We start from the raw sequence: 128,748 nt of genomic DNA on the forward strand, positions 1-128,748 counted from the left end.
AAAATCCAACCATATGTTTTTTTCGTGAGAAAAAATACAGACACAGAGTCGTCACGTTAACGCATTCTAGATATTTTGAGTCTTAAGGGACATGAGATTTAAAGCTTCAAGAATGATGACCTGAATATATCCCGCCACGAAAGGTAAGCGGATCGCGCACAATGCCTTAGATTAAAGTCCGGGAAAGCGCTTTACGCCTAGCTTAGAGGATCTATCTGGGACGCAATCGCCACGTCTATTCAATACAATTTTTAAAATGAGAAAATGATTTAGCTTATAAAAGGCGGATGGAAACCGCTACTCATGGACACGTATGATTTATTCATTGCTGCACCAACAAGGCACATAAGAAAAGAAACAATATACACAAAAAACAATTTGTGGCTTCGATAATAGGTGCGGACGGCGTGTATAAAAATATTGCTTAAATATCTTATTTATCTTTATAAAAAATTACAAACAAATTGCAAAAAAGAGCTTAAATTACAAAATATAGTAACGGAACCTAAGAAAGTGATGCCCTTCCTGAATATATCAAGATTGTTCGAGCCCTGCAGCTGATTGCACATTCTAGCCATTCTGTTTAGTGGAGGGTAGAACCCTAAATTAGAGCGCTTAGTGGTGATGATAAAATTTACCCCCTATTTTGCAACGTCTCAAACAATTGAACAGAAATGTTCAATTTAAACAGTATGAGGTGAGTCCAGCACTATAAGCAACAGTTTATAAAGAAACATAGAAGCAGATCCCTACGACAAAGAAGTTGCTTTGAGTTGAAGTGCTGTATAGCGATACGATGGAATGTCAGATGATGATGCTGTTTAAATCGCAAAGTTACTTGCTTAGAGAAACACGAGATTGACTAGTCTGAAATTTAACATCTTTATTTAATCTTTTTATAATTATTCCATATAAAAACATTCAAGGCCGTTTGTAATCGTTATTTTAAAATCAGCTCAAAGGTTCATTTTTCTCTTTCTGGCAGACTGCGTTTACGATCTGGTGAAATGAGACAAGTGCTTTTGCTAAAACGATTTAATAACAGTGATTTAGACTATCCTTATTTCCATTATCAAACAGATGCCCGAATTAAGTTACTTACATGTGTTATATTTAACTCAAAAACTACCTAACAGATCTTTGGGTGTTTTCACCAATTTGAATTTTAGCGCTACAACTTTCTTAGGTCAGGGCCTCAGATTTCTGTATCTGTTTCATGATCATTTGTTAATCTAATCGGCAAGTAGGTGATCAGCCTCCTGTGCCTGACGCACGCCGTCGACTTTTTGGGTCTAAGGCAAGCCTCACGATGTTTTCCTTCACCGTTCGAGCGAATGTTAAATGCGCACATACAAAGAAAGTCCTTTAGTGCACAGCCGCGGAACCTACGACCTCAGGAATAAGAGTCGCACACTGAAGCCACTAGGCCAACACTGCTCATTATTTACGATAATTTAGAGAAATAAAACGATTTTTGTGAAAGTCGAAAAATACACGAAATCCGCACAGGAAAGCTGTTGGCGTCTTTATATAAATTTATTACGTTCATTTTACATAAAAGATTGGGTACGTACTAGTTATATACGTAGCTAGAATATTCTATTTAAACACATCTAAGGGTATGTTAATTTCAAGAGTATTCAGCAATAAAATATAAGGTAACAGACAAGCAAAAGCCTTGGCAATATGCCAAAAGAAGTTTGTATTACCCGCACTCGAGTGGTATACGTTATTTTAATGTTTACCTTTATAAATGTATTAAACTCTATTCGAGAAACATTTTTAATTTCCATTTAACTTCTTTTTATACGCGTATACAGAAAGGTTTTTTGTCTCTTTTTTTTTAACAGGCTGTTGGCCAGTGTTGGCTTAGAGGTTAAACGTACAATTCTCAACTCGTGATTGTCAACTTGTCGTGGGTTCGAATCCCAGCTGATCACTTCACAATTATATACGAGCACGACACCTATCATACGAGTTCTTTCGTCGAAAAAAATATTTATTAGTGAAGTAATTAGGATTTAAGAAACGTCCCCATTGCTCTACCTGTTGTTAAAAGTTATAATTATAATAGTAATTTAAATAATTAATGTATAGATAATTATTTCATTATCAATTAATAAGACTGTACCAAAAAATCTGCAGATTTTATACCCTGGCTATGACAATTTCTGGCCACTGTCTTTAACAAACTTCGTCCTTGGCTCGTCAGACAGTCCCTTGTGCTGAGACTGTTTCAGCGCAGAGAAATCAGTCTGAGAAGCAGTGAGGTCGCTCCGTAAAGCCTGCGAAGTGCTCAGGCAACCTCTGAGCGTGTGGAAGGAGCTAGGCTGGTATATATTTTAGTTAGGTTATTGAAACTGCGGGTTGGATGAAACTGCTTTTAGCAGTAGTAGGATTTACATTTTTTATATCTTCCTGTATTGTGTTTATTGTTATAACATAAGTATCGTAGTTTCATCATCGGACGTCGAGGCAGAATACGAAATTCCACCCGTATCACCTTGACGTCCGTCGTTTCACAACTGAGCGATTAAGGCAATTTCTGCCGCGCAACACCACTATGTGGAACCTGCTGCCCACTGAAGTATTTCCGAACTAATTCGACTTACGGTTCTTCAAGAAAAGAGCGTACCAATTCTTAAAAGGCCGGCAACGCACTCGCGAGCCCTTTGGCATTGAGAGTCTATGTATCACTTAACATCAGGTGAGCCTTCTGCCCGTTTGCCCACTGTTCTCTAAAAAAAGAAGTTTAATGGAACGATCAGAACCCTGTTGTTTAAATTCTAAGGTGCTGTAGCTATCAGGAATTTCGCCTGTAAATAGTTCGCGCTTACGACGTCAAAGTATTTTAAGCCGCGCGTGATAGGTAATTTCATTTAAAGTTAATTACGAAATTAATGTTTGTAATGAAGTTGGTTAGGCTTAATTGGCTTATCAATGATTTAGCGTGTATGTTGTATGACCACGAAATGTAATTAGGTAATAAGTGGGTTTCATTTTGTACTGCTTTAAGTATTATTTTTTTAGTATTGTTGGCCTAGTGGCTTCAGCGTGCGACTCCTGAGGTCGTAGATTAATCTCCAGCTATGCACCAATGGACTTTCTTTCCATGCACATTTAACATCCACTCGAACGGTGAAGAAAAACATCGTGAGGAAACCGGCTTGCCATAGACCCAAAAAAAAAGTCGACTTAGACAGGCACTGGAGGCTGATCACCTACTTGCCTATTAGTTTGACATAAAAAACATATTAAAAAATCTGATTTATTTGTTTTTTTTAGTATTTTTAAATTTAATTTTAATAATAGGACTATATATGTGGCGTTCACAGTCTTAGCCTCATATTTTTATGTTTTAATTTTCCTTTATAGGAAGGTAGGGTAGGTAATTATTAATTATTGGATATTTTACGTGCTGTTTTTCTCTCGCTCTTTACTTTCACCGAATGAGGTAGGATTATTTGTACACATACTTATTCATGTATTTTTTCTTTTAGAACCTTTTAGGTCCTTAGATTTCTGTATCTGTTTTTTAATTATTTATTTTTAATAACAGAAAAGTAGGAGATCAGCTTTCTGAGCCTGACCCACGCTGGCGACTTATGGGCCTATGGTATGAGGGTTTCCTCGCGATGTTATCGAATGCACTGTCGTTATTCGAACGGAATTCAGAGCTAATAGAAAATTATATACGATTAACCAGTCTTTGGACACAAATAAAATTAATGGGTGCGTGTACTTATGTACGCGCGTAAGAAGTTATACTTCTTTGGCATTATTAAAAATAGATTTGATTGCATCATTGATATACAAAAAACCCAAGATGCACAGTCTCATATAAAAGTAACGCTCGAAAGTGTCCCGAAACACTATTTCTGTCCATAACAGTATATGTTACAAGCATATATTATTGCAAAATCAACCTTACGCGAATGGCATAAAGTTGTGTTTGTGATTTATTTAAACAAAAACTATTTTACATGTTAGGTTCTTTAAAACATTTAAACTAAGTTGGATAACGTAATGGTACAAATTAACGAGGTAAGAGTGCGTGTGCTCAGTAGCGTGCGGTGGTGGCTAGTGACGCGTCCGGCGCGTACGCTGCCGCTCGGTCCCTCCCCTCGCGCCCGCCCGCTCCCCGCAGGGCTTCTCAGGGATGGGACGCTGTCCACAGACAATCGCCCTCATGCTAGGGATGTTCACGCGTAGCTGTGCGCGTGAACATCTTCGGCGGCCTTGAAAGATCAACTTTCAAGATCCTTGTTCTCCTCTTCTGTGATGATGTCATTCTCAAGTGGTAGTAGGCAGACCTTGTTTACGGCTCGTCGTTCAATTCCTCGGAACGTCATGAAGTCGGCCACCCTGCAGACGTTGTCAGAGCCCATGTAAAGACGCACGGCTCGTCCGATTCTCCATTTGAGAGGAGGGAGACCATCTTCCTTGAAGACGACGAGGTCTCCTTCTTGAAGATTTTGCTCATGATGGCGTCCTTTGTACCGCTGTTGGAGTTCTAGTAGGTATTCGTTTCTCCACCGTGCCCAGAAGTGTTGGCGCAGTCCCTCGATCATTCGGTAACGACAGCGGATGCGTGTCTTCAAGTCGGATGCCGGAGGTGATGGCAGTGACGTCAGCGGCCGTCCGATGATGAAGTGCCCTGGGGTGAGAGGAGAAAGGTCGTTTGGGTCAGATGTTAAAGGAGTAAGGGGTCGGGAGTTGAGGATCGCTTCGATTTGCGTAAAAAGCGTGCTCAACTCCTCGAAAGTTAATGCTGTATTCCCCGCTATGCGCTTTAAGTGATGCTTTGCGCTTTTTATGCCGGCCTCCCATAGACCTCCGAATGAAGGTGAATAAGGTGGGTTGAAGGTGAATTTAATGCCCTCATTTGCGGAATAATCTTTAAGATCACGAAGGCTTGACCGCATTACCCTACCTAATTCATTGTTGGCCCCCACGAAGTTTTTACCGTTATCACAGCAAATGTTATCAGGCTTGCCTCTTCTAGCGATAAATCGTTTTAGGCTTGAAATAAACGCTTGAGTGCTGAGATCGCTGACCGTTTCCAAATGGACTGCTTTAACAGAAAAACAAATGAATAAACATAGGTAACATTTTGAGATTTTATTACCACGTCCGATTTTATTGGAAATCATGAACGGTCCCGCGAAATCAACACCACAAGTTTGAAAGGGATAAAATTGTGAAACCCTATTTGAAGGAAGGTTTCCCATGAATGGCTCCATTGGCTTGGCCTTGTATCTTGTACAAACGATACATTTTCGAACTGTACTGCGTGCTAAATTTCTACCGCCTATAGGCCAGTATTGTTTTCTAAATGAACTAAGGAGCAGCTGAGGGCCGGCGTGAAAGAGACGAGCATGTTCGTGTCTCATGAGTATTTTCGTAAAGTGATGTTTACTATCTAGCAGAGCCGGATGTTTTTGTTCAAAAGAAAGTGTCGCATTATCAAGACGACCACCTACTCGCAATATTCCACTCTGGTCAATGAACGGAGCTAACTGCAAAATTGAACATTTAGGTTTGAGTTTATTTCCTTTATTCAAGGTATTTATTATTAATGAGTATGATTCATACTGAGAATTTTTAACCAGTAGCTCGAGTGAATCGTTGAGTTCCTTACTGCACAAGGGACTAACATTTTTATTTTTATTTTTACAATTACTTATAAATCTTAATACGTAGGCATATATTCTTATTAACCGATTGGGGTTTGAATACCTAGTAAAGTCAACAAAGGTAGATGTGTTTAATGCATTATGAACTTGAATATTGTTTTTCAATTCTGATAAATTTATTTTAGATTTAGGAGCTTGTGGCCACTCCGTTTCCTGACTTAGAAGGAAGGAGGGTCCGCGCCACCACAAATCAGACTTTGATAAATTACTAGGTTCTAGACCTCGCGACGCCATGTCGGCGGGGTTGATAGCTGTGGGTACGTATCTCCACGATGATAGAGATTGAGCTGAGAGCTCACGAATTTCGTTTACTCGATTGCACACGAATGCCTTCAAAAGCTGAGGTTGTGAATTTATCCACGCTAATGTTATGGTGGAATCAGACCAATAATAGGTACAATCAATATCGCACCGAAGAGCACTCGTCACCTTAGCTGTGAGGCGAGCTCCGAGTAAGGCCGCGCATAGCTCAAGACGCGGTATTGTTAATGGCTTTATCGGGGAAACACGTGTCTTTGCACAGAGTAATGCAGTGGATATTATGCCTTTGGGGTCCACTGAACGTAGGTAGAGACAGGCAGCGTAGGCATTCTGGGATGCGTCTACAAAGCAGTGAAGCTCTGTGGAAATGGGTGAAGCGCATAGCGCGAATCTGGGAAAATTAACTGTAAGTAAAGAGTTAAGGCTACCTATCATCTGTTGCCACACATTATTTATTTCAGTGGGGACTGGATCGTCCCAATCAAGCTTGAGGAGCCACAACCTTTGTAGCAAAATTTTTAAAGCAATAGTGCAGGGACTGATTAACCCCAGCGGGTCAAAGATTTTACACGTATTTGATAAAATTACTCTTTTGGTGACCTTTTGTTGAGTACAATCAACATTTAGGGTGAAGCGTAATGTGTCAGTGTCCGGGGCCCACAGGACACCCAATACACTAGACTCTTTACAAAGATCAAGGCCTTGAGTTTCAGTGTTGTGTTGAAATATCTGAGGACAGTTAGTTCGGAATTTATGGATAGGCAAACATGCCGAGTTAAGAACTTCTATGACTTTTCTATAGATATGATGCAATTCATGCTCGGAAGATGACCCGGTCAACATGTCATCAATATAAAAATCCTTTTGAATAACTTCTGAGACAATAGGATCATTGCATTCTAAAGCAAGCTGTTTGAGACATCTAGTACTTAGGAATGGGGCAGAATTTGTGCCATAGGTTACAGTTTGTAATTCCGCAATTTCAAGGGGCTGAACCTTGTTGTCTCGCCAGATGATCAGCTGTAAATGCCTTTGAGAGGGATCTATAGAAAACTGTCGATAAAAATTCATTATGTCACCTGTAAGGACGAACCTATGTTGACGAAATCTAATCAAGATATTAAACAGTTCATCCTGTACTACAGGGCCTGTATATTGAATGTCATTAAGTGATTTCTTTGAAGAAGTTTTAGCGGATCCATCAAAAACTACACGAAGTTTTGTTGTTTCGCTGGTTTCTCTAATTACACAATGATGTGGTAGGAAGTACCCAAATGATGGTCTGTCTACTTTAGATAAATGACCAAGCCTTTCGTATTCCTTTATGAATTGAGTGTATTTGTCTTTATGATCAAAGTTTTTATCAAGTTTTTTCTCAAGATTTAAGAAGCGCTTTTCGGCCATCATGTATGAATTACCAAGCGCTTGCTCTGGTGATTCCCGAAAAGGCATTTTTACACAAAACCGCCCGTTAACTAGACGTTTCGTTGTTTCCTGAAAATGATGTTCGCAAAATTCATCCTCAGGTGACATAGTGAGTTCTGAAAGTGGAAGCTCCTCAAGATTCCAGAACTTCGTTAAGTTGTCGCTAATTTCCTTGGTGAAATTGCAATGAATGACATTACTTTGTTTATGAGAGTAACTATGAAGAGGACCTGCCACTAGCCAACCGAATTTTGACTCTTGAAGAATGGGCTTATGTTGTCCTAATTTGATCTGCTTTGGAGAGATCGCGTCGAAGAAGACTCCAGCCCCCAACAGTATGTCAACGTCAGAAGGAACATAGAATTTAGGATCTGCCAACTGAATATTAACTGGTAAGTTAAGTTCGCGAACATTGACGGGAGCATTTGGTAAGTAGCCAGTTATTTGAGGTACTACATACATTTTAAGACTGACATTAAAGTGCTGGTGAAGTGAGCTTATGGCTAGCTCGCAGCTGTCAGTTATATGAACTTTGACGTTATTAATGCCAGATATACATAAAGAATCTGTATTATTACTGATTATACCCATTTTATGTTTTAGGGTTTCAGATATGAAGCATGACTGACTTCCTGCATCAAGCAGAGCTCGAGCAAGGTGAGTATTTTTACTCTGTGGATCAGTGACCCTGACCAATGCAGTGCATAGAAGAACCTGCTGATTAGAAGACTGTGCGGACAGTGACACAGAATTTGTTGAAGTTAATGTGGATTCAACGGCTGCCGGTTTGACGGCTGGTTCACTGACTGAGTGCAAGAGCGTGTTATGTCGTTTTCCGCACTCCCTACAAGTACTTTGAAGGCGACAGTCTTCCACAACGTGACCCCTCCTGAGACAGTTCGAGCAAAGGTTTAATTTAACGACTTCGTCTAACCGAACTTTAAGAGGTAAATCTTTAAAGACGTTGCAATGTACTATACTATGCTGATGCTTACACATTGGACAATTATGAATGTTTTTGCGTTTAGAGCTTGATGACGACACGAAACTTTTCGAACTTCGTGGTAGGAATGCGCTCTTATTATCACTACTCCTTACTACTTTAGGTTCAGGTTTAGATCGTTCAGTGCTATTGGCAGACATCGTCTCAAGAATGTCAGCACGGTTTCGAAGAAATAGAATCATGTCTGCTAATGACGGTAAGTTGGGCAAGGTATTTTTATGCTCTTCCCACTTCCTGCAGGTGACTGAATCTAATTTTGAGCAAATAATGAAACAAATGAGAACGTCCCATTTGTCAGTTGGTTGATCTAAGTTCTCGAGAGCTCTTAAGTTCTTTAAGAAAGTGTCTATTAAATATCTAATAGCCTTGTGAGATTCACGGAATAAAGGATCCATGCTAAATAACGCTTTTATGTGGTTATTGATTAAAATGTTTTTGTTATCGTAACGTTCACACAAGAGATTCCATGCCAAGCTATAATTTTTGGAAGTGAACTCAATTGACTTTATGACTACAGTTGCACCTCCCTCTAAAGATGATCTCAAATAATGAAATTTATTTATTTCTGAAATTGAATCGTTTTGATTGATCATGGACTCGAATGTGTCTCTAAATTCAAGCCACTTAAGGTAGTTCCCGTCAAAGGTAGGCAGCTTGATAGTAGGTAGTTTGATTGCATGGTGGTCACAACTGCCACCAGACCGGTGTGAAAGAGCACTACTCGGTCTCTGTTTGGAATCAGACTTGGAACATGACTCTATTAACTCCTGAGCAAGAGATATCAACGAAAAAAACCTATCCTCGATATCATCACGTTCATCAGAATCATCATTCAAAGCTTCTAACCTATTTTCTACCTCATCGAACTCAGAGAACATAGACTGTACCTTGTTTAGGCGATTGATTAGTTCCTTGACCTGTATACTACTTAGATCACCTGGTTTCACAGATGTTAAAGGTGTTATGTGATTTTCGAATTTAGTTAAGCGTCCCTTCATTGACCGGCGCAGATTAATTAGCCTTTGAAACTCGATTGAATCGCTAGAAGAGCCTTCGCCTTCAAACTTATCAGCAGCATCCGCTTTAGACATGATTCGAATTTAAATTAAGTACCTAGGTACGAACTTAGGTATGTAAGAGAATGGGGTACGTTTGTGATAAGCACGATTCAAAAAAAGGGCAAACAATAAATTAGAGAAAGTAATCTGTGCACCAAACCAGTTGACACGGTGGTCAAGTCTTCGCGATATTGCACGTGGCAGCTCAGCACGTCGAGCTCGGTACGACCCGGGAAGGCACGATGCGCCCAGGGCAGCCACGTGATAGGCAGGCTGTAATGTCCACTGGGCAGGAAGATGATCAATCCTGGAATTCACCGGGGGTTTCACGTGAATAACGTACGAAGAAACACTTGTTGGAATAATGGCGATCTATGACACACTAGAGATTTTAGCATAAGAATTGAGGCATGAAAAAATAAAATATTACGAGAGAATGGTTTATTAGACATTAATTTTAAGTTTTTTGGCAATTTTAAGGCCTTATGTTTAACGATTGCATGTATTTTAATGGATTAAGTAAATACATGTGAGAAAATGATGACTAGCCACACCCACCTTAATTAAGAATCCTTATTTTTGCAATGCTAATGATGATTTTAGGAAGCTCGCGCTTTGAGCATTAGGAAAATTATTTCACACAAAACGTGCTATTGCGCAATGTACCAAATCAAATACCAAAGATGGCGTAGCCAAAGAAAAGATTTTATGCCATACAAATTATTGCAAGCTAGCAGTGATGGAAACACTACGATAATTTGCTGGAAAATAATAAAGTGTCACGCATGTGGCAATCATGCACGAGTAGGGATAAAGGACCAAACTCGGTAGGCAAGAGCCCATGCGCACACTGAAATGCTATTGTAAGCGAATCACGCAGATATTGAGCTCGCTTCGATACAAATCGAAGGAGGAAAGTATTTTGGAAAAAGAATGGATAGGATGGCACTACTTAACTGGCGATCTTGTATGTCTGGTGATGGCCGCGTCCGTCCTCCTGGATCCACCTTGTCCTGTCACGGTCGCCAATTTTGTTTGTGATTTATTTAAACAAAAACTATTTTACATGTTAGGTTCTTTAAAACATTTAAACTAAGTTGGATAACGTAATGGTACAAATTAACGAGGTAAGAGTGCGTGTGCTCAGTAGCGTGCGGTGGTGGCTAGTGACGCGTCCGGCGCGTACGCTGCCGCTCGGTCCCTCCCCTCGCGCCCGCCCGCTCCCCGCAGGGCTTCTCAGGGATGGGACGCTGTCCACAGACAATCGCCCTCATGCTAGGGATGTTCACGCGTAGCTGTGCGCGTGAACAGTTGTTATTACAACGCAGTGTATACGTACTTAAAGCAAAAAAATTTTACGACCGACCGTGGTCGGTAGGACAAGGTATTGAGTGGAGTCGAACATGACTTTTTTATTTACAACTATTTAACATAATTTTAAATTTATCCGACTTTTCGGGTGCTTTACAGCGTGAGTGGTCACGGTGACTGAAGACAAAAGGTGTTGGATGTTAAATAGTTGTAAATTTATAATAATACATAACTTTAATCCGGTTAAAAAGTTTTTTCTTTAAATTAAAAAAAAAATTTAAATTGGCTACCTCCTGACCCGCACTTTATATAGCGTAAATATATTTGTCAAAAACTACACACAAAAAAGTTCAAGAGTACATAAATTTATTTATAAAAAAAAAACACAAATAAATAACATCGACTCCACTTGAAGACGCGAGACTATTTGAAATGAGCGCACAATTTAGAATGTTGCGCTCATTTTTTGAGGACGTTTTTTTGACGTTGAGTGTGCATCTTGGGTTTTTTGTATATCAATGGATTGCATGCAAATAATTAATTACAATTAAATAATCAAAGACTGGAAAAGGAGTCATTATAGCCAATAAAGTTCAGTTTACATTTGAAAAATTGAATAAATAAATATTTATTATTATTCTCTTACATTAAGTGTAACATAAATTCTATTATTATTCAAATGTTGTTTTTAAATTATGTCCAATGCCGTAGCATCTTCCGTGGGCAACTTCATACTGATAATTTTGTGTCACGGTGCGCGCGCATCGTAAAATTTCACCTCATAAATCTTTAATAACGCGCCTAAAGAAGTATAACTTCAAAAATGCTTAATATGCTATAGTATTAAATATATAATAATGATGCTGCACTCAAATACATTTTAGAAGAGAGTCGCACTCTGAAGCCATTAGGCCAATACTGCTTAGGGGCTATTAGTTGAATAAATACAAAATCTTTCCCATCCAAGCAAAACAGGAAATAACCTAACCAAGGAAACATAAACATCCCGAATATTCCCACAAATACCCACATGAGTCGTTAAAGTGACAATGGTAGAAGTTTGGCGAAAACATAACGATCTTGTGCAAACAATTTCAATTTGGTCGTGTTAATGCCGAGGCATATTCCACTAATTGGTATGGATTAATCCTCGCTCGTGACATTTCATATGAATCGATGTTGATTCTCAGTATTTCATAATTGATAAGCGAAAATAATACTAAAAATTTTCATTGTTCCAAACTCATAGCTAGTACACAGAGCTGATCATTGCCCAGTATACAGTGTGTCCTACCTTCCTAAAATGGGTATTTAGGAAGGTAGATTAGGAGGAATTAGGGGTTTTGCTCAGTCTGTCTTTGTTTTTTTTTAATTTATGTTATTATTATCAATTACTTAATATGTCATGTGGGACATGGTGTAATAGTTGCAGATCCTTACAAACGTTGTGTAAAAAAAATGGCGATTAAAAAGAGTGGCGGAGAGTTTATTGCCAGTTCTTCTCTTCCGTTCTACGCCCTTGATTTGAGAACTGGCAGTAAATGTAAAATTAGAAGCATTAATATGTATTTCTTTACTGACAAGTCATAAGTGTACATTATGTTACTTATATGATTTAATGATTTTTTTACTTTACTTTTTCAACCTCGCCTGGGATTTGAATTCGATACTTGTGACTATCGTCGTCCATAGTCTTACCCAATTATTTATAAAAATTAGGTTCATTGCACCATTTTAAATAAAGTTTTCATGTCTTTCTTCATCACACTGTTAACACAATTTGACAGAGAGAGACGAAAGAGTACTTTGGTACGTTTTTACTTTTTATGAACTTAGGTTTTAGTATAATAGTTATATAAAAACGATTAAATATATTTTGTCAGGTGAATTCAAAAGTTAAATCACCTCGGAGCAATTCGTAAATTTATAATTGTGGGTTTGGTTTCGTGGTTTACAGAATATAGGAAAACTTTGTGGCTTAAAAAATTAAAAAGAAATATAATATGTTTTATGTATTATATTGACAACAAAATTAAATATATTATATACATTTTTAAAACAATATTTTGTGGACAGAACTGTTTATTAAATAATAAATTTGTCGATGGTTCAGAATCTGATTAGATAAAATATGCTTTTTTGGTTACCAATATAAGTAGAAAAGATTTTTTTCCATAGTATGGGGGGGCAAACGAGTCTTCGGGACGCCAAAAGGGCAGCCCATTGACATTGGAAACCCATTCGCACCTACTAATAGGTGCGTTGTCGGCTTTTGAGGGAGGACTCGAAAAAAAAATATTTTTCGTATCTACTAGGGAAAAAACCCCCACTGGGAGTCAATTGTACAGTTCGCTAGTTCGCAAAAGAAAGTCTTGTGAAGTGGACCGTGGAAGACGACTTCCAGGCATCAAGGTGATGCTGGTGAAATGTTGAATTATGCTGAAACGACGCAGGAGTGATCAACCCAAAAATCTCTTTAGAACACTCTCAATAGTAGACTTTGTAGCGAGCATACATGTAATATATAAGCACAGATGTAATATCTCTGCATAGAAAGAGAATTAAAAGGAAGACTTAATTAGTCACCATATTTTATAGCTTATTGGACTTTTATATAACCTGGTATAAATAAAATTGCATCGAAGCCTTTATTCAACATTAACGCTTGTCAAACGTACTAATTCCTGGGAATTGGAATATATAAGATTGTTTTCTCTGTCAAAACACATCCCCATAACACCTGGAATACTCACAATTGCCTTTAACTTCTGCAGAATTTTACTCAAAACATAAATTGTATCTTCACTTGACAGGTAAATCTGTCTGGTGTTGTCTGTTGCTATACCTAAAAATCTTGGATATTTTTTTACAAGTATAGCATCGCTCTCATTATATTTGACGGAAAATAGACCAGAGCTATTTATAAAATATATATTGTCTTGAGCATCAAAAACAAATTGGTTCACCGTATGTTTTATTTCCTGCATCGCTCTTACTGTCCTGTTAAAGTAGGAGTAGGCTTTCAGGCTTGGAAACCTCACGAAGTACAGCCTTTTTTTCACCACCAGCCACCAGATGTCTAGGTTACTCACATCTAATCGTTTAAGAGTTTTGAACGTCGGATTGTATTTATAAACTCCGTGGCTTCCTCCAAAATATATCTCATTGGCTATTTCATCACTTGCTATAGCGAACGCGTCCTTAACTCCCTTCAAAACCGTGAGCCTCTTAGTGTCAATTTGGAGTGCACCGGGCAAATATTCTCCCTGACCTGCGTCGAAGCTGAAATACAGTGTGTTAGTGAGTTTGTCTACGGCTAATTGGTTTGGGCTGTGAGCGAGCGAAGCGAGCGTCTGCTTTACAAAACATTGTTTATTTGTCTCCTCGGATGGGAAGTCACAGATTTTGGCAACGCTTTCGAACGTCAAAGCAAATAGGATGAATATTGGTTTGAAAATTCGATTTCTTTCTAACATTACTTTAAATGTTGTTCACACGAACCGTAGTGTGTGACTGAACAAACTAAGATGGTGCCTCACACTTTGTTGATAGAATGCATATGAAGTATTCGTAAATATTATTGTTTACGTTGAGACGTGTTTTGTTTGTCTTGGGTATGGTAGGATACACCAAGTTAGAGGTAAGGAGGGAGCTTACTACCGCACTTTACATTTTTTAGATCCTTAGAGGTGGCAGTCATTCGGAAATGTTGGAGAGACTGAGGCTGCGAGTGCCAAATAATCACACTTGGCGAGGTAAGCAGACACAATGGCTCGCAGTGCTGCGAGCGCGTACAAATTTACTCAGAAAAGCGCCATTTACGCGTGTTTTGCGAACCCTGAATGCTATTGCATGTGAGATGGATATGTTAACGTAAAATTGTAAACACCGTTAGATTGTAATCTATCTCGCGAGATTATAAACTGTCGAAAGATTGTGAACCTCAACGAACTGCTTACAATTTAACGTATTATTATTCGGTAGATTGTACTACACTAACTTAGTTATCATTCAAACTTCTTTGGTCAATTACAGATTAATTTTACTTCCCAACAATTTCATATAACTACCGAATAATACTACGTTAAATTGTACGCAGTTCGTTGAGGTTCACAATCTTTCGACAGTTTACAATCTCGCGAGATAGATTACAATCTAACGGTGTTTACAATTTTACGGTGACAGATATATTTAGTGGCACACTGGCTAAATTCTCAAGGATTGACTTACTTATAATTTTTTATAAAAAGGTTTAGGTAAAATGCTTTCGTGTTTTGTTTATATTCTTTATATTTTTTTCATTAATAAGTTTTCTATTGTATTAGTATTAAGTTACTGTAAGATTAGAAGATAATTAAATGTGATACAATCGTGGAAGTTGTTTACAACAGTGTAGAATTTAAGGGCTCAAAGACGTTAATGGATACAGAAAGACACTAAACTAATTTAAAAAAGCGACATTGTTTTATGTTACATTTTTTTATCAACGCTAACATTATGAAATGCGAAGTTTTGAAGGAAGAAACAACTCTGACGTGCGTTCGAATCCCGGGCACTAATGTATTTTTAATTTATTTTATTATTTTACGGTGGAGTAAAAAGAGGAAACCGGCATGTCCACCCAAAATCGTCGGTGTAAGGCACAGCAGGCTTCAGCTACTTGCCTATTAAAATGGTCACGAAATAGAATCACAAATTTCAGGCCAAGACCCAAGATGCTGTGGCTATGTATACAGAGTCGTTTTAGTATTTCATGCATCACATTTGTGTCATAAATGGGTATTCATCACATGTTACCCATTTGATAAATTAGATGCTTTTGAACAGGAATAGCAAACCACAAAAATCGGTTAAAATCTGCTATATATTTGAAATCTAACCCGCAAGTCTAAAGGATCTATTCCAATTTAATTTCGCCTTAATAGCTTTGCTATTTCAATATAGGGATTATCAGTTCCATTCACATTTTAATGCTATTGTTAGGGAACGTCGCGGTTATACACCGGCTTCAGTACTATCAAGATTCACTTTGTTCCATTTAGAATAACTAGAACTTGTAGATACACACACCCATATATTTTAATCTTATTTAAATTTTTCCTTAAAGGTAGTTATGTAACCTACCATTAGTTAAGTTACACACATATATATTAGTTAATAGTAAAAGTAAATCATCTTTATATATCTTACTAGCTGACCCGGCTAACTTGGTTCCGCCTTAATAATAATATCGTTGTTACTTTAGTTAAACTTATTTTAGGATTTCATTAAGGTGATAACTTTTTTTGCAAATAGAGAAATGTTTTATTGCTTGCCATTGCAAAAGAAGAATGGCAGTTTTACACATTAGGCCTCTTCTCTCTATCGCCAATATTGCGATAATGCATGTTAAAGCACTTTCTGCTTTACAACATTTTTTGATGAGGTAACACATGTTTTCGATCAAGATAAAAGCCTGGTTATGCATCTCCTCATTTACTTCAAGTTCGGAATTTCTTGAAGTGACACGAATTCGACGTAAAATGATGCGTAGTTTTGTCAACAAATGTCACCACATGCCGTGTGCATTCGCAAAATTAATTAATTTATTTATTGTTATTCGATAACTTATCCGATATTTTATTACTTATTCTGCTATTCGGAGTGGAGAAAAATCCATCAAAAAAGACATAACTAACATCGGTCCAGCCGATCTCGAGTTATAAGTGTTGTAACAAACACGACTTTCTTTTATATATATAGATATATCATCGGATAAATTGTATAAGGAAAGTTTTGGTAGTAATAAATGAGCACGTTAGTTTTTCATACATTCATAAATTATAATAAAAAAACTTTAGAGGTGTCAAGGGACACCCGGATGGAACGAAATTCCTTTCGATTAATTTATATGTTAATTGGTATCATAACAGTATGATAGATTTTCTCGACGAAAAAAAAAAGCCAACATCACGAGGTGTTCCCAGGCGGTCACCCATCCAAGTACTGACCTCGCCCGACGTTGCTTAACTTCGGTGATCGGACGAGAACCGGTGTATTCAACGTGGTATGGACGTTGGCGATAGCTAAATCGAAATGTTAAATATAGCAACTATAGCAAAAAAGTGTCGTGACAACTTTTCGTAAGAATTTTTTCCGTCTAGCCCCCTTTCACAACGCGCGATAAGGAACTTCGTTCCAAAACTTGTTTTCGAGAATGTACAATAGTCGACATCACTTAGTAACAGATGTGTCACTTAGTTTTAAGAACCCATAAATCAGTTTTTTTTTAGTACAGCGTTGCAACCCTACTACCGCTAATTTTATGTTATAAGCCCTTAAACGAATAAAGACAGTCAAAATCAGATAAAGGTAAAAAACCGCCTTCACCGGGGAAGGCGTGGACTTTGTACTTCACTCACTCCAGTGCTTTCGTCCTACCCTTCAGGCAATTGATCACCCCGCGACGGCCCTAGCCGAGGTCCAAGTCTCGCATGAAACGCCCGATCCTGGCTGAGCTATGCTCGCCAAAACAGCCCGAGCTGAGCTGTAAAGGCCCTTAAGGCCAACAGCGAGATTTCATTTAAAAAAAGATTAAATACTGTTGACCCTTAGATTCAAACAAAGAGTATAATTTATTTGAACATCCCTCAAACAACCGCCACCGAACTTAGCTAGGTATATCAAGTTTTTTTGGTGTATTTATTAAGTAATCAGTTCTTATATTTTTGTTTTTTGTACTTCGGATGTTAGAATGGATGGGAGGTCTAAGCCACAAGTAAGGAATAGTCAACGAGGACCATTGTATGTTGATATCGCAGTAATAGCATAAAGTTAACGAACGAATTTTTGTCAATATGGCGTAGCACTTTGCCTTTAAATAAGAACTGTACCCTTTAGATTTTGTATGACTTTGGAATACATTCTTGAAACCTTATTCTAAATCAAAACACGACAGCAGCTTGCAAATGGTAAGAAAGCAAACTTGGGATGCTCCAGGCGTATTATAGGTTGCATACAACTAAGGTATTATCTTTTGCATATATAGTAAAAATAAATAAGTGATAAAAATTACTTTTTATCGTGCATTTTCACCTTTATCTCATTAACATATTTGAATTCTAATCATATCCCTATTGGAAAGAAAGAAAAAACTTTATTCTACAAAATAAACACTGTTTAGTTAAATAAAGAAAGTGCACTAGACACTAGGATTCCTAGACGGAGATAGTCTCTTTCATTTGACATATCAATTTCTATATAACACTTGCAATTTTATACTTAAACTCATCATCATCAGCCTCTTTATTTGGTCCATTTCTGGACGTAGGCCTACTCCATTTTCCTTCAGTACGTCCTGTACCGGCCTCTCTATACCCACTGGGAGCCAACCTCCTTCATGATGTCGTCAGTCCACTTAGTCGGTGGGTGGTTGCGCGGTCTTTTGTTGTACTTTTAAGTCTCCATTGAAGGAGCCCGCGGGTACATCAGTTCTGGTCCATACGCGATATGTGGCCTGCCCACCGCCACTTAGATGTTGCGACAGCCCATCTACGTCTCTTACGTCTTTTCACGAATGGCCTCATTTGTACGTATACGCGATCGCGAAGGGAGATACCAAGTATTCATACTCAGGCTTTCCGCCGTGTGTGAGCTTTATGGTTTTGGCTCCATAAGTAATGATAGGCACTGATTGAAGACTTTTCTCTTTCTTCCTTTTCTTAAACTACTATTTGCACAATAGGAATACTTTCCGTTTCGTTAGTGGACGTTTTATTAATTATTATTAGTTATTTCTATATAGTCAAACTTCGGAAGGTTATAAGTTTGGAAGGACATATAATACGACCTATTAATATTTTTCTGTATTTTTAGTTGAAAAAGCTACTAACTAAATAATTATCATTATAAATTTTCACCTCGGACTTGATACTCGGTGAAAATTACCTTTCCACCAGACAAATTATGTGGGACCCTACTCCTGAAATACCCCGAAGCAACGACCCTGGTTACGTCCAAAACTAAGAAACTAATTAACTAACTTTTTAACTCTCATGAGTTTGACCATCTTACTGACAGCCAGAGGGTTCAATATTCGTATATACTAATAGATCCTAAGAGCAATGTTGATATAGAGGCATATGCGTCTGGAGGTAATACGTTCGAATCACGGCAGTGCAACAAAATTTTCTATGTGCGCATTTAACATTCGCTAAAAGCAGTGAACTTTGTGGGGAAACCACCATGACTTAAAAATTGTTCTGTTCATCTAGTTGCCTGAAAAAACAAATACTACATAAAGATAATGCCCAGATGTAAAAGGTTGTAGCGCCACTGTTTTCTTCATTAAATACTATTAATCTTGAAGGTGTTTCCAAGTAACGAATAATATATTAATATAATAAACAGAACTCGGAATAGTTTAGACTAGTTGGATTTGAATTCTGAAGTTAGAGTGAATTTGTTCGTTAAGTTCTTGAAGAATTTATAAACTTAGTGTTCGGGCTCTATAACCGTTAATAGTTAGTATAAGATTAGTATTTTTAAACGAAGGGTAAATCATTATTTGGGGTTTCGTACATTTATGGAAGTTTTTCTACGACTGATATATATAGACTTCGACTTCTTTTACTTTAATTCGTCGATTATGCTCTCAAGCCACGCTTCATTTATAACAAATGAAGATCAAATCATGAAGATGTTTTGGTGGTAGTCGGATATGCAAAACAAGTTGCCGAAAAACCGGTAAAACGAAATCTTTGACGGAGAGAAAACGGAGTTAGGAAATGTTTAAGAGCTTGATAATGCCGACAATCTATCTGTGTGTGATAAAATCAAAAATGTTTTACCAATATATTTATTCATCACCAAAATATGACTATTAGCGAATACTCCAATGCGGATAGTTACATATACATCACCTACAAAACAGTCATACACATAGAAAAAAACAACACAGCATTAAACAGAAATAGATTAAAATATTTACAAAAAGACTATTTCTTACAGTATAGGAACTGACATGAAGCAAACCTTTTATCAGTTCACAACTAAAGACCTCTCTCAATTTATTCAGTTCGTTAATATGTCATGTGCCCTTTTGGAGATTAGTTTTCGTGCGTACAAATATTAACGACGGTCGATGTTGTCTCCTAACGTAAACATGAGGTATCCTGAGGACTAGGCACTGGAGCATTGCTTTCCGTTCCACGTAACAACTTTATCAGAGTTCGTTGTAGCCATCAGATCCTATTATAAATAACGTCGGATACCTGAGTGGGTAAAATGTGTATACACCGCACATTCTAAAATACATGTAGATGATGAATTTGTTTTGTACCCTCTTTAGCATCAACCTATACTTTCTTCCAGATACGTAAGAAAGATAGCTATATTATTTTTCTAAGCCGGGATGGACTTTTAAAGTATGTATTTAATCAATTCAATTCAATTTCAAAAATTCTTTATTTGTTTCACAAAAATTTATAAAATTTATTTATTAAAAAAAAAAAAAAAAATGTTTCGAAAGGTTTTAACAATAACAAACTATTTTTAACAATGAGGTAAACTACCTGGTAATTATGCAATCTTTAGATTTTGCATTTTGATATGCCTAAATTGAATATGTATTTAATAATAAAAATGCTGCGATGAATTATCTTTAAAATCTTTTTAAATGTTCCCTAAACACTAAAATACTGCGGCAAAACTCTCATTAGAATAAACGGTGAATAAATTCAAATAAAACCAGGAATTACAAAGGCCCTAACCGGCCATTAGTACAACAATATGAATAATTCTTTGGAAACAGACGCATAATATACCATGAATACTTTTCCACCGAGTCTTGATTGATGCTAGCATAATATTTAATTTTCCTTTGTTTTATAATACCGGCCTCCGTGGTTTGTTTGTAAATCTTTAGGGTCTAAATTTGACCGCGGTGAATTAACATTGGTTACGAGTGGCCTATATAGAAATACTAGCTGACCCGGCAAACGTTTGTTTTGCCATGTATATTATTTCTAGGAATCATTTTTGTAGTTAAATAAAAATACCTATCAACAATAAAAAATAGGGGTTGATTGTAGAGGGGTGAAAGTTAAGGATTGTATATGTTTTTGTATGATGGATCATAAAAAAATAAAAACAAAAAATTTTATCTCTCAGAAACTAAAAGTTATATCGGGATGAAATCAGATATGTTTCAACTTTGTTACAATAAAAGCTGTAACAGTAAAATATAAGCTCTTGGTGATATCATTGTCAGTATTATAAAAAAAATTAAATGGAAGTAGACGGATAGTACGATCAATGGGAATAGAAGTGGTCTTACCTAATAATGCCTGATGTGAGCATATAAATTTAGACGTTAATGTTAGAAGTTATATTTTTTACAAATTCAAAAATCATTTATTCACATAGGTAAGAAAATGTACACTTATGAACGTCAAAAAATAAATATATATGAAATGCTTCTAATTTTACATTTACTGCCAGTTCTCAAATCAAAGGCGTAGAACGGAAGAGAAGAACTGGCAATAAACTCTCCGCCATTCTTATACTATTAACATTAGCGCTTTTATTATCTGGTTGTTTTCTGTTTATTGCTGAACTTATTAACATGAAATTATAAAATAAATCTCTGCTGCTATGCTCTGACTCTGACAACCATTTTTATGGCAAAAATCATCAACGCAGGGCAGTCACAAAAGACCGACTTATCAAGAAAATATATCAATGATTAATGCTCAAATATGTGTTTATTAAATCCGCGTAAAAATGAAAGGGACAATTATCTCCTTAATAAACACCTTTTTGACCTAGGCGCGACAGACAGCCTCATGTGCAGAGGCTGTTTCAGCGCAAAGGAATCAGTCACCCACGTAGTCCTGGAATGGCTGTGGCTAACCAGCGAAGCAGTCCTCGGAGCAGTGACGTCGCTATGTGAAGCCTGCAAAGTGCCCAGGAGACGTCTGTGCTTCTGGAAGGAGCTAGGCTGGCTTAATTCACCAGGATTTTAGGCAGAACGGACCTAGTGAAACCAACATTTAACCTTAAATCCGTAAAAATATTTTATCAATTAACGTTTCAAAAGTACTTGGTAAAAGTTTAATTTGATTAAAATCTGCGACTTATATGTTATGCTAATTGTAATTCTCAAGAGATGTCTAAGTTTTTAATTTAAGACGCTAACAAAATTACGATTCTCGTACATACGAAGTTACTCGCTGAAGCAAAGTTAGAACACAATTTTCTCCGCTACTCAACTCGCTAACTGCAACTTCTAGTTTTTACTCCACATGTTTCAGTCGTATAACTGTTTCTGAATTGTTTTGGACTTTTTGCTTAGAAAAAACTATTGCGTGGGAGTGTCAAACACAGCTGTACCGGTGATTCTGGGTTTGATTTTTGATTATATTTTGAAAAACAATAATAAAAATAAATAAATCAGTGGCGCCACAAGCTCTTTTGGTCTGGGCCTCAGATCTCTGAATTTGTTTCATGATCATTTTAAATCTAATAGGCAAGTAGGTGATCAGCCTCCAGTGCCTGACACGCCGACTTTTTGGGCCTACACGTCTTAGGTTTCCTCACGATGTTTTCCTTCACCGTTCGAGCTAATGTTAAATGCACACACAGACAGAAAGTCCATTGGTGCACAGCCGGGGATCGAACCTACGACCTCAGGGATGAGAGTCACACGCTGAATAGGTACACTAGCTCAACACTGCTCTGAAAAACAATAATAATTGTGATAATTTTATAATTTTTATAGGGAACAGGGGAAATGTAAATAAACATGATCTTTTATTATTATATGAAAAACTTTGTTGTTTAGACTCTAAGATTATTATGTTTAAATTTCCCTATAGCCAAAGCTTTCCTAAGGAAGAAAATGACACAAGGTATATTCTTATATTCTTTTGTCAACTAAAATTACAATTTATTCTAAACTAGCTGTGGCTGTTGAGAAAAGAGAAACAAAAGAAATAATACATTTCATATAAGTTTATCTTTGCAATACTTGTGGAAAAATAGATAAAACAATCCATGATGCGGTTTATGTTTCATGCTAGCTAGCTCGATCGGTGCAGAACTTTTTGAGTTTTTAAAGCGTACACAAACCAACATAACATTTTTATATATGTATAGATTCTAGATTAGATTGTAATTTCGAACACATTTATGTACTGGCCTATATTGACAGATGGCTATATTGCCGATGGGAGCTTTACCGGCGTGTGTCCATTGGACCAATAGGATTACATGCTTCGTCACTCTGACAACTAGGCCGGCTTACTACGATGTAATATAATAATGTGAAGTGGAATATCATAGGAAGAATTGTTACAGCGATACTTAACCGTGAGATATTGCCCATTTAACCTTGGTGATGCACAGAAATCTAAACACTTGCCCTAAAATTATCAATGAAAGAGATATTTTTATATAAAGAGGTATATTTTAGAAGCATTTCATTTATTATAATTAATATTGGTGTTCAGTAGTGTATTGTGAACATCAATGAATAAAGAATATGTAGATTTTGATTAAATGTTGGTCACAAAAAGCTTTTAACTCGATTATTATTCTTTACAAAAATTTCTTTGTAAGGTAAATCGAAAACGTTTAAATAAATCATCTCTTAATATGAAAAAGCCCTTAAAACAAAAACATATACATAGATAAATTATTTTTTCTTTTATTAATATTTAATTTTTATTTTAGATTAAGTTTGGTTATTGTATAATTTTTCATGTTACTTGTAATTTTATTTATGTTGATTTGGTTTTGCACTTTTTGCACTTTACCCTCAGTATTATTGTTTTTAGTTTTTTCCTTACTAGGGTTGCCTGGAAGAGATTACTTATTAGCGCCGCCGTTGCATCCCTAACAATTTATGTTACTAATGTAAAGAAGTTTATATAAATAAATATCAGTCACAATTTCTATTGAATGGACTTAATATCAATTAAAAAATGAATGTGAAACTGTAAATTGAGTCATAAAGCGTTGCTTTCAAATTCCACTTGTTATTCTTTATGGATGTCAACAGATCTCAAAGAGGTTCTCTGAATAATACTTTAATGGAAAATAAACCCAATGCAGTACGGAAAACGGGCCAATTTTCCGTGTAGTGAAAACGTAATTTGATGCAATCATATTTTTCAGTTGGGTTCCATTGAGCTTGACACTACGACAGGATTTTCAATAAAAATGTCCATAACTTTCATGATTTTTGGTAAATCTTTAAGTATCTGGTCTTAGGTGTAACTTTTTAGTTTTAAATTTTATATAAATAAGACTAAATATTTGGCACGCCTTTTTTTATAAAAAATATTGTTTACACATCTTCGGGGCAAACTATATTGCCTCGAATGACACGTGAATTCTGTTCAATTAAAATTTAACAAAGCAAACAGCAAAATCTGTGTAAAATTTTAGTTAAAATATGTGAAACCGACGGTTGAATTCAAATTTATAAATAATAAATTTCAAATAGTTTTAAAATGTATGTACAAAAATAATTTATTTTTCAATAATAATAAACTTATAATCATCATACTACATGTGGAGTTAACTGTATTAAATTTAGTTGCATTTTTTTCAATGAGGTGAAAATCCGCTTATACAGGTCCCCGCCATGGATGTCGAGCTTGACGCGGGGACTATGGGGGTATACTCAAAGCCCTCTGCTATTCAGACGGGTAGCGAGTCCCTACTAAAAAATACCTCAGCCCTTCACACACCCTTAAGATGGGCCCCGGGATTCGCCAAGACACCCAGGCTTATATCCAACAGAGAGCTCAATAAAGACCTGCGGTTCCGGGCTGCTCGACAGTGAGAACCCACCAGCTCTGAAACACCTACCAGTCTACGGTCAACCTCAATCGCTCAGCAGCCTTCTGCCGCATTAAATTTCATTACCTGGTATCACCGCGTCTATTATTAAATGTTATAAATGAGAACTTATCACGTTTGTTTTTTTTTTTTATATAATAGGGGGCAAACGAGCTTGCGGGACGACCAAAAAGGGCAGTCTACGCAGCCCATAGACACCCATTTTTAGTGGGTGCGTTGCCGGCCTTGTTAAGTTCATCACAGATTTAATTATTAATACCAAACACATATCGTATCGATAACGAAGCAATCCGATCTCAAATTGGTTCGTTACTCGTTAGTAGGGATTGTACAAGGAAATTTCACAAAGCCTGTTCGAACATTTTCTGATTATTCCGTCATTTTTACTTTCCTACGTAACATTTTAATTGTAGATTGTACAGCTGTGGCTGTAATTGATACAGAATATATATTTTTAACAAAAACGTTTGTGAACTTTAAGTGTAACAGCTATACTTAGAGTTACTAATTAAGCTTTAACAGTTACTTAAGTTTTAATAAAGATAAGTTCATTCAAAGGGGGTCATGAAAGACTTTCTCATACATTTCCTTTATTTACAAATCGTGAAGTTAACTTGGTAACTGAATTGTACCGTACTTTACGTACTTGCGTATTTAATGTAAGATAACATAAAGAGCTATGAAAAATTAGAGCTTTGACATGTTCTTTAAGGGTTTAAAAAAATCCGACGTTTGGCGTGCTTTACAGCGTGCGTGGTGCGTGGTGATGTGTGGTCACGGTGACTGAAGACAAAACATGTTGAATGTCAAAAAGTATCATAGCTGTAGAAAAAGTTATATTATCTGTATTTATTTACCCGGAGTTGATATTGACTAAAAGATGATGGGTTTAGAAGGATGGGTAAAAAAAATATGTAAAATAATTAGTATAAGTTTAAAATAATACATAGCTTCAATCCGTTAAAAAAGGGTTTTTTCTTTAAATGTGTAAAAGTTATGTTAAAAGACAATACTATAAAAATATACAATAATATTATTTCTGTCGAATTAAGTTCGGCGGTTGCTGGAGGGATGTTCAAATAAATGAAACATTTAGTTCGAAGCTAATTTTCAACTTAACGTTAGGGGTTGCGAACTGACAAAAACTGATACGTGAAATATGTATCGGTGCTTAAAACTAATTGACACATAAGTAATATAATTGATGTTAATGTATTTTATGTTCCTAGGTACGAAAGTGTTATCTTATTACTTACAAGACAGACGTTGTCTCGCATACGTTGAACGATCTTATAGTAAATCTAAACCATTCTCGAATCCACATGAAAACACAAAATAATCATCAAATTCAGTCCTGCCGTTTGGGAGCAGGGCTACAAACACACGCACAAAAGATTAAGATATATTTCGGAGAAATATCGTCACTCCATCGATATTAACATCGACTTTGGGTTTAGTGGGCATCGTGTTGGTAAAGTGCGAGCACAAAAGACACAAATAATTATCGTACAATATTTAATTTAGATTGATTCCTTTTTACACTACAAATAATATTTAGCTTAAATTATAACTAGCAGCGGGTTCAAAGCACCAATCTCTCTTTTAATCACAATCTACCCGACCCAATTCGGTCCAACCTCTCATCACCACAATGCCCCACTGAATACTTAATCAGTAATATCCTGCGTTTCCTGAACGCACAGTCCAAAGTCAAGATGGCGACTCGAGGCATTTTCTCTGCTCTGATTGGTCGAAACAATATTCGTTTTCGTAATGATTCCAAATAATTAAATAATAACAAATCAAATCGACTCAAAATAAATTGCGATTCTTTAAAGTAATAGAAGGAATCTCAATTATTAACCAAAATTAACAATCAACGGTCAATTGACTAGATCATAACATTTCCTGATAATCCGAGCATATAAAAAGATGATATAGATATATATGATAAATGCATGAGCAGTGTTGGCCTAGTAGGCTTCAGCGTGCGACTCTTATCCCTGAGGTCGTAGGTTCGATCCCTGGTTGTGCACCAATGGACTTTCTTTCTATGTGCGCATTTAACATTCGCTCGAACGGTGAAGGAAAACATCGTGAGGAAACCGGCTTGCCTTTGATCCAAAAAGTCGAAGGCGCGCGTCAGGCACAGGAGGCTGATCACCTACTTGCCTATTAGATTAACAAATGATCATGAAACAGATACAGAGGAGGTCTGAGGCCCAGACCTAAAATGGTTGTAGCGCCACTGTTTTTTTTTGTATATACGATAAATAATGTATTTACTACAACCAAAATGAGGTTGTAGGATTATTTGGATAAAAGTGAAAACCGTTAAAATCTGGTATGAATCTCTAATTTTTCTAAAATATACATGTAAAATAACGTAACTCGAGCCAATGCGGAATTAAATCCCATTCTTATTCTCCCAGAGCAATATAAATTTATTGCTCTCTCTATTCAAAAGCATAAAATGTCGATATCAAGAATCTAAAAATTTTACACTTGGCTTAGTACGTGGGGAATTACCATAGACTACATGCTCGTTTTATCACGTATATATAGGTTAGCTTGATATAGAGATATATCCAGATTTGACCTTATATTAAATGTATGCTCTGGAAATGTGGTGCTGGAGGCGGATGCTTAGGATTCCCTGGACATCTGGTCTGAGCGTCTTCTGTCCGTCTGTGCAACAGATGTGTCTGTTTCATTATCATTTGTCAATCTAATAGGCAAGTAGGTGATCAGCCTCCTGTGCCTAATAAATGCTGACGACTTTTTGTGTAGGGCAAGCCGGTTTCGTCACTATGTTTTCCTTCACCGTTCGAGCGAAAGAAAGTCCATTAGTGCTTCGAAATTACGCCCTTAGGTATGAGAGTCGCACGCTGAAGCCACAAGACTTAGTGCTTGCTATAGCCTATTAATTACCATATGCATTATTTATAAAAAACATATTTATCAGTCTATTTGCAATAATTGCTTCACATTTGTCATACACTTGATTTGATTGTTCTTTGGTAAATCTAATTGAGCATAAAAACAGTATTTAATATATTTTCTAATTTCTAGAAACAAATAATACCATTTTTTCTACAGCACATGAAGCGTAATAAATGCCTTTGATATTGAACGCCTTTTCTAAAACTTCACGCTTCCTGATTGCGAGGGCCACACGTACTGAATAAATGAGCCTATGAGCAGTAATTGAGCAATACGTACGGACGTGCCAATCACGTATTTCGTATTATACCCCGGTTTTATCTAATCAACAACTGAGACAGAAGCTAGCTAGTCTAGAAGGTTAAAAGGTTAAGAAAGTATTACCAATCTACGTACAAACAAAAACAGCAAGTAGAGTAAGAAATCTAAAAAGCAAAGACAATCATTATCAATAAATCGTTTATTAAAACCTAAACATAACAATCAAATATATATTTACAATTTTCTTAACCTACATAGTAATATCGGCTCAAATATAAGAGTCTTTCCTCCAACTTCGGTTTTGTTCTCTCTGGAGTAGACTTTTGGGCCGTGGGGTTCAAGTGCACAGGCGCTTATTTAAGATTTAAGTTGGCGCCTGGTAGATATAACCGGTGACCCCAGGGCTGGTGCTTTCCTCGCTCAACGAATAAGTATCGCAATACAGCGAGGAAATGCTGCCAGCGTTAAAGGTACACTGCCATAGGGACCAAACTTTTTAAAATTCGTTTTGATTTTCTTTTTATTAATTTTTATTTTTTTTACTTTTACAATCATAATTAAAATAGAAAAATTATTCAATCAGTTAAATTGACTTATTAATATAGATATTAATTTATAAACTTTATAAATATTATAAACTTTTTCACCTAACATGCACTGTTAACCCAAATATTTTAAGATTTTATATGTAATAGACACAAACTCTTAAACTACTAAACTGATTTTGAAAATACTTTTACGTATGGGAAGCTACTCAATCCACGTGATGTGGGACTGCAACCATTACTTCTTGGTCATTTAGCTTAAAAGCATTTTGTACGACTGTGGTTCATGCTTTCTACGTCCTTGATAAAGAGAGCATTATATTTAGGTTTTAATTCCTATGTCAAACTCCAAAAGATTTGAGACCTGCTGGAGTCAGTCTTGGCGCTTAGTTTCGTTTCTAAATTTTAGACACAATCATTATTCATAAGTGCAAGTGACTTAACAAATTTTAAATGATGTCACGGAGATCTCTAGCCGATGTCACGTTCTAATTCTTCTTCTTTTATTGCCTCTACATTACTGGAGGTTGGCCATCAGTCTTTTGAAGCGTGTCTTGTCCTGTGCTAGATGCAGCAACTCTTGCGCAGTCGCAATACCCGTCCACTAAATTTGTTAAGCCTTGAAGAATTAATTGAAGGATATGTGGTTATGGCGCAACACGTGTATTAATTTGGTGATCTAGAATAAATAATTAATAGTTACTTGATCGAATGATATTTGGTTTAGATTTTGTGTGTAATATATACTACCACTACACATCATACACCTTGAAAAGCCCGGAGGCGGGTAACAATTCAAAGTGAAATTAAAAAAAATACAATTCTTTGTCTATGTAAACCTACTCTATGCTGGATGCACTCAGCACTATATTGCGTAAAGGGACGTTAAGTCCGGTCTACATACAAATAAAACTGTGTAAATACTATCAAACGCTATTTATTTAGGAATCAATACTTGTGCCAGAGATGGATTCGATAGCCACCTGGCAAAACAGCTTTCAGAATAGTTCTCTTGAATTTAGTATCATTAAATTGATATATTGAAGTGAGAATTGTGTGGTATTTGTGCGACGACGGAGGTCATATTTGTGTGCGATACCAATAGCCAGAAACATTCATGCACAGATCCCCTGTAAAGAAGTTGCTTACTGATTGCTGTCTGTCACTATCGACATATTTATATGTTCGCAGTGTGAGTTCATAGTTGCGATATTGTGTATATTATGTATTTAATATTATATTAGGTCCTTACATATGAAATTGGCGTTTTGTATGGGAGGAACAAAAAGTCGAATATTTTTAAATATAATATATTTAATTAATCAAAGTATGAACCATTGTTTTCTATGCACTTTTGCCATCTCATAGGTAGTTCATTGATCCCTTTACTAAAAAAACCAGTCGGACGGGAATCAATAAAATCTGTGAAGGCGATTTCGACTGCCCCATCAGAGTTAAATTTTTTCCCTTGCAAGAAGTTGTCCAAATTTCGAAAAAAATGGTAATCTGTTGGAGCAAGGTCCGGGGAGTACGGAGGATATCTTAGACATTCCAATTGAAGCTCTTCTAATTTGGTAGCCGTCTGTTGTGCAGTGTGTGGTCTAGCGTTGTCGTGAAGTAGCAGTGGCGTGGAGCGATTGACCAGCCTAGGTTGTTTAGCCGCTAGCTTTTCCATCATGGTATGCAATTGCTGACAATAGACATCAGCCGTAATAGTCTGGCCAGATTTGAGAAAACTGCAATGAACAATACCGGCACTAGTCCACCAAACGCTTACAAGTAACTTTTTTGGGGTTAATTTTCGCTTGGGGCAGGATTTGGCTGGCTGGCCAGGATCCAACCATTGCGCTGAGCGCTTCCGATTATCGTAAAGAATCCATTTTTCATCACAGGTAATGATTCGGTTTAAAATACCTTCATTATTGTGCCGGTTCAGTAATGTAACGCAGCAGTCGACGCGCGTTTGCCGGTTTGCTTCAGTCAATTCGTGAGGTACCCATCTTTCAAGCTTTTTGATCTTCCCAATTTGCTTCAAGTGAATTAAAACAGTTTTATCACTAACACCGCAGCCTGCAGCTAACTCGGACGTGGTTTACGATGGATCCGCTTCCACAATAGCCTTCAATACTTCATTATCAACTTGGGTCTCAGGCCGTCCACGGGGCTTGTTCTGCAGGTCGAAATTTCCAGAACGAAAACGTTGGAACCAAAAACGAACTGTGTTTTCTATTGCAACATGACCGCCATACACATCATTCACCCTTCGAGTCGTTTCCGCAGCACTAGTGCCACGGTGGAACTCGTAGTCGTAAATAATGCGATACTTTAAGTTTTCCATTTTGTAAAATGAGTGACGCAAACAGAAAAAAACAGAAGAAAAAAACAAATGAATGACGGTCATCGAAGCACAAATACATGATTAAATAGCTGTACAAATTTTAATTTGGAATTCTTAACCAAAGAGGAGATATTTGAGGTCAAAGTGGCCAAAACGTAAAACGCCAATTTCATATGTAAGGACCTAATATATGTCAGGGAATGCTCCGATTATCAGGAATTTGTTCTAATCGAGTCAATTGACCGTTGATTGTCATTGTTGCTTTGGTTATTAATTGTTCCTTCTATTTCTTTAATTTTGTTTTGTTCTTCTATTATTTAATTGTTTAATAATTTTGAATCGAATAAAAGTACGTATATTGTTAAGACCAATCAGAGTCGAGCCTCTAGTGGGGTCGAGGCTGACTTTGAACAGTGCATTCAGGGAACGCAGGGTAGTTCTTATTGAGCATTCAGTGGAACATTGTGGTGATGAGACGTTGGACCGAGTTGGGTCTATGTGATTCGTGGTTGAGTATTGATGACTCGTTAACGTTAAAAGGAATCAATCTAAATTAAATACTGTACGATAATTATTCGTGTCTTGACATGACGCCGACTAAACCCGCTAATGATGATGCCCAAATCGATGGAGTGACGATATATCTCTCCGACATATATTATATTATATTTTTTTCGACATTATCGTATTGACTTAGTACTGTAAGGATACTTTGTATTTTTGTGAATAAATAAATACATATTTTGAGTAATATTATGCTTGTCATTGTCATGGTTCCGATATCATAGAAGAGAATCAATTCTTATAAGTGATTTCATTTACACTCCAAAATACATACAAAAAATACATTTTCTTATGAGGCGGCCAAATTGTAAAATGACTGCTTTACGACTGATTTGAGCGCGACCGCCGCTGTGAAAACCGCTGTGAGAGTTCGAAAAGTGAGTTACAGAATCGCAAGGCTGAGAATAAAAAAACGCGTCGAATTGTACCTTCAACATTAAATAATTGTATTATATTTATTATTATTTATTGTGATTTTAAGAATAATTGCAATAATACTTGTAAGTTTGGAGTTTGTTTGGTATGATTCAACAACCTCAGAACACTTAGGATAACATCAGTGTCGAGACTTAGCGAGAACTATAAATCTCGTATGTCAAAAACGTTATATATTCTCCCTCATGTTGACATATATACAAACATACATCACAGTTCCCGCTTAGTCCTAATAAATCTTACCCATTAAGTTTTCGATTGTGTCTGTTCCTGCTATGTGTCAGACATTTATCCCATCGAGCAGTAACTAATGAAATAGAGGCTTGTGCTTAGAAACGCTGTTGTGAATATACCGCAACAACTTTTTAGGTCTGGGCCTCAGATTTCTGTATCTGTCTCATGATCATCTGTCAGTCTAATAGGCAATTAGGCGATCAGCCCTCTGTGCCTGACTTTTTGGGTCTAAGGCAAGCCGGTTTCCTCACGATGTTTTCACCAAACGATGATAAATGCGCACATAGAAAGGAAGTTTATTGGCGCACAGCCGAGGATCGAACCTACGACCTCAGGGTCGATAGTCGCACGTTCAACGGCAACTCTGTTTGTTGAAGTGAAATAGGATAATTAATACAGATAATGAATTAGTTCTATTCCATAGTAGTACATAGTATAATGTGTTTAATTTACCCGAAAGTTAATAAGGATAACTTATCTTGACTTCAGCCCTGCGATTCTGTAATTCTAAATCATTTTATGATTTGGCATTCTGATAAACAATAAACTACAAACTCCCACCTTTTCAGAATGCCAAATCATAAAAAGATTGCTTCACGACTGATTTGAGAGCGACCGCCGATGCGAAAACCGCTGTGTGAGTTCGAAAAGTGAGTTACAGAATCGCAGGGCAGTACTTAAGTATACAACCATTTCTATAATGAGATTAAATGTGATGAATGAAGATATCTCCAGAAAGGAACGTTTGAATGAATGAGCACCGATATGAATTGCAAGTTTGATGGGTACGAGTTGAACACATAATCATATTTAGATTGTGTTCGCTTGATATTAATTAACTCAAAAATTGTGTGGACGTGTAATATTCTATAATTTTTTGTAAAATTTATGTTCACCGTACTTGTATTATGAATATTGTAATTTAAACTGTAGAATATGATTCTAATACAATGTTTTGAATTGCTTTGTTTTAATAAACGGGTAGATTATTTATCACGTCCAGGTTTTTGCTTTACGCTTGAAATACTGATTTATATGATAATTTGTAGCTAACACGAAACAAATTGTATCTGAAATCCGGTCTGGAATATCGACGTACATCCGTAGAGACATTGGAAATGCACACGTATCGTAAACAAAGCAATCTAACTTCTTCTGACTGTATCTACCACCTAGTTCTGTTACACCGTATTTGATATGGTGCGAAAAAATATTGGGATTTATTTATTCAAGTTTATTCCACATCATATATAATGATATATCTACAGTATATGTTACAAGCTATCGTTTCTTAAATACAAGACAATTATTGTAAATATAGATTATTACACTTACAATTTTATATTTTATTAGTAATTTTTTGCTTATTTTATTAGGTATCAGATAGCACATATCTCATGGCACGAAACACAGGGCACGTGGTTTCCAACTGAGAGAAATATTTTTTATCATTTTATGTACATAATAATTAAAATGCTGTAGAACTCTCTACAGCGTTTTAAACAGCGATTGTGTTGCTGTATTTCTGCGGTGATTTTTTTTTTGATTTGATTTGATTGATTTAGCAGTGCTTATATAAAAAAGTGAATCCTGATAAAGAAGAAATGTAAAAGCCTATTCTTAAAGGAGTTTGGCGTGCTGTTACCTGACGTCATTTTTAATGGGACGGGGATACTACCTAGAAACCAGGTGGTTTCTTATCCATTTGGATGCTTGGACGCGACGGACCTGTGATAGATCATCTTCTATAATTTGTTTTGTTAATAAAATACACTTCTGATCGTCAAGATAGTAAGAAAATTACGCGTCGTTGTAAGATGGGGCCAGGCGAATGTTATTCGATCACGAACTGGGTTTCCTGTTACTTGCACGTAACACTGACTTCTTCGCTATTTCAGACGCGATACATTATTGACAATTTCATTTTGCTACATTTTATAGATGGTGACAGAATTTCAAGGCAATTTATGGCCCATTCGGGCGGAAATTTTGCATTTTTGCTGCGCACATGTTTTGATTTATATTTCTTTTCTGGTTGTAATTGAATAAACGCTTTTAGACATAAATTCCAATAATATTGAAAATATTGTAGTCGGGCCAGATTTTTCAAAATGTTCATTGAATTGGTAGAGAGCTTTTTATTATGATAAAAACGCAAATATTTTTTTGTGACAGTTTCCGTATTGTTATAAATTTCGTTTGTCTAATTTCATATACGAGTGAAACCATATTATATATTACAAGTGATATGTTTATTTTTTGTGAAAGGAAACTCTACATTTGGATATTAACATCATTGATTAAGAATTGTGAATTAAGAGGGTGGTAGTTGCTGAGCCACACGGTGACCACTGTGAAAAATAAATGGAGTATGTCCACGAGAAACCTGGGAAGATGGAATCAAAGGGATAGCGGGGAAGAATTTTCAGGAGGCTTAGAGCACGAGCTCCGTTAGAGGTCGTATACTGATGTTAAACATGACATGGACTTAACGTAATCCTGTAATTATGTAAAGTTAAAGGGTATTTAAATTTTTTTTAACATCCCTGATTGTGCTCTTTCAATTGTGTAATTTTCAAGGAAAATAGAGACTTTTAATTTGTTACCTCGCCTAGAAGGTAAAACGCTACAGACGAATGTTGAAATAATAAATGTTAAAAAAGTTTTATACGGGCTAAACATGAAATATAAATAGTCCAACTCCGCGAGAGACAATCAAAATGTCATCAATCATTTGGCAAAGTAATGTTTTTTGTTTCGGCTCGCTGGCGTTTACAAAAAAATACCACAAAACTTGCGTTCCGTTAACAGTTGTGAAGATAAATTATATCAATTAAACAGAAATTAGAGCAGCTAAATCATGGGGTATTTAAAAATACTTGAATAATGATGGCAACATATTATGGCTTATCATACTTTTGTGTATGTTACACATATTTAATTCATTCAATTTTTAATTCAAACAAAATTAGTAACTAGGTATATAAAAAGTAGTTTTTGACAGAACGGCCTACAAACGGGCCGGAGACATCGAATGTTTATTTATTGATTTCATAATAATAAATAAATTATTGTTTACATGTTTATTAATGTAGCCAAAGATGGAATACATAATATATACAAAAGGTTCAAACAAAGGTTTACAAAAGGAATAATCTAATAAAAAATATTAAATACATTTAATTAAGTAATAACTAATTCGGCTGTGTTGTGTGATGGTGTGAAAGTGAGTACATACATACCGTACGTGATTACATACATACGGTATGTAGGGTGTGCTCATAATGCAGGTGATTTAGCAATGTTCTTAATACTTCTTTTAATACTACCGTATTTATATTCTGTATTGCCCCCGTGCCTTAATGAGATAATTTTTTTATTATTTTGTCTTAATACAATACAGACAAATTATTAGGTAAAACACGATGTTTAAATAACCTGTAGAAAATTAGTGAAAATAATATGCTTGGTTGATCTTGCCCATGTTTGAACTAGCGTTAATTTTCGCAGATTTCAACAAATTATTCTATGCAAATGAACTTCTGCTGGGAGTAAGGGATGTAGTACTGTCGATAGAATTTTATTTAATTAAATTATTTTTAATAGAATTTTTGGGTAATTTTGATATATCACTAAAGAGCTATTGGCTTACCATGTGACTTTAAAACCTGAGGTCATACTATAAAGCCGGACTGAGCAACAAATGAAGTCTTTACGATTATATGTGCACAATTCGCGTTTGCCCTAATAGAGACAATTATTATCGTTAGGGAACCGGCATGTCTCAAAACCAAGAAAAAAGTCATGTGTTCAGAATTGATATACAGTGTCTAACTTCTTCCTCTTCTTTTTTTCGGTGCCTCTCCCTTACTGGAGGTTGGCCGGCACTCTCGTGAAGATTGTCTTGTCCTGTGCCAGACGCAGGGTGATTTTTGAGAGTGTGGTTTTCACCTTGTATCTGAATAGCAGAGATTCTGGATGGAGTCATACATACCCCGGCCACTTTCGGAGGCAGATGAAAAACTCATTTATACCTCAGATATAAATTAGTAGTAGTATTTCTAGAAAACAGCGTACCAATTATTTAAATCTATCAATGCTTTTACGAGCCAGTTGGTAAGTGTTCTTAGTGAGGCAAAATGACGTGATACTTCCTTTGCCCTTTTTTCTATGAACCGAACACCAATTTACTATTTAATATTCATAAATCTTATAGTCTCGCTTTTTATTAACGATGTTTTTATCGATAAAAACCCTTCCCTAATACGAACAGTTCGTAAGGTCCGAGTGATTATATGATATTGACTTTAGTTCTTTATTAGTTCAAGTATAACGCTATATTTTATTTGATCTATAAATGTACCTCTTTGTATATTTTATGAACTATAAAATTTCAATAGAAGATCGTGATTTTTCAATAAGTTGTATTTAAAAATTAACGATCATGTCTTCGTTTCTGGGATAATAAAATAGTTGTTTGGGTTATGATATGAGGTTACCGAGTTAGCATGTGCAAATACAATTAAGACATAAAATTAAGTTTATATCAAAAATATTCAAATTGTTAAAATACTTTAGTGTTGCGGTGGTTAAGGGGGAAAGCCATAAAATTTTATCGCATAACTTAGGAAGTTGCGAAGAGCTTCGAAAGCTTTATCATCGATACCAGCTGATGTTATTATATCGTGTGTATTTTCTTTACTACCTTAAAATACACTTTTATTTGTTCGAAACGAGTATATTATAAATACTTTGGCGCTACAACCTACAGGGTTTAGTACAATTATTTCTGGAAGAAACTGCTTTTAGTTATAAGACCGGCCGTTGATTTATTAAATCTTATTTTTTAGTTAAACAGTCACTTAAAAATATAATTGAGGGCGTAGCTAAAATATAAAACTGGCAATTTCATTACATATAAAATTCAAGTGCGTTTAGCATAATCAAATCAAATCAAATCAAATCAAAATACGTTTATTCAATTTAGATGCTTCTTAGAGCATGCTTATGAATGTCAACAACGTTTACAAAATTCACGAAAGAGCAGGACTACGCCATCCGTTCGCAAAACTACCAGGAGGCCTTGTTCTGAGAAGAACGGGCAAGAAACTCAGCAAGTTTTGCCCTCCCTTTACATTACAATTATTCAAAGGAAAATGTCATAAACGAAACAAGCGAAACAAAAAAGAAAGTGAATCAAATGTGACGATCGGCCGAGTCAAAATTAATAAAATATAATAAATTAACGCATTAATTGTAATTTTTTCTATAGCACTACCTAAAACTAATTTCTATAATACATATTGCTATACACGTATAAAATATAAGGATGCTGTGTTCGATTCTACGCAATAATTTCTTAAAAGGTACCTATGAAAATGTGTAGGTATGTATATTAATATTGCGGTCTCAGTTTTAAAAAGGGTTTTAGTTTATCTCTTTACAAACACATAGCGGAAGCTCATACATCATTAACTATTCGTTGCGTAGCTGATTTTCAAAGCGGCCTCTAATTATGTGAAACCATTCAGTCGATTCACATTAGCTGTGTACTTAGAGCAAAAGCTTCCTATTAATAGTATAAACCTTCTCGTAGCTATTATTATGGGTCTGGGCCTCAGATATTTTTTTAACCTAATAGTATGTGATCAGCCTCCAGTGCCTGACACACTCAGTCGACTTTTTGGGTCTAGGGAATGTCGGTTTCCTCACGATGTTTTCCTTCACCGTTCGAGCGAATGTTAAATGCGCATATAGAAAGAAAATCCATTTGTGCACAGCCAATGATCGAACCTACTCACTATCTATCTCTTACGTTAACTAATCATACAGTATTGCTCATGTAATGTCTCTAATATAGAAACTGGTTGAAGTGCCCAAAAATTCGCGTGATGTGTACACAGCTCTTGCACTATACCAATAATTAGTTAGTTAATTCATAGTAATCTAAACGCAGATCTGAGCTTAATTGCTATTTAATTTAACATCCACTGAGCTTTGCAAACTCTAGGGAGTCTCGAGGCTATTGTAAGTTGTAAATCGATTATAGTATAAATTTTATACTAAAAATAGTCTCATAGAATATTCATTGCGCAGTAGAATAATATTGTTTCACGATATTCTAAGTGTGGCACTTCCTTCCTTGTCTTTCGACGTTCTCAAACTTTTTAAATTAACTAATGGATTCTAAACATGAAAATGATATGGTGAAGTAAAATGTCGTGAGGAAATGACCTTGTAACACAAAAATAAGAAGGAAGTGCGTTGCCGTCCTTTTAAGAATCGGTACGCTCTTTTAAGGCCCCATAGTCTTATTGGTTCGGAAACACCTCGAGCTTCCACATAGTGGTGGTGGGCGGCAAAAACTGCCTTAAAAAACGCTCAGTTGTGGAACGACAGACGTTGAGGTAATACGGGTGGTAATTCGTATTCTGCCAACGTGATGATGAAACTCTGCAGGTTTTAATCGATGGGGTCTTTATGATATACCTACATATACATATAAGGGTAAATGATGAAGGAAACAAATATCTGAAGTCTAGACTCTTATAGCACCATTGTGTATTTTGAAGTCGGTTATTCAAAAAGGAATTCTTCGTATCGTCACCTGATATTGTGTTCAAGTGTAATGAAATGTTACTTCATTTTAGACCTAACCAAATCATTAACACGCAATGCAATAGGTATTTACGATAAAGTTCATGGAAAGATATTATCATTAAATATAAGCCAAAGCTTAGCGCTAAGCTATATAAGTGACCTACTTATAATGTTACAGGTAGTACTATAAAAACGAATAGTTATAAAATACCCGCAAGTTATTGTTACGGACAGCGAACAATAAAGTTTAGAAAGCTGGTAAACGAAGCTGGCAGCCAGATGTTCGTCCAGGAAACGGTCGGTGGGTGAGCGGGTAGCGGACGGGTCGGCCAGTCCCTTTTACCAGCGTGTAGTTTAGGCCATAGTTTAAGATATTATTTGTATTCTTAGGTTGACAGATTTACGCAGCCGTGCCGGATTGACGTTAGTCATAAGCTAGCTTCGTCTTTTCGCTAGTTTCATTTCGCGAGTACAGCAGTGGTTCAGATCGAGCCATCGTACACTTATAGATATAGAACAAAAGGTATTTATTAGGGCATTGGAAATTGCATTCTAATCTGTTCTGGTTAATGGGCCGAAACCTAACTTATTTATTTATTAACACTTTACAGTAAACTTACGTATAAAAACAGGTTACATAAGTTATTAGGCCACGGGCGGAATTATCGCTAACAAGCTATTTGTATGGGAGACACAAAAAGTAGTTTTTTTTTTTAAATAAACAATCATATTTAATTAATCAAAGTATGTACCATTGATATCTATGCACTTTTGCCATCTTATAGTTCAGTGTCCCGTTATTAAAAAACAACCGGGCGGTAAACAATGAAATGTTTGAAGGTGGTTTCGACTGCCCCATCAGAGTTGAATTATACATACACATCATTAATTCTTCGAGCCGTTTCTGCAGTACTGGTGCTACGGTGTTGTACTAATATTTAATGCGATATTTCATGTTTTTCATTTTATAAATAGAGTGACGTAAAGAAAAAAAGATAAAACGGGAAAATTAAATTATCATTAACAACGTTTCAACGCACGACTCTCATCCCTGCAGTCGTACGTTCGATCCCCGGCCATTCAACATTCGCTCGATAGATGAAGGAAAACATCGTGAAGAAACCGGGCATGCCTTAGACCCAAAAAGTCGATAGCGTGTGTCAGGCACAGGAGGCTGATTACCTACTTGCCTATTAGAAATGATCAGGGAACAGATACAGAAATCTGAAGCCCAGATTTAAAAGGTTATAGCGCCATTAGTCAAATAAATACCATAATTAACATGAAAGAAGGTTTTATATTAAAACATGAGGGATGGCGAAAGACTATTTCGGTATAAACAATCATGCTATTCACAATATTAACTTAAAAGGCCGGCAACGCACTCGCGAGCCTTCTGGCATTCTAAGGGCGGTATTACTTAACATCAGATGAGCCTCCTGTCCATTTGCCCCGTTCTATAAATAAAACGAGAAACTAAATAATTAATTAATTGTTCATTTTCCATTTATTCATTTCTAATTATTAGATTATTACTATGTAGGTTAATAATTGTAAGACTGGACAATATTTTTTCAAGATCACTTTTACAGTCTCAGTGTCCAAGATTTGGTCACTGACTATCAAAGTTTGACAATTAAATATAAATATATAACTTATTATTATGACAGATGTTCTTATTATATGACTTTATGAAAATTAATGTGACATTTGCATGCCTATTTTTGTGTGGCTGATATTTATAATTGATCGATATAAATGTACCACTTTCTAAAATAAATGATTTATTATTATTATTATAACAATTGACTATCAAATACACCATTATAATTATTTACAATTATTATCTGTAACGTGAACATTGATGAATCGAACATTGTCCCCGGGGCAATTAGCTGTGACTCGACCGGAATGCCGAGTGGAGTGATAGATTCGTTACATTATTGAACCAATAATTGAACTTCGCTAGATTTGCGTTAACTTGAATATTTACTGAGCTATTCACCAAAATGAATTGCTCAGTAAATATCGCTGGTAGGTTAAATGAGGATGTAGTGACAATTCATTATCTATCGTATATCGTCATGATCGTAGAACAATGTCCGATTTGACCAAAATCCACTTTTTATCATATTTGGATACGAAATATTACGGCTACATTAAAAAAACCCTCATGTTTTAAATATTAATCAGTCGGTAAAGTGACGTCTTTGATAGAGGCGCATATGCCTCTATGAGCGACTTTTCTCTAACTCTTTTCTAGAAAATTTTGTACTTTAATGTTTTTATTTTCATTTTGTTTCAAAATAAACCCTTTTGTTTGCTTGTATGCCAGTTTTCAGAATTACAGATTATGAATTAAAAGAGTTAAGTTAACAAACATGATTATGTTATTTTGAAATGGATGCCCTGTAAAGTTTACTATTTGTTAGATCCGTCTCTTTTCTACGACTATGACGATATCTCCACTCCATTCAGCATAGGTTGGTCATGTAGAACGGAAGAATGAAAAGCGGTTTACAAAGTAGGATATAATTAACTGCAGGTTCCAACACGCTCGCGGCTCGGGCCACTTTCTGTGCTTGTGTAAGTTAATGTACACGCATACATCTAAAAACATTGGCAGTCATTAGGACATAGGCTTTATTTGGGTCACCTCCCTTATAAGGCTACCGTGGATGGTGAAGTGTGGTTGGGTAGGCCTTGTCGTATATACTTGGATAGAAACCAAACCAACTAAAGAAGAGACAAATTAAAAGTATCCATATTCGAAGAGCAGGCGTGGTGAATGTGATGAAAGTGGATGACGTAGCAAGTGAAGGTCCGTGGTCTGTCAAGAAAAAGAGTCAAGTCAAGTCAAAATCATTTATTCATATAGGTAACACATTGTACACATATGACTTGTCAGTAAAGAAATACATATATATAATGCTTCTAATTTTACATTTACTGCCAGTTCTCAAATCGAGGGCGTAGAACGGAAGGGAAGAACTGGCAATAAACTCTCCGCCACTTTTTTTAATCGCCAAGTTTTTTCTTTTCACAACGTTTGTAAGTAGCTGCAACCATTACACCATGTTCCACATGACATCTTTAGTAATTAATAATAATAACATAAATTAAAAACAAAGACTTGTCCTCTATCAGCAGGAGGCATGATGAAATAGGAGCACGCACTTAAATTCTTCTGGGAACAACACGCAAATACATCGTCGATACATGTGAAAAAAACATGGTTAGCCTAGTAATCTATCAACCGTAAACAATTATTGCTTCGCCGGGATTCGATCCGTAATCGCCAAGCTATTTACTGTGATCATTAAATCGTAAGTCACACGCTATCCACTTGCCGTTCTAAGTACTTTGACTATCAAACTGTAGTCCTGATTTTGATAAATACATTACTAAAACAGAAAAAATCAGCAAACATTACTAATGTTAATCTAATACTTCATATATTTTTCTATGCTTGAAAAAACTATATAAACTTTTCATTACATTTCATACATTTGATACTAACCACCTGAATTTCTGGTTTTGAAATAATCCTCATTCAGACTCGTAAAAACTGTTATATTCACTCTTCACTTAATTCTAATTAAACCATTCATTGCTCGCTCCAGTAAACATTAACAAAGAACTGTTGTTCAATTTATTACACGTTAATGTTTGCAGTGTTTACTACAATTTACCTACTTCGTTGTATAGTTTTCGTTCTTCTTTTCGTGTCTCTCCATTTCTGGAGTTTGGCCGGTCTCGTGAAGCGTGTTTTATCCTGTGCCAGATGCAGTAACTCTTCGTCCACTCCCTAATGATGCGAAGCCATGATTCTTTCCTTCTACCAACACGCCGTTTACCCATTAAATTTTATTGAAGGAGGTGGTAGCGGTCATGGCGCAACGTGTGGACCAGGTGCGCAACTTTCCGTTGTTTTATGTTCTGCATAAGTTTCTTAGACATTCCAATTAAGAACTTTCTCCTTAGATACCTTCTGGATCCATTTTATACGGAGTAGGTGACGTTAGCACCACATTTCGAATGCTTCTAAGAGGTTTCGTTTATTGTCCAAGCTTCACAGCCATACAGAACAATAGTTATCGTTATACCAACTCTAATACTAGAGTATGTCCATTCGTAGAAATATGTTTCGCTACCGTACATGTAGAAGTAGTACCCAGGAACCACCAAACTCTATTTTTTTTCATTAATTTAAAAATGAGGGATTTAACAACTGCAGTAATTTATTGCAATTTTCTTGATTAATATGAAAATAAAATAAACATTTCGTTCCCTTAGGAGCGTCGTGGGTCGTGGGGTTCAATAGAAAGTTGGTGCCTGGTAGATAGTACCCGTGCCCTCAGAGCTGGTGCTTTCCTCGCGCAAGGAATAAGTATCGCAATACGGCGAGGAAATGCTGTCAGTATTAACAGTCCACCGCCAAATTTTTAATAATTATTATTATTACTATGTTCATTAAATCAAAAATATCTGAGACTCTAGGAGTGAATAGCTACGCTTTCGTAAGTTTTCGAATATATGAATTGCAAACCAAAAACTTTCCTACGTTTCATAGGTTTATAAAAGGTGAAAGATATAAGAGAAATTGTTGAATTGCTTCAGAAATAATTTCAGGTAGCAATTGGTCCGTGAGTTTTTAATTTGAGTTAGATTCGAAGAGGCGTTCGTCGTTCTAATTAACGCCGAGATTAGATAATCTGCTTTTAATGGTGACTCGGATAATCACTCGTTTGTACAGCTCTTAAAGTTTTTTAAACCTTATCCCTAATGAGTACCAAGATAAGTAATTTCTTAAATAAGAAATGTAATATAAAATTTGAAAATTTAAGTATTCCCTGACCTTCGAGCTCCATTCTCAGAGTGGCTTAGTGGTAACAGCAAAAATATGCTCGTATTCTATTGCGCAATGAATTAAACACGTCAACCGACTCAAACTCAAAATATCTTTATTCATATAGGTAAACAAGTACACTTATGAACGTCAAAAAAAAGTTAAATTAATTTTAATGACAATTAAATTCATTAAATTCCTAACTTATCTTCATTTTACCCTCCCTCTCAGTCTCGGAAATCTAAAGTTTTAGATTTGTATAAATATGAAGAAGACTTGAAAAACTAGTTTGCCAAAGAAGTTTCACTTCTGACATGTGTACTTTGTACGCACGCACTTTTTTAATTAATTTATTATTATTATCAGGGATATTAAGCTAGATAAATTATATGGGTCAGTACTTACAGCGCTCGTTTTATTGCAAATTCCTGCGATTGACCTCCACTCACAGGTCTTTATTACACGGCGTACCTTCACTGGCCTAAATATGTGCCTTGAATGGTTACATTGCTTTGTTTATATTAAAATATATTTAACTAGTAGACTTGGCCAAGCGTTGCTGTGGCTAAGATTTTTGTTATATTACATAGTAGTAAACTATTCAAGAGAAACGGCAGGAGAACACCAATCCACCATGCTTTTTTGGTGGTTATGCCATTAAATTGTAGCTTATGTGAAACGTTGGTATTTATTTTGATAAGGATCAATACCTAGGTACGAATAAAGAGCCTTTTCTAGCGATGGTATTTTAATTAAAAAAAAATAATAAAAGGACGCTTATTGTGATGTAACTATAAAAGATAGAGACATGCTGTCTCGACATTTTTTATAGATAGTGATGTGTTCTGAAAAATTGTGATAAGTACATCATTTTGTTCTATCATTAATAGTTTTCGCAGCGCACGCATTGAAGGAAGTTTTTTGTTTATTTTTTTACACCTTGGGTTAGATTATTCAAGTTTTAGTAAGCATCCCAAATTTTTTTGAAAATTAAATATAGCCTATGTCACTCGGGAATAGTGTAGCTTGCCAACGGTGAAAGAATTTTTGAAATCGTTCCAGTAGTTTCGGAGCCTATTCATTTCAAACAAACAAAAAATCAAATCTTTCCTCTTTATAATATTAGTATAGAAAAACTGAAACTATACATACCTTTCGTCGAAACGTCCACTTATGTATATACTCGTAGAAATATCAAAACTTAATATTTTTTCTCATGCATTATTCTTAATCAAGGAGAAAAATTAAACTCGAAACTCAATATTAAAGTTAAAAAACGTAGAGGTTTTGCTAGTTTTTAGTCATGAGTTTGTTTCAGTTTACATGAATTCCCAAGTGTTTACTTCGGGAAATTTAAAAAGTTTGTTATAGTATTCTTGCATTTTGACTTAACTTTAATATTACTGTATCTGCGTATATGCAATGGTTTCAATGTTAAAATGTCAAATACGGTATGCCTCCCACGTGGCTCCGAAAGCCTGATCTCACCTCATTGGCGCGCCTGTACTTCCCTTCAACCTCCTTTCTTTAGCCTGCCGTTCGTGCGCAATTGGGTCCCTTATTTTATATAAAGAAAGGTTTGTTTGTAATAAGGAGACAATAAATTGCCAGTAAGGTACTTCTATGTACTTTGATTTAGTTACTTATAAATGAAACCTTGAGATACCACTTGAAAAATGTATGATAGCATTTCTTTAAGTTATAAATTCTGGCTACGTGTTTATCTATGACATATTATTAATAGACTCTTATTGAGCCACTCACAACAAGTAGTGATAACCTGAGACTATTATATCTATTATATATATTATCTTGCTATAATATATATTATCTTGCTATAATTTGTGAAACCAAGCTAACTAGCTTGGTTTTGTTTTTGCCTAATTATGAGTTGATACGAAATTGATCAGCTGCCCGAGGCGCATGATTTTTTGTAATTGTGAAGGAAAAAGGTCAATAAAATACGTCATGATCGTAGAACAATGTCGAATTTGAAAAAAAACCAAAATCCACTTTTTATCATATTTGGATACTACATTTACTAAATATTACAGCTACATTAAAAAAAATCCATTTGTTTTAAATTAATCAGTCGGAAATTTTCATAATAAATAATGTATGAATTAGAATAGTTATTACAAAAAATAACATGATTATATTATTTTGAAATGGCTGCCCTGTAAAGTTTACTATTTGTCAGATCCGTCACTATTCTACGACTATGACGATTAAATTTAGTTTTAACTTTCTTATTGGAAACTGGATTCGGAATCGACTATCATTTATTGATACTGATTTTGAACTATTGCGTTTCAAAATGACTTCAAGGGCACTGTGTAGTAGTAGTTTTATATATTTTAGCTTGGTCGTTATATAAATCACTGATTAGGCCTATAATTTCACAACATAATATATAAGCTAGCGGCCTGGCTTGACTCGGCTAAACATGTTTTTTTTATTAAAAAGATAATAATAATTCAGGCATTCAAACGGTGAAAGTATTTTTAAAATAGGTCCAGCGGTTTTGTGAATTGTTTACAAAAATACATCTCTTTAAAATATTAGAAAAGAAAGACTGAATTAATTCGGTTATTACATTGAAATCTGTCGAGCCATTATTGTGTAATTAAATCGCATCATCCCATTTGTCCCTCTTTTCAGAAGAACGCGTTTTGACTAAAACTTACCGATATCCAGATTAAGTAGCCTGATAAACCAGCTACCCATAGTTGCTTCCCTCAGTCTTTGAAATCAATTTTACTTCCTTTTTTTGTTATTCCCTATAAGTGCTTGTCACATTAAATCGTGAATTTTATTTGTCTTGTACCAATGTATTAGTGTTGTTAGTGCGTTGGTTTTGTTAAATAAACAACAAATAACGATAATTTTAAGCATACGCAACATTATTTATTTATGCTTTATTACCTTATTCACAAACATACACATAACAAAAATAAAAAAATAAAAAAACATTGTTGATATATAGGAAATAAAAAAACCATTAATTTCACATATTTATTGAACAATATTCAAATAATCTTACATACTGTTCAAAAATGTATAATTAATATTATATTGTATATAGAATGCTATACAATCAAAGCCCTGTTTATTCATTTCAAGCCTTAATCTAATTTTGTGCCATGATACATGTTTAAATCTTTAAATACGTAATGTGGTTTATACAGTGTATCTTACAATGAGGGCGAATTACAATATGAATTTGTATTAACAAATTGTGCTGCAACGACCGTAGTTAGTAGTTAATAGGCTTTCTCATAAATTAATTCGAATTTAATCAAGTAAAATCAAATACCCTTTCGGAAACTTCGATTAGTTACATGCAGTAGATGTGTCTATGGAGTGCAAATGCACCAACTAGACCAGTGTTTCCCAAGATCAGGGTGGAAATTTGATAGTTAAGTGGCTTTTCGTTCTTTTTTTAATTATAAATTTTGAAAATTTACTTACTGTTTCGTTAACAATTTTCTAAAACCTGTCATTTAAGTTTCTCAAGTGAACAATTCAATTTAAATATTAAAAATTATGTATAGGGCATAAGAATTTTAGAAAGACTAATGTTGGGCATGGCACAAAAACTTGGGAAACACTGTGCTAAACAGAAGCAAGCATCTCAAATCTGGCACCTTTCTCGCACAGCACAGCATGACAATACAGCTAGTAAATGCTTCCAGCATAAGGGCACACTCACAGACATTTTTTCGTACGGAAATATATGCTCTTATATTAATGCTTGGTAAAAATTAAAGTGCAAAGTAAGTGTGTGAAAGTGTCTCAGCGTTTTGTGAAATTTTGTTGTCTTAGTAATAATTATTACTGATTAAGAAAATGAAAATATATCCATGCTAATTGTTAAATTTTAATTATAGGAAATCAAAATGCCTTTTGAATTACGTATATTTGTGTTTATACTATTATTTTTTGTAAAATCAATTACAAATAGTCGGACCTTTTAGTTCGTTAAAATAAAAAAAAACCTTACGTAAGGATAAAATCGATTTGACTTCGTTTAAAGATACTCATGAACTCTAAGGACCCCAATATTGTCTGATAAGAGAAAATGAGACACGTTGATGACAGTTTAAATGGCGAATGTTAACAAGTTATATTTAATCTTATATAAATGTTCATATTAATAGATATAAAATTAACTTTTTTAAAACATTAGTATAACATAGTCTTGACAAGGCCTCTAAGATATTTTAACCGTTCAATAACCCGAAATAGAACCCCCTATTGCAAAGTTAATTGTATGTTGTAACTTTTATGTAATCTCGTATGATGAATGATCCCTTAGCGCTGACATCGTTTGCTCCATATTGATTTCTGGATACGTATAGATATTTCAAGTTACAGAGTACCGGTGCTGATAAAAGGTCTACCACGAATCTTGCTAGAATTCTCAATTTCTAGTGTATATCAAATTACTAGTAATTAATCGTCTATTTGTTCGTTTAGATTTACGTAACTTTGCAATGAGCATTTATATATTTTGTTCAGTTCAATCTTAATTTACGAACTTAGTTAAAGATGTTGTAATAATTATGCAGAAGTTGCTAGTTACGTAGTTTAGAACAATGTCTTGTTCAAGGCTTTCAAAAAAAGAAAGAAAACTAAATTCTTAAATATAATGAAAATGTATAAATACGTATGCATAACTGGTCCGCGTTATATATTCAAAATCGTGGTGATATTTGTACAATTTAAGCATTTTTATATCATTCGTGGCCCTTACTTTAGTAACGGTACTGATGATGACACGTTACTCGAATCTATTGCGCACGCTTCGAGTTGCGCACACGCTCACATCTCTGCCCCATTCCCTCTATTCGCCTCGCTATAGGGGACAATATGTCCAGTTCCTCAATAATCATAGCGAATAATCAAACGTAATCTTAAATCAAATTAAGCATGAATAAACAGTTGTTTCGTGATATAGTCGTAAAGTCGATACGATAATATTTTTGATTCAGTAGGGCCACAAATGGTTTACGATTGTATTAAACAAACATGATTAGATTAAAAAGATCTCACTATATTTTTGTTATATTTCATGAATTACATCTAGGTCTGTACATACTTTTATATAAATTAAATTAATGTGCTATCTACTATAATTATTGCATTTTATGCGTAACATTGAATTATTAGGGTACTTATAAAGTCACTGTAAGCAGAGTAAGATTATGTGATTAATAAACCTGTGAAGTTGAGAAGGCCATATTATAAGCCGTACACACTCGCCGGACTCGGCAAACGCGAGTGGTATTCCCGTCTAGCAAGTTCTCAGACACTATTGGATTACGGCCGAACCTATATCGAACCGGGTGTGTTGGTTAACAATACCCTTACTCTGATTATAGTGGAAATATTTATCCAATATTTAGGTAAGATACATTAACAGATTCATGGACAGGTTGAGAACTATTAGAAAATATTTTATTAAAACTATCTACATTGGTTAAATATAATGCTGTTCTTGAAACGTATACGTTGTAACGCTAAAAACAGTATTTTATTCATGTAGAGATGGCGAACTCATCGGAATTTTTGCGACAACTCACTAACTCGTTGGTGGTGCTGATTCGCAATTTGACAGATGTCAATTATTGACAGTTGACAATAAAGATTCGCGTTTGTTTCACTTTTTTATGTTGAGGTGAGAAAATAAAAATACTAAAATACTTTTAGCATTCGCACTTGGCTGCTAACGGTTTTATTTATAATCCGATGGAAGTTATGTTACATTATCAGTAAATACCATTATGTATTTCAAGCTAAAAAAGAGATACGACCAGAGAATATTCAATTTAAAGTTAATTGTCAAACTGACAAATGATAGCTGACATGCACAAAACGTTGAAATGTCATACCAGCGGAGTAGTGAGTTAGAGCAACTGACAGAGTGTTCCCCATTTCTATTCACGTTAATCTACAATTAAATTTACATATATAAAAATACACCAAGAGTAAGATGTGCACGTGATATGTTTCTAGTTTTGTAACACGAATATAAAAATTGTAATATTTACAGAACACATGAAGAACGTTTTCTAAAGGTCTAAATGTGATGAACAGCTTAAAATAGATGAGAATCCTGACTTAAAACGGTAAAAATTGTTTCCTAATAAAAGATAATCGATTTGCACTTTTTTAAACTAAGGCACTCTTACAGAGAGGTTTCTATCTCTTTTCGTCCCAGCGTAAACACAATTTGACAGGAGTACTTTAGTAAAAGAGTGCAACTATACTGATGTATTTTTCCTGAATAAAGTTTAATATATAGATAACTTAAACATGTTTTTGAACATAGATAAATAAAATAATAAATGTTTTAAATAACGACAACGCGATATTATAATGTGCCTACCTAAAGATTACATTATGGACTGTTATAAGATATGAATAATGGTCATATTAACTACGATTGTATACTATGAAGCGCGTTTATAGGAAGTCTATAGCTAGAAATATGAGAATAGGTATACATTGTAACTAGTAGACATAGAATCCATCGAACGCTATCTATATCTAGAAAAAATATTGGTTAGAAAGATTTTTTCTGAATCCAGTAGTAATAAAAAAATTGCAAAACAAAATGTTTTTTTAAGTTGAACGCTCGACGGATATACAAGAGAGGTATATACTACATGTCAACCTTTCGCTGTCAGACCAATCATGAATTACTTTTAGTCGTCTTAAAACCGCCTAAAACAAATGTGAGATTGCTAAATGTTTTTGGGATAAGTGATCAATTGATTATTAATTGTAGTCGAAAATAACATTGAATCTTATTATATATAACTTATATTTGTTTAAATAGCAAGCGTAGTAAATAATTAAGTGATACTAATAGAAAAGTTGTAAACTTTTTGTAATATAAGTTAAAATCAAATTACAAATTCATCCGATTAATTAATTAAAGAGTTCTCTTTTAAAACTTATCAATAAAACAATGGAACCATTAAATACAAAATTACATAGGAAAATGTCATTATCATTTAGGATTTGGTCGTGTTTAAAACGTAAGCTGCTTAATAACAATTAGGCGCAATTTATTGCATTAACACCATTAAATTAAAAGCCTTGTGCCGAGATCCGCAAAGCCCGAAACTTTCAACTAGTTTTGAACTTGTATAGTGGAGTTTGCACATAGCTTTAGAATTATTAGTATTTGCTACACGTCCGCAAGCTGTTGCACGTGGTAGCGAGAACGTGATACTTTTTGATCCATTCTCGCACAATTTTGCAAACCATTACGGATTACATAATTGTGTTACGTCGAAGCGGACGATTTCCGTTTCTCCACCTTAGTGTCCCTTAATTTCGTTTCGTCCATCGATTCAATTTTATGATCTCGCAGTAATGGGGTTTTAACGTCAGTTTTATCATCGTTTTTATATCTAGTATCTTCAATAGAATTTTGAGGTTCTTTAACATCCAATTTCTCGCTGTTATACGCCATGTTGTCGAAACACTGTACTGGAACCAGGTTGACTGACTTCATGAGTGGTATGGCAATGGCTAAGGCTGGGCTGAGGTCTCGTGGGCCTGGTGATAGGCGTGACGCTACGGTTAAGTCCATTCCAGGCATTAGACTGGCGACTGTGGAAGAAGATCAGATCAGTATTGTGTGGAAGATGTATTCAATCGAAGTAGACACAAAATACATTGATTAAAATACAGATCCTAAAGCAAGACAACACCGATAGATATGAAAGTTTTAATGCCTTTGCTAGTGGTATCGCTACGAAGTTATCTTTAATATTTCACAACAGTTGTCGTAAGTTTAACGAAATTCTCAACATGGAATAAATGAAACAAAAGCTTAAAATCTCATTTATAATTTACAACGAATTAACTTCAAAATAATCTGATAGCACAAACAAAGGACTATGTTAAGTTTGTTAAGATAGTGTAATGAAAAATACTTTGTAGATTTGTGATATTATGTTTTATTGTAAGACTAATATTTAAATGATAAGATATTAAAATGGCTCTTTTTATATCAGAATTAGTTCAATATATCCAAATGCAAGATGGTGACAGCTAAGCTAAAAGACTACAGGATTAAAGAAAATAAGTCTGAAGTCATAGACTTTTAGTTCTCCGATAATTTTCATACATGCAAGATTTTCTCAAAATAATTTGTACATCTACAAATCAAAAACTAGTTTTGAAAGTAGAGAAGGTAAAAAGTTGGAACTAAATCGAGTAGTACCTCGCATTAATGATCCATCAAGCCGATTAGGCTATAGACAAAAAGACAATAAAATTAGCTTCAAGAGAAATTACAGGGGTTAAACACGATAGGTAAGTTGCAACCACAGCAAGCTTACCTGATGTTGAATGAAAATTGGCTCCTAAATCACCTACTGACACTAGACCCTCAGGTGAATTTGGACTTACATATGTACAAAATAATTAAATTAATAATGCAACTTATAACTTCTGTATCGCTGTGTTCAAAGTGGGGAGAGTGGCTTGGTGTGTAGATTTGCATATAGATGTTTGGTTACCTGAAATGTCAAAGTAAATAAACGTCTAGCAAAAAGGTGTACGTGGGTATGTATCGTGCAAACATTACATAAGGAAAACATGCTATATAATATGCATACGATATTATTAAGCCCTATTAATTAAACGCAATTATTGCATCAATACTATAACTTGAACCACTGGATGGCACTGAGGTCGGCGCATTTTATGGTGGCTGTACACACTCGGCGAGAGCCTCTCGCCGAGAGTCTCGACCGAGAGGACCGAGAGAAGAGCGCAGCCTGTACACACTCGTTACGTTATTTGTATTTAAAACACCGTTAATAATGGACGTGGAAACCGCTGCTGCTGTTTGTCTTTGTGCAATAAGTTATTATAATTGTCTTCACGTTTACCATTAAAAAAAAATTACGAAGCCATGGCAAAGAAGAAGATGGTGGATGGTTACTATGCACCGCAACAGAAATTGGTAATTAGGTTCATAAAGTTTTAATATTATCCAAAATTGTAAATTGCTACTTGTATGTATGTTTTACCTTTTGTATGTCATTCATTTATTTTGTACTTTATTTCAGCAGCACCATGGAAAATCAATTGGCAGAGCTAGTGGCAGAACCCTCTGGCCAATTTGATAATTTTACAAGAATGTCTTTAGTCGACTTTCAATTTTTACTGCAAAAAGTTGCTCCGTTGATAACTAAGAAGAATACTCTTATGAGAGAAGCAATACCAGCCAAAATTCGCGTTCGTTAGACCACATTGTGCGATACGTCCTGTCACAACCACAGTCATCGAGCAAGTGATTGAACGAGTGTGTACAGGTCGCTCTCGTTTTACTCGCGAGACCCTTTGACTCGTGCGCAAAAAACCGACAGGCGACCGAGAGAGGCGAGACCGACTGCGAGGAAGCGAGGCGAGACGAGAGCTCTACTGTACACTCTCGCCCTCGGCCTGTCTCGGGGTGTCTCGCCGAGTGTGTACAGCTACCATTAAACTGAGTCGTCGGGTAATAAATGTCACTGACATTAGGAATGTGACTCTGAATTCTGATTGGTCGTTACGAGTAAGGGTCGTTTTCCAATAACTATAAGATTTTTTGTTATATATTACATTACTTACGCATCGTTACGCAATACGCACAATGGAGAATTTATTTTCGAACTTGGTTTTGAAACAAACATTTTATCTTACAAATTATAAACTTTTATTTTCAGATAGCGAAAAATTATTCCTATTAATACTTAATATAATTTAGCATATCGATAGTACCTATCCCGTTATCGCTATGCACCTCGTCAATTCTTACGCCCACTACATATCTCTCCAGAAGACCTGTAAGTGCAAGCGAGACAGACAGATAAATATGATTTACGACCCGAAGCCTCAGTTCATAATGCGTTGACTATAGTCGATGTTAATAATAGTCACATATAGCTTCTAGACTAGTCTTCTATTCGCGTCGGTATGGCGGGCTGTAAGTCACACCGGAAAAGTATGGAATGACACTGCCGCCTCTTATTTTTTATGGACTATCGGAAAATACAATCGGCTGGTACTAGCGCTATGACCATCATTTTTCTTTTTTTCATTGCGTAATAAGACCCCTGAAATCCGCCGTACAGCCCTGCGATTCTGTAACTCACTTTTCGAACTCACACAGCGGTTTACGCATCGGCGGTCGCTCTCAAATCAGTCGTGAAGCAGTCATTTTATGATTTGGCATTCTGATAAACAATAAACTATAAGCTCCCACCTTTTCAGATTGACAAATCATAAAATGACTACTCACGACTGATTTGAGAGCGACCGCCGATGCGAAAACCGCTGTGTGAGTTCAAAAAGTGAGTTACAGAATCGCAGGGCTGGTACAAATGACCTATTATTTTGTGTCCCTATCTCCCGGCCTATTCTCAGTCGAGTAGTCTATGACCATGCATGCTACTGTACATTTTTACTTGTATGTTACTTTTGAATGCAATAATAACGTTCAATTATTTATACAGAAATGAATGACAAAGCTCTCAAACACTTGAATTCAATTCCGACTTCAAATTTTTTTTTTCCAATCGTAATTTATATTCTGTAATAAAGAAATTACGATTTCAATATTCAATTGTATTACGTATAGTTAGTTGCATTGAGTGCTAATTTTACCTTTAGCCTTTCAAGTTAATAGCTTTGAAATCGGTTTAAATTCAATAACGTGTATCTAAACAGAGCCGGATCAAACCTTGGTGTTTCATCGAAGAATCTATGGGACCTATGGCTGCTGGTTACTTCAAGTGCAATGTGATTATGTTAGTGACTCCGTATAGGCGTAATATTAAGCCCATTTCCGGAGCTTAAAGCATGTTAAGATTTTTTCTTTTGCAGTTGTTTGGTGTTGTTTGAATCATAGCCTCTAGTTCGCTACGATCACCATCTGTGGAGGGTTACATCGCATAAGCTGTTAGTGGAATGTTAATTTTATCTGTCGTACTAGAGACAATATCTTATATACAATGCAAAGCTTTTAAGTGGGTACTATGTAATAAATTATTAATTTGGTGCTGTATTTACATATTGCTTCTATATAAATTGAATTTGCCAATTAAAGTTCTAATGTCTCCGAACAACAGATACATTTTAGTAATAGTGTGTTTTAAAATTAAATATTTCAGGTTATATTTACAATTACTTATAAGTAATTTTAATAGAATAGTTAGTTCTTTAAATTAATATGTATTATGATGAAACCAAACAATTTATTTAACAAAATTGTACAATTTATTAACTTTAATGGGATATGTTAGATTTATAATACAGTATTTAAAAAAAAGTATTTTAACATTTTGTTATGTTATATACAAATTGCCAATCTGTTTATAATAATAATATTTCTAAAACCAATAACACGTTCCTTCTTCCTTAACACTTATCGGTTTAATTATTAACTAACAACGATCAGTTAGTTAAAGTTTGAAATATACTAGCTTATTAAATGAATATTAAATTTATATCCTTTTTATCAAAATACCTTTATTGTATAACAAATGTACAAATGCATAGTGTGGAGTAATACATACCCATATTCGGTCCCATCATATCTTTAGGATGATTAGTTTTGATTGCATTCATTCTTCTGTTCACGGCCTGAGGGCCCATGCCTGGAGCCATTGGACCCGCTGGGGCACCCGGAGCTCCTGGTGCACCTAATTATTATAAACAAGAGTTAGATATAAGAAATGATGGGTGTATTTTAAAGTAATCTTCATTACATCATTGGACGTCGAGGCAGAATACGAAATTCCATCCATATCACATAGACGTCCGACCGAATGTTTTTAAGGCAGTTTGGCCGCGCGCTACCTATATTTTAATACCAATATATTTCCGAACCAATTCGACTTAGGTTCCTTTAAAAAAAGAGCGTACCCATTCATAAAAGACCGGCAACGCATTTGCGAGCCCTTTGGCAGTGTGAGTGTCTATGGGCGGTATCACTTAACATCATGTCAGCCTCCTGTCGGTTTGCCGCATGTTACATAAAAAAACAAATTAAAGGAGAAAACTGTTTGGAAACCCGAATTTTTTAAAGTATGAACTTACGAGTGATTCCTGAATTCTGAAGTAATTGTCTATTGGTAATTTTTTAATAAGTTTTATAGTATTTTTCCTTAGTCTTCGCGTTGTGGTTTATAGTGCAATTATTTCGTTCGTTCAAACTCCGTCTGTACTGCAATTATTTTAATTGCGCAATTAATATTAACTTGTACGGTATCATAGAGAAACCGTCTTGACTAAAAGATATAGGTACCGAACAACTTACGTGTCAAGAAAACAAAAGCCCTGTGGGACCAATCATAAAAGGCAGTACCGCTGGGTGTTACCTAAATATTAAAGCTTCTAAAACATCCTGCGTTTTCAGATAAAACAACGTTGTACTTGTTAATAATAAAATCCAACTTAAAAAACTTCACCTCAACTTTTGTTTAAATCTTAAAAGATAAAATAAATTTTCGAAGAAGTTTAAGTGCCCTTAAAATATTTCACTTCAATAGGTGGAGATCTTCAGATTAAAACGAAAGTTTCGAAGCTTTATGAAGTGCTTAAAAGTGGAATATTTCTGTTTCAAGAGGCTTATCAATAACTTATATAAATGTACAAGTAATTTGATAATTTAAACTTAATGTTATGGGGCAGACATATTTTAGTACCTAAGTAGGTTATCGGTCTTCGATTTTGTGTCTGTATTACAAATTTCCTCAGAATATTTAACTTTCAAGGCATGAGACCATACTGTTATGCAAATATCAATACAAAAAGAAGTTTGAATAAATTTAAAAGATTTTTTAAAATATGCACTTGTAAATAATAATAATAACATTATTTGCCTCAGAGTGATTGAAAGTCCGCATCATAAAATTTGCTTGAACATTTAAACCGATTTTGATCAAAATTGATCCATCTTTCTGTCTTGTATTTTAAGATTGTGTACTATATTTAATAACATAAAAAATACGTCAATCTGCCAATCTTCACCGTGCGACTCTCATCCCTGAGGTCGTAGGTTCAATCCCCGGCTGTGCACCAATGGACTTTCTGTCTATGTGCGCTTTTAACATTTGCTCGTACGGTGAAGTTAACCTGAGGAAATCTTGTCTTAGACCCAAAAAGTTGATCACCTTTTGCCTATTAGATTAACAAACCATCATGAAACAGATACAGAAATCTGAGAACCAGACCTAAAAAATTTATAGCGCCATCATATAAACTCAAAAAAACGCCTCTATAAGAACAATCTCTGTGAAGGAGATTAATGCTGTACGCGTGTTGAATTTGATGGTACTAAGGGATAGGGCACCCTCTGAATTAATTATTACGTTTCAAGGAATTTCCTTTTCACAATGTTTCTAATAACGTCATAATTATACGCTCGTAAAACGTGATCGTCCTGACAATGTTGCTTTGTTAGCTTACGAACGGGTCGAGGGTAATTTAGACTATACCTTCTTGTTCTTCCGCAGTAAATCCCATTAACATACATACATAACAAAACATTTATTACTAACAAAAACACACACACATAAACAAACAAAATAACTATAATCAAAGAAAAAAATAAAATAAAAAATACAATGAGAGATATAAAAAAAATTGTTCCTTTTCCCATTCGGTTCGTTTCAAGTGTGTAATACGTGTGTGCTGTGGTTGGCCCTGGCTCAGCATTATGCTGAGGAGAAGAATGTTCCACAGCGCTGATCATTCTGCCAGAGACCACAGCAGCTAGTTTGCGCCTCAGTCGCAAAAAAAGAAAGAAATGGAATGTAATAATACTTAGTAGAAAAAAATTTTTAGTAAAAGTTTGCAGTGTAAGTAATGAAGTCTTGTGTAAAGGTGTATAGTAAATAAAATAAAATTAAAAGTAAAAAAAAAAGAATAATTGTTAAGAAGTAGATAATTTTTTTTTTGACGGATTAAAATTCATTTTTTTTAAGACAAGGTTTTTTCGCGTTTATAGCGAGGTGGAGAGAGAGAAAGTACTTATTTCGACTGTAAGTTTGATAACAATTATAAATAACTTATATTATGACAATATGTTAATGTTCTTATTATGGACATTATGAAAATTCAAATTAATATATATTACATACATGACATCTGCATGCCTACTTTTGTATGGCTGATTGTGCGGATTTTTATTATTAATCGATCTAAATGTAACATTGTATTTTATTATTATTTTTATAAAACGCTTATTTAACTATTAAAGCTCACCATGAATTATTTTAATACCATGATTATTATCAGACGTCAAGCCAGAATACAAAATACCATCTGTATCACCTCGACGTCCGTCATTCCACAACTGAGCGTTTTAAGGCAGTTTTTGCAGCGCACCACCACTATATGGAACCAGCTGCCCACTGAAGTATTTACAAACTAACTTAGGGTTCTTCAAGAAAAGAGCGTACCAATTCTTGTACGGCTGGCAACGCGTTTGCGAGCCTTCTGGCAATGTACTCACGTCCATGGGCGGCGTCACTAAACATCAGGTTAGCCCGTTTGTCTCATATTACATAAAAAAATGAATGAAATATTGTAAAAAAATACTTACGCATAGGTGGTCTGGTAGGTTCCACATTGATGACTCTTCGCCTCTTCTTCGGCAGTTTCGCCCTTGCTTGTGTGTGCGAATAGTACATTGCGAAATTGGATACTATTACGGGTACTGGTAGAGCAATTGTTAATACCTGAACACACAATTATTATTATTATATTGATCATTTTGTTTAATAAAACCGTGTATATTTTACTATTTACATTTAAATAAAAAATTATTTATTTTTGAGTTAAAATTGTATTGCAATTGAGTTGGTTTTTGGAACTGGATGTTCATATCAAATATGAAAAATATCGCTTTATAATAAAATCTAGAAAGTCAGTTTAAAACCAATTGACAATTAGTAAAAATCTTCTCGGTAAAGGCGAGGCTCTCCGCGAAAATGTCTCTTAAATGGTAAGGTAAATATTAAAAGTTGTAATTTTTTTATTTAAAATAAAACTAATTACACAGATTTATATAGTAATTACTGAAAAAATAAGATATACATATATATTTATTAGTTACCGCAAAACGAAAATATAGGATATTTAAATTCTATCCACTCAATTTAAACAAATAGATTGAAATACCACTCAGTAGTTTTTAAGCAAGAAAAACAAAAAAAACTTACGTTCGGTATGATATAGATACAAAATGAATGTAATGACTTGGAATTGTACTGTAAACAAATATATACTCACACCAGCCAAGGCGCATAAAGCACCAACAAACATTCCAACATAAGTCTTCGGAGCCATATCTCCATACCCGACCGTTGTCATGGTAACCAGCGCCCACCACAAACCGAGGGGTATACTATTGAAGTCATTATGGGGATTCGTTTGAATTCTCTCAGCGTAATACACCAAACTTGCGAATATCACTATACCAAGCACTAAGAAAAACACTAGAAGAGTCAGCTCTTTCGCTGATGCTCTGAATGTCTGTATAAGAATCTTTAGACCAGACGAATGCCTGGTCAATTTAAATAGTCTCATGATACGAATGATGGAAAAGAACTCCAGGATGTCAGCGTTCTCCACGTGAGACGCGTACTTCTGAAGGATGAGGTCGATGTAGAAACTCATTGTAGCGATGTAGTCGATGATGTTGACGGAGGATTTGATGAATTCACACTTGTTTGGACTGGATATGAAGCGGACTAGGATCTCGAGGGTGAACCACGCGTTGCACACACACTCAATGTAGAAGAACGCGACGTGGGCATTCGTCTGCACTTTATCCAACGCCCAGCTTGGCGATTGGTTAGCGGTCGTAACAGAATAGTTCCTTATCACCGGAACTCTCATATCCGGGTGAGTCTTGAGACAGAACGATATGATGGACACGCAGATGAAGAACACCGATATCACACCGATTATCTAAAAAGAAAAATAAGTCAACGTTCGTTCCTGGGTCAACGAATAAGTATCGCAGTACAGCGAGGATATGCTGCCAGCGTTAAAGGTATGCCACAGGGACCAAACTTTTTAAATTTGTTTTGATTTTCTTTTTAATATTTTTTATTATTACTTTGTAGGTTAAGAAAATTGTAAATACTGTATACTTGACTATCAATATTAGGTTAGAATTTAACATCATAATCAGGTAAGTTTTCGTAAATTTAACTGAAAATAAATGAACTTGTAAATTATTTACATTTCTCATAAATAGCGTAGGAGTTCTGAAGTATTTTATTACTGAGTTGAATATTGAGCAGATATTATTAGAAATGTATATTTTATACCAGAGCCATAAAATTTATTGCAAAACGAAGCATATATATTATTACTATAATAGCTGGTAATTTGTTTGAATATATAATAACAACCTTATTTGTGAATACCAAGACACTATATGTATTTATATATACTCGTATTTAACTTGGAGGCTAGCTTTGAAAATCATCGGTTGGTAGATACAAATAATATCTATGAAATAGAGCAGGGTGTGCCGGTGCCCCGTTAGACGATCTTCAAACAAACAACATACACTATAATGATATGACAAGAACAAACGAAACTAGAAAAGAACAGAAAATATGTGAAGCAAAAATATATTCAACGGAGGCAAACTAATCTTTAATTCAAAACCCGCTTGTAGGTCAGGGGGGCGAATTTAATTGCCTTAAAAAAGGTTTAAGCCATCGTTAAACAAGAGTAAGCCTTCCTCTGGGTGTAAAATAATTTAATTAACATTAATTTGAATTATAAAGGTCCGTCAAATTTGACTATCAAAGGATTATGACCGTTATTTTTTGGAGTATATTTAACAATATTTCGTAATGAGGCTTTATTGCAAGCTAAGTCCTGACAGGATAGTATTAAAAATTTTACGTTTATTTTTTGTGGAGATAAATGGCCAGAAATTCATGAATATTTTCTAAAAATCTTAGATTCTGATTCCAAAGATATAACGGGGACTATTCCAAGTTCATTGTTCACCATCAGATTCTCACCTTAGCAGCATTAGAACTATACGGTTCATCAAACAAAGACCACATTTGGGGCTTTAGCTGCTGCCACCATGAAACTGTCCCATTGTAGTAGGCTTCTTCGAAGCCAAACTTGCGGGCCACCTCCTCATCAGACGGTTTCTCCGTATCCAGGTCCAGGCGATCCAGCACTGCCAGGGTTTCTTGAGTATCTCGGTGCTAGAACAATAACAGTAACATTACAAATTGATACAAGAAATCGTAACATTTTTAAGGCTGGAGGTTTCTAAGGCAAGGTATATGATTTAAAGGATCTGCTTTTTGAGGTTTGTCGTAGGTTCGATCCCCGGCTGTGCACCAATGGACTTTCTTTCTTGTGCGCATCTAACATTCACTCGAACGGTGAAGTAAAAAATCGAAAGAAAACCGGCTTGCATTAGATCCAAAAAGTTGACGGCGTGTTTGAGGCACAGGAGGCTGATCACCTATTAGATTGATAAAAGATAATGAAAGAGATACAGAAATCTGAGACCGAGACCAAAAAAAAGGTTGTAGCACCACTGATTTATTTTTGTACTGAAGGTGTCTCGGATAGACACTGAACTTTTAAAATAGAAGACAATAAACTTATTAACGGATTTTTTACCTACTCAATACTGCCTCTTGAATACGAATATTTTATATCAAGGAGAATTTATTTCAATGAATTTTATTACATTCAATAATATTTCATGTTTCATATTATAATAATTGGGATCTCATGAAGACTCAATATGAGGTAATAAAACATTTTATTCCTTTCATATATTTTTATGAATCCACATCGGTCTTAATGGTCTTATAATAATATACATATATACTGGGTGGCGCAAAAGTACTGACACTAAAGAAAATTTGTATATTTTTTTTATATGACATTTCCTGTCATTCTGTTGTTGAAAATTGTGTAGTGAACAAATGTAAAATAGGTACGATTTCCCCACCGTCCGGCACCGATTGGTAACTCGGTAGGAGGAAAGAAAATAGAAATCGGGTGAAGGAAAATATCCTGAGGAAATCCGGTGTAAATGTGGTGTGTCCAGAAGGCTGATCCCCCACCTGCCTATTATAAAAACAACTAATGATAACACGAAACAGATACATAATTATGAATCAGGAGGTTTATTCTGCAAATTACTTAACTCAATCATTAACATTTACAGAATACAAAGTCAGTTTTTCGTTTATATCGTGATATTAAAAGTTGTACTGTGCTAAGAATAACAATGATAGGTAATATCAGAATGAATGGTAATATAGTAATTATAATTAGATGCTTTACGGTCCAAAGCGTTTGTAATTACGATTATCTTCTTCATTCGCACTCTTTATATTATACTTAATATACTTTAAAGATTATAAAAATTTTTTAAGGTTAATAAAACGAAATACTTTGATTAAAATAAGCTCGAATATAACAAAAGTTTATTTCATTCGTTTCAGACATTATCAAGTTTCCTTACAATATTCTATTCTCAAATTTATTTGAAATTCGTTCACAATTTAATTTTGTGCCAATGTTGGCAGACATTGTTAGATCTATATAATAACTAGCTTCCCCCGCGAACTTCATTTCTCCTTAATGTGATTTTACTTAGCCTCCTATGTAGTACATACCAACATGGCACATCTTGCTATGCTGCCCCGGAGACTGTTAGATTTTCCGGAATGAAAAGTTTTTAAGATTTTCTGTGAATTTTTCTCTATATGAACCTCTGAGCTCAAGTCATAAGTTTTAAATTAACAAATAAAAATAGAGGTTGATCGTAGAGGGGTGAAAATTAAGGGTTGTATGTATTTTTATATGTTGTATCATAAAAAAATTTATGCAAAAAATTAAAAAAAATTGGGGTGGACACCCCATATCACTTAGGGGTTTGAAAGATAGATAGTAGCCGATTCTCATACTTACTGAATATGCATAAAAAATTCATAAGAATCGGTCGAGCCGTTTCGGAGGAGTATTTTAGAACATTGTGACACGAGAATTTTATATATTAGATACACAATACGCCATTTGTCAAATCAGGCACTATTTGAATTATAAATCAAATCAACTTTCAAAATTCGTATAAAGTAATTGTATCGTTATATTCATCGTTAATTAAAACGCTGAATAAATAAAAATGTAATAATTTTCGATAAAAGCTTTAATATTTAACAAAGTAATCGAAGCGTACGTTAAGCGGCGTTGCATAATTGCTCACTGTATGAAACTCCAGGCTCGAAGTTAGGGCTGCTACTTAGCAGTTTATAATAACAAATTGAATACATATTAGGTTTCACTTACATATGACTGGACACATTCACTGGTTAAAATTAACAATATAAAAGACGAAATCTCAGGCAATGAAAAAAGGTTGTAGTACAAAGTTGTTTGTAGGCTTCGTACTTTTTGCAAATTCCTTAAGAAGAACTCTTGATATTTTTTGAGAGTGAAGATGAGATTCGATTTTTGTGTTGGAAAAGGCTGCAATACTTATTTATTACAGATCAATGTACGGTAAGTAGGTGACTTTTAAATGGGGTAAATTTAAAAGTCAAAAGGGGGGTAAATTTTTTAAGGTATCCAATATTAAACGGAGGACAGGAGCATTATCTTTAAGTTTTTGTACTTGTTATTTATTGATTAAGAAAAAGTCAAAGTAGACTTTATTATAAATCATTTACACTTGTGAATGAGTCAAAGTACTATGCCACCAGCTCAGGTAAGTTAAAACTGAGAAAAGAAAAATAGTGAAAATGTTAACAATAAAAAGGAAAAGTAATAATAGAATTTTCAACTGTAAAGTTTTCAATATCAACAATAGTATCAGAAGATTTTCTATAAAGCTTTATATGTGGAATGAAAAGTCTTCTGCAGTAAATTGAAGTTAAAAGAATTATTATGTTGCGATTTCAATCATGCCATGAAATAATATACAATAACAGGTACACTGCAGAATCATATATATATATTTTATGTGAGTTACAGTTACATTTTTTGCCAATAATTTATATTATAAGTAATAATGGGCGGAACACTATAGCTATAGCACGGATAGCTAGGCAAATAGGTGATCCGCGGAGGTCCTGGTAGAATGCAAAAGTCACAGCAAGGGAATCTACCAAAGGAGATCTCACCTCGAGTTCCTCATACGGCTCTTTCGTTAGCAGACTGTCTGGAGTAAATCCAATATGACGTACGTCTGTATCTACACGTACAGAGGATATCTTGGCTAATAAAATGGCAAGAGAGTGGCTCATGATATATTTTCCATTTAAGATTAGAAGATCTTCACTACTTTTGGATATTTGAAAAGCGACTTAATACTCATAAATTAAAATGGCCAGCCCTAACAAGAGTCACGAAATCAATACTTACGAGGTATTTTATGAGGACCAAACGAGTTCCTTTATTAATCGAACTAGCAGGTCAACATCGCATGCATAGTTCACCATCTCGATCGGGATAATATCCCGCTTATTGATACGAAGGTATTGAAGGTGGGTAGGGTGGAGCAAAATAGGGTGGTAATATTTAATTCACTTTGTTTTCCTTTAAATTGCTTTGCTCGTGTAAATGTAACTTAGAAGTAACTAGTCCTATATCACCATGCCTCCTGCTGATAGAGGACAAATCTTTGTTTTTAATTTATTTTAATATTATTTATTACTTAAGATGTCATGTGGAACATGATGTAATGGTTGCAGCTAATTAAATTTAATTAAGTAAACAAACGTTGTGTAAAAGAAAAAACTTGGCGATTAAAAAGAGTGGCGGAGAGTTTATTGCCAGTTCTTCTCTTCCGTTCTACGCCCTTGATTCGAGAACTGGCAGTAAATGTAAAATTAGAAACATTTAAAGTATATTTCTTTTTTGACGTTCAGAAGTGTAAATTGTGTTACCTATATGAATAAATGATTTTTGACTTTAACTAACTTGAAATAAGATAAACTGAAGTTGTGATATTGGGTAAAGAGTATGGATTTTTCGTTTTAATTGTTATTAAATTAAAGAAACCATACGCTACCAAGCATTAGCTTTTTAGCGCAGTAAATATTTTTATGTCATTGCTTGAAGTTTCATGATAATTCAAAGGTACAGCTGAATATGAAGCAGTTTTATCTGGAATCGAACTCAGGTCCAGCGTTCACGACTAAGCTTCAGAGGTTGTATAATACATAATTTTATATTAACAACTAAAGCCAATGCATTTTAAACTGAGTCGTCGGGCAATAAATGTCATTGACAGTAGGAATGTGCACGCAATGCAATCCGTTATCGATACTTAGCTAGCTGCGCACGCACTCTGACTCCAGATTGGTCGTTACGAGTAAGGGTTGATGTTTTTCTATAACGGCCATTTTAAAAACGACCATTTTCAGGGCCACATTACGATCTATACAGTTTCTGTATGATTACGTCGAAACAAACATTTTATCTTACAAATATAATTTAGCATAACGATCGTGCCTATCCCGCTATCGATATGCACCTCTACAAATCACTACACCTCTCCAAGTGCGAGCGAGACAGACAGATAAATATGATTTACACCCCGAAGCCTCAGTTCATAATGCGTCGACTATAATAAAAAGTATTCAACAAAGTAAACGGCGTACGTACGTGTCGTAGGCAACAATGATCTACGGCGTAGACGCTCCATTGAGTATGTGCTACGGCATGGAATTGGTTGCAAGTAATTGCGTAATTTCTGGGCAACGCAAAAGCATTAACAATTTTATTCGCTAGAGAGGGTTTATAAGTCGACGAAATTTATTAATTTCTTTTGTCCTTATTGTAAAAATTTACGTTACATTAAATATGGTTAAAAATCAGAAAATTTGAAAAGTAGGTACGAAACGAAGCTATGTAATTTGTGTAAAAAAATAAAGATTTTTTTATAGTGCCCCATAAAACCACTTTAAATTAAATTATCCATATATATCCCATCTTATAACTCTTCCTTTCTTGACGAATCCTTTAAAGTCTCTGCAGTGAGGCTACGGAATTCACTTCCCGTCCCAACTCGCTTTCCTCCTTCTCTATCTTCCTTTAAATCTCTTCTGTACAAACATTACCTGTCCACATCGTATTCTTTCAATTGTACTTCCGTACTAACCAAAATTATCGTGATTTATGTGCACTTTTTTCTATTTCATGTGCACTTTTTTCTTTTTCATGCGTCCTTTTTTTAATATTGTCCATTGCTTGCTTAATTGATTTGTGTTGTTCCATTCGTTATGCCTATATAACTACTATATGTCTTATTTCACTTCTTGCTTACCTTATTTAATTAAAGTTAATCTCACAGTGTTTGCATGGAAGAGATCGCTCTAAAGCGAGAAGGCCGTCAATTGCCATCCTTTTCATTTAATTATATCAATTGTATTATATTTATGTATGTAACGAAGTGTTAATAAATAAATCATTGCACATTACAAGAACATTCCCAATTTTATCGTAATATATATGACATCTTGGCTTGTCGTGTATTTATAACCAATCTAAATTCCGGGCTGTGGATGACAACCTCTGAGAATTCCGTACATAATGGACATAGTTGTAAGTACTGTTCCATTGATTAAGGGCTTTTATTTCGTTCTATATAATATATAGAAGATGAAAAGTATTGTATAGAAAATTATAAGGCATGGTGCATAGATATTGTATATAGTTAGCCACAGATCTATGCTAAAATAACATGATACAAATTTATAGTGTGGCACCGAAGGCTAATGGCAATTGTTTATTAGAAAAATATCACAAAACAGATACATATTATAGCTATTAATATTGTCCTTCTATGGTGATTCTTATTCAAAAGTTACATTTATATATATATGTATATATGTGTCGCGGAATGCTCGGATTATAAGGAAATGTTCTGATCAAGTCAATTGGCCGTTGATTATTATTGTTACTTTGGTTAATAATTGAGATTCCTTCTATTACTTTAAAGAATGATAATTCAAAGTGTAATTTGTAGTGTTAAAAGGGATCAATCTAAATTAAATACTGTACGATAATTATCCACATGACGCCCACTAAACCCGCTACGATGTCCAGATCGATGGAGTAACGATATCTCTAGGACATTTTTATTATATATACTATATACAATATACATAGATATATTATTATTTTTTTGTATACAAAACAAAAACTAACATTTTTATAACATAGACATTGAATTTTCATAATTTTTTTATAGTCATTTCGTATACTTTTACACAGATATAGATATAGAGGGAAAAAATAACAGACGTTTGTAGTCTCTGATAAGTATATTAAAAAATAAATTAACGTTTATACAATTCGTCCTTACTTATAAAACAAACAAGTTTGATAAATATCATCACAATAGCACCGGCTTTATCGCATATAACGCAAACGAAGTCACTAGAAACAGCTCGTAAAAACACAAAGCCGTCACGAGATGTTGTTTAAAAACTTAGACTACGCAGTCTCAAGACCTCCAGGCACATTTTAAATCGACTTTTGCGCGACACAAAACGATTCTATTTTTAATACTTGGAAATAAAATATAAGATGCGTTGCTGTCTCCGAGCTTTGTTGGCTCTAGGCTATGAAGACTTTTATGGATTTTAGTTTGTAAAGTCTGTCTTAACTCAAATTATATTTTATATTTACCTGCTATTTAATGTTCGAAAAAAGGCGCCCTTCGTTGTTTCTTTGAAGATAGTCAATCTTTGTTTTTTAATATTATATAGTTGATATATGTATTTAAATGAACTTGTAAGAAGTACTGCTTTGAATATAAAATTAATTATATCTAATATATACAATTCTCGTGTCACAATGTTCGTTTCCATACGCCTCCGAAACGGCTCGACCGCTTCTTACGAAATTTTTATGCATATTCAGTAAGTCTGAGAATCGGATAACATTTATTGTTCATCCTTCTAAAGGAATGTGCAGCGTTTTTGTCGAAGAAAAGGGAGAGACCGATTAAGAGAGGGAGTGAGAAGGGCATTTCGTAAAAAGAATTGATGAAATATTAGTAATTTATATTATATAGAAAATAATGTATTTAAATGACAAATTGTAAATTAAAATGCCACGTGTTTTCATTATCGAAGAAATAAATTAAAAATGTGTATTAATTTTCGAGACTTGATATTTTAATGACAATTAAATTCATTAAATTCCTAACATATCTTCCTTTTTTCCTCCCTCTAAGTCTCTGAAATCTAAAGTATTAGATTTGTATAAATATGAACAAGACTTAAGAATTAGGTTGCCAAAGAAGTTTCACTTCTGACAAGTGTACTTTGTACGCACGCACTTTTTTTCTTTATTGAATCAGATGAGAGCAGATGTTCAATATGTTAGTATGTAGCCAAAAAAGTGGGCTAAATAAAAAATATATATTAAGGCTACACGTAGTGTTTTGTATATAGAGAAAATTAAAAAAAAATACCTGTGTATACGTCATCCAGCAACAGGGCTCCACCTGGTTCGCATCCAAGCCCCAAAACTCCAGCTCCTCTTCAAACAATGGACCACACACGTCCGTCGGATAATGAAGCTTTCCCGTCCTGTAAAGATATAATAATTAAATCCTCCAACACATGAAGAGCTGGTTTATTACCAACAAGAGCGTTGGTATATATTCATCTTCCTATTTAGTTTATGACATTTTTATTATTATAATTTATTTTTATTTTTTGTGAATATTTGTTTAATTTTCTCTCTTGCTAGCATGCCTATGTTCTAATATAATATAATTGATATGTATGTGCGTAATTTTGTGATGTCATATATTCTTGTATAATTTTATACATACACGTTGTTTAACAACTTATAAATAAATAAACGTGATATAATATTAATGAATTAATGGTTGGTATATGTTTCATCTTCCTATTCAGTTTAAGCTATTATTATTATTAATTTTTTGTTTTTGATTTTTTGTGGATGTTTGTTTAATTTTTTCTCTTGCTAGCTTGCTTATGTACTAATATAATATAATTGTGTATGTGCGCAATTTTGTGATGTCATATTTTCTTATATAATTTTAATTACACGATGTTTTTGAACTTATAAATAATTGCAAAATATAGATAAAACATTGCCTATCTACTTTAGGCCTACAGTAGTTTACAAATACACTTGTAGCAGAATTTTGAGCTTCGTGACTCATTCAATTTTGTCAAATAACATTGTTTGGTTTGCGCGAGTACTACACATTTAAATAAACCTTCATGTAGACGAGATTTTATTACGATATATACCTGACATGACATTTAGAGTGCTTCGCAGTCGTAGTGAATGTGCTTAAGTTATGTAAATAAGGTAATCAAAAGCGTTATCTTAAATATGTTTTCATAAGCTGCATCAAAGAGGCGCCCGTGTATAATAGATTCCCCATATAGCATTTGAAGAACTGTCTACGTGGAAACACCATAGAAAAATGGAAGCACAGATATCGCAACGGCGAAACAGCTGCAATAACTAAATTATTTTTTCCAAATTTCGGCCTTTTATAATTTAAACAAAAGAAACAATGGGGTTGATGACAATGATTACCCAGATGTTGACAGGTCACGGTGGATTCCTGTCGTACCTTTGCAGGTTCAGACTTAGAGAAAGTGCTGCCTGCCCTTGTGGCAATACAGCTGAAGGTGTTACATGTTCTGACTGTCCAATGTATGAATACGATAGGTATAACACTGAACAAGCTATGGGTATAAAAGTAACATAGACGAATTTAAAAGAAATAATCTTAAACAATAGGTAAAGAGCCATCTTTCTGGAATTTGCTGTAAATGTTATACACAAAGTCACTTAAGTACCTTTGCGTAATATATTTTTGTTATTATATTTTAAAGTTAATTATTGGTTATCTGTTATTAATTAATGTTTATATAATAAATAAAAATATAAAATTTACTTAAGTTGTTTGATATCTCCGACGACAACATAGTCGGGGAATTAGCTAAAAATATATATATGTTAAAAAAATACACATATTTAAAATAAAACAGTGCGATATATTTGACGTATCAGTGGCATTGTAGCTTCTAAACAAATAGGCCGATTAAAATGCGGGTTTTCTAAGAAAGCTGTCGTGATAAAAATGATTTTAGCTGTATTATTATTATGTATTTGTTCAGACAAAAAAATCCATCATTATGTTACTATAAACTTACAGACAGTGTTAGTATATTATTATTAAAAAAAAACTAAATATAAAACTCATGAAAAAGTCTATGCAAACACTAGTCGGTCTTAATTACGAGTGTGCGTACAAAATGCCTCATGATAGGCGAAGACAGGTCATCTGCCACAGTCGTCAAGATGCTGTTTCGACCGCTCCGTACCCGACAGAGATCCTGTTTTAATACAATATAATTATTATGAAGATCTGTACTGGCGTTTAAGGTATTAGCTCTTTGATAGGTTACAAATTTTACACATATGTTTGACTTAACATATGAAAGACCTTTGTACGCTGGTACCACTGAGCCACTTTGATGATGAAACGCTTTGAAGATTACTTAAATAATTTTACGGTGTAAAAAGCGTAATAGTATTGAAAGAGAATACTTATTATAAAATGTGCCTTAAGGGTTTAATCAGTTTTGAAAATGTGTCTATAGGCTTAAAGTGTATAAACTAACCTGCTTTATATAAATTAATGTGTATAAAGCCTTTAATAAAAAATTAAACGACTTGAGATTTCCATTAACGAATTTAAATTAGAAAAACTCGAGAATTAATTAACTGGGAGGATTCTAATCGTCGATTCCTTTCAATCTAAACAACTTCCGCTTTTAATTTCAACGAATTGCGGATCAAATTGCTTCCGAAGTTTGTTTTATTTACCGAATATAAAATAAAATTGTCTTAATTCACGTCTCAAAAATATTTTTTTTTGTCACTTCAAAAATATGTCGTAAAACATGGTAAAACTGGAGTACTCTTTCATCTCCTGTCCAATTGTCTTCAAGCTTTGATATAAAGAGACATACTTAGTTAAGCCAGTGTTATAGGACCGTTTTCTATCAGTAACTGAAAGTCTCTAGAAATACAGAACTTACTTAACTAGTTGATCAAAGTTCATATCAGAAGTATGAGTTATGTTTTTAAGTGATTTGTTGGACGGCATAGAATTATTGGAATTGAACGTATTAATTAATATTTAAATGAAATATAATATTATCTTAAACATTCTGAAGTAAATGTTAAATTAATTCAAACCCCTACACAAACTTTAAGTTTCTTCTTAACTTATTGCGAACACCGTAAGGCGTTTACCTTACTTAATTAGAGAACATTGATTGCGAAAATTTAGAACAGAACTTATCACACTCAAATATACATATACATCTCACTTCCATTGTCAACGACCAGTCACTTTCTGTGCGGCTTCATCCCTTCGCATTGCGTAAAGATGTGGGATCTCTCTGCATATTCTACCGCATTTACCATGGAGAGTGTTCAGAGGAGTTTCACTATCGGACGTCAAAGCAGAATATAAAATACCATCCGGATCACCTCTACGTCCGTCGTTCCAACTGAGCGTTTCATAAGGCAGTTTTTGTCGCACACCACCGCTATGTGGAACCAGCTGCCCACTGAAGTATTTCCGAACCAATTCGACTTAGAAAAAGCCAAATTCACGTACACAAACATGTTAGGCTAGCATGAACTATAAACAAAGTTTAGGAAGGGCTATTAATCTGTCATTACGTCCGCTAAATGTACAATAAATCACGGATAGTTTTGAACTATCGAACAGGTCATCTTGCCCTTGTCAATGATATTAATGCGGTCCTGGGGTAATCCGCTGACAATGTGACCGAATCCGGATAATTTATCAATGTCTCTTTTGCAGGTACAAAGACAGACCATAATCTTATTATTTACGACCGGATTCACTATGGAGGAATATAGGAATCTACAGCATAATGCATAGCCAGGGCTAGTTACTACCACAACACACACACATTACACACTTAAAATGTACTTTATTCCTTTTTCTCTTTACATCATTTATGGATTTTTATTATTTGTGTGTGTCTGTGTGTCTGTTACGTGTAGGTTTTATAGGACGTGGACAACAATATTAAAAAGAAATGTGTCGAACGTAGGTACGTTTAGGTAACTTTCGTTAAGCCTATAAGAAAACAGGCTTTAATATGTAAACACCGTGTCTTTGTAGTATTGTCTATTTATGTATAAATTTTATTTATTAAATGATCGCAATGTTCTAATAGTGTTTTGTATACTAAAGAAGATTTAATGGTAATTGCCTGAAACTAAAAAAACTAATGTCACGCTGAGCTAAACTAACACACTACACAATTAAAAAATATAATAATAAGAGATATCAAAACAAGTTTATTTTTTTGCCTTTTTACATTCGGTTCTTTTCATATGTGTAATGCGTGTGTGCTGTGACTGTAATTGGCCCTGGCTCAGCATTATGCTGAGGAGCAGAATGTTCCATAGCGCTGGTCATTCTGCCAGAGGCCACAGCAGCTAGTTTGCGAAAAGAAAAGAAAGAAAAGGAATTTAATAATACTTAGTAGAAAATATTAATAATAATATTAGTAAAAGTTAGCAGTGTAAGAAATGAAGTCTGAAGTAAAGGTAAAAAAGGTAAATTAAATTAAAAGTTAAAAATAAGAATAATTGTTAAGAAGTAGATAAATAAAAAGAAAATAGATTTGGTTCTTCCAGGTGTTTAAGGAATGATATTGTCCTTAATACGTGAACATCCGTCGTCGTCATCCCACACGCGTCGTCGATTATTGGGACGGACATTTCAGTTTCCTCACGATATTTTCCTTCAGCATTCCCAGAAATTCAGCAAGGCATGAGATCCGCGCGCTTAAACGTCGCTACCATTTATCTTGATGTTTTAAATTTATTTATTTCCTATTTTTACAGTAACTTAATAGTAATACAATAGAAAACTTTTTATATAAAAATTAAACTAAAAACATAATACTGTCAAAATCTGTCATAACGACATCGAAGGGACTACTCATATTTGGTCGTAAAAACCGATAGCCGTAATAGCCGATGACGTTTTTATTAAGTACCTAATACATAGAATTCAGCCAGCACCTTTGATTTTGGTCAATATAACTGGTATGTTGTTCTAAATGATGTCGTCGTAAACGGTTTTGACTGTATGCACAAAACAAAATCCTAAACCTTTGTATAGCTAACTATAAATAATGCAATTCTTGTGAATTCAGCCAGTTTGCAACTAAATATCCGCCTCACATGCAATAACATTCAGGGTGCGCAAGACACGCGTAAATGGCGCTTTTCTGAGTAAATTTGTACGCGCTTAAGGCACTGCAAGCAATTGCAATCCCTTACCACGCCGAGTGTGATTATTTGGCACACGCAGCCCGTCTCTCCAACATTGTCGCATTATTACTAAATCTAAATATACTTGTATTTAAAATAATATTATCTTAAGTAAGAATTTGGAGTTAATTCAGACCCTTCAGTAGCCAATCCTAAAGTGTGTAAAGAAGTGATTTAAATAAACTACCACAAAGGTAAAATGGACCCTTATTTTGAGACATGTTGACCCTTTATCAAAACGGGAAAGGCCCTGCATACATTTGTCCCGTTGTATATTTTCCTGACCCTTTTCATAATAGAACCTTACATTGCTCTCAAACTTCAAACATTTGTATAATCGTACCTTTTGAATGAAACATGTAACGCAGAAAATATTTTTCTTATTCGTTTTACGTTTTCTTTTTGTCCAGTTTGAAGGACCAATTAAAAAGAAAAACTCTTAATGGAGGTAGTTACTCTTTCTTACTTAAGCGTACGATCAACCAAGCTCCAGAAGATAAACCACTCCTTATATGGAAATTGTATTCGTTTTTACAACAAACTCCCAAGCGAAATTAGAGAATTATCACTTAATAAATTAAAAGTACAGTACGGCAAAAACGTACTGTTTCTTGCCCATTCTTCTCCACACCCTTCTGGAAGGGGCAACTAGAATCATCTTTAAATTTTATATGACGTTCGACGACGACATTTTAGGTGGTCTAATTGAAATAAATGATTTGACTTACGGGTGTAGACCGACATCACATGCGCCGAAGAGCTTTTTAGACTAGCGCAAGATACCCGGCAATTCAAGTTGTTAACAACCTTTAGCAATAAAGTGGCACCAGACAGAAGAAGAAGACAAAAAGGAAGAGGTTACTGGTAATGAATAGTTGGTAAAGTGATTTTTTTTATAAATCTGTAATTGCTGGTTTAATTTAAAATTATAAAAAAAAATCAGTGGCATACAACCTCTTTAGGTCTTGGCCTCAGATTTATGAATCTGTTTTATGATCATTTTTTAAATCTAACAGGCAAGTAGGTGATCAGCCTCCAGTGCCTGACACACGCCGTCGACTTTTTGGGTCTAAGACATGTCGGTTTCCTCACGATGTTTTTCTTCACCGTTCGAGCAAATGTTAAATGCGCACATAGAAATTCCATTGGTGCACAGCCGGGGATCGAACCTACGACCTCAGGTGTGAGAGTCGCACGCTGTAGCCACTAGGCTAACACTGTTCTGCTCAATTTAAAATTGTCATTATTAAACTGGGACCAAAACTATACATAAACAACGAAATATATATCTTCAGATAATCCTATCTAGTATGCTATATTACCTGTAGTAGTTGAGCACCTGCGCGAAGACACCCGGGTGCCGATCAAAGAAGTACTCATTGAGAACAGGGTCATAGTTGGCGAGCGCCTCCGTCAGCCGCGACAGCCGAGTCGCGGGGATCTTCTTCAAAGTAGCTTTATAGGTCTCATGACGAATACCGCCCACGTTCAGAACCACGCGGTTTTCCGCGTCCATATTAAGAAGATTCATCTCTGAAACAATATGATTTATTTTTTGGGATATGCTACACAGTAAGAAGGGGTTGAAAAAAAATCTTTAAAACAGACGAAAGACGGATAAAAGGATAAGACAAGAGAAAAGGCCGGCAACGCACTAGCGAGCTTTCTGGCAATGTCCATGGGAGGCGGTATTACTTAACATCAGGTGAGTCTCCTGCCGGTTTGCCTCCATAAAAAAAGAGAAAACATATTCAGAGAATAATTCTTAGAATCCTTAACTTCGATCTACATGAAGGTGTAAACGAAAAAGCACAGACGTACTTGCAACTTCCTCGGAGCTTGCAAAGAACAGTTGTATGGGGCGCTATGGAGATCGACTTTGACCTCGTCGCCACATTACCTCAATATATTCATTTTCCGATCTGAATCTCACGTATGGTGGCATTGCTGGCGGCTATTGTAATTCTGTAACAATAGAGAGAACTATTAGATATGTACCATAAGGCAAACACATTATTTCTGGGATTGTTTCCCAATAAGTGGTACGCGTACCAGGGGTACGTGAAATTGCATCAAGAGGTACGCGCGGCTATCAGTAAAAACAATGGCCACACATCCACACATCCATACAAACTTTCGCGTTTATAATATCAGTAGGATTGCTGTAATACGGGGTACGCAGGTTTGAGGTATTTTTAGAAGAGGTACGCTAGATAAACGAATTTTTAATAATTTGGAAATAAATAAACCCTATACAGTATATTTCAGTTTATTCGTTAAAAACTAACAAAAATTCAAATTTCCTCTTAATTGTTTTTATAAAAAAGTATCATTGTGCATAATAAAATTTGCATGCATTTTGCGCAAACAAAGCAATAATTAATATTATTCTCCAGTTACAAAATCAACTAAAGTAATATTTATATTTCGTCAACGTTTCCTGAGTTTTCCAATTTTCCACATAAAATAACCCTAACAATGTACCTTGTCACCCTCTAAATCGATCGACAAAGAGTCAATGTGTCAAGGTTAAATTAACGGTTAATTTTAGTTACCCATTTAAACGAAAGTAGTTAATTCTTTATTTTGAATAAGTTTGTAAAATATTTTGGGTATTATCATTATGTTAAAATGAAATAACTTAAAAGTACACTTTAACCAAAAAACTATTCGTTTTTCAGTTCCTAATCTGTAGTCGTAGTTTCTTATTTGGAATTCCTATTCCTCGGCATTAAATTCATCATTTTTTTCAATTGCCATACTTAAAGTAAAGTATGAACATAAGGAATGCAATAAAGATTTGACTTTGACTTTGAAAGTGGAGTTTATTTAATTCACTCTTAACGATAACTGTATAGTCCTAGATTATCCTATGGTTAGTTTTTGTGTAATAACGGATTTTTACAGCCTTTATTACACATAAAAAGGGATGTTAGGTATAAGTGCACTAGCCCTCACACTAGGATTCCCTGTGTGGGCAGATATTCTCTTCCATTTGACAGATTAATTAGAAAGAAGCTAAAGGCAAAATAAATAAATATACAGATATGTTAGCACATAACTTCTTTTAAGGACCTATCCTATCGCTAAACTCCAAAAAAGTACATTGTTTCTTTCCATTTTTCGTCATCGTTTCTTGAAGTAGGGCGAATGAAAAAATATATGGTGGAGTTGAGTAGTTTATGTATCCATTTGAAAGACGGATACACGATTTAAATAACTTCGCTCGATAGAAAAAAAATCCAAACATAGCCAATTTTTAACACTTTGAATTCATTTTATGACGAAAATGTATATAGAACATAATTTTGAAATTTACACGATATATTTAATCGCAAGCCAAGTAATCCATTTCAGAAAAAAAAATGATAAAATTACATTAATTTAATGTTTTACATCTCTGCGCACCGCAGTCCACCGCGAGACACTGACACAGCAATTCGTGCTGGGATAGGGCCTTAAGGAATAACTAAATAAGCGTTAATAGTTATATATATATACATAAATAAAGGTGTGTGTGCGTAATTTTTTTTGAGAGTATCGATGAGGGTTGTTATAAGCGTAGGCTGGTAGTTATTTTTAAGAATGTTAGTCATTTAGCATTTTAATGTACATACATCGAACCCCCTACCTTCTGCATCGTATTATTTACATAGGGTTGGGATTATCTTCATGGTTTGGTGTATCTATATAGTATTTCTGATGTACGACTCACAACACAACAGCTGTAATGTGAAACGTGGAGCTATATAAATGTAATAAACTGGCGTTTATATAAGAACCCCACAGATAAAGTATATATTAAAGTACAATTGTAAAGGACGCTCTTGTCCTTTTTAAAAATGTATATTGGACTTCAAAGTTGACCTTTCGAGCTGAACTTTTCTTGTAAATAAAAAGATAATAAAGTTGAAGAACATTCATTTCGCAACTCCACTGCAATATCTAACTTCTTTAAAATTAATAATTAAAGTCACTCATTAAAATTACGACCCTATTTTTAATGTCTTAAGTTATAATCTAGTTTGAGTTGATAATTACGATTGTACTACAAAGAACGGTTCGGTGGCCGTCGATCTTATACTAGAAGAATAATTTAATTTCTTTCTTTTTTTGCAACGAAGTGTAAATAAATAAAAATAAATAATAAGTCCTGAGTACATACTTCGTTACAATGTCTACTTACCAAGAGCAAAGGCACACAAAATCAGCCGTAAGGATTTGAAGAAATTCTATTAGTTTGGGAACAAAGAGTGGTTAGACCGATGCTGATATCTTGCTTCACAATAGTGCAAAAAACGCACAAAACACTGACTATAAAATTCTAAATTGAGGACGTAACTATTAACAAATATAAACATTCATTCAAATCGGTTTAAGGGCTCCCACACAAAACTGCGAATTCGCATCGCATCGCAAGTATCTGCGAATTCGCACGAACGCACCGCAAGAAGGTCCAACCTGCTTCGCATCGCACATTCTTGCGATGTTACGTCATCCTTGGTGACGCCATTTTAGTCCGCTCTGAGACAGCTTTAGAGAAAGACGCGCGGCGCCTCCGCCGCCTTCTTTGTTTATAAAAAATTGCGGAATATGATATGTATTTTTTGAAATAATTTTAATTGAGGAGCGTCCGGTCCTTTGGGACACAAGTGATGAACATTATAAAAATAAATTTATTAAGCAAGATGCGTGGAAGAGCGTCTGTGAAAGTTTACATCACAGTTCAGAATCGTAATAAATGTATGAACCCAGAATCTTCTTTTTCTTTTATATCTATTTAACAATAACAGCAGTGCAATTATCTTTTTGCTATCCATCTTACGCGTCCTAAAAACACGTCCAGTACGGCTGACTACAAAGGAAAGCAGAAATTCGCATCGCAAATTACTGCGATGCGGTTTCGCATCGCATCGCAGTTTTGTGTGGGAGTCCTAAGAGGACTTCAATGACATACACACGTACAGTAGATTTATATATATATAAAGATATTTAAGGAGAAATCTTGATCATAACTATAGGAATATTGATTGAGTTGGCGAAACAAATGAGAGACAATTATTTTAACTTTAACCACATCAATAATAATTAATATCATTAAATGTATCATGGATTGCTATTGATAATCGAAGTAGTTAGAATAATATACACGGTTCGTCTTAGTCATAAATTACAAAGGTATCGTGACATAATGGCCGCCCCACTTCCATCGACGGGAAGTTCGGTTAGGTTAAGGTTACGACACTATGACTTTGACGTTTGACATTTGACATCTGACGCAGTAATTCTCTTGCGTAGTCAATATGTAATTTTATGTAATCAATATATTTGTCTATTCTCTCGCGGTATCTTCTCTCTCTCGCTATTGTATTGTTAAAACTTTAGTTTGCATAACCCGCTTTCATAGTTCATCAGGGTTGCTAGTTCGCAAAGTTAAACACTGTTTCCGAAAATTAATGTTGCCAGCTCCCAGCAGATTTTCCCTCAAGTTATTCCGTCAATAACGCAGTTTAAAACTTAAATGCAAAATACAAGACCTAAGCCTTAATTACTTTTAAACAATTTCATAATCTATAAAGTTTACAATCGTTCGTGTTCTGTGTGTTTTTCATACTGTATACGAGTATGTAATTTTAGCGTTATTAATCACAGTTTATTTATTTATTTATTTAATTATAAGTAATCTTACAGCTAACATACATAATATTACAAAACAAACACCTAGACAGTACAGAAAGCCAAAACAGATTACATAGATAAACAATATTATATACGAAAAATGAAACAAATAAGCGCATCAACAGACAAAACTATATACAGAAAACTGAAATTTAATATTTAAAACAATAAATAATACTAAATATAACCTAAACAAAATTCGAGTCTTCCCGCCCCCTTCAAATATTTTCTCACATGTTCTTTGGTGAGGTGGAAAATATCAATATCCTCATAATTAGTGTCATAGTTAGATAAAACCCGAAACATTGGTGAATTATGCAGGTAATTCAAGTTCGTACGAGGCACATGGAACAATTTTGTGTGTCTTGTTGCATATGGAGAAGGAATTTTAAAAGAAATTAACGACAGCAAATAGGGGCTATCGATCCGCCCATTAAGAATAGCATGTAAAAAAAGCAGGTCTTGCTGACTTCGCCGACTTTCTAATGAGTCTAAATTAAAATAATTGCAAGAATGTGCATAACTATCGAAGCATTGGTATTTTTTAAAACTAAGGAATTTTACAAACTTTTTTTGTACATTTTCTACTGCTTTTTATACTTTATATAATATGGAGACCACAAAACACCCGCATACTTCTAACATAAGCAAAATATAAGCTTTTAATGCAATGTATGTTATTAAATGTCTTGCATGACCGCTTGACAAATCCTAGTTGCATATACGCTTTGCCTGTTATGTCATCGATATGTTGTGATAGGCCCATTTTTTCATCTAATAGTATTCCCAGGTCTTTTACTAATTTTACTTGTTTTATTGTTTTACTGTTCTGCATGTATATGGCAGTGATAACAAATTTAAATTTTTTTTTTAAGTTTTAGCAATGTACCTACTCTGTGGTTATAACTGTCATGTCCAATGGGGTCATTCAATAATCCCCGATTTCGCTGGTTAAGACTTCACCATTTTCTTGATAGTTGATATTCAATTTTCATTAGGTAAAAGAAAGAAGAAGAAATAATTATGGCACTGTCTGGAGCACATCGGTGGCTTCAAATTTTTTTATCTTGCCATCTTCAATAATTACATTAAGTAGATTAATAGCACAAGCTTATTTGAAACCAGGCCAAAATGAAAATATATTTCTGCAAGTAAAAAAGATGCAGGCTGTGCTTTTAAATATTTGATGAAATAATACACTATAAATATAAATATAATTAATATCTACTATCTACTAAAAAAAATATATATATATTATACTTTATGTCTTAGTGTAACAACCTGTTTGATAATCTTCGATTACGGTCGATGGTGATTTGAAATTATATGCATACGCGCGCTTATGTATTATATTGGTTAGCACAACTATCTCCAGGCAGCTAGTGCGCTACAATATCGAGTGTTGACTCTATACCGTACTTATAATGTAGTCTATAGTATATGTATTATCTTATCTATCTTTGAACCTTCCTCTAAAAATGAAGTACTGGGCCACATATGTACCTTTCTTGGCCGGTAAGGGCGTGGCTGTCATGGATATTAGTATTGCCAGTAAATAAAAAATAACTATTTTAAGGGGAATAATTTTAAATAAATGTGTGTGTTTCATTACCTGTACTATTAATATAATATCTTTTAAGATACCTACCAATCGTGCGATAATAATAACTTTGCCATTGTAATCAATAATGCAAGGAATAAAAATAAATTTTAGTTGGATTTTTACTTGATGTTGGTAATATGATAGTAGTAGATACTTGATGTTGATGATAGTAAAATTATTTACTGTACACGCCAAGAATTTGAGACTAACTGTCGATATCAGTCTGTATTACCAGTTTCAGCCGCCGGCCAAGAAAAGTACGTGGCACTATAACCAACAATTTGGCTTGGCTAAACATTCCAATAAAAGAAGAGTTAATAGACATCAAAAAATGCTGTGAGGTATAAAATATATAATCCATAATGTGTATATTGCAATAACTTTGACATATTGCTAACGCAACAATAATTATAATGAATACAGAAATGCAGATTTATATCATCAAAATAAACAGGATAACAGTCCCATTCTCTTGTTTCATATTCCGAGCCGAGATATCATTAGCGAAATAGTTTGCGAAGCTAAAGAGAAATACAACAAGGATTTGTACCCTTATTTAAGTTTTAATTAGTCTAATTATTTTATTATTTTGACATAACAAAATTTATTTCTCATTTAATTAAATTTCTTACTAAGTTGGATTTTTACAATTAATTTTAAATATTAAACAATTTAGGACAGAAGCGTTAGCTAAGTGCTTAAGCCCGGACCCTTCACCCAAGTACTGCGGTCAAGACAGGTTTACACCAATGGGGTTTTCTTTAAAAACCGCTAGTATAATGAACGTATTGCAAAGAGTTTAGAACTCGCATTGCGCGATGTTACGTCTTCTCTGTGCTGCTCTACGGCGTAGAATCTTGGACGCTGACAGAGACTATGTCCAAAAAACTGGAAGCGTTTGAGATGTGGGTTTATCGACGTATGCTTAAAATATCTTGGACAGACCGCATACGAAATACAAACGTGCTGGACAGAATGCAGAAGAACAAAGAAGTGCTTATGATGGTTAAGAAAAGGAAACTTGAGTATTTTGGACACGTTTTACGCAACTCCAAAAAATATGAGCTCCTTCAACTAATCATACAAGGCAAAGTGGCAGGTAGAAGGAGACCTGGCCGCAGACGCACGTCCTGGTTGAAAAACTTGAGACAATGGTTTGGTCAAAGCACCAAGTCATTGTTTAGAAGCGCGGCATCCAAAATTACAATAGCCATGATGATCGCCAACCTTCGCAAGGAGATGGCACTATAAGAAGAAGAAAAAGATTGCAAAGAGTATTTTTTAAAATAATAACTGTCACGATCAATATGTGTATAATATAAAATAAAGCTTCTTTTTGATCATTTATCTTCCGCCTCGTAATTTAGCTTCTTATATATATTAATTGTGACTACATTATCTTATAAACATTAACCATTAGAATAGCTTTTACATTTTTTTTTTCTTTATTTTAGTTTGAGTTAGTGTTACATGTTATTTTGTTAATTATTTATACACTTCTTGTACTTTACCCTCTGTAGGTGTCTTTTTATTGTTCCATACTAGGGTTGCCTGGAAGAAATCTTTTATTAGCGAGAAGGCCACCCGTTGCCTAATAACTTATGTAACCTCGAGCTCCATCATCAGAGTAGAGTGGTGCATGCATATAAGATTTCTGCAGGATGTATCAAAAATAGATGATAAGCCTGAACGCCTTTAAAACGCTTGATTAAATCTTCATAGATTACTAAGAATTGCTAAGAACGAACTTACTCACAACAGTTATACAAAAACGCATTATAATCTTAATATATTTAAATTACGCGTCACGTTGTTTGTCCGCTATGGACTCCTAAACTACTTAAGCAATTTCAATCAAATTTGCACACCGTGTGCAGCCCTGCGATTCTGTAACTCACATTTCGAACTCACACAGCGGTTTTCGCATCGGCGGTCGCTCTGTAATCAGTCGTGAAGCAGTCATTTTATGATTTGGCATTCTTATAAACAATAAACTTCAAGCTTCCACCTTTTCAGAATGCCAAATCATAAAATGACTGGTTCACGACTGATTTGAGAGCGACCGCCGATGTGAAAACCGCTGTGTGAGTTCGAAATGTGAGTTACAGAATCGCAGGGCAGTTTGATCTCACTTAAAAGATAGGATAGATTACACATATATAATTCTACTGTACGTGTGTATGTCACCGAACTCCTCTTAAACGGCTGGACCGATATGAATTTTTTTTGTATACGTTTGGGTGGAACCCTGGACCGCTGCAGTCGGTACTTTCATACTTTGTTTAATATCCTAATCGCTTGAAATATCATGCAGGAGAACGTCTGTCGGGTCCGCTAGTCATTGTATGTTTTATAGTCTATTCTTCGAAACTGAAACATATACATAGGCAACATATAAACATAACCTTCACCGTGACCACGCACGCTGTAAAGGACGCAAAACGTCGGTTAAATTTAAAATAATGTAAAATAATTTTAAATTTATATAATAATACATAACTTCAATCCGGTAAAAAAGTGTTTTCTTTAAATGTGTAAAGGTTATGTCATCAAAAGATAAAGACAATACTATAACCTTTACTCTTTAGCTTGTCGTAGAATTGTGTGAATGTTTTCCAATTCAATTTAAGTCAAGGTCACATTTTATTATCAGGCCAACCTTACCTTCGTAAGCCAGCTAACTGGGCGGAAACTCGTATTGTTTTCGTTCTAGCGACATTGTTTGCATCAATGTGGAATATATATTCGTTGTAAACTACATACAATGCACAGAGGCGATGAGAACTTGGAGAAACTGATCGTGGTTAACACAGAAGACAGAAGATCACGTGGCTGTTCACCAAGCAGTTGGACCGATCGAGTGAAAGTCTCACCTTCCTCAAAACTATACACTATAAGAGAGGCGCTGACCAGAAACCGGAGGAAACAGATTTTCCGCTCCAGATGCTTCCTTGCTGACCACGAGGCTCAGACATGAGCCACGGACTGGAGAGAGAAATAAACCACATATACTAAAACCAGTGACTTTACAACCCTTTATGGGTTTGGCCCCACGTGCATTTGATCGTGGTATACAATATACATATTCCTATCATACCAATACCAGAGCGTACCAATTCTTGAAAGGCCGGCAACGCACTTGCGAGCCTTCTGGCATTGTGAGTGTCCATGGGCGGCGGTATCACTTAACGTCAGGTGAGCCTCCTGCCCGTTTGCCTCCTATTACATAAAAAAAATATATACAAACTTCACCCCACCATCTAGGATGTCCAAGTATAAGTATGTCTAAGTTTGATTTAAGACGAAGAAAAATTACGTTGAAAGACAGCTTGCATCAACCAACTTCCTTATAACATACTAGCTGACCACGCAAACGATTGTTTTGCCATGTATATTATTTCTGGGAACCATTTTTTTAGTTCAATAAAAATAACTGTCTACAATAATGGAAAATAGGGGTTGATTGTAGATGGGTGAATAAAAAAAAACATTTTTTTGGGGTGGCCACTTATCACTTAGGGGTTTGAAAAATAGATAGTAGCTGATTCTCAGACTTACTGAATATGCACAAAAAAAATCATAAGAATCGGTCGAGTCGTTTCGGAGGTGTATGGGAACGAACGAACACACGAGAATTTTATATATTAGATTATCATTAGTAATATATGTTAAAATTAGTGATATTTGATATATATAAAGGGCAAGCAAATACAAAAAATCCTTACCCAACGTTTAGAGAGAAATAAATCTTAATTTAAGATACTCGCGTCTATTTCAAATAGAACAACAAAACACACATCCCAAAAATGTTATAAGTAATTCCTCTTACAAAGTGTTCTGTTTCGCGAAAAAGCCTGAAAAATGAGGTTTCATTTGAAGTATCTTTTAAGCGCCCCGGGAAAATGAAAACGAATGGTGACAGGATACGTTTTAATGGCCAGGGTAATTGGGAAATTTGAATATGTTATTCTGGCAAGAAATATTAACCGAAGCGAATTAAGCATTCGCATATGTATCAAAGGGTGAATGTTCGAAGCTTTTATATATTTAAGCTCATTTTTAGAGTTTAAAACGAAGTATAAACGGATGCCAAGTTGTGGAGATGCTTTTTATCAATTTTTTTACAGTATCTGATATAATACAGACCTTATAGATACAACGGTCTTAGAAAGTTTGACCTCGAGGTTAAGAATGCGTGCTTATTGCGGTTTAGTTAAGTTTTGGTTCAAATATAGAGTTTAAATTTAGAGAAGTAAATTCTTAAGAGTAGTAAATTATTAAAAAATCTAATATATAAAGCTCTCGTGTCACTGTGTTTGTAATTAAACTCCTCCGAAATGGCTTAACCGATTTTCGTAAACTTTTTTGCATATTGGTTAGGTCTGTGAATCGGACAACATCTATTTTTCATCCCCCTAAATGTTAAGGGTCCACCCAAAATTTTTTGTTTCTATTTTTTTATGATACATACAAAAATACATACAACCCTTAATTTTTACCCCTCTACGATCAACCCCTATTATTTGTTTGTTAATTAAAAACTTATGACTTGAACTCTGTGTTTATAGAGAAAAATTCACAGAAAAACCTAAACAGTTTTCATTCCGGAAAACCGAACAGTCTCTGGGGAAGCATAGCAAAATGTTCCATGTTGGTATGAACCAAAAAGATATGCTAAGTAAAATAACATTAAGGAGAAAAGTAGTTAGTAAGCTATATAAAATAAAAAATATTAGTTGATATAGTTTATGAAATACCTCAATTAATTGGTTATCAATTTCTAATTGGAAGACAAAGACATGTGGGTCATAACAATAGATCTTACCGCACTTGAAACCCCATTCGCATTCAAGCTCGGCTAATGGCTATTTGAAGTTGCTTGTTGTTAACGGATGATAGCTTCTAGGAGCTATCCCAGCTTAGCATAATTGGAATTTTTGAATGTAATGTGTAGTATAATATGTTCTCAAGAATATAACATTACAATTGAGAAATAATTTTAGAGGTTCATTTAACCCAGCAATGCCTAGCGTGTCCATATGGACACGCAGTAAGTAGTAAATTTAAGCGATGACTGTAGTCAGACTAATTGTTTTCTAATTTTGGCAATGCCATGTAACTACTATCAAAGTATCAAATGACGTTTCTTTTTAGCGCGAGTGAGTATTGCGTGTAAAATAAGGTTCTAAATTTAGTTTGATTTTGAACTTTAGAAAAAACATGGATGGCAGTGGAAAGTAAGTAATTTTTCTTATAAATTATTTTAAACGCTAACTGCTTTTTGCATAGTATTGTGGTCAATAGTGTTATCTGACGTTTGAAATGATAACCTAAGTGAAAACATTATTTCGATCGAGTTTTAGAACAAATTTGTTCGCGTGTCCATATGGACACGCTAAGCACTTGAATGAGCTGACATTACTTTGCTTCCGCTTTCTTGTTATCAGGTATATGGATTATGGAATATTCAAAAACCAAAGAACATTGAGTGATATTTTGAATGCCTCTTCACAAGTCTGTAGTTGCTCAATTATCTTCGATAAGGCTATGGCTATGGCGCGACAGGTTCCGTACGTGAAAATCGTTTGCGAAAATGCCCGATGCTCACCACAAACAAGCAAATATAAAAGAAAAAAGAGGGTATTATAAGTCAGCGATAAGCAAAGAAGATGGCGTATAGTGTTTATTGCTTCTAGTAATCTGGACGTACCCATAAGTACTGTGAAGCGTTATTCAGAGAAAGATAAACGAATGTACAGGTCCCACGTCCTCATCTTTTTGGTAAATATAATCGGTTCATGGGAGGCGTCGATCGTATGGACGAGAATATAAATATGTATCGAATACACATTAGAAGCAAAAAATGGTATTGGGCCCTATTCAGCTGGAGGCTGGGTACTTGTATTCACAACGCTTGGCAACTACAACGGAAAGCAGGCGCTAAAGTGGCACCGCTTGATTTCAGAAGGGAGATTGTGTTACATTATTTGAGCAAATATAACTCTATACCCAAAGGGCTAGGGAGATCTAGTACTTCTAGTTCAGCGATAGCGAACACTTCGCGCTTTGACAAAATGAAACATTTTGTTACTAAAACAGAAAAAGAGGAGATGTGTCCCACACTGCTGTGGGTCCGTCCGCAGTTCGAACAGCTTGCTGCAAATGTACTGTTGGCCTTTGCGTCGATTACTTTAGGGATTACCACAAAAACAATTAAGTCCTTTCTTGTTTTTTTCTTTTTCCGTTTGTTATTTAAATTTGTGAAGAATTAATTTAATTTGTACACCTTAACGCTTAGCGTGTCCATATGGACACGTTTGATTTTTCGCAAAATAAACAATTTTTTTTTAAAACAACTTGTTTTTCTCTTTATTAATGTTATTTTAAGTGTGATGATTGCAAAAAATACAAAAATAATAATTTAAAAAGAAACTGGGCATTGCTGGGTTAATTCATAAGTTTATATTGTATTAGGCGTATTTTATTGTATTCATTTTAAACTCTAACCCTTTTATAAAATTTAATTTTTTGGATAAATGTTTTATGTGGCATTAAAAAATACATAGAACCCCTAAATAAAACTCAAAACTCAAAATATCTTTATTCAAGTGGGTAACCAAGTACACTTTTGAATCGTCAAGTTAAATTAATCATAAATTTACATTTACTACCAGTTCGCAAGTCAAGGGCGTAGAGCGGGTAAGAAGAACTGGCAAGAAACTTTCCGCCACTCTTTTTAATCGCCAAGTATTGTCATACAAATTGTTTGAACTGGAGCAAATCAATCCCAAGGATTAGGATCATTTAAGTAGTCCTCAAATTTATAAAAAGTTTTGTTGATTAATTTTCGTTTAACAAGGGCTTTGAATTTATTTAGTGATAATTCTCTAATTTCTAAAATTAGAGTTTGTTGTAAAAACGAATACAATTTCCATATATAACCTAACCCCTCTACGATCAACCCCTACTTTTTATTATTGTAGATAGTTATTTTTATTGAACTAAAAAAATGTTTCCTAGAAATAATATACATGGCAAAACAAACGTTTGCCGGGTCAGCTAGTAATATATAATTTGAAGGTGTAATCTAAGCAGCGATACATACGTAAATTTGAATAGATTGCACAAAGCAATTTTAGTACCCATCTCAACTCAACACGTTTAGGACCCATCGGAGAGCCTTCGTAATTTGTCATAGTCGTAACCCTTAACAGCGTCGTTTGAACGATGCGATAAATAGGAATTGTTAACAAAGACTTGACTTGGCCTTATTTAGGCGAACCGAACTAACGGTCTTAATCATAAAGGTTAACGTTTTTGAAATTTGCAGGAAGAGCATAGCAATCTTCTTCCGCAATTACGACGTACACACAAATAAAGTCAAAAATCATTTATTCATATAGATAACAATGTACACTTATGAACGTCAAAAAGAATATGAAATGCTTCTAATTTTACATTTACTGCCAGTTCTCAAATCAAGAGCTTAGAACGGAAGAGAAGAACTGACAATAAACTCTACGCCACTCTTTTTAATAGTGAATTTTTCAAAAAAATAATAATTTTTCACTTAAGAAACTTAAATGATAAGTTTAGGAAATTGTTAATGAAACAATAAGTTAATTTTCAAATATAATGAAAAACTGACATTCAAATCTAAAATTTCAATAAATTCTGTTGGCCGTAGGATCCACGTTAGGAAACACTGCTTTATAACTTATTTAGACCATAAGTTTTGACAACAATCATAAAACACTTACTGTTCTTGTTATTATGGCTTAATAATAATTAATTTGACATTTGCATGCCTATTTTTATATGGCTGATTGTGCGGTTATTTTATAATTAATCAATCTGAATATACACCTTCTTTGCAAATAAAGGATTCATTATTATTAATCTTCTATCTTCTCTCTCTCTCACCGTTGCAAGGCCTTAACCCAAAAAACTCAGATTTTTATGGGTTATCTTGTAGAAATTAGCGAATTTAATATAACTGCTTTTTGAAATATGATATAAATGGACTTGGGGAGGTCTAACAATATCATAGATTCGTGTAACTGTTTTGGGATTATTTTTTATTATGTTGTCATCTAATATGTATTATTTGCAGTATTTATTTGATGTTGCTACTCTCTTATAATCAATAAATATAGTAATACATTCTTTAACATTCAGTGAGAAATGTTATTATAGTTACTTCAATTCATTATTCTTCACATCATACATAATCATCATCGTAAATTTTATTAAATTTCTTGCAAAAGTATGTTCTTAAAAAAACGTGAATCAAATAATGTCCAAGTTTCGCTCACCTTGGGTAACTAGTTGTTATTCCGTTGCCATGACAACCGTGACATGCGCCGATTGCCACCCCCCAAAAACCCTTGTTACGGCACGTCAATGGAAATTAGGCTATGTCAACCCTAACCATCTATCTGTCTCGGATTTTGGGGATCGAATTGCTAGAATTACAAAGGTTTAACCTTTGAAACATTGAGTATATGAGTTCGAAACGAATACTTGCTGTAGATGGTAGAATTATTTTGTTGTATAAATGATTTTTTGTTTATTTCGTAATCCTACAGCTAACATATACATTATACATAATACATATTTACAAAAGGGAGAACACAATAAAAATTATTCAATACACAGTGATGTGTATGTGGGGTATGCTCATGATGGAGGTGATTATGCGCTATGGATATTCTTAATACTCATAACCATATATCGCGATATTTAGCTATAAAACAAGTCAAGGCTTAAATATTGGTCTTTGTATGTCCGGGCTGCGCGATACAAAACTGAGTTTTTTGCATAGTTAGTGTTGATGTGAGGAACATGAACCATAGCACGACTACAAGTCTTCTAAGCAGTAACATGGAAGGGCCATTTTTCTAGAAGTAAACTGCAATTAATTGTATTTATTATTTTATTAATTAATTGTGAGCTGCAATTCATTTTATTTGAGATGATGTCATGAACATAATTAAAAAGGCTATATTTATTTTACGCTACGAAGAAGTAAATCAGTAGCAACACCTGACATATACAGCATTTTTCCCATACAGAAAATCTTGACTTCAGGAAACTGGAGATTTCGGGCCGTCCAGTTAGATGTTGGTCGGAAAAAGGAAACCTATAGTTTGGACAGCACACTTATTTTCCTCCGCAATTCCAACTACAAACTTGTTTTTGGGCTTCCTACTCTTTATTTAGTATTTTCTGACTTCTTGCTATCATCGCATGCTTTGTATAAGCTGAATCCAGAAGGTTTTTGACCGAGTTGAAAAGTCGAAAAACTTATGCAGAACATAAAGCAAAGAAGAAGACTTCATAGACAGTTAAATCTAATATTACCTAATTTTAATAACTGTGGCGGAAATCTCTTAATTGTTTGGTTAATGTGAAAAGAGCGGTATTTTAATTACGCAAAACGTTTTAATTTGAAAACCAACTGCTCAACATTTTAGATGGAATGTTAATCTGTAATTTGTTCTGTAATGGCGAAGTATTTAAAAAGTCTCGATAATAGATAGAAAAGCTTTTCTACGGGTTAGTATAGACGTTATTTTATTTCAAACTCAAAAGCCAAGTACACTTATGAACGTCAACAGAAAAGATGATTCCAAATTTACATTTAGTTCGCAAGTCAACCTTCAATCAGTTCTCGTTGATATCATTCCATATGTCTAGTGGTACTGAACTATAGGTTCAGTGTGCGATGCCTAATCGAATGAACGGGGATTTGAGCTTACGCAAAAATGAACATTTCCATTTCAAAAAGGAATGCCTCAACGAAAATTGCAAAAGCGTAGAGATGTGGGGCACTACATATGCCAGGAGTTGTTCAGAGTCATATCTGCAGAGTTCCATCATCGGACGTCGAGGCAGAATACAAAATTCCACCGGTATAACCTCGACGTCCGTCGTTTCACAACTGAGTGTTTTAAAGGCAGTTTTGCCACGCACCACCGCTATGTGGAATTTAGCTTCCCACTGAAGTATTTCCGAACCAATTCGACTTAGGGTCCTTGAAGTCCCGTATCAATTCTTAAAAGGCTGCCCGCGAGCTCTCTGGTAATGAAAGTGTCCATGGGCGGCAGTATCACTTAACATCAGATTAGCCTCCTGTCCGTCCTATATAAAAAGTATAAATTCTACAAAGAATATATTTATATATCAATAATAATCAAGATAGAAGTACTATATAGTTTTCACTAACTATATTTTGCGTTTAAAAATACTCCTTTCATCCGCATAAATCATGCCAACTCATAAACAAACGTAGGAAGTAAATAAAATTGGTTTAAAACAAGTAGCTTTGTTTACGTTAACGCCCGCAAACGATTCCGTAATCTGTTACATTTGTTTGTTTTACGTATTTAAATACAAGCGCGTAGCTCGGTTTCGTTTCCAACCATTGAGAGAGAGCCATTGGGAAGAGAATTGTCTTTGTTAAAAATAACTATTTTTGTTGTTACCACTGCTACATCATTATAGTATGATATTAATCATTTTCATAATAATAATTTATATGCAAGAATCTGGTATAAAAATGTTATGGTGGTACAATCTGAAGTTAGCATATTCTGTTATACATAATGGCGTGCAAATTTGTCTTAAAAATAGAATAGAAGTCACAATTACATTATATGTTAGCAGAGTCAGTTCACAGTAGCGATATTGTGTATCTTGTGTATTTCATATTAATTTTTTCTCGACATTATCGTATTGATTTAATACTGTCAGGATAGTGAATGTATTTTTTGTTAATAAATGAATAAACAAATTTCGTGAAAATAAAAAAGTATATCTTAAGCATAGGAAATAAGAATTGTATTGTTTCTTTAACTGGGACAGCAGACCGTCGTCCAAGGACACCAGTAAAGCAAGTGGGCTTGTGAGTATGTTGCCTATCTGTAAAGGAATGACACGCTCTCTTCTTGAAGGCCCTTAAGTCGTATTGGTTCGGAAACACCTATGAAGGCAGCTGGATCCAACAACTGGTGATGCACGCCAGGAAGTGCCTTAAAAAGCGCTGTGATAAAACGTATATTATCTGCCATTTTTGTTGACTTTCCGTACAAACTCTAATGTCCCATCGCCTATGTTCGTCAGTTTGTATACGCTACTCTCCTGTTATATGTAATCCTGTCAATGAGTCTCTATTCAGTCGGCATTCTATGCCCTACTGTTTCATAAAATAATCAATACTTCAATACGACATTTTCTACTTCTTTACATTTGTTTAGTTTTTATTACATAAATTTATGTATTTTCTAACAAAAACCTTAACATAACTATCAAATATACAGTATTTACAATTTTCTTAACCTACATAGTAATAATAAAAGTAATGAGGCATTAATAAAAAGAAAATTAAAACAAATTTAAAGAGTTTGGTCCCTGTTGCAGTGTACCTTTAGCGCTGGCAGCATTTCCTCGCTGTATTGCGATACTTATTCGTTGAGCTAGGAAAGCACCAGCTCTGGGGTCACCGGTACTAACTACACGGCGCCAACTTCAATCTTTAATTACTGTGCAGTGTGCACTTGAACCCCACGGCTCAAAAGTCTCTACTCCAAAGGGAACAAAATCAAAGTTGGAGGAACGAACAACGTAACGCACAACGCACATATGTGCGTTGGAAATAAATATCAATAATACTTATAAAATAAATAACTTTTATATAATATGTTCTAACATAAAAATATTATTTTAAAATTACCATAACATAGCACTATCTCTACACTTAAGACAATGACATATATAAACAATCTAGAAAAAACATTGCTTACGCTGTATACTAAAAACCGCATAAAACATAACCAATGTGTATGTAAAAATTATTTAAATAACAAAAATGAATATGCATGTGGACGCGTTGTCAATAATGTCGGTCGTATTCAGCATTTTACCTATTCGGAGGCTCACCGCGCTGACGCTTGCACAAAGTATCAATTTCAGCCTGTCCGGTCGCGATAGGGGTGTCACGTGTGATAAATTAGATTTATTTTATTACTAGCATTTTTTATAACAAACAAACCTCGTGTTATACAACAATGCTATATGTAATATGGGTAACATAAGTTTCGCTTATTATTCGTATATTTCCATCCATGTGTGGGTACCGATAACGGCAATGAGTATGCACATTTAGGTTTAAGAATAACTTTATTTCTCATAAGAATTGCATACATAATTCACTTATTGAGAAACACATATTTAAAACTAAGATTAAAAATTAGAAATTAGAGCGCACAGATGTAGGTACATATATAAAATAACAAAACAAAACAGCACCAAAAATGTGGGTAGACATAATAAACTTGATCAGTCAACTAAGCAAAACACAGATGTTCGAATTTGATTTTTTTTGCACACATAATTTAAAATGGCTCCTTGGAACATATAAGACATCCATATTGTGTTTTATCACAATTCCTACAACTGAAACAGCTTTTAAATTGGATTATCCAAGACAAGACATATATTAGAAATATGACCTTGGTATTAATACTTATGAGAAAAACTTAGTATACTATGCGTTTGGGTAGCGCCCTGGATGGTTTTGATTCACAAATCAGCTTGGCAGATGGTGCTACAGTCGGTACTTTCATACTTTGTTTAATATCCTAATCTCTTGAAGTATCATGCAGTGCAACGTCTGTCGAGTCCGCTAGTATTCATATATAATATTTCTGTATATAATATTCAGAATTATAACACTTTGGTACAAGCCCTGAAGTATGAATCGGCATTTTGGTAAAAACTCCAGTTTTTCGTGACCTGACAAAGTAGCCGTTTCCCAACGAAAAAAGGCACACTTTTGGTTTTTTTTCATAGAGATTGAAATAGCAAAATTGGTTTTCGAGAAAATAATTAATTAGAAAAAATGTTGATTTGATACCTTCGCCTACCTTTTTTTTTATTTGTGCAAGTAATAATAGGGAAATGAAAAGAAGATTCACAATTGAGTCTTATAAGTCTACACTAAGTCTCGACTCTGACTTTACACGGACATATTTATACAGGAAATTTCAGTAACATACATTGCTTCGTTATACAGTAGAGAAAAGGTACAACATCACGAAATATAAGATAAATGAAACACCAGATGTTCTATATCCGTAAAAGAACACTAAGGGGCGGTTTTTTGATCCGTAGTTAACTCAACTATTGGTAAAAAATCGTTACTATTAGTTAAATATCAGCAAAATGCGTTTTTTGATCCGTGGTAAGAGCATCCAATGGTAAAATATCTAACCATTAGGCAAAAAAGTTAACTACTCAGTATCGGAGGGTTAAAAAGATGGCCGCTGGTAATTTATATAGTAACAGCTGTTTGTCACAGAAATCAAACTATGATAAATACGTTTATTACTATCTAATGATGAATTTAAACATATTGAGATACTTTAATTATTGAGACGATGAAGAAGACGATAATATTTTATGAGAATGTGTCAATGAGTGACCAAAAATATTTAGGCAATGTCATCCGCCATTAGAAACCTGGGATGATGTAGATTTTTGTCACTGTTACCCCCTATCGAAGGGAACAGTGCTCTGGATTGTTACTGAAATTGGGAATGATCTTAAACTGCCAATGAACAAGAGTATATATAGACAGCAGCTCATACCAACCTATTTTGCTTCATTACTAACTATAGAACCGCAGCAGTATATAATTAAGTATATTACTTATTCATTATTGTTTTATTGCCTATAATATTAACTTATAATTGAAGACGTGAGTGGATGAAGGTGATAAGTGCATTTTTTTATATTTTGAGAAAATTGAAGTTAAAGTTTTGCTACAATTTTCTTTTGTAAGTCGCTTAAATGATTAGTTATGCCGTGAATTTGAATGCAAAGTAGTGTGAATGATCCTAAATATTGAGGATACGTTGATAATAAAACTCTTGCGATATTATTCGATATTATATTTAAAAAAAACTTAACATAACTCCTTCTTCCATGAACTAACTTAAACTATTTGTCCTTACGGCTATATAAAATTAGGTGCTAAGTACGAATATAAATAAACATGTTAAATTTTTTTAATACACAGAACCAGCCTCTGCAAAAACTTAAGCTATTATATTACTATATCACACTTGTGATCATGCTATATATAAAAAGATACTATCCTTGGCTTAAAATTGACTCAAAAAAATAGCGATATTCTGGCTTCACGTACTTTAGTTGGTCTCGGAGATTCTGTTTTTTTTCTACTGAAACAGTACCATACTTACCAGTCACACGTGGAATTTCTAAATTCGCGGACACCTTCGATTTCTTTTTTAATATGTCCACCTTTTTAAACGGTGTCATTTCATCGTACGATTCTTTGTATAGATAAGATCCATACTCCTCAACTCGAATCCATTTGATACCATCCCTAAAACTGATTTTTCTATTGCTTACATCTTTTTTCCTATTTATTAAATTGAGATTATCTTGTAGTTCACCAATTTTTCTGAAATGTTCTGTCATATTAATCACTGTATTATTACGAGAAGCTTTGCAAATGATATCACGGTACTGGTCAGGAACGAAAACTGTGTCATGCTTTCTGAGGACTTTTTCTATTCTACCAAAATCACGATCCGAATCTAAATAAGAATGGCCAACTTCAGGAAACTTGTGATCGATTACTTTGAAATATCCTTTAAGGATAAGATATTGATAAAGTGAAATCATGGTGAAATTTTTGTTTTGGCCGGCACATGAATCTGACCAAATTAATAGGTGTTCTTTGTTTTGGCAACTTGGATCTATTTCCACAAATCTTAGAAGTGCGCTCGCAACTTCGGCACTTCCGCGGTCCGCAACATCTTCAGTCCATGTACAACATACGGCTTTTTCTTTGCTTCCATCACAAACATGAATACCCAGGTTGTAAAACCACAGTTGACGCAAGTAGAATGCTTTTGATGTTGTTAGTTTTGGTAATGGCATGGTTTGTTGTAAATCCATTGTAACGTACACAATATCGCCATCTCGAGTTGGTTTTCTACGGTCAACTTGCATAGCTTCAACAGCAGCATAATAATTGGACTTATGTTCGTCATTTAAGTCTCCAGCATCGCACGTAGCGCACGTATCACTCTTTGGGTATCCAAACGACAGGTTGAATTGTGTGACAAAAATTTGGTTGTATGAAGTTTTCTTGATACGGTATTTGTCTGGTAGGTCCTCATTATGACATATTCCTAAGTATAGACTGTGCATCTTGGTCACATTCAGTAGCGGTGATAAATAGAGCTTGTTCATATTTTTTTTTCGTGAGTAATGCGATTGTTCAGCAGGAAAACTAGAAATATGTTCTTTTATACGGTTAACAACGTCATCGTCCATTTTGTGAGGACGATTCTGATGTCTACCTCTCTGATCTGGTTTTGGAGCTGCAAGTCCTTCCTTGATTCCTTTTATAATGAGATCAATTTTTTTGCGACCTATCTGATAAATTCCGCAAAAACCTAACTTGCATATTTTTGTCGTAATTCCATTCTTTTTTACGTAGTACTTGAAGGACGCAGATTTATGCTTTCTAGCATTACAGCGTTTATTCGCTACGGGCATACTCTCAATGCTGCTGAATAATAGGGCATTCTTACTATTGGTGTCCAGGGAATAATAGCTGTTTAAAATAGACTGCCGATCATCAATGGAAAAATTATCTGAGCATTTAAGCCTGCACTTCTCGTGACACAAAATCCCTACCTTAATCTTTTTTTTCGGTATTATCTCTCCTTTGTAAGATACATATTCCTCTCCTTTTGCTCTAGCTATTGCTGCATAATTTTTCTTCCAAGATTGTTCATTCCTCGGCCGTTTTTTTGATTTATTTTCTTTTGGTGGAAATACTTTGCGCTTTTTTGGCATAATATTTTCTTCCAAATCCTTATTTGCATGCTGTTCACTAGTGGAGAAAATAATGGGGTTTTCCTGCCGATCAGCATATTCATTGTCAGATTCATGCTCATCAACGCCACAAGAGCTAGTGCTATCGGGGCTTTCAGGAATGTAAATGTTATCACTACCGGAAGAAAAATCTTCATTTCTATTCTGCAATGGAGATACATCCTCCAAGACTGTGTATGACTTTTTGTTTCGAAAAGAAAGTCCAAAATAATCTATATCTTCCTCTAGGGAATTCTCTATTACATCTGAAATTTCATCATCTACAGAGACAGGAACTTTCGAAAGGCTGCCAATATAATTTGTGCCTTGACCGCTAGTGGATGGTTCAGCGATTACGTAACTTTTGCATGCATCTGCAAGATTACACGCAGGGTCCAGATTATCTACAAAATCAAAGCCATAAGCATAGAAGAAGGCATGCGATCAAAAAGTTAAAAAAAAAAATGTTAGTAAACACCGATCAGGTACAAGTCCAAACCGTCCCCCAAAAATTTAAATATTGACATCGGTTTTTCCTCCTGCCATAAAATGTTTTTCGTTTATTAACCTTATCCCTAACACATCTTATTTTGACACCTTTACAACTATGAGTACAAAACAAAACATTATTACGAGAATGAACACTAAAAAAAAAAACAAAATATCATAGCGGTCAGTGTAGCCCCATCACCTCTTTTTTTTTTATGGCCCGCACGGTTTGTGCATTGTGGCCCAGGGTCAAAAACAGGGAAACGGGTAAAAACATAAAATTATCGGCTGGAAAGGAATTTAGGAATAGAAAATAATTAAACTATAAAATAAAAGATCAATTCTTATAAATCTACATACAAAAGGAGTGTAAGAAAACATATTTATATATATTTACGTTCATATTGTCTAAATTTTTATATTATTACTTAAGATAAAAGCTGCTAAAAGTTTATAATATACATGTGGGTTGTAAAGATGAAAGTAAACTTGATATGGATGAAGGGAAAGGAATTTGAAGGGAAATGAGACGAAGAGAAGTTCGAGAAGAGCCGACCGGTCGCGCCGAGGACAAACAAACATTATGTGATTTAAATCACCTACATCATATCCGCATTAAATTTTGACGTAAAAAATTTACATTAGGACGAGAAAAATAAATATACACTATACAAATTTTATTTACAATAGCAGCAATGACTGATAAGTCATCTCCGAATGAGGGAAGTGGAAATAAGGAATAGGGGAGATCATTTTTAATGACTATGGCAACACTACCATAGCCGTCAGGTCTGTCCTGTCGGAGAATAACATACCTAACCTGGAATTCGAAAAGTCAATTCCGGGCGAACTCACGAAGCCATGTTTCCGACAGAGTTGAGACAAATGGTTCAAATTTATTATGCAAATGGGTTAAATTATTTTTATTGCTGATAACTCTTCTGCAATTACACTGGATTATTTGTTCGCGGAGGGAATAGGATTCGCTATAGGATTTTTTATGGACTGAGAAACATCTGATGGTGGTGATGGGTGCTGTTGGGTATTAATAGTTGTAGTATCTACACGGTCTACTTTGTTCTGAAAACTATCTAGAGCATTAGCGTTCTTAAGCCCAGTATATATTGAGGGAATTTCAATTTCCGGTATTTGGCACGAACAATCAGTGTCCTTTTGTTTGTTCGACGCGTCGGATCGAATCTTTTTTTCCTTTTGTTGCAGTGTTTGCAAATTTTACCTAGTCGCATTCTTTTTCGGTCATTCCGTTGATCCACATCTGTATCTACACTGGACTCGTCCAGTTTAGAAAATCTATTTTCTATTATAATATCTATTACAAGCTACCTCGGGGGGCGAGCCCCCGATATCCGGGGGCTCGTCCATTTTTTCGCCTGACTCCAGGCCTTGAGGAAAAAGTATACAAACTTACCAGATACTGTAGAATATATACACAAATGAATAAACTAAACTATTAAATTAAATTACTACACACAAATATATACAAACTGATCTTTTATACAAGTTAAATTAAATTAAAAAATTTCACAACAAAAAACACTCCCGCGACAAGCAACGTTTCCCGCGCTTTTTTTCCATCACCTCTTAGGTATGCCAAAATATTAATGAGTAACAAATGAAGTGTGGCACATTATAACCTTCAGTTGAGCAGAAAAGTTCACAATAGTGTAGATACTGTGATTGAAACAATGCAAGCAAATCAAAAATTAGTAAAGATCTAACCTGCAATATTTTTGAGGTAATGATTATTGTATACATCGTTGTTTTGAGCTATTTCGTTTACACGGCCACTTAAAGCAGCGTTCACCAACAATATTGCTCTTGCTTTGGCTCCTGCCATATTAATTTCGCTTTAGAAATGTCAATTATGTATTTTAAACAATATTTTACACAGTATCCAACAGACACAAATCAACAATAACAAAAAGCGCGCGAAACTACAACGAACGAACGTAATCAACACATTTGAACCTCTTGAGTGAATGAAGGTGTTATGTTAGCGACTTAACACCTTCATTCACGGAGAATAGGGTCGCTTTATTCGAATATAGTAAGCGCAGTGGTTATGTTCGGACATATCACCTTCTTCAACGCACAAAAAGTAAAGTTTTTATTTTGTTGATTTGGGAGAGGGTGATATGTGTACATACCTCTTTCATCGTCTGTAATTTTTAAAATAAACTAAACATAACACCTTTTTCAAAATTTTATTTCCAAAAATAAGCTTTATATCGACGGTTTTAAGGCTTGTAGTAATTCAATTATACATATCACCTTCATCCACACAAAAAACACCAAAAACCGAAAATACGACATATCACCTTCATCCACTCACGTCTTTAATTATTATAATTAAATAAAATACAAGAACATGAGTATATATAGACAGCAGCTCATACAAACCTATTTTGCTTCATTACTAGTTACAGAACCGCAGCAGTATATAATTAAGTATATTACTAATTCATTATGTGTTTTATTGCCTATAATATTAACTTATAATTATTATAAGTTAATATTATAGGCAATAGAATACATAATGAATTAGAGTTAATATTATTTATATATTACTAATAATATTAACTTATAATTATTATAAGTACATACAAGTATGTACTTATACTAAAAACTACAGCTACACATTAGTTAGGGACCTATGATATTCTTTAGGGCTTTTATTACATTTGTGAGTTAGCATCTACCTACTTTGTTACAAGAATTTATAAATAAAACATTTGACTTGATTAATAAACTGTTTAATTATAACTTAAATACAAACCATTTTTATTAAAAAAACATTACAAAATTTACATGAAACCCTAAAGTAGCAATTAAATATTTTCTAATTGTTTCTTCTTGCATTTCACCTCAATTTGATGCAACTCTTTTTGCTGCTACATATATTTATTGTGCCTTTCTTCCATCTGCTGCATCACTTTTTGGTGCACCTCCTCTTTATGCAGTATGGATTTTTGGTGGGCCTCTCATTGGTGCAGCAAATGTTTTTGATGCTCTTCCTTAGCATAATTGAACAAATCATCCTCTCTTATTTGTCTTTGTTTCAAAAACTCAATTTTTTTTATCCGTGTGGATCATAATCCGCTTCCTTGTTTCCTAAGGGTTAAAAGATTTTTTCCTTTTGTTGTAGGACACAGCTATACAAGAATTAATATAAAAATGTGCCTACACCTTCATTAAATGTATATTAAATTTAACACGTCGGTGTCTAGACCCATCTGAGTTGAAAACGTCACAGAGATTTCCAAGCTGCATCTTTTTGTAGATTGCTGCAGTGATCAGTTGTTTGCAGGTTACGACTGTGTAATCCTTGAGAAGCCTCACCAGTTTGGCAGTTTCTTTTTTGGCGAAGTTAGCAGTATGGTCCCTTTAACAAAATATAAATGTATTACTTTCTATTACGAAACACAAGATAAACCGGAATAAATAACACGAAAATATGTTTGTACTTACTTGTTTGACTGTTGGCTGTTTGCGGACATCGTTATTTATATATTTAAGTATCGTATAAGGTGTAAACTGTATTAGAACACAGAAAAACAACTTTATTTATATCGTGTTATTTAGATTAATTTGACACTTCAAACTCTTCAAAGCGCAAATAACGAATGAAGATGGCTAAAATGGATTTCATTCACTCAATATGTCTAGTGTTGTCATACAAAATAAATGTTCCCCACAAAAAACAACCACATTTTTTGGGATGTCATTGCTCATTGCACTGGCAACAAATTGACAAATTGTTAAGATTAACTATAGTTAAAAAAGGGATTGAAAAACGCATTTACGATTTTACCAATGGTTATTCATTTAACTATAGTTAATGTAACAAATGGTAAAACCATTTTTTACTACGGATCAAAAAACTGGCCCTAACTACCAATCCACTCCAGTGCTACAGTTTTGTTACTAAACAGTTGTTCAATTCATCAGCTTTCGTACTACAGAAGATTATACGGTACTTTATACAAGTATGTGGTGTCTCGGTTTAAAGTGAGCAGAGCCAATCTACCAACTGATTACTAGATTGGATCCGCAACTTAAATTAAGCGCATTTTTCCCCATGGTATGCCAAAGTCCATTCTTCTGATTAAGGAAAAGAAGACTTTCCTTTTCTTGATGGGACGGACCAGTTTTTTTTTGCGCATACGTTTGTAGCTTTATCTGTTCATTGTAACAGCAGAATTCTATAAAGTCCACATTTCACTCTCGCTTTCGGTAAGTTTTATTTTATAGAACAGAGGGAAACGGGCAGGAGTCTCACCTGATGTTAAGTGATACCGCCGCCCATGGACATTCTCAATGCCAGAGGGCTCGCGAATGCGTTGCCATCCTTTTAAGAATTGGTTAGTCTTCTTTTATAGTCCAAGCTTCATAATTAACCACTAGAAACCATTCTTGTGAGAAAAGCTTATTAGCGAATGTCTAAGCAGTGTTTTTGTATTATTACCTGGTAATTCTTTTGTATCTTCAAACATTTTCCATGTACTGTGTACGTAGGAGGCTTTTATAATCCTTTATATATTACCGTTGAAGAATATGCTCTATTTATATTATCATAAAGTGTATATTAGGTTACGTAGAAATATTGCGAAATAAGAATTCCCTTTTATACTAAAGTTATTTAGCGGTTGAGTTGCTATAGTAATTTTACTTCTGTATAGTAAGCTGGGGGCTTAATATACAAAATAACAATACTAATTTTACGAACAGTAGACTTTTAGAAGGTGCATTTGACATCCGATTAGAAACTACGGCTCGTAATTCCGTTGATATAGAACCCGGCCAGCACACTTACACTTTTATGGTATTATAGTTGAAAAGGCATTTAGTTACGTATTTGGATCGGGAGTCTTTTGTTTGATTCCCGTAAATACGAAAATTTTCAGGCACAACCTATTTTCGTTGTTTGAAATTCCGTAACATAAGACATTGAAAAGAAACATTTCTGCCTATATTTTGTTGATAGTTTTTAGTTTAACCTCTACCAAACGTAACCGAACCGTAGACTCTTTAATTAATATCGTCAAAAGACAGTAACAGTGGGATATTTCCAACCAGAACTTCCATTGATTATTGCCCAAAAACCCTGATATAAATTAAAATATAATTATGTCAAAACAATTAAAACATTGATAAGGGTACATGTGTTGATTTGTAATTAATTTTCTCGTTTATATATCCTGGTGTGATGGTTGGATTTAACGAATATTATTAAAACAAAGTTGTCGATTTTAAATTGGGAGATTTTAACAACTAGTGCTTTTGTCCGTTCTATGAATGAACGAGTGGTCATTAGTATCTTTAGACAATCCTTAAATTTGTTAAATAAAAAAAATCTGTGGCGCTTTTTAGACCTTTTTAGGTCTGGGCCTCAGGTTTCTGTATCTGGTTCATGGACATTTGTCAATCTAATAGTAGGTGATTAGCCTCCTGTGCCTGACACACGCCGGGTCTAAGGCAAGCCAGTTTGCTCACGATGTTTTCCTTCACCGATTGAGGGAATGTGAAATGAGCACAGAGAGAGAAAGTCCATTGGTGCAGAGCGATCGAACCTACGACCTCAGGAATGAGAGTCGCACGCTGAAGCCCTTAGGCCTACACTGCTCAAAAAACAAAAATACTACTTTTCAAAATCCATTTTTCGTTTAAGTAAAATTTGGTATCTCCAATATTAGGACACTTTCCGTGCCACCTTAAGTGCCATTTAATGTAAAAACACGTGCAATTTCAGTGACATTAGCTATAAAACCTTTATCCCTATCGTAATTCTTTTAGATTATCATAATGGATGATAAATCAGTAAAGAGGTCATTATGTGAAGTGCTAGCATTAGACGAAGATCACATCTGGCGAACCTGTTGCATTTGGCAGCTTCCCAGCTCTATTAGTATTACTTAATTCTTTCAAAGAGCTGTCATTATGGTTATAAATCTATCTATTGAAAGTTAAGAAAGAAAACGATACAAATGTTTATTTAATATTATTTTTAGGTAAAAGCCGATTATAATGTAAATTTTAATAAGACTAAGGTTCACCTTCTACAAGAGACTTCGTCCGTAATCATTTATAAAACCTGTTGTATACAATAAATAGTTTTATACGCAGTATTAGTAAACTTATAGTATATGTTGGAACCCCAATGCGGCATAAACAAAGATATTATTGCGTATATATGACACTTTCGTTTAAAGGGAGATTTTCTTCTTGATAAACCTCATTTTTGCGAAGAATTCCCGATAATCGAAGCCAACCTCTGCACATAGCAACGTGTGCATATACACCACTAACCTACGAAGATAGTTTTATCGCTAAACCCAACTTTTCACATAAAACCCTACAAATAACATACATTTATAATTTCTTGTAAGTTGAGTTTAAATATTGACAGATTATAGACATTTTTTTAGTAACAGGGGACAGGAGGCTCACATTGCCAGAATGTTTGCAAGTGCGTTGCCGGACTTTTAATAACTGGTACGATCTTTTCTTCTAGGACCCTAAGTCGAATTGGTTCGGAAATACTTCAGTGCGCAGCTGGTTCCACATAGTGGTGGCGTGCGGAACTGCAGTAAGAAATGCTCAGTTGTAGAACGACTGACGTCAAGATATTTTGTATTCTGCTTTGACGTCCGATGATGATATTCAGCTGCAAACAACTACTCTGAACACAACAATCTTCGTGGTTAATCCGGTAGAAGATGCAGAGATTCCCCACATCTCTATTAATGTGCTAAAACCACAACACGCTTTATTGTAAAACTTTTTCGAAACTAGTAACTCGCCTCAAATATATCCCAGTTAATTTATGTTAAACTAAGAATAGATCATTTCTGTTTGCTCATATATAAAGTGTTTATGAATAAATCGGGAACGGCCTTCGCTTATCTAAAGTTATTGAAATCGATAAAAATATTAAATAATGTAGGCGTATCGACGGCATAATAAACTATGTTGATGGATTTTTATTACATTTGGCTACACTATTCTTATCAGAACCACATCAGTTTTTGATAGTTTAGATACATTTTTTTTATTTTTTATTATTATGCTCTATTGAGCAGTGTTGGCCTAGTGGTTTCAGCGTGCGACTCTCATACCTGGGGTCGTAGGTTCGATCCCCGGCTGTGCACCAATGGACTTTCTTTCTACATGCCCATTTAACATTTGCTCGAACGGTGAAGGAAAACATCGTGAGGAAACCGACATGTCTTAGACCCAAAAAATGGACGGCGTGTGTCAGGCACTGGAGGCTGATCACCTACTTGCCTATTAGATTTAAAAATGATCATGAAACAGATTCTGAAATTTGAGGTCAAGACCTAAAGAGGTTGTAGCGCCAATGATTTATTTATTGGATACAAATATTATGAAAAACAGTTCGTAATTCAGTTATATTTAAATACTAATTAACATTTCGATACAGTATTTCTATAAAAAAATAGAAAACATTTTGAGCAAAATTCAAGTAATCGTTAAATTGTTATCTCATTACCTCCAAAATTGAGCAGAATATAAAGTAAAATGAAAAATATTCCTTTGCCAAAGATTAAATTACTGTACGCTTCGACAGAATCGAATTATTACAGAATTGTTGAAAATTGAGCATAATATTTTCTTTTAGAATTGCTTTACAATAGAGAATCGAGGTTATTGTAAGGAAATGGAATAATGTCTGAAACGTCAGAGCAGAACGGAGCAGCTGACACCTTATTTCTTAAGTTATAATGGTCTTGGGTTCCATTTAGTTAAAATGACAATGATATACCTATATGGGTCTTGGCCTCAGATTACATCCGTTTTCTTAGTAGTAGAGTAACTTCTGGTAATTTGGCACACTATAAGCTTTTTTGGATATATTTTTTTTACTGAGATCAATCATTTTTTATGGGTAAATCAGTTCTTTGAAGTTAATAGTACTCACAAATTATACATTTAAAGTTATTAAATACCCAACTAAATTGAAATAAATCTTTTTTTAAACTTTGACAAATCTTAAAAATTTTACCATGGTAGGCATGGCCTAAGGACCATGACATTCTTCATGAGCCCATAGTTTGCAATATAGGCATTGAACACGTATTTCACCTCTGGTATTTTTAGAATAGAGATCTTCACAATACAAACACTTTGTATCATTAACATGGCTTCTATCTGGACAGTTCTGTCCGTTCTGTATCCGTTCAGAACTGTCGTCCCACCAAAGTAAGTTTTCTTCTTCTGAGCTAGACCTTTCTACATACTTGGATCTTCGTTTTGTCTGTGACCTTTTTTAAATGTCTTTTGACTTAGCTATGTTGTGTGCCATAATGCCCGTATCCACGTTTTTCACTCCCCGCAACTCAGCTATTGACTGAGGGGGTCAAAGAAAGAGGCGCAAAGTTATGGCGGATACCTACATACCTTATGTTCTTTGATTTTGAAGGAATTAAGCTAGGCCATAATACCCGAAACTACTCTACCTAAATAAAGTCGTCGAATTTTGGATTAAAGTAAGTCTGGTTTCCTCAAGTTAAACTACGCAGATAGGAAAATACATATAACAGGTGTGGCCGTGATTCGAACGCACGTTCTCAGAGTTGAGATTGCAATGCATAAGCCGCTAGGTCAACACTGCTCTATAGTTTATAGACGGATATTCTAAATAAAACAGTGTTGAGTGAAGATCCACTAAAATAAAGAAAGCGTTTATATGCTTTTAGAAAATATGAATTTGATTTAGTGTGCTTTAAAATAAATCATACCAATTCTTGTTAGTCCAGAAACGCATTCGCAGGTCCTTCCCGATATGAGGGGAAACATAACCCCATCATTTATGTACATCATCAATGTAAGCTGAAACGCGCAGAAAAATGCACTTAAATAAAAGAGAGCAACAAATTTCACTGACTATACCAGTAACGTATTGTTTGCCGGGGATCGAATCCCGGACCTCCAACATTCACCGTGAAACGTAGGTTAACTAAGGTTATATAAGAAAACTTATTCCTTCAAGACTGCAAGTGTCATATCTAACTAAGAAGAAAATTATGAAAAGCGCCCCAAGAGATGGCACTCTTCAAACTTTTTCCATATACACTTTCTGAATACTTTCTTCGCTCTTTCTGGTATATTATTTATTCAATAGACGTGCAGCTCATGAACTTCCCCTGTGACCACATTCTTATTAGACGTTGATGTATAAAAATATTCTTCTAAGCTCTCAGAAAGAAAATTGAAGGTATAGAAGCGAAATAGAGAACACGGCGTGTTTGTGGAAATTTGTCTTAGCAACTTCAATGTGATTCTAATTTAACGTTGACTGTATAAATAGTCTAAGACATCAATATCTACACTTAATTACTTAAGATGTCATGTGGAACATGGTGTATTGGTTGCAGCAAACAATGTGTAAAACAAAAATTTGGCGATTAAAAAGAGTGGCGGAGAGTTTATTACCAATTCTTTTGTGCCGTTCTATGCCCTGGATTTGACAACTGGCAGTAAATGTAAATTTTGTTACCTATATGAATAAATGATTTTTGAATTAATTTGAATTGAATTACAGTATTTTTATTAATAAAGGACTGGACATACAAACAAAAGACACTCGTGTATATCCGTAATATGTAAGAGTTCTTCAACTTATTACACAAAAATACATACAACGCTAAGTAGGTTAATAGCGAAATAAATAGGCAAAGTCGACTGCGAAGCTAGTCATTTTTAATGATTATGGGTTTCAGCTGCTGCTGTGCGTCACGCAATCACCCCTACGTGAGCGATCACGCGAAAACGTCAATCTTCGTTCAAAAGGGTGTGGTAAACCAAGAATAGTACGAATGGGAAATTCCGTTTTATAAAGGCGTGCTTCGCTTAGATTTCGAGAATATTTCAATTCAAATAACTACAAAATCAATTTAAATAAGATTCATTAATTCAGTTGAAATATAAATATTGGTTGTAAATATATGACAACGTAATCCCCTACCTTTTTTTATTTAATAGGGGGGGAAATGGGCAGGAGGCTCATCTGATGTTAAGTGATCCATGGACACACATTGCCAGAAGGCTCGCAAATGCGTTGCCGGCATTTTAAGAATTAATACGCTTCAGAAATGGTTCGAAAATACTTCAGTGGGCAGCTGGTTCCACATAGTGGTGGTGCGAGGCAAAAACTGCTTTTACAAAGTTGACTTAGAGTTATAACTGTAATTCTTTGTTATTAGAATGCCTTAAACCATTAACAATGTCGCATTTGAAGGTTGGAGTTAAAATGATACAAAAACTACATTTACTATGTATGTCATAATAGTTTGTTATAACAAAGCTGAAAGAACCTAGACACAGGTATTTTTTACTTAAAAGGGTTCCCAACACACATTTTAATGAATAAACACATTTTTTTTAAATTCTATTTAGAAAACATAATTACTATTTAAATGACAAGTGTTGGCCTAGTTCAGCGTGTGAATCTAATCCCTATGGTCGTAGGTTCGATCCCCGGCTGTGCACTAATGGACGGAAGGAAATCATCGTGAGGAAACCGGCTTGCCTTAGAGCCAAAAAGTCAACGGTGTGTGCCAGGCACAGGAGACCTAAAAATGTGCCACTGATTTATCTATTTTAATTATTATTTCAATAAACACAGAAATGTGAATGCTCTATACATTAAAGTTCTCTTAAAGATAAGTACATTCTTCCATACCTGACCTTTAGCTAACATTGCTGAACCTGAATTTCGTCCTAGATTTTAATCAGATAACTAGACATCACAATATCTGCCCCATAAAGATCCTATCCACGCTTATCTAAGCCAATAAGCTACGTTGAAGCGGTTAGGTTAATCGGATAAGTGCTTCGTAGGAAAATAAATCTTAATATTAGGGAATAAGGTAAATGTTGAGTTTGAGGGATTATGTTTTTGAAATAAAAATGCTACCTGATGTTTGATGGGTGAATAAGGAAAATCAATATGCGATATTTTCGTATTTTATCATATGAATATTTTCAGCTGCAATAAGTACAATAATATTAGAATTACGAGCCACAGTAGTATATCTCATTTACTATAGTGGAATGTTCTATATATTTATTGATGGAGCCCATTTATAACCAAAATAAAAGATATAGAATTAACCAAAACAAAGACTTTGTAATGGACTCTACCCTATTCTTTGTCAATTTATTAACTTACAAATATGATTTATACAATAGCTTTAGTTAATACATAAAATGGCTGAATGCTAAGTATTTTGTGTCAAATCCAATGACAATTTGGACTTGGCAGTACTTCCTTATTACATACGTGCTTAGGTGATTTGAGGCAGGCTATAGAAACCAGGCGCTAATACCCTAGATCTATCATCTTACATTTCGAGAATGTCGTTGTTTTGATTCACTTATCTCTGAACATGAAAATCTTATCGACTTTGACGCAAGGACTGCCGAAACTTCATAAAATTTCGTTTATGTGCAGGAGTCAGAGATATGATTAGGCTTTATCACCTCACATACCACCAGTATATTTATTTAATAGATAACACATCAATTGAATTGACAATACAAATAACGCTAGCCGAAAAATAATGCCAGCCAACCATAGCAATGATTCACAAAATGTACAAATAGCAAAAAACAGCAAATATAATTATCAATTATATCCATGAAGATCAACTCAACATTATTGAGAACCAATCTACAACCACGATCTCGATAATATATAGAACAACTTACTGCAATGATGAAAGAGAATTTAAGAGTCTTTCAATAATTCCATGAAGCACCCTCAGCCAACAAATAAGCTTCAGTGAGAGCAGTGAGGTCCACTTAATCACTTAAGTATCGAAGCTACAAGTGTAAGCCGATCGGCTCTGCTGTAATGCCCAGATCCACTAAGTATCTTTGTGACTACGATTTGTGCTATGTAGAATAGAAATGTTCTGCAATTTACATAATATTTCGTTTTCATACTTAAATTTAGTGAAATAGAATTTATATAATTAGTGTATTTCCGAACCAATTCGACTTAGGGTCCTTCATGAAAAAAGCGTACCCATTCTTAACGGCCGGCAACGCACTTGAGAGCCCTCTGGAAATATGAGTGTCTATGTATGACTTAACATCAGGTGCTGTTCGTTTGTCATACAAGAAAAGTAAGGCAATCGAGGTTGACAGTAGCAAGTAGTAAATAAAGATATAGCACATAGAAGTTACATAGCTAAAATACATAAATTCAAATGTTTATATATTAAACTAGCTGCCCGGCAAACGTCGTTTTGCCACGTATATTATTAGTAGGATTTTTTTTTTAGTTCAATAAAAATAACTATCGACTATAATAACAAATAAGGGTTGATCGCAGAAGGGTGACAATTAAGGGTTGTATTTTGTACGCTGTATAATGAAAAATAAAAACAAAAAGCTTTGTCTAAAAATAAAAATTTAGGGGTGGGACCACCCTTAACATTTAGGGGGATGAAAATATTTTGCCCGATTCTCAGACTTACTGAATATGCTTAAAAAAAATTTCATAACAATCGGTCGACCCGTTTCGGAAGAGTATGGGAACGAACACGAGAATTTTATATATTAAGATTATTTACATATCTTTTGAGTGCTTTGCAGTAATCGTGATCCCCGAAATATCACAATTAGAGATTAATACGTTGCCATAGTAACGACACGGAATACTTACACTAAATTCTGAAATGTAATGAAATAATCTATCTATATGAAATCAAATGAAATTTAGACACTTTGTGACGTAAACGAAGGGCTAGGTATTTACAAGATAAAATATTTAAAGATATTTGTCCCCCTCTTAAAAGAGCCCTCTTGAACAATTATGACGTTATCTAATAACGAAACACTTAGCATTAATTGACGTGATTGAGTTATGTGGTACCACTCAATATTATAAGCGGAATTAAAGTATTGAATTTACGGAGTTAGCCTGCAGGTTTAAGCTGTCCTGATAATCTGAAACCCCAACCTATATTCCCGATACGGTATCGACTTATCAATGTAATGGTTTAGCGATAGAATTTTATGGCAGCGGTTTGGGTCAAGATATAGGTAAAAGCTTTTATATTTTACATACTAAAAGTTTTCATATAAATTCAATGTTTGGCAGATACGGTATTTTAATACCATCCTAATTGCGCTCTTTTTACTCAAGTACTCTTTCGTTTCTTTCTGTCAAATTGTGCTTAAGCTGTGATAAAAAGAGATAGACAGAGGGTGGTAGAAGTTTATTATTAAAACGCGTTGGGCAGATCAGCGATCCTACATGGACATAAATTTTAATCCTTCTGTATAATTTCTGACAAATTGTAGTAAGTAAACACCAATCATTCAAGAAAGAAGGAAGTTAAATATATATTTATTCGATTGTGTAACTTCGCGGTATTTTTGTTTATATTGAAGGATTGCTTTGCCAATTGTTAATGGGGCTTGATGATAATGTGTTTATTTATATTGAGAGCTAGGAGTTTAAACAACATAACGCAAGAGCTGTAGTAAAAAAAAAGATTAATTTGTCGAATCAACGCTCCACCTTAACTATCGTTCGCGTCAATTTATCGTTCTTCATGATTTGTATGTAGTACCCCAACTAGGAAGGAGAACATTAAAAGATAAAAATATGTTTAAAAAAAAACTAAACTAAACTGAAATTTAACATTACTAACATCAAATAATACTTAATACTTCAAATTACTTCTTAAAAAAATCAGAGTGTTCCCGCCTCTTTAAATAGTTTCTCACATCTGATTTTGTTTCCTATGGAGTAGAAACTCTAGGGCCGTGGAGTTCAAGAGCACAAGCCCTATTTAAAGATGTAGGATGGCGCCTGGTTGATAGTACCGGTGACCGGAGCTGGTGCTTTCCTCGCTCAACGAATAAGTGTCGCAATACAGGAAGTGCTGCCAGCATTAAAGGTACACTGCTACTCGGGCTAAGCTATATATCGATTTTTAATTATTACTATATAGTTGATGAATATTGTGTGTATATTTGTGTATTTGAATGTATGGAAGTGTAGTTCATATATTTTATTCATTGAAGTTTTATAAAAGCATATTATGGTTTCGTCTTAGTAATCAAAGGATGTATAATTTTAGAACTTTAAATAAACTTCCCGCAGAATTTCGTTACAAATAAACATGAAGGTGTGGTTTTGAAGTCATGGCTATCTTTCCTATTATAAAACGACCGCGTGTGTATGTATGAACGCGATACACTCCAAAACCATGGAATGTTTTATAAGGTTTTAGCAATAGATTGTTTGTTTTGTAGTAATCAATATAATCATATCAATAACACGCCAAATTCGTCAACAAGGGGCCATTAAGTGATAGTATATATAACTCATAAATTAGTTCACAATTGCATCAATCAGATTTTAACGCATTTCAGTACAAAGATCTTGTATTAAGCCCTGACCCTGCTAACCACGGCTGGAGCTTTATATTAAAACATAACATTACCATTCTGTAAATGTGATAATTAAATTCTTAAAGGCAAGGTGCCTTTATAGCGTGGGCGTGTACTTGGACCATAAGTTTGACAACAATTATAAATAGCTTAACTTTTTACTATGATATCGTGTTGATGTTCTTATTATATGATTTAATGAAAATTAATATGACATTTGCATGCCTATTTTTATAATTGATCGATCTTAATGTACCACTTTCTTGCGAATAAATGATTTATTATTATTAAGTGAAGAAAGGTTTTGAGATTTGTAGTTTTGTGTGAAACAAAAAACTTGGCGATTTAAAAGAGTGGCGGAGAGTTTATTGCCAGTTCTTCTCTTCCGTTCTACGCCCTTAATTTGAGAACTGGTAGTAAATGTAAAATTAGAAGCATTTATTATGTATTTCTTTTTTGACGTTCATAAGTGTACATTGTGTCACCTATATGAATAAACGATTTTTAACTTTGAGTTCGTTTGTTATACATACAAAAAACAAATCATTTCTCTTGTATTACATGTATCTTGTCATGACTTAGGTTCCAAAAACTAACACAGACACAGCGCATGCTTATATCAGCTCTCACCTACATACGCACACATTCCCGAATTATTAATGTCTAATCCGACTTGTGTTTGATTAGTTGTAACACCAAAACTACTTTTTCTTTAAAAAATGTTTTTAAATAATTAAAATATATTAAAATAATTGTTAGTCTAGTCTAGTTACTCAAAATACAAGGACTCCCTAGTGTGGGGACTAGCGAATAGCGATAGATGAGTTTTGTCACAACCTATTTCTGTCACGAATAAAGTTTTTATTATTTTTGAAGTGAAACTTCTTTATGCGCATGAGGGTAAAATTTTTACGGAACGTCACGAAAAAGTGCAGCGTTTTTGTCGAAGAAAAGGGAGAGAGCGATTGACACTTAAACACCGCCGGTGTTTTTAATACATATCAATATTATAATTATTTTATTAAGTAACTAAATTACTTTTTTTGGTAGTTTTGTATTTTTTGAGAGCACAGAACCAAGACCTTTTTTTGCTAAGACACAGTTGGCTATTTTAGAAAATGTGGACATAAATTAGCAATTATGAATTTGTTATATTATTTGGTAATTGTTACCATATTTATGGTGGTATTTCTATATACATAACAACAACTAATTTTAGTTCTGGTTGTTAATTAGCCTTAGTATCATTCATTAATATAGGAAGACTGGCAAAATTAAATTATGGGATTTGGGCAGCTTCATTAGTCAATAATTAATTTACAAAGAAGTTTCACTTCGAACATGTGTACTTTGTACGCACTTTTTTATTTTAATAACATATATTTATCAACTGAACAATGCATCACCCGGTATGTAAACAAAGATATTCATCATATTCACTACTTGATATTTTCTAAAGTATCTTGGCACACTTCCTATGTTAAAATTTGGATTTTTCAATATTTTATCATTTCAAATAAGTATCAAAGAATTTATTTCTACGATTTTGGATTTTTGCCAATTTGGTGCAAATGAGCATTTAAATTATACTTTATTTTTTAAGGACCTTGACCAATAAAACACTAGAAATATAGATTATAAAAATAGCAAATATAATAACAAAATAACTTTAAGTAAAGCTGTCAATTAAAGAGGTACCAAAAAATTAACTAATTAAACACTTTAATTTTCCATTATATTTATCTTATATAATATTGTCATTTATTTACGTAAAATAAGACTACACCTCTAGTTATATTTCGTGCAAGTATTCATACAATTAGCCATAATACACCGTGTCTTGCTTTTCAGCATAGGTCTCTAAGCATTCTTTAAAAACATCACAACACAACACTACAGAGATTGTACATTGTTTTTTTTTATATCTAGGACAAGAAGTACTACACATAAAAGTATGAGGACGCTATCATATTGCTAAAACGAAATGAGCCTACTAATGATCGAGAAAAACAAAATAGCAAAAACCAATACGGAGCTTTTGACCCGAAGCTTTTAATGATATGAAAGCAAAACAAAAGAAGGCAAACAATGATTCGTCACAATTACTTGTCTAATTAGGTGGATGTGATTGATCGCCTGTCCCCAACAGCCTTTATTTGTCGATAATTTTTGAACTGAGCTCGTATTATCTTTCGATTATTATTCATATTTCTTTGCTTAATGTTTTATTGAACCGAGCTATGAGTTATGGATTAAAAGAATAATATATTCGTTTATTCAAACCTAAACATAACAATAAAATATACAGTATTTACACTTTTCCTTACCTACATAGTTAAATAAGAAAAAATAATTAAAAATTAACAACGATATTGAAACAAATTTAAAAAGTTTGGTCCCTGTGGCACCTTTAACGCTGGCAGTTTCTTACTGTATCCGATACTTATTCGTAGAGCAAGGAAAGCACCAGCTCTGGGGTGACCGGTACGATCTACCAGGCGCCAACTTTAATTTTTAATTAGCGTCTGTGCACTTGAACCCCACGGCCCTAAACCAAAGCCCATCCCATCTTTCTAAAGATCAACGACATCCAGCCGCTTGCCATCGCTATAATAATTAATCTACTATTATTTGTTGGATAGTTCATATTGATATAGGTTACGAGGTAATACCAACCAACGAAATGAACAACGACGTGATATTGAAATGTATAATCAGTTAACTATGCATAATTTAAAGAGAGCAATGTTCACTTCACTTTCACGTGTGACTCTCAAGTTGTTGTTTTTTGTTTGCATCGTAAGGGCATGCCTTAGGCTTCAAAATTCGACGGCGTGTCTCAGCACAGAAGGTAGGGTTACGAAACAAATACCAAAATCATAGACGCGTCAGTTTTAAGTAAGCTGCGGTATTTACAACTATTTATTTCACATTGGACTATTTTGATTTTTTTCCTTTGACAAATTGCAACAGTTTTAATTCAGCACCAACCGTGGTTTTAACCCAATTAGGATTTGAGGATATCACTAGACAAATTCGTCAGTATATAAAAATATGAATGCCAATCTTCTGTAGGCTATAAATTAGGCTCTACCAACCTCCCAAAACATGTCATTCAAGCTCTATACACCTTAAAAATCTTTTGAAATGATCACCACAAAATAAGCCAGCCCCGTTGAAATGCATTCTCATTACATTCGCACAAGTGTTACCTGTATATTTTGACCCTCGACAAACTTGAAGTGACTCGTGTGGAAGGCTCAGGAACTTCTGGACGAAGTCATTAAAGACAACGAGTGTCACCACGCGTTTAATCATTATAAACTCTGAATTCTACGGATATCTCTCCGATATATATCGAGTTCTTAAATACATTAATAATAACAATAAATGTCTAAAGAGAGAAACAATTAAACTATGCAATTTAATCCCCGAACAGCAAATGGAGCAAATTCCAGCTACACGTTATTATTCATTAGCACCTTATTTCATTAATAGTATAGAAAATAAGGTAACTAAATGATTTGGAAAGCAACGGACTGCCTTTTCGCCGTAAGTTGGCGCCTGGTAGATAGTACCGTTGACCCCAGAGCTGGAGCTTTCCTCACTTAACCAATAAGTATCGTAATACAGCGAGGAAATGTTGCCAGCGTTAAATTACCATAGGGTCCAAACTTTTTAATTTTGTTGACGTGATAACGTCTTTAAAATCGTTTTAGTCGGGTGACATGTTCAGAAACTTGTGTCACACCAAAACCTCACGAGCGCGATCGCAGGTATAACGAGAGAGAGACGGACCGATCTCCCGTCTCATCTCGAGCGCTGCCAGTCATTCCGTGAATGTATGAAGAAAAATGTATATCATAGTCGAATAAGTAAACTTGTCATTTTACACCCGAAATTTATCATCAAAAGTGTGAATAAAACGATAGATGTAATTTAAAATTTGAAAAAATTGTTATCTTCATTAATTCCTTACTTCCCAAAAACTTATATCACCAATAAGACGTTATCACGTAAACATCTCGATCGTAAACCTACTTTACAAACAACCAATTTTTTTTTTATTAATTTTTATTATAACAATTTACGTTAAGAAAATTTTAAATACATAATATTTGATTGCTATGTTTTGAATATTCAATAGAATAAAATACCTATATATATTAATTTAATTCCAAAACTATATAAATATAAACTCATGCCAGTTCATTTTAATCAAAAGAACGTTTCATTATGTAAATTTCTCGCTTGCAAAATTTGCAACTTAATATTCGGATCACGTAATTAAAGAAAAGTCCCGAAATTTCGAAACGTGTGGAAAACGCGTTTTCCTCATATTCAAGATTCAGAACGGAAAAGATTATCCCGTATGAATATTCTGAGATATTAATGTAGGGTAAAATGCGAGTCAGTAGAAACTGTCATTTACTTTGCTAGATTTGGAATTAAAGTTTAATGGAATCGCGGTTGCAATTTTATTTATGTAGGGGGGGTCAATACAAGCTTAAACCCAAATTTGTGGGGTTGGCACCCTTGTCCCCAGGCCGCCATCTTGGAAAAAGGGGTGTCCACATGTCCCATAAATAAAATTGCGTCCTCTAACAAATGTTCAGTTTGGCCCTCAAATTGTAACATTTCAATGGATTACCTATCATTTCCGTCAAAGTCAAAATCGACAATTTTCTATTACTCGTATCATTCTAAGTACTAATAAATAAATATAATATAATATAATGATAACACTATTTATATTCTCTATGAGTTTTCACATTTCTATAAAAATGTATTCATATTCGTTTACACACTTAGCGTGGTTTCCAAAAGATTCCACAAAGCCATAAAATATACATTACAATTGTTAAACAGACACAATGTGAGATATTATTGTAAGCTCATTGAGGTGAAATAAAACGGGCAATTACGTGGTCGCACGTAAACCTCACATAACTTGTTTTTATGACTCCATAAATACATTTTTGTTGCCAGATTTAACTAACATTATAATGCAAGACACGGAAAAAATTGTGTGTTGTGTATGCTATGACTACGGTTTATTAATCAAGCAGAAAAGTTTTTTTTATGTAATGTGATGTTAAGTGATACCACAGCCCATAGACACACATTGGCAGAAAGCTCGCTATTAAGTTGCCGGCCTTTCAAGAAGTTGTAGGCTCTTTTTTTGAAGGGCCCTAAGTCGAGTCTTCGGAAATACTTAAGTAGGCAGCTGCTAGGTAGATGCTAGTTTAAGAAGAGTGTTTTCAAAGAGAGAAGTAGCGACAAAGGGAGTTTTTTTGCGGAAAATGCGCAAACTTGTGTCTTCTTGGGGTTAAATTGGACTAGATTTAGTCTACCCCAGTCAAGCCAGTTTTAAACCAACTCAATAAAGCTATAAATTCAAGCAAACGCATCGAAAAGATACAGTTCAGATTCAGCGTGCGACTCTCGTCCCTGAGGTGGCAGGTTCGATCCCCGGCTGTGTACAATGGACCTTCTTTCTATGTGCGCGTTTATCATTCGCTCGAACGGGTAAGAAGAATATCGTGAAGAAACCGACTTGCCTTAGACTCAAAAGTCGACGGCGTATGTCACACAGACTGATCGCCTACTTGCCTATTAGATTGTCAAATCATCATGAAACGGATACAGAAATCTGAGGCCCAGACCTAAAAATGTTGTAGCGTGGATTTATTTATTGTTACAAAGAGGAAGTATTTGTATGTATGAAACTTAAAACTAAGGCCATTAATATTGATAATTTATTCAATAGATTAACTCTACTGAAGAACAAACGCACATATATTTAAAATAGTAGCAAAGATGAGTGATATATGGAAGAATTTCAACTTCACTCCGTTGGAGGTCGTGTACTAGTATTAAATATTATTACATGAATAGAATATAGTCTTATTTTTATAACGTTACAAAAAAACAATATTTCCATCACATTATTTAAAACAATCAAAGTGGAAGTTGATTGTTTGATAAATAAACATTGATTTACTTTTTAATAAAGCCTATAAAGAATAGAAAATCGTCCATCCACGAATTTACATAATGAAATATGGCGATGCTTCTAACAAAATTGCTTTTATAATAAGCAATACTGACGTCGATAGTTTAACCTAACATCATTTTAATAATGAAAATTAAATTAATTTCATGCATGTAATAAGCAGTGCTTTTCTTTTCATGGTTTAATCATAATCAAGTCAATGTATCTATAGTTTTATTGGAATTGTAATAAAGTAGTTATGGCGATAAACTACTAAAATAAATAATAAATAAAAATGTGCAGCAGTGTTGGCCCAGTGGCTCCAGCGTGCGATTCTCATCCCTGACGTCGTAAGTTCGATCCCCGGCTGTGCATCATTTCACATTCTTTCTATGTGCGCATTTAACATTCGCTCGAACGGAAAATATAGGGTTCCTCCCTTGCTATGCAGCTTGCTTTAGACCCAAATAGTCGACGGCGTGTGTCAGGCACAGGAGGCTGATTGCCTATTAGATTACCTTGATATTTGATTGACAAATGATCATAACCCAGATACAGAAATCTGAGGCCCAGACCTAAAAGGTTGCGCCACTGATTTATTATTTTATATGTCCTATATATTACAACAATTTGTTATATTAATATGGATATAATTACCAATTATTACAGCAATAATTGTTAAGCTTAAAATCAAATACAAAAGTGTTTGCAAAACCTTCTAAACAAAGTTCGATTCGGCAAAACGTTCTCCGAAGATTAATAGCTTTTACCGGCTTTTGTTTTATGTTTACGCAAGTATTACATTAGTTTCAGTCTGCAGTGCGTTTACACCACAAATTCACAAACAATACTGACATCTTACAACATTTCTTTTTAGTATTGTACTGACTCCCAACTATGAATTAATAATAGTGCATTCGAATCACGGCGGTAATAATGCATCTTTTGGTATATGTGCCCTATTAACCTTTTCCCAAAAAACTCGACATGTGTACTCGACATGCTCGACAGGTGCCCACAATGATGGCCTGCTTGTTTATTAAAAAAAAAGTGCGTGCGTACCAAGTACACATGTCAGAAGTGAAACTTCTTTGGCAAACTAATAATTTAATGTTCATATTTATACAAATCTAAAACTTTAGATTTCCGAGACTTAGAGGGAGGGAAAAATGAAGATATGTTAGGAATTTAATGAATTTAGTTGTCATTAAAATATCATGTGTCGAATATTAGTACAAATAATAAATTTCAATTTTTAAATATATTTCTTCGATGATAAATACACGTGGCATTTACGTTACGTTACGAAATTTTAATTTTAATAATAGAATTTCTAAAAGGTAATTTGACCTTCTCACTCTCTCAATCGGTCTCAATCGCTCTCTCCCTTTTCTTCAACAAAAACGCTGCACATCTTCGTGAAGTTTTTTTTATCTTGCGCCCCAAATACCCAAGACACATGCAATTTGACGACTCATTGGTCTAGTGGTTAGTACCCCTGACTGCGAATCCATGGTTCCCGGGTTCATTCCCCGGCTGAGGCGAACATCGATGTGATGAGCATTTGGTGTTGTTCTTAGGTCTTGGGTGTTTAAATATGTATTTATATGTATATCTATCTATAATATGTATGTATATCCGTTGCCTAGTACCCATAATACAAGCTTCACCAGCTTAGCATGGGACTAGGTCAATTGGTGTGAATTGTCTTTAAATAAAAAAAAAGATGGTAATACATGATTTGTAATGAGTTATTATTAATATTATTTATCTTCAATATTTTAATTAAAGTTAATTATTATCTGAATATCCACGTATTGTCTGTAATTTTAATTGCACTTTTATAGTTAATAATTTGTTATAACGATCGCGATTTTATCCCATGAAAGTTTATTTATATGATTCAAATAAAGTTGAATATGCTAACGGAGACTGAAACTTTTACTGGGTTTTCGTAGAATTTGTTTAAGAAAAGTTATGTTCAGGATCTTTATTTGATGGCTTTTGATATAGTCAGTTTATTTCCACACATTATGTTTTCTTAAAATTTATCCATGTCTTGATTTAATCGATTAACAAACACATTAAATTGCTGCTACGATATTACGAATCTAATTTTAAGTTCTACGTTGCTACGAATGAGCTACGAGAATTACTAACTGAACCTTCGTAGGATATCAAACATTTCATATTTAATAACATAATTATCATTAAAACAGGTGTTTGCGTAACACCTGTTAATCAGTTCAAGAGTAATATATAATTTTGAATTACCGATCGCTACTAATAGTAAATAATATTTTATTATTACAGTCCATTGACCTTTCGCCAGGTTGAATTGACGACTCATTGGTCTAGTGGTTAGTACCCCTGACTGCGAATCCATGGGTCCCGGGTTCGATCCCCGGCTGAGACGAACATAGATGTGATGAGCATTTGGTGTTGTGCTTAGGTCTTGGGTGTTTAAATATGTATTTATATGTATATCTATCTATGATATGTATGTATATCCGTTGCCTAGTATCCATAACACAAGCTTCACCAGCTTAGCATGGGACTAGGGAAATTGGTGTGAATTGTAAAAAAAAAAAAATTAAAACATCAGTAGGATAGTCAGTCGTTTTGAGATTTTTTTGTGGTTAAAGTTACTTCGACTTGCCGGTCACGGTTCAGCCTAAATACTTATCCGAAATTTAATATCCTCTCTTGATATAAAGGCAAAATTTTCTTCGCATTGATGAATTATTCATTCTCTTTCGTGAAAAGTACTCAATCGATCTATTTCTGGATTAGGTATAAGAGACATGATAAATAATCAGACTTAGCACAGCCATAAATTTAAGTTGACGTTTAAAGAGAATAATTTTCATGATTTATTACTAGTCTTTCATTAATCATTGTATTCTTAGAAGTTAAATTTTCCAAGGGACTCGGTTTTCGTTATGCTAAAAATATCAATGTAATAGTTTGTGGCTTCTGCTGTAAATAATCTATTTATATTTTGTACGTCAAATTAATGGAAACCATGTGTTTGTACATTTAATGAATGTTTAACAAGAGTTATAAAATACTTCTGTATGTATCATCCTTCCCTTACTTTTTAAAATTGTAACCGGAATTGTTTGAAATTGTTTTAGTTTGTTTTAACCGATTTAAAAACCGAAGAGATTATTCAAATTCAAAATCATTTATTTAGGTAACACAATGTACACTTATGAACGTCAATAAAGAAATACATATTTCTTCTTCTTATAGTGCCATCTCCTTGCGAAGGTCGCCAACCTTCATCATCGTCAACAATCATCATGGCTAGTTTGATTTTGGATGCCGCGCTTCTAAACAATGACTTGGTGCTTAGACCAAACCATTGTCTTAAGGTCTTTCAACCAAGACGTGCGTCTGCGGCCAGGTCTCCTTCTACCTGCCACTTTGCCTTGTATGATTAGTTGAAGGAGCTCATATTCTTTGGAGTTACGTAAAACGTAATACATATTTAATGCTTCTAATTTTACATTTGATGCCAGTTCTCAAATCAAGGGAACGGACGAGAAGAACTGTCAATAAACTCTCCGCCACTCTTTTTAATCGCCAAATTTTGTTGTTTTACAAAATGTTTGTAAGGAGCTGCAACCATTACACCACGCTATCAACACGAAGTGTATTTTTTTTTATAAATATGCTCACCTCAGAGCCATTTTGGTTTTCCCATTAAAATCTTGGACCTACGAATAGGATGCTTTGAAAGATAATCATTCATCCACATGTTACATTATCAGTCTTAATTTGATTGAATTGTTAACTTTGTCCGTAACATACAGAGGGAGTAAGCACATTGTGTATAGTCTTAATTTGAACCTAATTTTAACCAAATTATCTTTATTAATTATATACAATTTGTATATAGTATCTCCATCGTTTAAGACGTTATTTGTATGTACATATATTTCAGAAGAACCAGTTTCGAAGAAGCAGGCTGCTATACAAATTTCTAATGAAATAATATTTCTAAACACATTGTATTATTGTATTTATTTGTCTCTTATAGAATATCCTTAATAAACCACATTGAATGTTAATAATACAACAGTAAAATATATTTTCTATGGTATAATTGTTTTTATGCTAAAATTTTTGTTAAAAACAATTAAAACAGGTGTCTAGAAATGTTTTTTTTTAGATTTTTTAATGTCCGGTACATACGTACTGCTTCTGAAATTTAAAAAAAATAAAAATCTGTTTCTCACTCGCAGAACTTAAGTAAATAAGGATAACTTCTTTATATGATTCGTATAAAACATGTTGATAATATATAAAAGTAAACATAAAAGAAATGACATAATGTAGGTTCTCATGATTTATTATCCGGCGTATTATAAACTGTGTCAAGGCAACGCAATTAACATTTAATAACTTTAATAGGAATGAAATATTTAAATGGCTTAACCACTCGGTCGATAATCTATTTCCTTAGCTTTCATGTTACAATGATACACGCAACAAAGCAATTTAATTTACAAACCTGTATCAATTTTTAAGGGTCGCAGTTTTCACTCGCATTGAAAACACTCCACTGCCGCACTACATTTAATAATTCAAAAACTCGATCCATATATAATCTGTGTTTTATAAAATTTATTCGTAATTAAGTTTTTATTCTGTAACGGTCACTATACCACATTTGAATTTTGGGCCGGCGCCCACTATGGGGTGAAACGCGCGCGCCTCACTCGGCGTATATCGCGTCACTGATGTATGGGGTACGTTTCGCGCATGCGCCAACTATACCAATACCTAAGCACATTTCATTTTGTAATGAACTGAAATACCCCATTTTCCACTATGGGGCTTTTCGTTTTGCGAATAGGGGTTAAAGTTGCATGTTGCGAGACTAAGGTGCGTTCGAAGTTTGAAAATGTTTATGTTTTCTGTCCTTGTTCTTCTTGAGGTTGACAATGTATTTGTGTTTTAATTGAGTGTTCTTGTTTATGGGTTATGAATTGTTCATACAATTTGTGTCAAAGTTATTGACGTGTTGGTATATAATTCAAGTTGCATGCAGAGGACTATGCGATGCCTTGCTGCAAATTAGTCCTCTACGTGCATTTTAAAATACATTCATAATATAAAGAATATTTTACTAGAATAATTTTTGCTTATAAAATGCATATTTATATGTAGGTTTTATTTTGTCCAGTTACAGTTTTGTGGGATTTATTCAGACAGTTTTTCAGAAAAGTATTAGCTTTTCGGTAAAGACTTTTGCCGGACGCATTCGAAGATATTCAAACTCTTGAATAAATTCGCCAGCAGCAAACAATTTAGTACAACGCTAACTTGATGATTTATATTGTGTGTGACGTCATCGCAGACATATAGTAACACTGAAAGCTCCGTGATAGCTCTTGTTAAAGCTTTTATGGTTGCTAGAACTCTTTGTTTTTTCTTCAGCAATAATACTATGGCGTGCATACAAACATATTAATGACATTTTGATAATTTATTACACTTACACTATATTTAAAAATATCTTTTAAGTAATAATATAAACGTTCAATAATATTTATTACTGCTACAAAAAAATATAAACGATTTTCAAACAAATGGTGACTTTCACCAGTATAATACGCGAAATAGAACTAATTTCAGTGTACGACCAACCAGGCTCCAAAAGCCACCACTCTTTATATGGAAATTGTATTCGTTTTTACAACAAACTCCCAAGCGAAATTAGAAAATGATCAATAAATAAATTCAAGCCCTCGTTAAACGTAAATTAATCAATAAAACTTTTTATAAATTTGACTAATACTTAAATGATCCTAATCCTTGGGATTGATTTGCTCCAGTTCAAACAATTTGTATGACTCAAAACTTAGCGATTAAAAAGAGTGGCGGGTAGTTTCTTGCCAGTTCTTAATAAAACTCTCTCTACTTAATAAAACTGCTTTTATTTATATTTTCTCTCCATAAAACCTTCCTCAAATTTCAGGGAATAATTTAAAAAAATCACTAGAAGTCCAGTCCTTGAGTTTTGCGCCTAGCAACATATACGATTCATTTGTATATAGAATATTTATGTATCCTTTATTAGTTTAGTTTGTTTTTTTTTTCTTAGTAACAAATGTAATATGTATTTTTGCACTTCTTGCCTACCTTATCAAATTTAATACATTTTTTTTCTTTTCTTACGGATGCCTGGAAGAGATCGCTCGAAAGCGATAAGGCCGCCAGTTGTCCTCCTTTTCATTTAATTATGTTCAATTTTATATATTGTAATGAAACGACGGGGGGTAATGGGGGAGAGGGGGGTAATGGGGGAGAACGGATTTAACATCTTTCCGGCCCCAACTGTCAACCTCACCTGCACGCGCGGACAACACATCATCCGCGGCGGTATTCCTATACCGTGGTCCCCCTGCTAGATAACAGACGAGGCAATGGCGACCGAGCAGTGGCGGTATAACCACATACCTGACCAGAGGTCAGAAGAGGCTACAGCGGCCTTGGGGTTCAAATAACCCCTAAAAGAACTGGTGCAGAAGGCAACGGGAAACCACTGCAGCTAATCTCCCGAGAAAATCGTTATGGAAGTGGACACAAAAGAATCACGACTGCCATGCGAACCGCCTAGCCAGCGGCGCCGCGCCGCGTCCGGGGCGAGCGGTGGGAAATGGACTACCGGCCATGTTGGAGTAAGAGACCAGGCTCCACGTGGAAATAATGCTACTGGAAACTCCGTCAAGTTACGAAAAATCCAGAAGATAGGCACGTGGAATGTTCGCGGGTTGCTAAAGCCCGGTAAACTTAATATCGTGGAGAGGGAAGTCACCAGATGTGGTTTAACCATTTGCGGTCTAACAGAAACGCACTGGAGAAGCAACGGGCACTTCTTTACCGACGCCCATGCTGTTTACTTTTCCAGTAGCGATGACAGTAGCAAAAACGGAGTAGCGATTCTAATTCCTAAGCATCAGAATAACAGTGTGATAGGGTATGAGGCAGTTAGCGACCGCATTATGTCTATGAAGCTCAAAGCGTCACCTGTAAACTTGAACCTAATACAGGCATATGCCCCCACTAGTGAAGCTCTACCCCTCGTACTGGAGAGTTTTTACCAAGATTTACAAGCAACAATTGCCAAAATCCCTAATAGAGAGTTACTTATAATAATGGGTGATTTCAACGCAAAAATTGGCGCAAACTCTGCCCAGTACAGCAAATCAGTGGGAAACTTCGGACTTGGGGTACGTAACGAAAGAGGTGAAAGATTCATGCAGTTTGCAGACGAGAACAACATGGTAGTGGTGAACAGTCTATTCCAACACCATCCCCGTAGACTGTTCACCTGGACGTCACCTGGAGGTAGAACCAAAAATCAGATCGACTACATACTGATAAGATCACGTTGGCGCACCTCTATTCTTAATGCCCACACGCTTCCTGGGGCTGATTGTGGTTCCGATCACGAACTCGTTATCGCAAAGATGAGGTTGAAGCTCAAAGCCGCTCGATCCTCCAAGAAGACAAGACGGATTGAAGTAGCAGATAACGAGAAATTCACTACAGCCATTGAGCGGAGTTGGACAGATTGGACAGTTGTAAACCACACCGAAGCTACACCAGACACGCTATGGAATAAGGCTAAAGAACTCATCCAAAATGCAGTCACGGAGTCTAGTCCGGGATCAGAAACGCGCAAACGTCAACACTGGATGACGGACAGTACCCTTGCCCTTATAGAAGAGAGGCGCTTTAAGAAAGCCGCAGGAGCAGACATAAGAGAACTGAATCGGCTGTCTGCGAACATCCAAGCCTGCTGCAGGCGAGACCATAATTCCCACCTTCATAGCATTTGTGACGAACTTGAAAAACATGCTATGAAGCACGAGTCTAGAGACCTTTACCACAAAATTCGTCTAATTACTAAATCTCTACCTGCTAAAATCTGGGCTATCGAGAACGACAAAAATGAAGTGGTAACAGAACTCGAACAGATCTCTGAAACGTGGAGGAGCTATTGCCAGTCATTGTTCCTGGATCCGCAGTCGCGACTGTCTATAAGCACAGAACCAGAGCCAGAGAATTTGGAACCAGACATCCTTTTGTCCGAAGTAAGAACTGCCATAAAACTCCTGAAAAGCAAAAAAGCAACTGGCAGAGATGCAATTCCTATAGAGACAATTAAAGCCTTAGGAGAACGTGGCGACCAGATGTTTCATCTCATCTGCAATAAGGTGTGGCAGACAGGAGTTTGGCCTTCAGAATGGACACACACTATATTCACACCCCTGCATAAGAAGGGCTCAACGAAGAAATGTAATAATTACCGCCTCATTGCTCTGATACCACACGCTAGCAAAATAATGTTACATATTCTCAACGAGCGCCTGAAAGCCTACCTCTCTAAGGAGATCGCTCCGGAACAGGCCGGTTTTGTCAAGGGGAAAGGCACTCGGGAACAAATTCTTATTTTACGCCAGATCATAGAGAAGTCAAGAGAATTTAATAAGCCCGTGTTCATTTGCTTTGTTGATTTCTCAAAAGCATTCGACTCTGTGAGATGGCCGGTGTTGTGGAAGACTCTGCTAGACATGGGTACACCAAAACATCTTGTGCACCTTTTAAGACGGCTTTATGAAGAAGGCACAGCTTCAGTACGCACAGATGATGTCCTATCAGGTGATTTCCATCCTAGTGCTGGAGTACGCCAGGGTTGCATAATATCACCGCTCTTATTCAACGTGTACACGGAGCTAATAATGCGCATCACTTTGGAAGACTGGACAGACGGTGTAACAATTGGTGGATACAGAATTGCGAACCTGCGTTACGCGGATGATACCACTTTGCTTGCATCCAGTTCGCAACACCTGGAGGAGCTTCTGTCAAGGATGGAACGAGTGAGCCATGAGTTTGGACTAAAGATAAATCGCAGCAAAACCAAGGTGATGATTGTTGACCGTGCCAGAAATAATTCGCCTCAAGTTACACAAATCGCGAAATGCAACGTGGTCCAATCTTATGTTTATCTTGGGGCTCAGATTTCAAGCCATGGCGGATGCATCGATGAGGTCAAACGACGTATGGGCATCACAAGAACGGCGATGGACAAGATGCAAAAAATATGGAGAAACAGGAATATAACAAAAGCCACGAAGACCAGGCTCGTGAAGACACTTATATTCCCCATATTTCTGTACGCAGCTGAAACGTGGACCTTGCGAGATGTGGAAAAGCAGAAAATAGACGCTCTGGAAATGTGGTGCTGGAGGAGAATGCTTGGGGTTTCGTGGACCGAGTTTCGTACAAACGTCTCGATACTTCAAGAACTCGGTATTAAGCAGCGTCTGTTTTCAACAGTACAATCTCGCATCCTTACATTCTTCGGTCACGTATCTCGGCGTGGTGATCAGTCCATCGAACGCCTTGTCGTCCAGGGGAAGGTGGAAGGCACTAGACCGCGCGGAAGGTCACCTACGCGTTGGACTGACCAAATTAAGTCGGCCGTAGGAGACTCTGTCAATCAGTGCAGCAGGATGACCAATAATAGGCGACGATGGCAAAACGTCGTGAAGCGCATCACATCTGCCCCTACTACTACAACTACTTCCTAGCGATCACGACCGCTCTGTCAAGAGTGCACCGAATAGGAAGAAGAATGAAACGACGTGTTAATTAATAAATAAATAAAATATTAGTTTTAAAGTCGCGCGAACCAGTAACAATATTTACGATAAAAGCAATGCCATCTTTATTGAATCTTTTACGCAAATTAGTTGAACCACAGCCGGTGACGTCATCTATAAATATTATCGACACATCGTCTGATAAAGCACATATATAATTCTCGTCGTAACTTACGATAATATCCCGAGAGATATCGTTAATTAAGTTCAAACGTTCGTTTCAATGAAAAGTCAGGTTAACCCGAAGCTTTTTTATTTAATTTCGAGATTTATGTCGATGCATGTAATGTATGGATTTTACTCTCCGAGGAATATAATGATCTTAAACTATAATGTTTTAAGAAATACTAGCGGATCCGACAGACGTTGTCATGTTCTTACATAAAAACAATCTAATTATGTAAATTATCAACACCACTTGAACACACAAAAAAATCACCAAAATCTGTCCAGCCGTTTAGGAGTTTAATTATGAACACAGGCACAGAAGATTTACTACAATAAATCTTATAATTAACTTAAATAAATAAAGGCGCCAGGAGGTTTTTGGTTTATCCTACCAAACCTATTTTTATGTGGTAATGTTACATAAAACAAATAAAATATAATAATAATACAGAATTTACAATTTTCTTAACCTACATAGTAAAAATAAAAAACTTTAGAGGTGTCAAGGGACACCCGGATGGAACGAAATTCCTTTCGATTAATTTATATGTTAATTGGTATCATAACAGTATGATAGATTTTCTCGACACCAATCTTACGACGAAAAAAAAAGCCAACATCACGAGGTGTTCCCAGGCGGTCACCCATCCAAGTACTGACCTCGCCCGACGTTGCTTAACTTCGGTGATCGGACGAGAACCGGTGTATTACAATAGCAAATAGCAAAAAAGTGTCGTGACAACTTTTCGTAAGAATTTTTTCCGTCTAGCCCCCTTTCACAACGCGCTATAAGGAACTTCGTTCCAAAAATAATTTAAAATTCATATAAAGAAAATTAAAAGAAAAAAATTGTTCCCTGTGGCGGTGTACCTTTAACGCTGTATTGCGATACTTATTCGTTGAGCCAGGAATGTGCCAGCTCTGGGGTCACCGGTACTATCTACCAGGCGCCAACTTTAATTAGCGCCTGTGCACTTGAACCCCACTGCCCAAGAATCTCTACTCAAAGGGAACAAAATTGAAGTTGGAGGAAAGACTCTTATATTTGAGCCGATTTTTTCCGCCTGCTCTGCAGCCGTCCGAGGGAGGTATGACGGGGCTAACGTATCCATACAAGTAGCATCCCATACCAAAGCCCGTCCGATCTTCCAAGGGATCAACGACATCCCATCTGGCCGCTTGCCATCGTTTCTTGCGATGCCTGTTGGCCCCAAAATGGCTGAACAATGACGGAGGCAAGAGAGCGGCGTATAATGTCGTTGAGCCCGGTAAATAAAAATAGGTAAAAAAACTTTTTAAGTTAAACGGTTTTATGTTAAACATAGATTGCAATGTTTAAGATAAATGTACTAAAAACCAAAAAATAATAAAATAGATACAGTCGTGGGAATTATAAACATATGCATAGACTAGACTAAAATAAAACCGTGGGGCACGTCAATTGTCTACAAATTATCGACTTAATGTGCGATAGAAGAATCGTTTAATTCGTCGTTAAAATAGGCAGTTGGCCCGCAGACGGTCAGGAAATTACTTACTATTTTCTTGACCATGGAAATTCCAATAGTTATACACTCCATGTAAATAAAAGAGTTTCAACTAGTTTATCGTTGGACATTCACACTGCTGGCTGGCGAGGAATCGTTTCACTGCTCGTAGTTTGTCTTTAATCGACAAAACATATGATAAAAGTACTACTCGCTCACCACTATGAAACCCTAAAACTAGCTTGTTTCCACATTCTAGCCCTACTTATCACACGTCCATCGTTGTCGGTTGAACAACTGCCTAATTATAGTGTAACATTACAAAACAAACATTTTAATCAACGATTGTAGACAATTGACATGCCCCACGGTTTTATTTTAGTCTAGTCTATGCATATGTTTATAATTCCCACGACTGTATCTATTTTATTATTTTTTGGTTTTTAGTACATTTATCTTAAACATTGCAATCTATGTTTAACATAAAACCGT

General features: G+C 34.8%; 3 protein-coding genes and 1 non-coding gene across 9 annotated transcripts; all 4 read right to left on the bottom strand.

The window, feature by feature from the left end:
• Positions 1-3,949: 3,949 nt before the first annotated feature.
• On the bottom strand, positions 3,950-9,594 carry LOC125060727. Its single transcript, XM_047665754.1, has 2 exons — positions 4,934-9,594; positions 3,950-4,657 (listed from the first exon to the last, which is right to left on the bottom strand). The coding sequence occupies exons 1-2, from the start codon at positions 9,474-9,476 to the stop codon at positions 4,248-4,250; spliced, it is 4,953 nt and encodes a 1,650-aa protein (XP_047521710.1). The 5' UTR covers positions 9,477-9,594; the 3' UTR covers positions 3,950-4,247.
• Positions 9,595-13,396: 3,802 nt separating this feature from the next.
• On the bottom strand, positions 13,397-14,230 carry LOC125061030 (ommochrome-binding protein-like). Its single transcript, XM_047666171.1, has one exon. The coding sequence runs from the start codon at positions 14,228-14,230 to the stop codon at positions 13,403-13,405; it is 828 nt and encodes a 275-aa protein (XP_047522127.1). The 3' UTR covers positions 13,397-13,402.
• A 2,465-nt stretch (positions 14,231-16,695) lies between these two features.
• LOC125061055 lies at positions 16,696-16,814 on the bottom strand. The gene has a single exon (XR_007118963.1). It is a non-coding gene; the product is annotated as a 5S ribosomal RNA (ribosomal RNA).
• Positions 16,815-46,369: 29,555 nt separating this feature from the next.
• Positions 46,370-121,650, bottom strand: LOC125060774 (potassium voltage-gated channel protein Shaw-like). 6 transcript variants are annotated; one of them, XR_007118917.1, is made up of 11 exons: positions 121,435-121,650; positions 74,605-74,748; positions 74,106-74,316; positions 67,874-67,991; positions 60,432-60,626; positions 58,675-59,355; positions 57,986-58,121; positions 54,954-55,079; positions 54,119-54,310; positions 51,729-51,908; positions 50,868-50,994 (listed from the first exon to the last, which is right to left on the bottom strand). XR_007118917.1 is itself a non-coding variant. In XM_047665829.1 (9 exons), exons 3-9 carry the CDS (start codon positions 74,312-74,314, stop codon positions 50,666-50,668), a joined length of 1,794 nt encoding a protein of 597 aa, XP_047521785.1. In that variant the 5' UTR covers positions 74,315-74,316; positions 74,684-74,748; positions 121,435-121,650; the 3' UTR covers positions 46,370-50,665. The 6 variants fall into 6 exon arrangements, 2 of the variants coding, with proteins under 2 accessions (XP_047521785.1, XP_047521783.1); XR_007118920.1 differs by lacking the exon at positions 54,119-54,310 and adding an exon at positions 51,611-51,641 and having other exon boundaries at positions 50,884-50,994; XR_007118919.1 differs by lacking the exon at positions 51,729-51,908 and adding an exon at positions 51,611-51,641 and having other exon boundaries at positions 50,884-50,994.
• Between the last annotated feature and the right edge of the window lie 7,098 nt (positions 121,651-128,748).

The sequence above is a fragment of the Pieris napi genome, chromosome 22 (assembly GCF_905475465.1).
Source record: "Pieris napi chromosome 22, ilPieNapi1.2, whole genome shotgun sequence".
NCBI classification, from domain to species: Eukaryota; Metazoa; Arthropoda; class Insecta; order Lepidoptera; family Pieridae; genus Pieris; species Pieris napi.

What these genes read in the sequence shown, in the direction of transcription:
- LOC125060727 (XM_047665754.1), bottom strand. Translation starts at nt 9,476, where the DNA reads ATGTCTAAAGCGGATGCTGCTGATAAGTTTGAAGGCGAAGGCTCTTCT. An exon ending in GGGGGCCAACAATGAATTAG is followed by an intron (nt 4,658 to 4,933) that starts GTAGGGTAATGC and finishes CTCTCACCCCAG; the next exon opens with GGCACTTCATCATCGGACGG.
- LOC125061030 (XM_047666171.1), bottom strand. Translation starts at nt 14,230, where the DNA reads ATGTTAGAAAGAAATCGAATTTTCAAACCAATATTCATCCTATTTGCT.
- LOC125060774 (XM_047665829.1), bottom strand. Translation starts at nt 74,314, where the DNA reads ATGAATCTTCTTAATATGGACGCGGAAAACCGCGTGGTTCTGAACGTG. An exon ending in ATAGTTCTAATGCTGCTAAG is followed by an intron (nt 59,356 to 60,431) that starts GTGAGAATCTGA and finishes TTTTCTTTTTAG; the next exon opens with ATAATCGGTGTGATATCGGT. An exon ending in CTTTATGCGCCTTGGCTGGT is followed by an intron (nt 58,122 to 58,674) that starts GTGAGTATATAT and finishes TTGTGTGTTCAG; the next exon opens with GTATTAACAATTGCTCTACC.